General features: G+C 47.2%; 2 protein-coding genes across 5 annotated transcripts in view; one reads left to right on the top strand and one right to left on the bottom strand.

Annotated features, from left to right (window-relative positions):
* Nucleotides 1-12768, top strand: part of KCNIP2 (potassium voltage-gated channel interacting protein 2) — a 564205-nt gene extending 551437 nt beyond the window's left edge. For all 4 annotated transcript variants that reach the window (XM_077455685.1, XM_077455683.1, XM_077455682.1 and 1 more), the window contains 2 exons: nt 8-70; nt 3380-12768. In XM_077455685.1, the coding sequence (XP_077311811.1) occupies nt 8-70; nt 3380-3427 (111 nt within the window). In that variant the 3' untranslated portion in view covers nt 3428-12768. The remainder of the gene's footprint in view (nt 1-7; nt 71-3379) is intronic.
* A 25675-nt stretch (nt 12769-38443) lies between these two features.
* Nucleotides 38444-135054, bottom strand: OGA (O-GlcNAcase). The gene is given in 17 exon segments (XM_077455681.1): nt 38444-46066; nt 51269-51428; nt 59227-59419; nt 61143-61231; nt 62583-62687; nt 63430-63515; nt 73518-73692; nt 84797-85407; nt 89817-89975; nt 91447-91731; nt 95863-95961; nt 97070-97241; nt 99481-99611; nt 101071-101168; nt 113871-113922; nt 134645-134692; nt 134695-135054. Coding segments are annotated over 17 exon segments (2691 nt in total). The 5' UTR covers nt 134786-135054; the 3' UTR covers nt 38444-45929.
* Between the last annotated feature and the right edge of the window lie 9125 nt (nt 135055-144179).

Below are 144179 nucleotides of genomic sequence, written 5' to 3'. Positions count from 1 at the left end.
TCCTTAGAAAATGGATAAAAATAAGGATGGTGTAGTCACAATCGAAGAATTCATAGAATCATGTCAGAAGGTAATGTGGTGATTTATGGGCTCCATACTGGAACGATAATGATATTGTGCATGGTTACATTGAATCTGTGCCCCGCCCATACTCATCTTCTGTTTGCTCGCCCAACTGCTTTGTTTGGTCACTGAATGATAGAGATTCAACTTTTAAACAGTTGTCACCAGTCCCCATTGGAGGACTTCCCCTGATAATTCCTGTTTCAGTGGCAATCCTTAGATTTCCCATCACATTCTGTTTTGGGGGCAATGGTCACTAGGACTAAATAAATATATGGTCATATGGCGTTTGCTGACCCTTCTCTGCTAGAAGGCGCCAACACTATAGGGCGATCTTAATGCTGGAAGCAGTTCATGTGATCCCTGTGATTGACTGCAGAAATAGAAAGAGATAGCCCAACCACCGCACACCTCACCCGGTCCGAGTGGCTAGCAGGTAAAAGCAGCCTTCAGACCATGTCCCCAACATGTCTTGTCCCACCCTGGGACTTAATCATGGAGATCTCCATGGTTAAGCCCCAGGGTGGGGCTAAACATGTCGGAGATGTGGTGTGGATGAATCGAGCTGAGGCTGCTTTTACCTGCTAACCACTCGGGCTGGGTGAGGTGTGCGGCGGTTGGGCTATCTCCTCCCTTTTCTGCAGCGTACTTTGGGTCTGGACGAACCTCTCCTCAGTCTGCACCCATTATGGCCAATATGAGCAAAAATAGGTGGGGATGCGTCATTGGTTGCTAGGGCACTGGCAGATGCCAATGTCCTAGCAATCAATGATGCATCGCTGGTGCCAATCAACTGGATGCTGAGAGATTCTCCAGCAGAGAGTTGAGCTTAAACAAAGTTTTGTGGACAATGGTCACCAAGACTAAATAAATGTAATGTCATGGGGGGCTTGCTGACCCTTCTCTGCCAGCAGGAGCTGACCCTTTTGGGCGATCTTAATTCTGGAAGCAGGCTGGCAAACTCTTAATCGTGTGATTACTGTGATTGGCTGCAGAAATAGGAAGAGATAGCCCGACCGCCGCACACCTCACCTGAGTTTTTAGCAGGCAAAAGCAGCCTCAGCTGGATTCATTCAGACCATGCCCCCAACATGTGCCACCCCGCTCTGGGGGTTAATCATTGAGATCTCCATAAGCTCCATGATTAAGCCCTAGGGTGGGGCAAAACATGTTGGAGACGTGGTGTAGATGATTTGAGCTGAGGCTGCTTTTACCTGCTAACCATCTGGGCCGGGTGAGGTGTGCAGGGGTTGTGGCTATTTCTTCCCATTTCTGCAGCGTGCTTTGGGTCTGGATGGACCTTTCCTCAGCCTGCCTGCACCCTCACCAGTCAATGGCATCCAACTCATCAGACCTTGATAGCCTGAGTGGAGATCCTTAACCATTTATCATGGGTCACTCTAATTGGCTGTCTGGAGCCAGAAGATCCACACACAGTGATGGGAGCTGTTGGTGACAGCACAATCACAGTGCTGGTAGTGGGGAGCGAGCACATTCTCACTACACAACAGCAGCACCAACTGTATGCATAGGTATGGAGGCACTGTGGTAAAGCCCACCACTGTGCTGCATATATATGCATATGGCCAGCAGGAAGAGGTTAATATAGCTAAATTATGCCGATACAATGATGTTTATAACAAACATCCCACATAAATTCCATTTAACATGCTTAATAGGGTACCAATTAGGGATGGTGTACGAGTTCCAAGTGACACAGAGAGGCCTAACTAGATGGTCTGTTCGCCCCACTCTCCGAACCAAACCTTTGGTTGCTGGGAAAGCATTTAATCGGTGGTGGTAATATTACCACCACTAAATGTAAGGGTTTCATGTTCAGGACTCATTAGCTGCTAGAACGCTGGTGGCTGCAAGTATTTGCCAACAGAGAGTTGAGCTTAAACAAAAGGGCCAGCGATTCTAGCAGACATCATTGACCAAATATTGCTGGGTATGCATCATTCGTTGCTAGGGCACCAGCAGCTGCCAGTGTCCTAGCAACTAATGACACATCCCCGGCCCCAATTAACTGGCTGCTGGGAGGTTCCCCAGCTGAGTGCTGAAAGTAAACGCAGGGGCCAGGGATGCTAGCTGACATCATTGACCAAATATGGCTGGGGATCCCCATTGGTTGTTAGGGCACAAGCATCTGCCAGTTCCCTAGCAACCAATGACGAATCCCTGGCCCCAATCAAATGGCTGCTGGTAGATTCCCCGACTGAGAGCTGAACGTAAATACAGGGGCCAGGGGTGCTAGCTGACATCATTGAACAAATATGGCTGGAGATGCGGCATTGGTTGCTAGGGCAACAGCAGCTGCCAGTGTCCTAGTAACCAACGATGCATCCCTGGCCCCAATAAATCGGCTGGCTGCTGGGAGATTCCCCGGTGGAGGGCTGAGCATAAACAAAGAGGCCAGTGATGCTAGCTGACATCATTGCTCAAAAATGGCGGACATCATTGATCATTGGCTGCTAGGCGCCAGCAGCTGCCAGTGCCCCAGCAACCAATGATGCATCCCTGACCCCAATCAATTGCAGGCTGGGAGATTCCCTGGCTGAGAGCTGAATGTAAATACAAGGGCCAGGGATGCTAGCTGACATCATTGACTAAATATGTCTGGAGATGCTTAATTAGTTGCTAGGGCACCAGCAGCTGCCAGTGTCCTAGTAACCAAGGATGCATCTCTGATCCCAATCAACTGGCTGCTGGGGTTCCCCAGCAGAGGGCTGAGCGTAAACAAAGGTGCTAGGGATGCTAGCAGCCATCATTGACCAAATATGGCTGGGGGATGCGTCATTGGTTGCTAGGGCACCAGCAGGTGCCAGAGACCTAGTAACCAATGACCCCTGAGTGGGGCTCAATTGGTTGCATTGACTTCAAATTGGTTTGTGTTAACATTCACAACTTTATGTTAACTATATTGGTATGATGGGAAGGAATCTAATGCTGATTTCGAGCCAAGTCCTCTCATCCACCATCACAAATGGTCTTTTAGCTCAATGGTCACAAATTCTCCCAACACACTCCAAAATCTTGTAGGAAGCCTTCCCGGAAAAGTGGAGGCTGTTATAGCTGTAAATGATGGGTGGATGGGTCGGCAACTCCATGGTTTTGGAATGGAATGTCCAACAAGCTCTTATAGGTTTGATGGTCAGGTGTCCTCAAACTGTTGGTCATACGGTGTCTGCATACTTGTTTGATGCTAAAAGGTTAGTATAAGGTAGAGGTTAGAAGTCCCCCTTTTTTTAAATGTACAATAATTCTTTACATTTCTTGTTACATAATGTCAAATTGTATCCTTTTCTGACTACAGGATGAAAACATTATGAGATCCATGCAGCTCTTCGACAACGTCATTTAGCAAAAGCTGCGTCTGAACGGATTTCGGCATCACACTTACGAATAGACATTCTTCTGGCTGCACAATTACAGAATAGTTTGTCTGATGCAAACTAAAATGCAATTATAATCTCTGTACTATTTTACGGCTGTTGTAAACACCTAAAAAAAAAAAAAAAAAAAAAAAGGAAGAAAACAAACCAAACCCTACCATCGAAAAATCAAACCCTACCGTTGAAGATTCCAAAGCTCCAGTTTCCTGACGTTAGCCCACTGCCACCTAGTGGATCCGTCCAGAACACCGATTAGATTTGCCCTTGAAAAGAAAAGATGTTCTCATTCAAAATGATGGTGGTTCAGGGATATTTTTTATTTTATTTTTAATTTATTTTTTTAATATCATGGGAACCTTCTGAAAACCTTTTTACAGAGCGTGGTGAACTTTTTGTCCAGAACGGGGAAAACATGACGTAAAATCTTCCTTTCTTTGTGAAACATAAAAATGTTACTGCATCTGTAGCCACGCACCAATATTTATTAGGTTTATTAATTTATATGGAGCTTATAAATTCTGACGCACTTTACAGAGAATATTCACAGCAGTCCTTAGTGGGATATACTGTCTTATTTCCTTATTCCCATCAATATATACACTTTCTGTGGATTGGAATTCATTTAAAGGGCCTGTCCACCCCCAAAGTGATATCTTGATTAGGGATGGCATCTGATGGGTTGAAAATCTATCATAGATTTGCACTCCTGGCTGCTTTCTTATTATAAAACCCAAATAAAAATCCAGCAGGAAGACTCTCTTGTAATTGGTGTGGCATTGGGGCAGAGCTCAGGTGCAGGGGTTTCTCACAGGGGCGTAACTATAGGGGGTGCAGCAGTCGCGACCACAACCGGGCCCTGTGATGCAGGGGGCCCATGCAGCCCCCTCTACATATGGCCGGCAGCAGCATAGGCAGCTAGGGGTACCAGTGCACCATGCACACGGGTGGCTGGAGGTGGAGGGTGACTAGCAGAGCTCCATGCTCTACTAATCGCACTGGCTGCTCTTTAGTTGTGCATTCCCCGCATGACCTCGGCCGGCTCCTCAGAGTACCCCTCTCCTGCTCCATGCATTGCCGCTCAGTCCGATGTCTGTTTTCCCCAACCAGTGGTGGAACTACAGGGCTCACAAAGGTCATACCTGTGACCATGCCCTGGAGTTCCACCACCGGACTCGGAGGGAAGGGCCCTGGCTGGGGTTCAGGGGGGCCCTTCATGGTTTCTTGCATCGGGGCCCTGAAGGTTCTAGTTACGCCACTGGTTTCTGAGTAGGAGTCCCCAAGAGATATAAGGAACCACTGGATTATTTAGCCTTCCAGTATCCACATTAAACTCAATTATTACATTTGCTAGGGTGACCATTAAACTTACCCAGGTTAAAAAGTGTGCAATGTCAGAGAGTCCCCTAAGCAATGGTACTCAACTGTTGTCAGCCCATGGCCTCTACTTTCCCAGGTTTCCAGCAAGATGCAGGTCCCTTAAACTTCCACAGTGCTTCTTAGTGCCCCACAACCTCCCATAGTGTCCCACAGTACCCATAGGTCCCCTAAGAGCCCTCAACCTCCACAATGCCCCAAAACGTCCCATAGTGCCACTCGGCCTTCTACAGTGCCACTAAGCCTGCTACAGAGCCTCCAGTCCCCCACAGTGCCCCAAACCTCCAAGAGTGTTGAAAAGCATGCAAAGTTGTGGGGTATAATCTAAGCAATGGTTCTCAATCACTGTCTGTGCATGCCCCCCTCTCCCAGGCTTCCAGCAAGATGCAGGTCCCTTAAAACTTCCACAGTGCTTTCCATCTCCCATAGTGACTCCCAACCTCCAACTGTGCCCCCAGGCCGCCCTAAGAGCCCTCAACCTCCACAATGCCCCTAATCCTCCCACAGTGCCTCTCAGCCTCCCACAGTGCTCCCCAGTCCCCTCCAGAAACCACATCCCCTATAAGTTGGTGTCTCCAAGACCCTGCCTCTAAATATGTGTGTGGCCCCGATTTCCACAATTAGCTCCACATGTGCAGGAACTAACATAAGGTTCATTCTTTAATCCCTGGACATGGCCCAAGGACACAGCATGGACTGGACAGAGGACCAACATGCAATAAGGTTCAGGAAAACTCATGATTACGTCCCATGTAGACCCCACCTTTAAATATGCAGAAACTGCCCATCGCACCCACTTTATAGGTTAGTCCTGCCATGACCCTGCCTCTAAATAGGTGAGTGGCTATTATTCCCACAATGAATGCCTTTTTTTTAGTTCCTGCACACGTGTAGGAACTAAAATAAGGTTCCTTCTTTGATCCTGGGACATGGCCCAAGACACAGCATGGGCAGGGCAGAGGACCAAGGTGCAGAGATGTTCAGGAAAACCCATGGTTAAGTACCACTGAGATTCCAACTTTAAATATGTAAAAACTGCCAATCACACCCACTTTATAGGTTGGTCCCACCAAGACCCTGCCTCTAAATATGTGAGTGGCTATGATTGCCACAAATAATGCCTTGTTGAGTTACTGCACATGTGCAGGAAGTAAAATAAGGTTCATTCTTTATGGGTTGGTCCCACCAAGACACTGCCCCTAAATATGTAAGTGGCCCGATTCCCACAATGAATGCCTTTTTGAGTTACTGCACATGTGCAGGAACTAAAATAAGGTTAATTCTTTGAATCCAGGACATGGCCCAGGACACAGCATGGGCGGGACAGAGAACCAAGATGCAGGAAGGTTCAAGAAAACCCATGGTTACGTCCCACTTAGATCCCACCTTTAAATATGCAAAAACTGCCCATCACACCCACTTCATGAGTTGGTCCTGATTCCCACAATGAATGCCTTTTTGAGTTATGCGCACATGCAAGAACTAAGATAAGGTCCATTCTTTGATCCCGTGGCATGGCCCAGGACACAGCCTAGGCAGGACAGAAGACCAAGATGGAGAAATGTTCAGGAAAACCCATGGTTAAGTCCCACCAAGACTACACCTTTAAATGTGCAAAAACTGCCCATCACACCCACTTTATGGGTTGGTCCCACCATGACCCTGCCTCTAAATATGTGAGTGGCTATGATTCCCACAAGTAATGCCTTGTTGAGTTACTGCACATGTGCAGGAACTAAAATAAAAATGGTCATTCTTTGATCCCAGGACATGGCCCAAGACACAGCATGGGCAGGACAGAGAACCAAGATGCAGGAAGGTCCAGGAAAACCCATGGTTACGTCCCACCTAGACACCACCTAAGATCTCACCTTTAAATATGCAGAAACTGCCCATCACACCCACTTGATGGGTTGGTCCTGCCTCCAAATGTGTACATAGCCCTTGATTTCCACAATTAATGCCTTTCTGAGTTACGCACACAAGCAGGAACTAAGATAGGGTTCATTCTTTGATCCCGGGACATGGCCAAGGACACAGCATAGGCGGGACAGAGAACCAAGATGCAGGAAGGTTCAGGAAAACCCATGCATTGTGGCATATTGGTACAATGCACAAAATGTGAAAGAGCCCCGGATGTTGCTGGGCAGGATAGCAACAGGAAGCAGATGCTACCCTGTTTCCCCAAAAATAAGACCTAGCGTGATTGTCAGTGATGGCTGCAATATAAGCCCTACCCCCCAAATAAGCCCTAGTTAAATTCCTTGTAGGTCTTATTTTCAGGGTAGGGCTTATTTTTGGGGGAAACAGGGTAGGGTTTATTTGGGGGGTAGGACTTATATTGCAGCCATCACTGACAATCACGCTAGGTCATATTTTCGGGGAAACAGGCTAGTACAGCTTTCATATACTTGTGCTAGTTTATGTATAACTACATCTCATTATTTTAAAACAAATACTTATCTAAAGTTAATGATCTGAAGTCAAGCTATAATAGGACCCAAAAATTAGCCCTGTCCCCTGTCCCCCCCAAAGATGGAAATAATATCCCCCTAAATATATAAACCCAGCCAAGGCATGCTGGGAAATGTAATGAGTCCGCAGCCAGGGGAACTGCGCCCCCAGATGACACCGCCCCATTGTCCTTATTTGTAACTACAACAAGCCTGCGCTATAATACAACGCTTTAGAATTCCGGTTTTATTATACAGGTCACGTGACCAAAAAAAAAAAGTTATTTTAATCCCGAAACAATGTTTCTTATATCATTAGATTATTTTGTTGCTTATTTTAGAATGTAGGAATTGGCTAGAGACTCGCAAGGCGTTTGTAGATCTTTGTTGGATGTTAGATGATAGCATTCTAGGTACGAGCTATGAGGGACCATGTCCATAAACTGTATTTTTATATCCTTTCATGTATGCTAGGCTTAAAGAGAACCTGTCCCAAAACGGGCGTAGCAAGAAACAAAAATTCAATGACTTAAAAGGTATGTCCAACCCAAAATGTTTTTTTTTTTTTTTTTTTTTTTTAGTTTTGCTTATAGTTAGGAGGGGTTAAAACCCCTGTCAGGTTTAAACCGCTATCACCTCTCCCCTCCCACTTACTGTTCTGGTGACAATGGTTAAAGTATATGTATGTGTATAGGTACAACAACATATAAAAACCCTCCCCCCCCCCCTTTTATTTTTTAATAGGTGATCACATAACCTCTGTTCTCTGCTGCTTAAGGCGCTCAGAGAGCTGACCATGCTGTGCTCTGATGCCTAGTGTGGTCAGTTTTAAATAGGACAGCAGAGGGATTGGCGGGATCACCAGGGATTTCACACAAAGGGAGCAATACAGAGGGAACGGTAGGCTTTTTCATATGAGTACGTGGTACAGCAGCCACACATCAGGAATAAAAAAGTGTTGGGTTTACATATTAATATATCATCATTATTATTACTATATTATAATTATATAGGTTTAAAAAAAAAAAAGTCCATTGAGTTCCCAGAAAAGATACGAGTGAATTTGTATCATTATAATATTATTGCAAACGCCTAATTGTGACTGGTCCTCTTTAGTGAATACACCCCAAAAACGGGTTCCTCTATTTTTGAGTGGCGTGAAACGTGGATTCTGTAACAAGCTGGGTTTTTCAGCCAAGCTACTTGTATCAGCACTCCTTGAGTTCCCTATACATCCCTATGAAGAGTCCCTTTGGAAGGCAAATACGGCATCTCTGTGCCTTGCGCCCCCTAGTGAGAATTTATTTCGAAGCTCATCAAAGTTTCAAGTCAACAACCTAGAAATGAATAGGCAGATGAGGAGTTCTGACTTTTTTTTTTCTGATCAGCATACTCATGCTGGGTCGGTGCCTCAAAAAAAAAAAATTATTAAGTCAAAAAGGGCCAGCAAAGCAGCCAGGTAGCCAGCATTTTTCAGGAGGCCCTCATACTTCTCTTGCCGTGGGTTGACTTTAAGGCTGGTGACGACGACAGCTTTGCTGATCTACCATGATCCTGGAAGGGTTCGACTTCTAGCGTCTCAAACGCCGGCTCAAAATTATTCCTTCTGTTGTGGGGCAGTTGCTCTCTTTCACCCAATGATGAAATATCCCAGTGTGGTATGACTGATTTCCCGAGTTGTTTTCCCTCCGCAAGTTACCAAAAAACATAATTTTAGGAAAAATTTAGGGTTCGCACAGTTGTTGCAAATAATCCCAGTAATGTGTCTAAATAATGATTTCCTTTGATCGTCAGCTCCATCTAGTGGCATAATGTGGTATTTTCCTGAAATAGCGCGATCAGAGAAATACCACATGGTGGCCACTAGATGGAGCTGTTGATCATAGGAAATGACTTTGGCCCTTGTAATAGAATTCATGTGAGGGAAGATGTGGTCTAACGACCAATGGGACGCTACCTGCAATATTGTAATAGATACACCTATGGGATAAGCTGTCCGGTTGCTCTGGGCAAAGAAAATATTCCTTTTAGGAGATTCTTCTGATCTTATCCTTGGACACTTGGATTGTCACCAAGAGCATTAGGAGAATTTAACAATATTCTAAGCAGTTGGTCCGACCTTCAGGTGAGAGTCAGACATGTCCATTTTAGGTCATTACTCCCATTTAGCACAGTATAACCAAATAACTGAAATCAATACGTTAACATGTAATGAAATTAATCAATACATTTGAGTTTTTAGCTTTCAGTAAAATAACACTTCGGGTTTATTTATAAAATAAAGAAGAAAAAAAAAAAAGAATAGCTATTCACCCAGAAAAACCTCTGGTACCTTCATTCTGCAAGGTTGAATGTTATTCATTCTTGAAATATAGAATGGTTTGGGAAGTACTGCATTATGGCCACTAGATGGAGCAGAGGATCATACTTGTTTTCTAGGATCTTCATCTCCATCTAGTGGCCATAATGTGGCATTTTCACAATCCACTTCTTTTTTTTTTTTTTTTATGAATGAGTATAGGTATTAGGAAATAGAACATTAAATTTTGCTCCAATTGCACAAAACGAACGTACCAGAAGTTTTCGATGGACCAATAGCTATGCAAATTTTTTATAAATACAACCCTTGGTGAAGGTCTCTGTTGGGGCACTACCTTCTCCCTGGTGCAGACTTCTCAAAAGTGGACACTATGCTGCATTTTTATTTTTCATTAAAATGTTATAATAATGTGTTTGAGGACTATGTGGTCCAAATTCCGGGCTCGACTAGGTGATCCACCATACTTTTGGCTGGAACAAGGGGTGGGCAGAATGAGCGGCTGCGCAGGGCACAGTGTGCATTCCAACTACTATAAGGCTGACAGGAGTAGTGACAGCAGCATTACTACTTCTGTCAGCTCAGTGCTGGAAGCAGCAAGGAGAGAGCTGGGAGGAGGTGCGGGCTGTGTTTCTCGCCCCATCCTCCTCATAGGCTTGCACATAATGAAAGGGGGCGGGGGGGTAAAATTTGGTATCTTAGCCCTGGGCACTGGATGATCTTGTCCCAACGATGCTTTTGGCACCTCAGAGTTGTAGCCCTGCTTCTTTCTTAAGGCTACTTCAGCTCTTCCCCACTCTTGGGACCCAATCAGAAGCTGGTGGCTTCCACAGGTGACATCACCGAGGGTGAGAAACAGAGATGCAGTTCTGGGCAGAAAGATTGCACTGTACAGGGCAGCATCAAAGGGCCCGAACTTTACACCACAGTCACATAAGTAAAAGAGTAAGCTGGAAATAGCCATATTCAATTGGACTCGTTCCGTAATGCTGAAGATACTTCGTAGTTTCTCCAAGTAATTTCTTCAGTTCTAATAAGTTCACTATACCCCAGCATTTATATCCATACAGGTAGTACAGACACCCTAATTCAATCACCATGGAAGATGTCAAGGCAGATGTTGATTGTCCAAGAACAGGAGGCGAGGTGTGGAAGTTGTGTAACCACCCTCTTTTGGTTCCTTGGTGTCAGAAAGTGTACATAGGTGTTGGCCCTCAATTATATAGAATTGTTAAATTGCCTGGCAGAGATAATAAATGAGCATTATAAGTAGAAGACAGATGGGGGTCGAAGGCCTTCACCCTGTTCGGGGATATCAAACTGAAACAACCATCCCTGAGCAGGGGTGGGGACTCTCAGCTCCTTCCGCCTTCCAGAAAACTGGCTTGGATAAGATACAAAATGAACACCAATGATGGGATTATGTAACAAGAACATGGTGGTTCCACAACTTTCACACCTCCTTCCTGTTCTTGGTCAATCAATATCTACGCATTCCATGGTGACTGGTTTTTGGTGCTACCTGTGTGGATATAAATATTGGGGTAAGTTCCTGACATAGAAGAACATAATTGGAGATATGAAAATTGTGGAACCACCAAGTTATAGTTACATAATCTTATCCTTGGTGTCAGGAAGGCTTCACAGGTGCAAACTTCTACATTCCATGTGGCTAAATCACTTGGGTAGTGGAGATGTTAAAGCGCCATCATATGTGAAGGACAGATGGCATTGAAGGCTTCCACCCCTGTTCAGAGATGGTTGTTCTAAGTTGACATAGATGGCATCTTTTCATACATGGTTCTTGGGAACCAGCTTCCCTTTTTATTTCCCTAAAATGTGCACTTTACTGTCCTCAAAGAATGTTCCTTTTCTTTAAGGTGTAGAAAGGCCAAAGAGTCCTTCTTGTCACCAAGGATGGGAGTATGTAACTAGAACAGGGTGGTTCCACAACTTTCACACCTCCCATACTTTTATTGGGCAATCAATAGCTACACATTTCACGATGACCGGGTGTTGATGCTCCCTGTGTGGATATAAATATTGGGGTAAGTTCCTGATGCTCGGAATTGAAGAAAAACATAATGGAAGGGATGAAAGTTGTGGAACCACCAAGTTCTAGTTACATAATCTTATCCTTGGTGTCAGGCAGGCATGTACTGGCCATTGGGACAACCGGGAGTTTCCCGGTGGGCCGATGGCTCAGTGGGCCACTCTGATGTAAGGGGGCTGCTGATGGGACACTCTGATGTAAGGGGGCTGATGATGGGACACTCTGATGTAAGGGGGCTGATGATGGGACACTCTGATGTAAGGGGGCTGGTGATGGGACACTCTGATGTAAGGGGGCTGGTGATGGGACACTCTGATGTAAGGGGGCTGGTGATGGGACACTCTGATATAAGGGGTGCTGATGGGACACTCTGATGTAAGGGGGCTGGTGATGGGACACTCTGATATAAGGGGTGCTGATGGGACACTCTGATGTAAGGGGTGCTGATGGGACACTCTGATGTAAGGGGGCTGGTGATGGGACACTCTGATGTAAGGGGGCTGATGATGGGACACTCTGTTGTAAGGGGGTTCTGATGGGACACTCTGATGTAAGGGGTGCTGATGGGACACTCTGATGTAAGGGGGCTGGTGATGGGACACTCTGATGTAAGGGGGCTGCTGATGGGACACTCTGATGTAAGGGGGCTGCTGATGGGACACTCTGATGTAAGGGGTGCTGATGGGACACTCTGATGAAAGGGGTGCTGATGGGACACTCTGATGTAAGGGGTGCTGATGGGAAACTCTGATGTAAGGGGGCTGATGATGGGACACTCTGATGTAAGGGGGCTGATGATGGGACACTCTGATGTAAGGGGGCTGATGATGGGACACTCTGATGTAAGGGGGCTGATGATGGGACACTCTGATGTAAGGGGGCTGGTGATGGGACACTCTGATATAAGGGGTGCTGATAGGACACTCTGATGTAAGGGGTGCTGATGGGACACTCTGATGTAAGGGGGCTGGTGATGGGACACTCTGATGTAAGGGGGCTGATGATGGGACACTCTGTTGTAAGGGGGTTCTGATGGGACACTCTGATGTAAGGGGGCTGGTGATGGGACACTCTGATGTAAGGGGGCTGGTGATGGGACACTCTGATGTAAGGGGGCTGGTGATGGGACACTCTGATGTAAGGGGGCTGGTGATGGGACACTCTGATGTAAGGGGGCTGGTGATGGGACACTCTGATGTAAGGGGGCTGGTGATGGGACACTCTGATGTAAGGGGGCTGGTAATGGGACACTCTGATGTAAGGGGGCTGGTAATGGGACACTCTTATGTAAGGGGGCTGGTGATGGGACACTCTGATTTAAGGGGGTGCTGATGGGACACTCTGATGTAAGGGGGTGCTGATGGGACACTCTGATGTAAGGGGGTGCTGATGGGACACTCTGATGTAAGGGGGGTGCTGATGGGACACTCTGATGTAAGGGGTGCTGATGGGACACTCTGATGTAAGGGGGCTGGTGATGGGACACTCTGATGTAAGGGGGCTGGTGATGGGACACTCTGATGTAAGGGGGCTGGTGATGGGACACTCTGATGTAAGGGGGCTGATGATGGGACACTCTGATGTAAGGGGGCTGATGATGGGACACTCTGATGTAAGGGGGTGCTGATGGGACACTCAAAATGTACATGGGCCGGTCTGGATGAAGTCCAGGGCCAAATTTCTTTCCCAGTCCAGCCCTGGTGTCAGGAAAGCTTCATAAATGCAAATTCCTCCATTGTACGTGGCTAAATGTGGGAACTACCAAGCCGCTTGGGTAGAAGAGATGTTAAAGCTCCATCATATGTGGAGGACAGATGGCTTTGAATGCTTCCACCCCTGTTTGGAGATGGTTGTTGCACATTGACGTAAAGGGCCTCTTTCACACCACTTGGGAACCAGTTTCCATTTTTCGTCCAAATTGTGTACCTTAAAAAGAATGTCCCCTTTCCTTGAGTCCTTTCTGACACCAAGGATGGAATTATAGAACAGATATAGTGTCTTCAATCATTAGAACTGTAGAAGTGGTTTGAAGAAGCTACTAAACATCTTAAACCTTAGAGAACAAGTCCAGTTGAATGTGACCAACTACTACTAGCCATACCATGACCTGGATAAATGAGCAGTCCCATAAATATGTTCAGGACAGGTTCTCTTTGGCATAGTCCAAGAACAGAAAAGGCGACGTGAAAGCTGTGGTACCACCCTGTTCCAAGTACATAATTCTATCCATTGCGTTAGTATTGTCTGCACGCTTGTTAATCCTTCGACTTACGCGGTTGAAGGTGTGAACTGATGTTGGTGACATTATATATGGAGGACAGAGGGTGTCTTCCATTCCAGGGAATGCACTGTAGAGGTTTCATCGGAAATGTGACAACAACATCAATTACGATTGGTACAGAAATCCTATGCACAGTCATTTCTTTTTTTCTTTTTTTTTTTGCAAAGTGCAATAATCTTCTATGACGTAGAAATTGTAAGGGGTGCCCTATTCCATTGTTGTTTTTTATATCGGGTGGGTAAATAAAAAAAAATTAAAAAATAAAATTAGTAGCATGCTTTAGAAAATACAGAGATTATGTATGATTGCTTGAAACTCAGCCTGTGTATGTAAAAGCTGAGAAACGAAAAATACAGTTAGCAATATCCCAGCGCTGGAACTGAAAAGAATCCCTCCATTCTTCCAGCTGGCTTCCATGATGTTAACATTGGAATGCCTCCTTTTTTTCTTTTTTTTTTGGGGAATGTCAAAGATTTCCAGCATGACAGGTATGGACTGAAAGTTTCTATAACCTCATCTTTCTACATGACTCGGAGGAATGTTCTATGAAAACTTTCCTTGTGTTCCATGGACTGGATGCTTGTTTCATCTCGATTATGGAAGTTGAACCGCACTGACCTAAAAACATGCATGAGCTGTGTATAGAGACTCGCCCACTTATATATAAATGTGTCTGGTTTGTTAGCCTATAATAGCTGCTTTGCATTTCAGATATGTCTATTTTGTACAAAAACCAAGAATAAAAACCAAGATTGCTATGCAGAGGATCTGATTATTGTCATTATTATCGTCACCGATATCTTCTACTATGCTACAAGGAAACATATCATGGTCAGGGATGCCATAAGAAATCATCAGAGTTCTGCACAGTCTGCCTCACTCGTTCCCCCCACCCCCTTAGTGTCTCCCTATACACCCCCCCAGTCTGCGACCCCGGTACCCCAACATTCTGTACCCTCTGTATCCCCAAATACCCCAACCCTTGCATCACCTACTACCCCATATTTTGCACCCTCTTACACTTCACTCTGCATCCCTCATTACACTTCACTCTGCATCCCTCATTACACTTCACTCTGCATCCCCTGCATCCCTCATTACACTTCACTCTGCATCCCTCATTACACTTCACTCTGCATCCCCTGCATCCCTCATTACACTTCACTCTGCATCCCTCATTACACTTCACTCTGCATCCCTCATTACACTTCACTCTGCATCCCCTGCATCCCTCATTACACTTCACTCTGCATCCCTCATTACACTTCACTCTGCATCCCTCATTACACTTCACTCTGCATCCCCTGCATCCCTCATTATACTTCACTCTGCGTCTCCTGCATCCCTCATTACACTTCACTCTGCATCCCCTGCATCCCTCATTACACTTAACTCTGCATCCCTCATTACACTTCACTCTGCATCCCTCATTACACTTCACTCTGCATCCCTCATTACACTTCACTCTGCATCCCCTGCATCCCTCATTACACGTCACTCTGCATCCCTCATTACACTTCACTCTGCATCCCCTGCATCCCTCATTATACTTCACTCTGCGTCTCCTGCATCCCTCATTACACTTCACTCTGCATCCCTCATTACACTTCACTCTGCATCCCCTGCATCCCTCATTACACGTCACTCTGCATCCCTCATTACACTTCACTCTGCATCCCCTGCATCCCTCGTTACACTTCACTCTGCATCCCTCATTACGCTTCCCTCTGCATCCCTCATTACACTTCATTCTGCATCCCTCATTACACTTCACTCTGCATCCCCTGCATCCCTCATTACACTTCACTCTCCATCCCTCATTACACTTCACTCTGCATCCCCTGCATCCCTCATTACACTTCACTCTGCATCCCTCATTACACTTCACTCTGCATCCCTCATTACACTTCACTCTGCATCCCTCATTACACTTCACTCTGCATCCCTCATTACACTTCACTCTGCATCTCCTGCATCCCTCATTACACTTCACTCTGCGTCTCCTGCATCCCTCATTACACTTCACTCTGCATCCCTCATTACACTTCACTCTGCGTCTCCTGCATCCCTCATTACACTTCACTCTGCATCCCTCATTACACTTCACTCTGTGTCTCCTGCATCCCACATTACACTTCACTCTGCGTCTCCTGCATCCCACATTACACTTCACTCTGCATCCCCTGCATCCCTCATTACACTTCACTCTGCATCTCCTGCATCCCTCATTACACTTCACTCTGCGTCTCCTCCATCCCTCATTACACTTCACTCTGCGTCTCCTGCATCCCACATTACACTTCACTCTGCATCCCCTGCATCCCTCATTACACTTCACTCTGCATCTCCTGCATCCCTCATTACACTTCACTCTGCGTCTCCTGCATCCCACATTACACTTCACTCTGCATCCCCTGCATCCCTCATTACACTTCACTCTGCATCTCCTGCATCCCTCATGATCAGTGTTAATTTTGGCAGCAAATCTCAATATAGTTTTAGTCTTAGGACTAAAATGGCATTTTAGTTTTAGTCCCATTTTAGCCTTCTGCAATTGTTTTAGTATTAATCGTATTTAGTCGACTAAATCAGCAGGACATTTTTTTAAACTCGGGGCACACGGAGAACCGGGATCTCCGTGTGTAAACACACAGTTTCCGGTTCTCTGAGGGGAGAACAGGCAGATCGTGTGTTCATACAGATCGGGGTCACGCCGTGTCCTAGCAACACGGCACGGCCGTTCTGGGACGCCGTCCCATAACAAGTGCCGCCCCGCCTTCATTTGACAGTGGGCGGGCGTAAACCAGTTAAATCCCACCAAAAGAAAGCTCCATTTGTGTGGAAAAAAAAAAATGATAAAAATGTAATTTGGGTACAGTGTAGCAATTGTCATTCAAAGTGTGAAAGCGCCGAAGGCTGAAAATTGGTCTGGGCAGAAAGGGGGGGGGGGGGGGGGTTAAGTGCCCAGTAAGCAAGAGGTTAAAAAAAAATAAACAGTAACGTTAGCCCAATTTTTTTGTATAATGTGAAAGATGATGTCACGCCGCGAGAATCGTGATCTTTATTCTAAGCACAAAAAAAATGTGCGATTCTCATTTCATCCAAAATCGTGCAGCTCTACTATAAAAAAATATCCAGTAAAATATAAAAAGAAATCTAAAATTTTGACCAATATGTATTCTGCTACATGTTTTTGGTAAAAAAAAAAAAAATAAAAAATAATAATCCCCAATACGTGTATATTGATTGATTTGCGTGAAAGTTATCGGTCTACAAACTATGTATACTGGAACTGGAACTATTTATACTGGAATTTTTTTCATTTTCTTTATAGTAGTAATGGTGGCGATCAGCGACATATAATGGGACTGTGATAGTGCGGCTGACAATCTGACACTAATTAACTCTGGAGGCGGAGCTGAAGAACGGGGAGATGCCGATGTAAACACAGCATCTCCCCCGTTCTGCCTAGTGACAGGACACCGATCGTCTGCTCCCTGTCATCGGGAGCAGCGATCAGTATCTTGTCATTGCTAGCTAGCCCCTCCCCCACCACAGTTAGAATCACTCCGTAGGACACACTTAACCCCTCCCCCTAGTGGTTAACCCCTTTGCTGCCAGTGACATTTTCACAGTAATCAATGCAATTTTATAGCATTGATCGCCGTATTAATGCCAACGGTCCCAAAAATGTGTCAAAAGTGTCCGATGTGTCCGCCATAATGTCGCAGTCACTATAAAAATCGCTGATCGCCGCCGTTACTAGTAAAAAAAATAAAAATATTAATAAAAATACCATAAAACTATCTTGATGCTATAACTTTTGCACAAACCAATCAATAAACGCTTATTGCGATTTTTTTTTTTTACCAAAAATATATTGAAGAATACGTATCGGCCTAAACCGAGGCAAAAAAAATATTTTTTTATGTATTATTGGGGGATAATTGTTATAGCAAAAAATACTGTGTTTTTTTTTTCGAAATTGTCGCTCTATTTTTGTTTATAGTGCAAAAAAGAAAAACCGCAGAGGTGATCAAATACCACCAAAAGAAAGCTCTATTTGTGGGGGGGGGGGGAAAGGACGTCAATTTTGTTTGGGAGCCACAACCGCACGACCCACATCCAGGGCTGGTGCAAGGATTTTTGGCACCCTAGGCGAAATCTAAATTTTGCCACCCACCTCATTGGACCCACCACCTTTGCCCTACCCATGTGACAGGAGACAGCGCTAGAATTGGCTCTGCTCCAGTGCTGCAATGCGCCTCTAATTACACCACCGGTTGGACGGGGCAGCTGCCTGGGAGTTTTAGTTACATGCTGCAGCCTGCAGGCGTGGAGGGGGAATCAGCGGCCGGGCGCCCCTAGGCAGCAGTGCACCCTAGGCGGCTGCCTAGTTTGCCTAGTGGTAGCACCAGCCCTGCACACATCCTCTTCACAGAAAGCACACGGGCTGCCCGGTGTGTGGGCGGGGGAAAGAGAGGGCAGGTCCAGCCTCTGCCAGCCAGTGTAGGAGAGAGGGGCTGGGCGGGGCTGTGCTCTATAACCACAGACTGTCAGTGTCAGCCCTGACAAGAAGACATCGCTGGTTCACAGTGCTGGACTCGTCCAGCTCAAGAACTGCGTATGTGCGGCTCTGAGCTGATGATACAGCGGCCTTCGTACAGCATATCAGAGAGGCCCAGGGGGCAATTGCATCACAGCCCCCCCCCCCCCCCCCCAGCATGGTGGTGGGAGTGTCATTGTCTGGGGCTGCAGGAGTGTTGTTGGCACTGCCGGGGGGGGGCTACAGTTCACAGAGCATGACCCCCTCCCTTCAGAGACTGGGCTGCAGGGCAGTATTCCAACATGATAACGACCCCAAACACACCTCCAAGACCACCACTGCCTGGCTAAAGAAGGTGAGGGTAAGGCGCCTTTGACACTACCGTGACTTCAAAGTTGCCCGATTTTGCGGATGTGATTTTTGCCGTGATTTCAGGGAATGCCTGTGTGACCCTCATCAAAGTCGTACCAAAGTAGTGCAGGGAGTACTTTGAAGTCGTAACTAATATGAATGGTTGTCATTGGAGCGACTTGTCATGTGACTTTGCAGTCCCAAATTGTTGGACAAGTCATACAAATGTGAAAGGGGCCTAAAGGTGATGGACTGGCCAAGCAATGTCTCCAGACCTAAACCCTATTGATCATCTGTGGGGCATCCTCAAACGGAAGGTGGAGGAGCGCAAGGTCTCCAACATCCACCAGCTCTGTGATGTCATCATGGAGGAGGGGAAGAGGACTCCAGTGACAACCTGTGAAGTTCTGGTGACCTCCATGCCCAAGAGGGTGAAGGCAGTGCTGGAAAATAATGGCGACCACACAAAATTTGGGCCCAATTTGGACATTTTCACTTAGGGGGTGTACTCACTTTTGCTGCCAGCGGTTTAGACATTAATGGCTGTGTGTTGAGTTATTTTGAGGGGACGGCAAATTTACACTGTTATACAAGCTGTACACTCACTACTTTACATTGTAGACAAGTGTCATTTCTTCATCAAAAGATTTACAGAAATGTGAGAGGTGTACTTACTTATGTGAGATACTTTACACTATTTTTCCAAAAAGTATTGGGACACCTGCCTTTACACACACACGAACTTTAATGACATCCCAGTCTTGGTCCGTAGGGTTCAATATTGAGTTGGCTCCGCCCTTTGCAGCTATAACGGCTTCAACTCTTCTGGGAAGGCCATCCACAAGGTTTAGGAGATGTGTCTGTGGGAATGTTTGACCATTCTTCCAGAAGAGCATTTGTGAGGTCAGGCACTGATGTTGGATGAGAAGGCCTGGCTCTAAGACCCCTTTCACACCACACCGCCCATAGCGTGGGTGGTAAAACGCCGCTATTTTTTGTGGCGTTTTACCGCCGGATTTGCGGCCCATTTCGGCCGCTAGCGGGGAGCTTTTACCCCCCGCTAGCGGCCGAGAAAGGGTTAAAACCGCCGGCAATATGCCGCAACAGCGCAGTTTTGCCGGCGGTATTACAGCGCTGCCCCATTGATTTCAATGGGGAGCAGCAGTGGAGGAACAGTAAACACACCGCTCCTTCACCGCTCCAAAGAATCTGCTGGCAGGACTTTTCCCTGACGTCCTGCCAGTGCACTGCTGTAGTGTGAAAACCCTCAGGCTTTCACACTACACACAATGGTGCAGCTTTTTTAGGGCGGATTGCAGGCGCTATTTCTAACGCTATAGCGCCTGAAAAACGCCCTGGTGTGAAAGGGATCTAATTTATCCTAAGGGTGTTCTATCGGGTTGAGGTCAGGACTCTGTGCAGGCCAGTCAAGTTCCTCCACCCCAAACTCGCTCATCCTTGTCTTTATGGGCCTTGCCTGGTCACTGGTCCAAATCATTTGGTGGAGGGGAGATTATGGTGTGGGGGGGGAATTATGGTATGGGGGTTGTTTTTCAGGGATTGGTTTGGCCCCTTAGTTCCAGTGAAGGGAACTCTTAAGGCGTCAGCATACCAACACATTTTGAACAATTTCATGCTCCCAACTTTGTGGGAACAGTTTGGGGACGGCCCCTTCCTGTTTCAACATGGCTGCCCACCAATGCACAAAGCAAGGTCCATAAAGACCTGGAGGGGCGAGTTGCTTTTTTATTTTTTTGCATACTGTAACCAGAGTAATGCAATGTTACCATAGTAACACCATACTATGCTGAGGAGATGAGCAGGTTATTTATTTATTTTTGCATACTGTAAACAGAGTAATACCGTACTATACTCTGAGGAAATGATCAGGATTTGTTTTTCAATTTTACCTAATAAAAATTAGAAAATATCATGTCAAAAAACAAAATGTAATATTAAATCCTTATTTTAAAAATAATATTAAAAATGAATGATTTATAATAATTGTAGGGGGAAAAAAATACATAGTAATAACAATATTAAGAATAATAATAAAAAATAATTAAAAGTCAATTTATTTCATTATTTCTTTATTTTTTGTTTGCACACTGTGACCAGAGTAATACAGTGTTACCATAGTAACACCATACTACTCTGTGGAGGTGATCAGGATTTTTTTATTTTATTTTACCTAATAAAAACGAATAACCGTAACCAGAGTACAATACAGTGTTGCCATACTAACACCATAGCCCACACTACTCTGAGAAAGTGATCAGGATTTTTTTTTATATATAATTTTACCTAATAAAAATAACAAAATATAATGTAAAAATAATAACATTAAATGAATAATCCTTGTTTTAAAAAGATTAATAATATATTAATAACAGTATTAAGAATAATTAAAAAAAACTATTTTTAAAGTTTTTTATTTTTTTTCTCTTTTTATTTTTTATTTTTCATACTGTAACCAGAATAATACAATGTTACCATGGTAACACCATAGCCCACACTACTCTGAGAAGGTGATCAGGATTGTTTTATTTTTTTATAATTTTACCTAATAAAAATAACAAAATATAATCTAAAAAATAATAACATTAAATGAATAATCCTCATTTTAAAAAATAAGATTAATAATTAAATAATGATTTATAATAATAATTATAGGTGAAAAAATACATGTATTAAATAAACTCATCACCTGAAATGCTCCTTTTTTTAATAAATCCTGTCTGCTCCACCTTCCCATAACATTCCGCATTACTCTTCGCCCCTTCAGATGATTCTTGCTGTCCTCCCAGGTGGTTGTGAAATCTTCGCTTCCTTGCAAGCAGCCGGCGCCATCTTAGCTGCTGTCACCCGAGGCCGCCGTGTAGGTCACTTCCGCCCTTCCTTCCATTCTCTCGGCCGTTATCTCCCACATGCTCAGTTATGTTGCAGCCAAGCCTCGTTTTCACTCGAGATTGCTATAGCAACCGTCCCCTGCTTATCGAGGCACAGGCAAGTAGGCAAATATTTCAGCACTTGTTATCTGTGTAGGGCTTATTTTTATTTTTTGTAACCCTGTAAAATGCAATGGATTATATAATGCAGCTGATCTTCTTGCTCTGGGATGTTTTGTAATGTGCTGATGTCTCCACCCCCCCTCCCCCGTCTGTGACGTTGTCGGTCACGTGGGGTGTTTGAGGAGCTGAATGAGGCTGTAATGTGGTGAGATCTGTGATCAGTGCTGCACAGTGAAGAGGCACATTGATCAACGGCCTGACGCCACAAGGAGCCGTTAATGAAATCTGCGCATGCGGCAGTGACGTCATGGAAACCATCCTGACAGATGACGAGCGGACTGAGCGGCTCAGGATCGATCCATAAAGAGCAATGTGTACAGAGCTTATCAATGATTACATCCGGGGGAACTTATCAAGGGGGCTTTACAACCACTTCAAGTGTATTCATATTTACAATAATAATATCACCATTTCATATTCATTTAGAATACTAAAATAAATAAAAAAAAATTCAAAATATGAAAATATGAAAATTTTCATTAATATCATACTAATATAAAATGCAGGATTATCTATGAATGACAATAATGAATTTAAATACATAAAATAATATCTAATAATAAAACGAATTGATCAGATTGAAGCAGCTGCAAAGGAGACCAGTGATTGGCTGGAGGCTATGATGTCACAGTGCTGGTCACATGACCTGCAACTATAAATACCTGTGCAGAGAGAGACACGGTCAGTTGACAGTTGATCTTCACACAGAGAGTGTCTCTTGCAGAGCTCCTGAGCGATTGATTCGTATTTTGTCAAATTATCTCGTTATTGGATTTGAGTAATCTATTGATAGTAATTGGCATTTATTGTCAGTATTTAATTTTTTTTTTTTTAAATTTAAAAAAATGAGAAGCGAGATTCTCGCCGTGATCATTGTTCTGTTGCTCCCTTGGGGAGTACACAGAAATAACATCACACAATCCCCAGAGGTCCATGTGGATCAGGAAGATGGGATTGTAGAGACAATACAGCAGCAGCCCGCGAAGATTCCGATGATATATAGGATCTTATACCCATGGGCTGTACCCAGAGATGTCATCAGAGGTCCCCCAGAGACCCCTATAGAGGAGGGGGAGGAGAACATGGAGAGGACTGAGCAGCCAGTGGAGGAAACGGTGAAAAGCATTGATAATGAGCCTCTAGAATCCATCATCTGGATTTTATTGCTGACCCGCACTCCATTGTGGTTTAGCTTGACAGTCCTGACAAGTTTTGTGATTCTGAAGCACATCCTGCGCCAAGATAACCTGGCTAGAATATTGGGACACTATTTGAAGTTCCTGCAGCTGAATGAATTCATTTATCTACTGATCGATATATGGAACAGAAGGGGGCTGGCCTTTGAGTACCTAATCCTGCCCCTGGCTATGAATGCTGGTGAATGGTACCAATGGGTGGTCGCTGGGCTCTGGTCAGTCTGGTCCAAGGGGTGGGTGACCTTAGAGAACACAGTCCCACCCGTACTTATAAATATTGTTACTGAGCACCGGTTAGAATGTTTTTTGGGGTTTATCACCATGCTGGTGGTACTGCTCCTAATATATTTCAAGCATTTCTACCGTCTGTTCCCACCAACAAGTAGCAGTATCACCCCACCAAGTGACGTCTTTCTACCAACCACTGATGACACCATCCGACCACCATGTGAAAATCAGGATTACCTACGTGCCAAGCTACGCCGGAAAACGAAGAGACGCAGACAACGATTGGTAAGAAGGCGCAAAAAACGTATCTTCCTACGAAAGCGTGCCATCATCCCACTGCGGGATGACACCATTCCACCTAGTGATGTCATTCTACCTCCAAATGCTGTCATCATTCCACCAAGCACAAATGCAGAGAGTGCTATGGAGGGGACTGACTCTCACATTCCCAGAGTCGCACCTTCTAGGGTTAACATCTGGGTTCGCATACAGGAATCATGCCGGCCAGCGAAGAAGCACAGACTATCCAAAGTGTTTAGGGATAGAAACGCGTTTAAGGATTACCTACGTGCCCCGCTACGCCTGCAAATGAAGAGATGTAAACCACCAATGGTGGTCAGGCGCAAATATTTCTTTCCACGAAAGAGGAAGCACCGGCCAACCAAAGTGTCCAACGATGGCAACATAATCCCAACAAACAAGGACATCCTTCCAACAAGAGAAAATGCAGAGAGAACCATGAAGGAGATGGACGTTAATATTCCCAGAGTCGAACCTACCAGGAATACCACAAGGCCTTGGAGTAATGAGATCTTTCCAAGCAAATCCATGATCCCAGCAATGGGTTCCGGCCTTAGGCAACGGAAGAGTACATTTACTGTTCATCACAGCATCGCACGTCGTAGGAGAAATGTGAACAGGGCTATGGACAAGACTGACGTTCAAATTCCCAGCGTCACGCCTCCTAGGGATCATAGCAACATCATCCCACAGAATGGTGGTATCCGCTCATTACCGAGTTCACTTATGTCACCAGTGACTGATGACATCAATATGCTATTGGACTTCATTAGTCAACAAAGGACATCACTGGCTGTCGATGCCAGCGTCGAAACTCGTAGTGATGAAACCCGTCTTCACCTACGGGAATTATTCCAGCTAGTGAAGAATCGTAGGCCAACCAAGAAGCATGGCCAGGAGTCTTAAACCGGATCTTTACTTTGCATAGCGCTCCAGCGCTATGGTGTCCCAGAGCCACTGCCAGCTTTGGCCAGGTGGCCTCAAGGTACCAATCTCAGGCAGGGGTTGTGGGGGGGGGGGGGTTGTCACAGAAAAGGGTGGCGGGGGTTTGTCACAGAAAAGGGTGACGGGGGTTTAGACACAGTCAGGGGTGGTAGGGGGGTTAGATACAGGCAGGGGTGTCGGGGGGGTTAGACACATGCAGGGGTAGTAGGGGGTTAGGCACAGGCATTGGTGGTAATGGGGTTAGACACAGGCATTGGTGGTAATGGGGTTAGACAACACAGGCAGGTGGAGTTCATACATTTTGGCCAATATGCGATAGTGCGGCTGACAATCTGACACTAATTAACTCTGGAGGGTGAACTAACTGACAGTAATCTGTGATAATACTATACACTGTTACTGTACTAATGACACTGGCTGGGAAGGGTTTAACACCTAGGGTAGCCAAAGGGTTAAATGTGAGCCTAGCAATGTGTGCTGCTTTTTACCAATAAATCTCTCAATGAAACTGACAGATCCCCCCCTCTGTACAGGGCTCTGTAAGCTCTGTGATTGGACACAGCCGATCAGCAGGTCCCAGACATCAATCATTCGACAGGACTTATTGATAGGCCTGCTGTGTACAATCATAGCGGGGGGGGGGGGTCGCCCATGTGCAGTGCCCTAAACCCGGAAGTAGGCAGAGACATACCGGTAGGTCGCTTGCTCTACCCACTGTCATCATTTAAAAAGGCTCCGCCCACACAGCTGCATCATTTATTCTATGGATGAAAGAACTACAAGTCCCGTCTGCCATGGTTGCAGTCAGCTTGTAGTTCTCAATGAAGTGTGAGGGCGCTGGTGAGAGCTCCTGCTCTTCAGTTATTGTCTGCCCCTGGGGGGGGGGGGTGCGGGAGGTATGGGGGGGTAGAACTGTCACCCACCTCCTTGTGAGCGGCTGAGTTGGACTCCCAGAATCTCTGGACTTTGCTGAAGGTGCGGTAGGGGCAGTCGGAGAGGCTATTGAGGAAGGTGGCCCCGGATCTTTCTGTGACGGCCATTTCCTCCTCCAACCGCTTCTGTATGGACAGGAAACCCGCCTGCAGGTCATTACAGCGTCTACCGTCAGATCACTCTTCCCTGGAGAGCAGAAATATGAACATCAACCAATGACACAGGTGAGGGCACAGGTGTGGGTCGGCTGCACAGCGCTGGAGTTGTGGTATCACAACCCTGGAGAGGTTTTCATCAGATTGGAAGGACCCTTGAAGTCACTTGCCAACCACAATATATATCAAGTGACTTCAAGGGTCCTTCCAATACGCCGCACACTGCATCAAATTGGTCTGCATGGGTGTCGTCCCAGAAGGAAGCCTCTTCTAAAAATGATGCACAAGAAAGCCTGCAAACAGTTTGCTGAAGACAAGCAGACTAAGGACGTGGATTACTGGAACCATGTCCTGTGGTCTGATGAGACCAAGATAAACTTATTTGGTGTCAGATGGTGTCAAGTGTGTGTGGTGGCAACCAGGTGAGGAGTACAAGACAAGCTTGTCTTGTCTACAGTCAATCATGGTGGGGGAAGGGCTGGCAGACAGGCCTGGGAGGCAAGTCCAGTCAAGTGACCCTCTGAACCACCTCACCATCCATCGAGAGAGAGAGAGAGACCAGTTCACACAGCAGGCAGTGTGAATTGGTCTTTCTTTCTTACTCCCTCCATCTTTCGATCTCCCCATCCCTCTTTCTTTCTTTCTTTATTTCCCTCCCTCTTTCTCTCCATCCCTCTTTTTTTCCTTGCCTCTCTCCCCCTCCATCTTTCTTTCTCGTTCCTTCTCTCTCCCTTGGCATCATCTCTGATCTCTGTTGCCGCGTACACATGGTCGGACTTTGCAGAAGGAAGTCAATGTAGCTGCTTCCATCGGCGAGATTGACACCTTGCGAGCCCCGTCACCTGGTATGGGTTTTAATGGTAACCCCTACGCCGAAAAACAGCGTGGGGGCCACCCCAAAGTCCATACCAGACCCTTATCCGAGCACGCAGCCCGGTCAATCAGGAAAGGGCGTGGGGACGAGCGAGTGCCCCCCTCCCCCCCAAACCGTACCAGGCCGCATGCCCTCAACATGGGGGGGGGGGGGGTGCTTTGGGGATTTTTAGTCAAGCCTTCTTTCAAAGTCCGCCGGATAGTCCGATCATGTGTACGCGGCATATTGGTCACTAACTTACCCTGCTCAGCGGGGGCCGGGCCTTAGGCTGGATTCACACCAATGCAGTTTTAATGCTTTTTGCATTTTGCAGATTTGCACTACAGTCCATTTAACATGGTTTCCTATGGAACAAGTTCTGTAATGCAAAATGCAAAAAGCACTTAAACTACCATAGGTGTGAATCCAGCCTTAGAGAACAGAGGCCATATATGGGCAGCACAGAGGCTTAGTGGTTAGCCTTGCAGCACTGGGGTCATTGGTTCAAATCCTGACCAGGACGCTATCTGCATGGAGTTTGCATGTTCTCCCTGTGCTTGCGTGGGTTTCCTCCGGGGACTCCGGTTTCCTCCCACACTATAAGACATGCTACTTTTGCGTTGGTGGTGCAGTGGTGAGCATAGCTGCTTTCTACGCAGATGACCAGCCAACGCCATCTCCAAGATATCAGCCTATACAAATTAAGTGCTGAATATATATGAATAAAATTTAAACCAAAACTAATGAAGTGAATGTGTCGTATGTTTGTATGGATTTTATTAAACGTTTTTGAATAACAGATTTCTTGCAGGTGTGGATGTGATTGTTTTGTGTTCCCCTTTTCAGCCAGTAGGTGGAGCACTCAGGTCCTTTTCAAGTACATCTGCAGTGCACATCTGCCCCACCACTGTACCACCTAGCTCTTCTTTCCCACCATTGTAATCCCCTGCTCATCTGCCCCACCAATGTTTCCCCTTTCTCATCTACCCCACCAATGTTTCCCCTTTCTCATCTGCCCCACCCTGCACATCTGCTCAACCGCCGTACCCCCATACTCTTCTGTCTCACCACTGAACCATCTTCTCATCTGTCCTAACACCGAATCTGCTCTTCTGCCCCACCAATGTACCTCCGGCTCATCTGCCCCCCCTGCTTTTCTGGTAGTATGTACAGGAGAAGAGTGTGGAGGGTAAGACAGTGGGCAGTATATACAGGAGAAGCATGTGGAATGTATGAAAGTGGGCAGCATGTGCAGGAGAGGAGTGTGGAGGATATCACAGTGGGCAGTATGTACAGGAGAGGAGTGTGGAGGGTAAGACAGTGGGCAGTATGTACAGGAGAGGAGTGTGGAGGGTAAGACAGTGGGCAGTATGTACAGGAGAGGAGTGTGGAGGGTATGACAGTGGGCAGTATGTACAGGAGAGGAGTGTGGAGGGTAAGACAGTGGGTAGTATGTACAGGAGAGGAGTGTGGAGTGTAAGACAGTGGGCAGTATGTACAGGAGAGGAGTGTGGAGGGTAAGACAGTGGGCAGTATTGTACAGGAGAGGAGTGTATAACAGTGGGCAGTATGTACAGGAGAGGAGTGTGGAGGGTATGACAGTGAGCACTATGGAGAGTAGTGTGGAGGGTAAGACAGTGGGCAGTATGTACAGGAGAGGAGTGTGGAGGGTAAGACAGTGGGCAGTATGTACAGGAGAGGAGTGTGGAGGGTATGACAGTGGGCAGTATGTACAGGAGAGGAGTGTGGAGGGTAAGACAGTGGGTAGTATGTACAGGAGAGGAGTGTGGAGGGTAAGACAGTGGGCAGTATGTACAGGAGAGGAGTGTGGAGGGTAAGACAGTGGGCAGTATTGTACAGGAGAGGAGTGTATAACAGTGGGCAGTATGTACAGGAGAGGAGTGTGGAGGGTATGACAGTGAGCACTATGGAGAGTAGTGTGGAGGGTAAGACAGTGGGCAGTATGTACAGGGAGGAAGGTGACGTTGGACCAACCAATCGATAATGAAAATCGTTGACAACGATTTTCATCATCAATTAATTGTTGCAGCCCTAACACACACACACACACACACACAAGGTTTTAGGGTTCTGAGTAATTTTCTAGAAAAAAAAATGGGATTTCTAAAACAGCTAACCTGTAAAATCCTTTTCTTTGATGTACATCACACAGCGCCATAGTAATAACTATGTGGGTTATATCGGACCATCAGGTGCTGGACACTGGCACGCCCCTTAAGGCGTGAACTTCCCCCACATAACCCCTCCCATCACTGGGAGTCCTCAGTTTTGTAGCCAAGCAATCAAAGTGTATAAGAAGAAGAAGGGAGGGACCTCTGTGTCCCTTGATGTACATCAAAGAAAAGGATTTTACAGATAAGCCGTTTTAAAAATCCTATTTTCTTTTCTTACATCAGGGGACACAGCGCCATAGTAATAACTATGCGGGATGTCCCATAGCAATGGCAACTGAAGGGGGGAGACAGATTCAAGGAAACAGGAGGCCAGAGGACTCATACTGCAGCCAGCAGTATATGCTGTGCCCAAAGATAGTCTCCTCATGACCTTTAATATCAATTTGAAAAAAAAAAAAAAAAAAATCGGATAAACATCTGAACCAAAAGACCAATGTTGCGGTCTTACAGATCTGAGCCATAGAGGCCTGATGATGCACCACCCAAGAGGCACTACTCGCCCTGGATGAGTGTGCTCCTAACATGAGAAGGAAGAATCTTCTTGAAGCTGAAGCTTGATCAACCACCTGACAAATCTATTTGGAAAATAGTGGATCTTGACGCTGCGTGTCCATATCTTGGACCCTCTGGCAGTACAAACAAAACATATGTTTTGGGAACCTGAGCGGTTCGCAAAACGCAGGTTTTGAACAGGTCTGATCGCTCTTACTACTTTAAGAGACTGCAGTGCTTTCTCTTGCCCAGATTAAGGCTTCTGGGGAGAAAGAAGGAAGAATAATATCTTGGTTTAAATTAAAACCTGTTACCACTTTTGGTAAGAATTCAGGATGAGGACATCAAATCACCTTGTCCTTATACACGATAAAATATTGCTCTTACAAGACAGAGCCGTTAGTTCCAATACTCTTCTAGCAGAATAAATGGCAAGCAAAAAGATTATCTTTCTTGTCAAAGAACCAAGAGAATTTCTCGTAAGGTTCAAACGGCTGATTTAACAAAGCCGACAAGACTAATCTTAAATCCTAAGGATTTAGAGGTGCCTTGATAGGGGAAATAAACCGCGTTACCCCCTGAATAAGCTATGCACCAAGAGTGGGAAGCAAAAGGCATACTGACATACCTCCTTGGGTGCCAACCCCTGGAGCCATACCAAGAAACCTATGCCTTCCAGATTCTATAGTAAGTGATTCTGGAAGCCGGCTTCCTGGCATTAGTCAAAGTAGACACTACTGAAAGAGATCACCCACGCTTTTTTATAGAGTGGGATTCAACAGTCAAACCTGTTAAACTCCTTGTCCGTAAAGTAGGATGAAATACCAGACCTTGTGCAAGAAGGTCTGGCTATAATGGCAGAGTCCAAAGGACTTCAACTGCCCTCCTTATGATCTCGATAAATTCAGATCTTCTGGGACCCGCTGGGGCCACTAGAATCACCTCCTTCTGTTCCTGCTTAATCCTGTGGAGAAGGAGCGGAAGTAGCAGAGCCGGAGGAAATGCATAGATCAGCGAGAACTGATCCCCTGGGAAGACTAATGCGTCGGTTCCGCCTGTTAGCGGACCCCTTGTTTGACATAAAGTTGTTGACCTTACTAATGAATGTGGACGCGAATAGGTCCATGTCCAGAGTACCCAATCTGACATATTGCTAGGAAGATGGGGTGAAGAGATCATTCTCCTGGAAATAATTGTTGGCGTCTCAAGTAGTACGCCTGAAATATTAAAATTGCCGATAGGCAAGGAGTGTTGTGTTCTGCCAAAGGTAGAACATTATTCACCTTTTTTTAAAATGTATTTATTTATTTTTTGATGTAAGCCACCGCCGTTGCTCTTTTAGACTGAATCCTATCAGGACAGTCCTGTAATCTGACCGCCAAGATTCTATGGCCAGATGTACTGCCTGAAGCTTCCAACAAAGTTGATAGGCAAGGTCCTCTAACCTGGACCATCTCCCCTGGACAGAATCTTCTTCCAGGGCTGCTCCCCAGCCTAGAAGGCTGGCATCTGTTAACGCCTTGCAGGATAAAGATTTTCCCTCCTGCTGGACAACAACCACCAATTTAGGCTGTGACCAATGTCGGGAGCCAAGCATCCTCTTTATTCCAGACCAACAGGATGGTGTCTTGAAGCAGTCTTTGAATAAAACTGCACGTAAGGAACGGTCTTGAAGGAGGCCACCATTTCCCCTAAAAATCTCCTGCAGCCAAAATGAAGGCATTTTCCTTTCCTGGTAAGTTGAATTAGTCCTACAATGGAACCGATTCACGTCTGGGGTAAAAATACCTTCTTCTGTATGGTATCTATAACCAGCCCCCAAGTAACCCCCTTGATGGTTTTAAGGAGAATCTAACCTAGATTTCAGCTATCTACAGCTGAGATCAGACTCTGGCATTAGACCTGAGGCTGAATGATCTATTCAAAGTAGATCTTCTAATAGGCTAGGACCGCTATGCCTTGAGTATTTAACCTGGCTAAAGGAGGTGCCAGAATCTTTCAGAACACTCGTAGTGGCTGTGGCTAAGCCGAATGGCAGTGCCACAATTGATAAAAATAAATTTTATATTTCAAACCGCAGAGATTTTTGGTAAGCGGGAAACTTTGGCACATGGAGATATGCAACTCCCCTCCTTGCAAGATGGACACAGCCGATCAAATTACGAAAGGATCGGATGTTTAAGTGCCGATTCAGTTTTCCGAGATCTAGAGCGGGTCTTACCTCTCTGCTTGGCTCTGGGACCTTAAAAGATTTGAGCCAAAAACTCCTGTTCCACTAAGGGAATCTCTGATATCACCGACTGGGATAACAGCTGATCCAGAGAGAGACACTTCTCTTTTTTTTTTTTTTTTTTCTGGAACCTTAGGAGCATTCTTTGAGGAGACGGACACTCTTGCATAAGACTGCCGCATCAGCAACCCCAAGGACCCCACAGGCAGCACCCAAACCCTGGACCCTCGGATCGAAAGCCGACTGGGCCATCCGGGCTCTTGAAACTCTAGATGTAACCTAGAGAAAAAAATAAATAATTAAAAAAAAAAATTGCAGAAATCACTCTGCTCTTAACATTGTTCCTGCCAGACTTTGAGAATCGCAGGACCTTTCCCCTCACTCAAACAAGTGGGGGTGCTCCTTCATGAGAAGGCCTTAGCATTCTGCTTCATGGGCTTTCTGCCCCCAAGATCCTGGTGCTGCCCCTGGGAACTTTCTCCTGAACCTGACGATTGAGACCGTCGAGACTGCCTAAAGGCAGATACCCCAGGCATAGGAGAGGCTGCATGATTAAAGAACTGTTTGAGCCTCCTTTTACTGGTAAAGAGAGCTTTACCCCTTTTGGATGTACTTATGCACTCTAAATAGTTGTACCCCAGGAAGGGACACAGACGGGCTAAGGGTTTTCACCTGGTGCTTCAAGCTGACCAATATCTCAGCCACGGACCTCTGCAAAAATGCACTAGTCCAAGTATAAGCCATAGGGCTTAAATGATGGAGTCCTTCATAGCATCTGTGCATCAAATACACCAGCCCTTTGCTGGGCCTGCTGATCAGGCAGAACTTTCAGGTATCTCACACCTGTTCCTTAACCCCTTGGAGTCCACATTCCAATGCATTGGTGCGACTCAAAATGTGCTCCACCACAATAGTGGAGCAGACGTTAAAGAGGAAGTAAACCCTGATGGGTTTACTTCCTCTTTCATTCCCTGCAAAGGTAAAGCATAATGGACTACTGTGCATCGCATAGTAGTCCATTATGTGTCACTTACCTGACTCAGGAGCCAGCGAAGTCACCGCTGTCCCCTGTAGTCCAGCGCATCCATCTTCTCGGTGGGTCTCGCTGCTCCGCCGCTGTCATTCGGCGAAGCCGTGATGACGTTACTCCCGCGCATGCGCACGGGAGCCAACACTCGCAGCATATCACCGTTGACCGCGGCGTGCTTAGTGCGCCTGCGCTGCTGTCTACGGCGCATGCGCCGTAGACAGCGGTGCCTGTCTTTCAGCAAATATCTCCTAAACCGTGTAGGTTTAGGAGATATTTCTTGGCCTACAGGTAAGCCTTAATCTAGGCTTACCTGTAGGTCAAAGTTGGTTGTAAGGGTTTACAACCACTTTAAGGGTTAATGGACTGAGCTACTCCAATTGCAGCCAGAACTGCAAAAGACATCTCGTCTTTAAAAGGAAAGTCCAACCTTAACTTGCTGGATCCTTTAACATCAGTGCATTATCCACTGGACATGTGAGACTCTGCTCACTGGAGGTGATTGCGGCATTAATAGCTGGAACCCCCCCCCCCCCCATTTCTATCATAAAAATGTTCCCATTCAGAATACAAAGCTATATGCATTTTTAGTGCTTTTTCCATCTTGCAGATTTGCACTACAGAACTTGTTCAATAGGACACCATGTTAAACGAACCCTGTTAGAGGTAGATACCTCAAGAGCCTGTGGCAGGCAATAAAAGGGTTAAGTAAGGGAGTAGACTAACGCCTGACTTGTGCGGCTACTCCCTCCCTGTTAGGATCCTCTGAAGAGGAAAAATAAGCATCTTCCAATATTTGGGAAGATCTACCTGATCTCCAGCCTCCTGTACCTCAACAAAGGGGCCCAGAGGACTAGATGGGAATCTGCTATGTTTAGTCCTACTATGGAGAGGCATCATAGCAATAATCTTTTAAATGGTAGAAGAAAAACCTGTTTGTATGAAATACAGGGACAGAAGTGTTCTACCCTTGACGGCTTCATCTGACTGGCCGTATTTTTCTTTTTACCTCTCAGGGGAGGAAGACAGACATTCTTTTGGAAGGGTTTTTAGTTTGTTGCATATCATTAACCCCTTAGAGGGGTTCCTGGTATCTTTGTCACTCATAGCTTACAGTACAAAGCAGAGGCAGTACCAGCAAAAGAATGTTTCACTTGCTAGGCTATAGTACAGTACAATAACTGCTATTAATCCTAGCTATACAGTACAATGTTGTCAACAAAAGGGAGATGCCTGTGTCACCAAACCTGACCAGCAACCACTCTGCTCTGTCCCTCCACCAACTTTTCCTGTATAGCTTAAAATACTTCCTCCACGTGTGGCCGGCGTCTGATGCAGTTTACTTTAATGTCCGATGTGCCCGCCATAATGTCGCAGTCACGATAAAAAGAAAAAAAAGAAAAAGAAAAAAAAAAACCTTTTTGTAAACGCTATAACTTTTGCGAAAAACCTTATTGCGATTTTCTTTTTACCAAAAATATGTAGAATACGTATCGGCCTAAAGCGAGGAAAAAAAAATAATGTTTAGGTGGATATTTATTATAGCAAAATGTAAAAAATAATAAAAATAAATGCTTTTTTTTCAAAATGGTCACTTTTTTTGTTTATAGCGCAAAAATAAAAACCGCAGAGGTAATGAAATACCACCAAAAGAAAGCTCTATTTGTGTGTGTGTGTGTGTGGGGGGGGGGGTGACACCAATTTTGTTTGCGAGCCACGATGCACGACCGCGCAATTGTCAGTTTAAGCAACGCAGTGCCGAATCGCAAAAAGTGCTCTGACATGTGATCACAACAGAGCCGGTAATCGGCTATTTTTCCTCCTCGCGCTGACAGCACGAGGAGAAAAAAAAAAAAGCCGATCACCGGCGGCCGTGAGAGGGACTTCAGTCCCGATCACGGCCAGATCATCGGTGCCCACCTGCCCCCTGCCAGTGCCACCTAATTATAGGAAGCGTGCCACCCATCAGTGCCCATAGTACCACCCATCAGTGCCACCTATCAGTGCCCACAATCTGCCTCAAAAGTGCTGCACCTCATATGCCACATATCCGTGCCCATCAGTGTCATCTACCAGTGCCCAGTGCCACCTATCAGTGCCCATCAGTCCCATCTATCAGTGGTACCTATCAGTGCCCATCCATGCCACCCTTCCGTGCCCATCAATATCGCCTTATCTGTGCCTATCGGTGCCCACCAGTGCCGCCTCATCAGCGTATTTCAATGAAGGAGAACAATTACCTGTTTGCAAAATTTTATAACAAACTATTAAACATGATTTTTTATATTTTGCATCTTTTTTTTGTTTGTTTAACAAAAAATAAAACTCCCAGCTGTAATTAACTACCACCAAAAGAAAGCTCTATTTGTGGGAAAAAAATGATAAAAATTTAATTTGGGTACAGTGTAGCATGACCGCGCAATTGTCATTCAAAGTGCATCAGCACTGAAAGCTGAAAATTGGTCTGGGCAGGAGGGTGTTTAAGTGCCCAGTAAGCAAGTGGTTAAACTGACATGGTCTATAAACGGACTATTCTACTTCAGTAATAAGGTCAGAGGTCGCCTGAAGTCAGACGTTTACAGCCTTGTCAAATGCCTGACCTCACACAGGGGTAGATTTAGGACCCCTTTCACACGGGCACCTGCGTTTTGCTGATCCCCACTGAGCAGGCAGATGACAGGTCCGTCTTCACTTACTGAGCAGAGATGGACAGATTACCACTCTCCTCTATGGGAAGACTGGATGAAAACGGACCGCTTGTCTGTTTTCATCCAATCAGATCGACAGATGGAAAATAGGACCTCCATCGGTCTGGTTTTGGCGCTCCATAGAGGTGAATGGAGTGTCCGCTCAGGTCCGCAGGGGAGGGGGCAACACCCATCTCCATATTATTATTGACCATGGGTTTCAAATGGGAGGCCCATATAGGGGTGAAGGTGGGGTGTTCACAACCTTTTGGCCATATAGTGTAATTTTACATTTTTTTTCTTTAACTAGATGCTGCCCGCCGGCCGTCAAATGACGGCCAGGCGGCGCACCTATTGTGGCGGGAGGCCGTCATATGATGGCCTCCCATTTAAACAGGGAATGCGCGCGATCGGGCGCGCGCATCCCTGTTTCTTCGGTGGCGGCGTGTCACGGAGACACCGCTCGCCACCGAAGGGGGTGAACAGCCATTGGTTATGGCTGTTTACCACGTGATCGGCCGTGATGAAGTCACGGGCGATCACAGATGGTCACACCCCGGCTGTGCACGGCGCATGCGCGCGATCGCGCTGCGCGTGCACGTCGGTGGCGGCGTGTTCCCCGGGAACACTGCTCGTCACCGACGCTGGTAAACAGCCATTGGCCGGCTGTTTACCCACGTGATCGGCTGTGAAAGGATCACAGCCGATCACTAAAATGTAAACAAACCACGGTAACAAGATGTTGTTCTCCTCCTCACACGCCGATCGTGTGTGAGGAGAAGATTGCGGTAACATCTCGTTAACGCCTAGTGTACACCAATCACACTGATTGCACCCCCCCCCCCCCAATAAAGAGGACCTGTCACCACTCCTCATAGTACCTGTCAATCACAGTCCATCAGAGTATTTGAGTACCTGTCACAGTCCATCAGAGTACCCGAGTACCTTTCCCAGCCCATCTGAGTACCCGAGTACCTGTCACGGCACATCAGAGTACCCGAGTACCTGTCCCAGCCTATCAGAGTACCCGAGTACCTGTCACGGCCCATCAGAGTACCCGAGTACCTATCACGGCACATCAGGGTACCCGAGTACCTGTCACGGTCCATCAGGGTACCCGAGTACCTGTCACAGTCCATCAGAGTACCCGAGTACCTGTCACGGCACATCAGAGTACCCGAGTACCTGTCACGGCCCATCAGAGTACCCGAGTACCTATCACGGCACATCAGGGTACCCGAGTACCTGTCACGGCACATCAGGGTACCCGAGTACCTGTCACGGCACATCAGGGTACCCGAGTACCTGTCACGGCACATCAGGGTACCCGAGTACCTGTCACAGTCCATCAGGGTACCCAAGTACCTGTCACAGTCCATCAGGGTACCCGAGTACCTATCACAGTCCATCATGGTACCCAAGTATCTGTCACGGTTTAACAGTGTACCCGAGTACCTGTCACAGCCCATCAAAGTACCCGAGTACCTGTCACAGCCCATCAAAGTACCCGAGTAGCTGTCACAGCCCATCAAAGTACCCGAGTACCTGTCACAGCCCATCTGAGTACCCGAGTACCTGTCCCAGTACATCTGAGTACCCGAGTACCTGTCCCAGTCCATCTGAGTACCCGAGTACCTGTCACAGTTCATCTGAGTACCCGAGTACCTGTCACAGTTCATCCGAGTACCTGTCACTGCCCTTCAGAGTACCCAAATACCAGTCACCAAGCCATCAGAGTACCTGTCACCAGGCCATCAGAGTACCCGAGTACCTGTCACCAGGCCATCAGAGTACCCGAGTACCTGTCACCAGGCCATCAGAGTACCCGAGTACCTGTCACCAGACCATCAGAGTACCTGTCACCAGGCCATCAGAGTACCTGTCACCAGGCCATCAGAGTACCTATCTCCAGCCCATCAGAGTACCCCAGTACCTATTTGCAGCCCATGTCTCATAGAATATACGTTGGGATGTTTGCTTTCCAAAATGGGGTCATTTTGTGGGTAATTTCACTGTCCTGGTGGTCCAGGACCTTCAAAAGTGTGATATGTAGGAATGAAATGAGATGTGTCATTTATGCTCCTAGAACGCCTGAATGTACTACTTCAATGTTCGGCCTCTCTATGTGGCCAGGCTGTGTAAAAGTCCTACACATGTGGTATCGCCATACTCGGGAGGAGTAGCAGAATGTGTTTTTGGGGTGTAATTTGTTAGAAATATCTCATAAATTGACAATTTTGTGTAAAAAAAAATGCATTTACATTTTTTTCCACATATTCCAAAAACTTCTGGAAAAAAATTAACCATTCAAAAGACTCATTATGCCTCACAGATTATACGTTGGGGTGTTTGCTTTCCAAAATAGGGTAATTTTATGGGCAATTCCATTGTCCTGGTACTCCAGGGCCTTCAAAAGTGTAATAGGTGGTTGAGAAATGAGATGCGTAATTTTTGCTCGTAGAATGTCTGAAGGTACTACATCAATGTTGGGCCTCTGTATGTGGCCAGGCTGTGTAAAAGTCTCACACATGTGGTATCACCGTACTCGGGAAGAGTAGCAGAATGTATTTTGGGGTGTAATTTGTTGTATGCATATGCTGTGTGTGAGAAATAACCTGATAATATGACAATTTTGTAAAAAAATAAAATAAAAAAAAAGATCTTCATTTTGCAAAAAATTGTGGGAAAAAATTACAACTTAAAAAAACTCATCATGCTACTTACTTAATACCTTGGAATGTCTACTTTGTAAAAAGGGGTCATTTGGGGGGTATTTGTACTTTCCTGACTTGTTAGTGTCTCAAGAAAATGAGACTCACCTGATGTACTGAGGATTAGAAGTGATCAATTTTCAGCGATTGGCACCATAGTTTGTAGACTCTATAACTTTCACAAAGACCAAATAATATACACTAATGTGGGTTATTTTTACCAAAGATATGTAGCAGTATAAATTTTGGCCAAAATGTATGAAGAAAAATTACTAATTAGCAAAAATTTATGACAAAAACAAAGAAAAAGGCATTTTTTTCACAAAATTTACATTTTATTTTATTTATAGCACAAAAAATAAACTCACTAGTGATTAAATACCACTAAAAGAAAGCTCTATTTGTGTGGAAAAAAGGACGCACGTTTCATATGGGTACAGTGTTGGATGACTGAGTAATTGTCATTCAAACTGTGAGAGCGCTGAAAGCTGAAAATTGGTCTGGTCAGGAAGGGGGTGTAAGTGCACTGTATTGAGGTGGTTAAATAAAAGTAAAAATAAAAGTGCAAATAAACACAGACAAATGGCGATTTTTTACCACTTTTATTATAAAACAAAATCTTAACATTCTACAAAAGGTGTGCAATGTATATTCACATCAGAATTGTGTTGTATAGTGGAACCTGGCCATAGAGACAGGCAGGATAGTTACTGAGGACCGCAGTCTCTCCTCATTGGATTGGCTGCTCTGCTCTGCTGTGTTGCATTTAAAATTGAAAAAAAAAAAAAAAAAGCGATCGCTGAAACGGCTGGAGACGGATGAGATTGAAACTCTCACTCCAAATAAAAGCGCATTAGAATAAAGAGCTGCTTTGTTCTCAAGGAAAATTATTCGACTTTTTATAAAATAGAAAATAAAACATAAACTAACCCTTCAGCATGCCTAACTAAGGGGCTCGTGTCAAGCACAGCGTTATGGTGGCAAAAGTTGGGAGGAGATCTGGCCATGTGACCTGTCAAAGTCACATGCTTGCCTCTCCTCCAACCACGGCTCTTTCTCCTATATGGAGCAGAAAGAACTTTGTGGGCATTGCCAGCTACATACCATGTAAACCAAAAATTGCCAGCTACATACCATGGCCTGATTTTTCATGAATGGGATGGGGGTGTTGTGAACAACTAAGAGCAGATAGCGATATCTGATCTATGATGATTTTGTCATCAAAGCCTAAAACATTTTTGGGATGTCCCGGCTGGATTACCACCTAGGTGTGCCCACTACAAAAAGCACAATATCCCTGGGATGCCATTATGCTGACTGGCACCCCAACACACTGTAAACACACCAGCCCTTTAGCCCAGTGGTCTCCAAACTGTGGCCCATTGCTTGCCTTTATCCGGCCCCTGGGGTACTACATCATCTACCGATACCAACAATGGGGCATAATTCTCTACATTGGCACCAATAATGGGCCACTATTCCTCCCACTGATAACCGGGATGGGGCACAATTCATCCGAATGACACCGATAATGAGGCACAATTCTTTCCACTGACACCAAAGATCGGGCATTAAACCCCCCCCCCCCCCTAACGTTGGGACCTTTCCTACTCTCAACCACAGTCCGGCCCCCCTAAAGTCTGAAGGACCATAAACTGGCCCTTTGTTTTGAACGTTTGGAGACCCCCCCCCCCTCGCTTTAGCCCAAAGCAAAGGTGCAAATATTCTGCACATTGCTTTCCCAAGTGAAGGGCGGATACATTTTTTGTAGCCAATTAAGGTATCATTCAAAGTGAAAGAGTTACCTTAGCACAAGTCGCATGTTCATGTGAGTATAGGTATAAATGGGCCCATAGTGACTAGAATACTGCAATCACTGAGCAGCAAATGCTATCACCTGTGATGTATTTCAGTTATCTTGCAAACCTGGCCTGTTAGAGGGGTCCTGAGAACAGGAGTTGAGAACCACTGCTCTAACTTCTGTGCGTCAAACACAAGGCCCGAGGGCCAAATCCGGCCCTCCAGACCGTCTCATGTGGCCCTCGTACCTCTCCGGCAGCTGCAGCATTCCTCGTCTCCACCCCCACTTTGCCTCAGTAGTCGGCAGCAGAGAGGACAAAACTCCTTCAGCAGATCCAGAGAAGCTTGTCTCTTCCACCTCCCATCTTGGCAGCAAAGAGGAGGATAGAACTTCTCTGCCAGATTCCCCCCTCTCTCTCTATGTAGCTGCGGAGAGGCTCATCTCTGTCACACCCCTTCTCAGCAGAGGAGGACGACAGAACTCACCCTGCCAGATCCTGCCTCTCCATGTAGCTGCAGAGAGGCTCGTTTCTGCCACCTGACCATCTCAGCAGTTGGCAGCAAAGAGGACAGAGCTTCTCCACCAGATTCTGGGTCTCTCTCCATGCAGCTGTGTCTTTGCACACCCAGTCTCAGCAGTCAGCTGCAGAGAGGAGAACAGAACTCTTCTGCCAGATCCTATCTTTGCATGCAGCTGCAGAGAGGCTTGTCTCTTCAACCCTCCCATCTCAGCAGCTGGCAGCAAAGAGGATGACAGATCTCCTTTGCAGATCCTGTGTCTCTCTTTGCAGCCGCAGCACCCCCTGGTCTGAGCTTAAAGTAGACGCAGCTGACTGCAGCCCTCCTCCAGACCCTGCACTTCTTTCTACCGCTGCCTCCATCTGCTACTCAGCAGCAGCACATGGTAAGGGGGGGGGGGCACTGTGATGTGATGTAAGGAAGGGTTGGGGGGGGCTTTTGACTTCTGAAGGTGGGGGAGCTCAACATCTGATGTAATGGTGTAAGTGGGAGGGGTGCTCTGGACATCTAGTCTTACAGATACAACTGGCCCTTTGAGGACAATGAGGCCACCGATAAAAGAGGAGTTTGATATCCCTGCACTACTAACTGAACTCGAAAATGTGCCCAAAAAAAGCCAGGCAGAGGGCAAAGGATTAGTCACCAATATTGCTTGTGGTCTCCCTTCTGCTGATCTTTTATGGAATAAAGAACGGTAACTACAAAAGCGTGCATGCCATGTATGAACACCACCAGTCCATTCACAATTGCACCGTATAGGGAGAACAGGCCCTCGGTGAAGACCAAGCTTCAAAACAATCACCCAAAAATCAGGCCAGTTTCTACTGCAGGGGTAAAGCTTGGCCTCAGCCAATTCCCATGTCCCTATTGCTCCCCCTGGTGGTGGGTGGCCTCACTGACAAAGCTCAACTTTTGCAGGAAACCTGTATATTTAAGCTGCTTGCATCAACTGATCGTCTGGACACGCGGCTTTGATCGGTGATAAGCTCAGCTATGCATTTTTATATCCTATGCAGGATCCGAGTTGACCAGGTTGGTGATCAGTTTATATTAAATGCAAATCTTCTATATCGGGGTCTCAACTTTCTAAAACAAAAGAGCCAGTTTACCCATTGTCGGATTTTAGGGGGGGGGGGGGGGGGGCTGGAGTGGCAAGTGGGACTAAACAATGCCACATCAATAGTTTTAGTGGGCGGAATGGTGCCCCACCACCTGCGTTAGTTGAGGGAGGAATGGTGCCCCACCACCGGCGTCAGTTGAGGGAGGAATGGTACCTCAAGGGCTGGATATAGGCCTGCAAAGGCTCAAATCCGGCCCCTGGGCTGCAAATTGGCTACTACTGTTCTAGATCGTAAAATGAATGAAAGTAATAGAACATTTCAAAACAAGTGCTTAGAGATATCAACATTTTCCATAGACCCAAGGCCTACTGTACATGTTACTTATAGGCAAGTAGCCTCATATGTGATCTGCTTTACCTGCCAAATGATTTATAATCCCGTTTAGTCACTCTTATGATTTAAACACCTCTGCCACACTGCATAGCCAGCAGGGTGACTGCTACTGCAGCTTCCTGTGTCACCTACCTGGACGTTTGGGCTATTAAAGCAGATCTCCACCCTTCTCCCCTCAGCTGTGCAAATCGGGCATTTGTTAGTGTTTTTTTTTTTTTTACGTTTTTTTTTTTTTAATGAAAATTCTCTGGCCTGCCCCCACCCCATGCACATCCATTGCCTATGTGAATGTCAGGCACTTTGCCTGCTGTGCCTTCTGGGATATGTATGTCACATATCCCAGATGGCATAGTCCTTGATTGAAAGGTGATTGGGGGGGGGGGGGGCAGGGCCAGGCGGCGCATCTTCATGCAACCGCCGATTGAGCCCAGAAGAGCCGACAGCTTCCAGGCGACGTCACTGAAGATGGCAGCAGTGCGGGGACAGAAAAGAAGCGGCTCTCAGCAGGACAATGCTGAAACCACTGGCTGGGTGATTAACTTAATTGTGCATGACCCACAACTCGGATAACGAGGGGTTAAAAGAGGGGGGTGGATATCGGCCTAAATGAGCTGTTGTGCTGCTGGGATTTTCCCCCATTCACCCCTTTATACATTCCTTAGGAAATTAAAACCCAACCTGTGTGTTTAGACCCCTCCCTCTATTTTTTTTTTTTTTTTTTTAGCCCTTGATGCCCTCTGGGCTCAAAGGAAGTGGGTTGAGTCTGACCCCCTGAACAGATGACAGTCCAGGAAAAGGGGAGAGTATTGCAGCAAGAGCTACTCCTGCTGAGAACTATTTAACCCCAAGCTTGGGGATTAAAGTAGCACCGGGTTATTCTAAAAATATACTGGGAAGGAACTCTGTGCTTGAGATGGAAAAATTAAAAGAAGCCCGTCACCCTGCTGGAGAACAGGAAAGGGGGAATACTATAGGGCAGGAGTCCCCTCAACTCCCCCCCCCCCCCCCCCTCCGGCTGCGGACGGGTTCTGGTCTGTGGCCTACGTGGCGGGGGTTGGCAGCCGGCAGAGCCACCCTCCAACCAAAGGACACAAGTTCCCCTCCCTCTCTGTGGTCAGGAGGAACAAGAAGAGGAGGTAGGAGAGCCAGGTTGGGAACAGGATCTCCGCACACTGGGGAGATCCAAGCTGCAACCCCCATCCTTAGGTGGTCACAGGCCAAACCAACATACCCCTCCGAGGTGGCAAGCTGCACTCCGTGGAGGGGGTTGACTTCCACGTGGCTGGTCCCTGGTGCCAGGGAGGCTGGGGACCGCTGCTGCTATAGTGTGGCAAGCTGTACCCCCCAATACACAGACACACACATATTCTCCCCCCCCCCAAGGTGACAGGCCATCCGTGGAGGGGGTGACTTCTGCACAGCTGGCCGGTCCCTGGTGCCGGGCAGGCTGGGGATTGCTGGTATTGAGTGCAGCAAGCTACACCCCTAACACACAAACACCCCCCCCAAGGTGACAGGCCATCCGTGGCGGGGGTGACTTCTGCACAGCTGGTCCCTGGCAGGCTGGGGATTGCTGGTATAGAGTGCAGCAAGCTACACCCCTAATACACAAACACACCCCCTCAAGGCGATAGGCCATCCGTGGATGGGTTGACGTCTACGAGGCCAGTCCCTGAGGCCAGGGAGGTTGGGGGCCGCTACTAGAGAGTGTCACCTGGGTGACAGCTCTGAGTCTGCTGAAATCACATCCAAGATGGCGGCACCCAGAAGTAGTTTGAGGCCTTTTGAATGACTACAAGGAGGAGGCTTTTACAGGTATATAGCATGCATACATTTAATGCACATATAATCCTATGTGAAGATTTGTACTGAAATGGTCTAGTGACAAGGTCACCAAGTAAGAAAGTCATAGACTATATCATTTTCTCTCTTAAATTGAAACATGGTGGGGGTCGGGGATGCATGAAATAGCTGAACCGTTGTCACCAGGACACGTGATCTGCTGCAGCTTAGCTTGGCCCTCCACCTGGGCATTGCCGGGCTGTATAGCAGATACCCAGTCACGCGACCCAAGTCAAATCCCGGATGGGACACCTATCTGGCTTGCAGATTGTTTACATCTTTTACTGAGCTCACCCCGCTGTGCTATATAGATGCATCGAAGAAAACGTCACTTGTTTGGAAAACTACATTTGAAAGGAAAAAAAAAAAAAAAAAAAAAAAAAAAAACACACATGGGCAAAACCCTCCCCAAAATTCTCTATTCCTATGGGCTCCCTAATGTTGCCCCTCCATCTCCGAGCCTGAGTGTGGCTGTACAAAGTTTTCAGAACAAGACAAAAATGCTGATACAACGATCTAATAACAAAAAAAAATAAAAAAAATATACATTTAATACATTTGAATGAATACAGAGCTGCATTAGTTGGGGTTGCTTTAATCCCCCCCCCACCCCCGTCTCTACCACTATCCAACCACACTGTTCTGAAGTAGAATTGATGAGAGGTAAAAAAAAAGCGTTTTCAGCACCAGGCGCTTGCCCAAGGCCAGTGCCGTCACAACAAGTGCACAGGGAGGGGGGCGTGTCACAGCGGAGCGGGGAGTGTCACAGTGGAGGTAATGGAAGCAAATCTGCTCAGTCTGAGCTCCACAACAAATGAGTGAGCAAACATGGAGGGGGCGTGCCACATCAGAGTGTAGGGAAAGGGGGGGGGGGGGGGGAGTGTCACAGTACAGCGGGGGCAGAACTCATCTCGGTCTGAGCTCCGCAATAAATGTACGGTCAAACATGGAGGGGGCGTGCCACAATACAGCGGGGGCAGAACTCATTTCAGTCTGAGCTCCGCAATAAACGTGCAGTCAATAAACATGGAGTGGGCGTGTCACAGCAGAGCGGGGGCATCACAGTGGAGGTTATGGAAGCAAGTCCACTCAGTCTGAGCGCCACAATAAATGTGCGGTCAATAAACATGGAGTGGGCGTGTCACAGCAGAGCGGGGGCGTGTCACGGCACAGCGGCCAGAATTAACTCATCTCTGTCTGAGCTCCACAATAGGAGTGAGTGAATAAGTCATGCAGGAGGAGAAAAGTGTTGGCATCAATAGCAAAGCCCACAAATTGGGCTTCTGACAGGGGAGGAGCTGCTGAGCTGTAAAAAAAAAAAAAAAAAAAAAAAAAAAAATCAAAAATCAAAGAAGTTACTAGACAATCTTTCAACATTTTCACCTTCAGGTACCTCAATATGAATCTATGAGGCCACAAATGAACTTTTCATTGCTCATGAGATGACTTCTTTAAGGAAGTATAAATTCTGAAGACTGGGAAGTGCCTATAGGAAACTATGTATCTTTGCAAAACAGCTCCCCCTTGTGGTCTCTTCAGTAAACACACGTTTTATTTATTTTTTCCTTTTTTTTTATCAAAAGTGGAATTTCCCTTAAAGTACCAATAAAGCTTATGGGGCAACATCAAAAAAAAATGCATAAACCTCATATGAAATGCACCGAGGGCAGTGTTAATAACTATACCACAATGAGACGTGTAAAACGGAACAGGAAAAGGCAGGTTTAAAGCACTTTTTTTACCTTATAGTTTCAACCGTTAATTTTTAAAATGAAGCATGCTTAATCAAAGCTTGCAAAAAGTAACCTGAACATAATATACAAGAACAAAAAAAAAAAAATAAAAAAAAAAAAATAAAAAAAAAAGGAACAATGGTAAACAGTCTGTACATAGATTATCCTACAAATACATTTACAGAATCATTACTTTGCTGCTTTTTTAGAATCCCTCCATTCTATGCAACCCTTCAATCCGCCTTGAGATGTGCTACATCGTCCATCGTCCCTGGGGGGAGGGGAATTGGGGTTCCCTCTTTGGGGGAAAAAAAAAACCAAAACAGATCATGGCGCCTTTGTGCACAAGATGACGCATGTTTTAGGAGCTCTTTAAATTGAAACAATTATTAAATGAGACGTTTGTCAAATACGCAATCCGTAACGCAGAATAAGAAAACCCAATGCAGATCCTTCAATAATGACACCCAGGAGCACAGAACTCCCCCCCCCCCCCCCCCCCCATGCAAAGGAACAAACAGCATCATGGAGAAGACTTTAGACAGTTTAAAAACATTTTTTTTTTCCTTTTTCTTCGTATTAAAGATTTGAGTCACCGTGTTGTAGTTATGCATAGGAGTTGTTCAAAGATCCGGCAGAGCAAAACCTGGAATCTTCCATGTTTGAAGAAATCTGAGAACAAATCCGGACAAGTTTTTAAATTTTATTTTTGCAGGAAAACACATTTAAAGACTTCTTCCGAGAATAATAATATCTTTAGGAAATCCTTCCATTTTGGCAATTTCAAAGCAGCCGAGCTTGCTGTAAAAATCCAGGATTCTTTTGTCGTCTGGTCTGACTTCACAAAAAGCACCGCGTGATCCTGAGACCGGAGGAGGGTAAAAAACAAAAAAAAAAAAAAACGCATTAGGCACAGGTACATTTTTTTTTTTTCACATTTGACTGCCTGGAAATTGCTACAGTGATTATGATTAAGTGCATTCCTGCGTGAAATGCGTCAATGTTATTGCCTACTCATTGATCTGTGCTTGTCTGTACACTTTGATTTTAAATAAAGCTTTTTGGACCTGCGGTCATCTCTCTACCGTGTCAGATTGTTATGGTGGTGGTATAAGAGCAGGGAGACCTGGGAGAACAAAATGTATGATTTGGGGTGCATTAAGGCGGGCGATGACACCCGTACGGCGTGCAGGTTTCCTTTGCTATTGGGCCTGTATCCATCCCAGGCGGTGAGATGGCAGCCTATAAAAGGTGCATGCAGATTCAACTGCTGCACGAACACAGCCGAACGCCAAAACCTGACATGTGGGCAGGAGCGGCTACATGGGTCCGAACACACACACACACACACACACACACACACACACACACACACACACACACACACACAACGACTGACATGCGGGAAGGAGAGGGTCCCAACACACACAACGACTGACATGCGGGAAGGAGAGGGTCCGAACACACACAACGACTGACATGCGGGAAGGAGAGGGTCCCAACACACACACACACACACACAACGACTGACATGCGGGAAGGAGAGGGTCCGAACACAAACAACGACTGACATGCGGGAAGGAGAGGGTCCGAACACACACAACGACTGACATGCGGGAAGGAGAGGGTCCGAACACACACAACGACTGACATGCGGGAAGGAGAGGGTCCGAACACACACAACGACTGACATGCGGGAAGGAGAGGGTCCGAACACACACACACACACAACGACTGACATGCAGGAAGGAGAGGGTCCGAACACCCACAACGACTGACATGTGGGAAGGAGAGGGTCCAAACACACACACACAACGACTCACATGCGGGAAGGAGAGGGTCCAAACACACACACACACACACACAACGACTCACATGCAGGAAGGAGAGGGTCCAAACACACACATCGACTGACATGCGGGAAGGAGAGGGTCCGAACACACACATCGACTGACATGCGGGAAGGAGAGGGTCCGAACATACACAACGACTGACATGTGGAAAGGAGAGGGTCCGAACACACACAACGACTGACATGCAGGAAGGAGAGGGTCCGAACACACACAACGACTGACATGCAGGAAGGAGAGGGTCCGAACACACACAACGACTGACGTGCAGGAAGGAGAGGGTCCGAACACACACAACGACTGACGTGCAGGAAGGAGAGGGTCCGAACACACACAACGACTGACATGTGGGAAGGAGAGGGTCCAAACACACACACAACGACTCACATGCGGGAAGGAGAGGGTCCAAACACACACACACACACACACACACACACCACGACTCACATGCAGGAAGGAGAGGGTCCAAACACACACATCGACTGACATGCGGGAAGGAGAGGGTCCGAACACACACATCGACTGACATGCGGGAAGGAGAGGGTCTGAACACACACATCGACTGACATGCGGGAAGGAGAGGGTCCGAACATACACAACGACTGACATGTGGAAAGGAGAGGGTCCGAACACACACAACGACTGACATGCAGGAAGGAGAGGGTCCGAACACACACAACGACTGACGTGCAGGAAGGAGAGGGTCCGAACACACACAACGACTGACGTGCAGGAAGGAGAGGGTCCGAACACACACAACGACTGACGTGCAGGAAGGAGAGGGTCCGAACACACACAACGACTGACGTGCAGGAAGGAGAGGGTCCGAACACACACAACGACTGACGTGCAGGAAGGAGAGGGTCCGAACACACACAACGACTGACGTGCAGGAAGGAGAGGGTCCGAACACACACAACGACTGACGTGCAGGAAGGAGAGGGTCCGAACACACACAACGACTGACGTGCAGGAAGGAGAGGGTCCGAACACACACAACGACTGACGTGCAGGAAGGAGAGGGTCCGAACACACACAACGACTGACGTGCAGGAAGGAGAGGGTCCAAACATACAACGACTGACATGCAAGAAAGAGGGTCCGAACACACAAGCCATCTGACATGCAGGAAGGAGAGGGTCCGAACACCCACAACGACTGACATGTGGGAAGGAGAGGGTCCAAACACACACACAACGACTCACATGCGGGAAGGAGAGGGTCCAAACACACACACACACACACACAACGACTCACATGCAGGAAGGAGAGGGTCCAAACACACACATCGACTGACATGCGGGAAGGAGAGGGTCCGAACACACACATCGACTGACATGCGGGAAGGAGAGGGTCCGAACATACACAACGACTGACATGTGGAAAGGAGAGGGTCCGAACACACACAACGACTGACATGCAGGAAGGAGAGGGTCCGAACACACACAACGACTGACATGCAGGAAGGAGAGGGTCCGAACACACACAACGACTGACGTGCAGGAAGGAGAGGGTCCGAACACACACAACGACTGACGTGCAGGAAGGAGAGGGTCCGAACACACACAACGACTGACATGTGGGAAGGAGAGGGTCCAAACACACACACAACGACTCACATGCGGGAAGGAGAGGGTCCAAACACACACACACACACACACACACACCACGACTCACATGCAGGAAGGAGAGGGTCCAAACACACACATCGACTGACATGCGGGAAGGAGAGGGTCCGAACACACACATCGACTGACATGCGGGAAGGAGAGGGTCTGAACACACACATCGACTGACATGCGGGAAGGAGAGGGTCCGAACATACACAACGACTGACATGTGGAAAGGAGAGGGTCCGAACACACACAACGACTGACATGCAGGAAGGAGAGGGTCCGAACACACACAACGACTGACGTGCAGGAAGGAGAGGGTCCGAACACACACAACGACTGACGTGCAGGAAGGAGAGGGTCCGAACACACACAACGACTGACGTGCAGGAAGGAGAGGGTCCGAACACACACAACGACTGACGTGCAGGAAGGAGAGGGTCCGAACACACACAACGACTGACGTGCAGGAAGGAGAGGGTCCGAACACACACAACGACTGACGTGCAGGAAGGAGAGGGTCCGAACACACACAACGACTGACGTGCAGGAAGGAGAGGGTCCGAACACACACAACGACTGACGTGCAGGAAGGAGAGGGTCCGAACACACACAACGACTGACATGCAGGAAGGAGAGGGTCCAAACATACAACGACTGACATGCAAGAAAGAGGGTCCGAACACACAAGCCATCTGACATGCAGGAAGGAGGGAGTCCGAACACACACCGTCTGAAACGCAGGCAGGAGCAGGTGCATGGGTCCGAAACTCAGATGGTGCGTGTTCAGACCCATGCAACCGCATGTCAACATTTTGGCTGTGTCCATGCAGCTGCTGCATCCACCTCTATAGGCTGCCCGCACTCCTAAAATGTCCAAACAAGGAATCCGATTATTTGGTGCTCTGGTTCCAGGTGTCCTCCAAGCAGTTAATACAGAAAGCAAACACAATATGAAGAGCCAGCAACTCAAACATACGTGTTCAAGTCTTTACTTGCTACATAGCTGTGACAATGAAAAGCCATTGTCATTTAAAAAAATAAATAAAATCATGTTATACTTACCTCCTCTGTGCAGTTTGTTTTGCACAGAGCAGCCTGGATCCTCCTCTTCTCGGTTTCCTCTTTGTTGCTCCCAGCCCCTTCCTCTTTTGAGTGCCCCTCATCCAGCAGCTTGCTACAGGGGGCACCCAAGCTGAGTCAGAGCTCTATGTATCCATTCAGACATGGAGCCCCGACCCGGCCCCCCCCTTCTCCCCTGACTGGCTGACTGACATATGCGGGAGCCAATTGTGCCGATGCTCTGTCTCAGCCAATCAGGAGAAGTGTACTGGATGGCTGAGGAGATCGTGTGTGGACATCGCTGGAGAGAGGAGGAACTCTGGTAAGTAATAAGGGGGGGCTGCTACACACAGATTTTTTATTTCAATGCATAGAATGCATTGAGATAAAAAAAACCTTCTGCCTTTACAACTCCTTTACCACTAGCCGACCACGCTATAGCAAAATGGCGGCTACAGCGCAGTCGACTCTGGGAGGGCGTCAAAGCATCAACGCTCTACTGTGATCGCACATGGCGCGCTCCGATTGCTGTGTCCTTCAGCGTAAACGGCCAATCACAGTGGCACTTCACCAAGTGATCTGCTGTGCTCAATCACAGCTGATAACGATGTAAACACACTTTCCAGTTCACAGGCATTCCTCTCCTCAACTGTCACAGTGCGAGGAGAGTGCCGGTAAACCGGCTAGTGTAAAAGGGGACATCCACACTGATAATCAGCCCTCATCAGAGCAGCCTCATTAAAGAAGAAAAATTTCCTGTTTGCAAAATTTTAGAACAGCCTAACAAAAAAAGTTTGTTTTATTTGGAAAATGTTTGGTCTTATTTGTTTAGCAAAAAAATGACCACCAAATGAAAGCTCCACACCAAATGTGTGAAAAAAAAATGCCAAGTTTCATATGGGTACAGCCCTTGGGGCTTTCACACTGGAGTCTGAGGAGCAGTTCTTTTAGGGCGCTTCGCAGGCACTATTTTAAGACCCCTTTCACACCGAGGGAGTTAAAAATACTGCCTGCAATCCACCCTCAAATAGCTGCTCCATTATCTGCAGTGTGAAAGTCAGAGGGCGGGCGGTTTTAACCCTTTCCCCGCCGCTAGTGGGGGTTAAAAGCACTCCGCTAGTGGGGGTTAAAAGCACTCCGCTAGCGGCTGAAACGTGCCGCAAATCCGGCGGTCAAATACCCCTAAAAATAGCAGCGTTTTACCGCCGATGCTATGGGCGGCTCTGTGTGAAAGGGCTCTTAGTGCCTACAAAGTGCCCCAGTGTGAAAGGGGTCTAACAGAGCTCCCTCTCCTGATCAAATCTGCTTTTCCCATTTGGATCCAAATTCCCCCAACACACTTTTTGTAAAACCGGGAAGTTACTGGGCAGGGCTGACAGCACCGCTTGGGATTTTAGTGCAGCAAAAACAAGCAGTGTAAAGAAACAGAAAAAAAAAAAACTATCTGGGGTTTAAAAAAAAAAAAAAAATCAAAAAAAAAAAAAAAATCAAAAAAAAAAAAAAATCAAAAAAAAAAAAAAATCTGCTGTCTGGACTTACCATTGGCTTTCAGAGAAGACAGGAGGCACCCCATCATCCCTTTGGCTACGCTGGGATCCGTCACCTTCTTGTGAATGTCCACTTTTATTAATGAGGGAAAGTTAGCGAGGAATGTGTCCGGTAAGATATCCTGCTCTTCATGAAAACTTAGCATGATTTTCTACACAAATAAATCACAAATCAAAATCAGAACTAGAAGATACAAATACAATATAACAACCAGATAAGTATTTGTAAACAATACTTAAACCAAAAAAAAACCCCACAAAAAAGCAAAAAATAGGAAATAAATGGAAATATTGGCTGGACTGACCATCAAAACATGGGATCAGACCGGACACGGAATCAGGGCGTCCCAAGGACTAAGAAAACTAGAGGGTCCCCAGAAATAAGAAATTTTGTACTCACCGTAAAATCCTTTTCTCTGAAGTTCATTGACGGACAAAAGCACCTTTAACCCTTTCCCGCCGAGCGTACGCAGATCTGCGTACTCGGCTTCCGGGGGGTATACAGGGATGATGCCCGCACCTGCAGGCATCATCCCGGTACCGTTTTGTTCAGCGGGCGATTGGCTATCCAGGCATAACAACCGATGCGGCTAAAAGCCGCTCGGCTGTTATGCCGGAGGAGCGGGAGGGGACGTCCCCCCCCTCCCGCCGCCTCCCGCCGCTGTTACCGGTGCTCCCGCTCGATCGGGAGCACCGATTCCTGCTGAGATGCCTCCGGCTGCTGGGGAGGAACTGGAACAAAGCCGTAATCGGCTTCGTTCCAGTCTCCTCATAGTAAACACGGAAGCGACGTCATGACGTCAACTTCCTGTTTAATCGGCTGCCAATGGCGCCGGTTTAAAAAAAATATCCGGTATTCAGAATCGCAGTTTTCGGCGATCTGAATACACTGAAGTGTAAAGGAGGGGTGGGAGGTCTTTTAGACCCCCGATCCCTCCATAAAGAGTACCTGTCACCGCCTATTACTGTCACAAGGGATGTTTACATTCCTTGTGAAAGCAATAAAAGTGATCAAATTTTTTTTTATTATTTTAAACAATTTAGTCATTTTAAAATAAATAAAATAATAAAAAAAAAAAATTTAAGCGCCCGCCGTTCCCGCGAGCTCGCAAAGCAAAGAAAACGCATACTGAAGTCGCGCCCGCGTATGTAAACGGTGTTCAAATCACACATGTGAGGTATCGCCGCGATCGTCAGAGCGAGAGCAATAATTCTAGCACTAGACCTCCTCTAACGCTAACCTAGTAACCGTAAAAAATGTTTAAAGCGTCGCCTATTGAGATTTTTAGGTACCGTACTTTGTCGTCAATCCACAAGTGCGTGCAATTATAAAGTGTGACATGTTTGGTATCTATTTACTCGGCGTAACATTATCTTTCACATTATGCAAAAAAAAAAAAAAAGGGATCATTTTATTGTTTTTTTTTTTCTAAATTCATGAAAGTGTCCCTTTTCCCAAAAAGTTGCATTTAAAACACCGCTGCGCAAATACCGTGTGACATAAAATATTGCAACAATCGCCGTTTTATTCTCTAGAGTCTCTGTTAAAAAAATATATATAATGTTTGGGGGTTCCAAGTAATTTTCTAGTAGAAAATATGGATTTTAACTTGTAAACACCAAATTCCAAAAATAGGCTTAGTCATGAAAGGGTTAATCTTGACCTTAGGGTTATATCGCCACCTTCAGGAGAGGACTAGGCAGAATATGTAAGAAACAGCAAAACAACTGCACAGTACCGCCCAGGGGAGGTCCTACTGGCTATAATCCCCTCACTCTACTTCCAGCAGCTCTGTTCGTCAAAAAGCAGTACAAACATAAATAGGAGGGGAGGGTGCTGTGTCCGTCAATGAATTTCAGAGAAAAGGATTTTACAGCAAGTACAAAAATCCTATTTTCTCTTTCATTCATTGACGGACACAGCACCTTTAATCTTGACCTTAGGGACGTCCCCAAGCAGTGTCAAAAAACAAGGGGTGGGAACAGCAAGAAAATAAACTCCACCCATAACAACCAGAACTCCTCAACAGAGGAGTTGCAACCTTAAACAGCCACCTGCAAAACCTTGAGGCCGAAGCATGCATTTGAAGATGCGCTCACATTAACCTTGTAAAATTTACTGAAATTGAACAGACCAGGTAACAGACGCTTGATGTTAGAAAGCCCAGGAGGCACCAATTGCCCTGGTAGAATGTGCCGTGACAGGAAAGGGGGCCCCCTTATGACATAAGCCTGAATCACGATCTATCTTATCCACCGAGAAATGGTGACCGACGAGACCACCAGGCCCTTCTTCCGACCAGCCGCCAATACAAACAGCGAGTCCGACCTCAGGAAAGGAGCCGTAGCAGATAGATACACCCACAGAGCCCGGACCACGTCCAAAGAATGCAAGACAACCTCTTTTGGATGTGACAGCTGAGGACATAAGGACAGAAGCACAATGTCCTCATTTAGATGAAAGGCCAAAACAACCGCTGGAAGAAACAAAGGTTGCGGACACAGCCCCGCCTTATCTTTGAGGAGGATCAAATGGGGAGACTTGCAAGACAAGGCTGCCGAGAAACACGCTGCTCTGCCCACTGCAGGATGTGAGCGACCGCCAGTGCTGCAGCCAAGCTCCCTGTCTCTCGATCGACATACTGGCGTTGTCTGACTAGATCCTGACCAGACGCCCCTGCAGCCTGTGTGACCATGTGGAGAGGCACGGCCTGATCGCCCGAAGCTCCAGCACATTGATCGGCAGGCGGGATTCTTCATGCATCCAGCAACCCTGGGCTGACAATACACCCCAAACCCCCCCCCCAGCCGGTCAGGCTGGCATCCGTTGTGATCACCGTCCAATGAAGAGGAAAGAGCGACTTCCGGGGCCGAAGGGCCGGAGACCTCAGCCACCAGAGAAGAGACTCCCTGACTAGCTGGCTCACTCGAAATTGGACAATCCGGAAATGTCGGAGATTTTTCACATTTAGACAAGATCTCTTTCTGCAAGACTCAAGTGTGGAATTGAGCATACGGTACAGCCTCGAAAGTGGCTACCATGAGACCCAGGACTCGCATGCAAAAAAAATGCAGCGACAACCACCTGCGGGACACCAAAAAGTTAATTGCAGCTTGAAGAGTCTGCGGCTTGTCTGAAGGGAGAAAGACTATCGCCTCTGAGGAGTCCAGAATCAAGCCTAGGTACTCCAGGCGTTGTCGGCACCAACAACGACTTCTGGAGGTTCAGTACCCAACTCCCGAAGAGTCTGTATGGTGATCACCACATCCTCCCTTAATTCTGAGGCGGCAGCTGCTCTCAGAAGGAGGTTGTCCAGGTAACCCACGATTGCGATCCCTTGTTACCTTAGCAATGACAGAATTTGGGCGAGCACCTTGGTGAAGGCTATTGGTGCTGACGCTAGGCCAAAAGGGAGAGCTACAAATTGGTAGTGCTCGTCCCCGACCGCAAATCGTAGAAACCTCTGATGCATATGGGGACATGCAAGTATGCGTCCTTGATGTCCAGGGACGCCAAGAAATCCCCCCCGATGGAGTGCAGCTACCACAGAGGGAACCGATTCCATCCTGAACCTTGGTACTTTCACAAAGCCATTGAGGGCCTTGAGTTCCAGGACCGGACAGACCCCTTCCTTCTTTGGGACTACAAACAGATTGGAGAATCCCTGAAACCTTTCTGGCATTGAAACAGGTACTATCACTCCATGCAGCAGCAGGTCCTGTACTGCCCGGAACAGGGCTACCCGACGAGCCGGAAAAAGATGAAGGCTAGAGGGCAAAAAATCTGTTTGGTGGACAAGAAAGAATTCATCTTGTATCCTAATGAAACCAGTTCACAGACCCACTGGTAGGAAAGGAGGGAGGTCCACCGGGCTGCAAACTCCCGAAGGCCACCTCCCACCCGAGAGTCGGGTGGGGGCAAACCTTCATGCAGCAACAGATTTGCTCGCAGGTTTGTTTGGCTTGCAAAACCAGGCACACTTCTGAAAAGGAGGGCCCCTGCGTACGACATGGCTCCTTACCCTTCCTGGACTGTGGGAGCAAAGTACTCTTTCCCACAGTAACATTCTTAATAATGTCATCCAGCGAGGTACCAAATAGCCTCTCCCCCTGGAAGGGCAAATCCGCCAGTGCTTTCTTAGAAGCCTGGTCCGCAGACCAGCATTTTAGCCAAATCAGTTGACATAGCACCACAACTGATACTGAGGCTCTAGAAAGCAAGGGGGCCGTATCTAAGGCCGCATCACAGACATACTTCAGGACTTGCACCAACTGGTCTGCCAGTTCCACGCAGACACTGGGAAACCTGTCGCTTCTCCAACTCACGGTGCAACAATTTAGCCAGGGGGGTCAACGACCGGAGGAGATGTCCATTTTTTTCCAGGAAACTCAAAGTGGTAAAGCACCACCATCCGTCTCGGGACTGAAAAGGCCCGCTGCGGGCTTCCCCACTCCTTGTAAAACAAACTTATCAAAATAAGTTAGTTAGGGAAACACAGTGCGGGCCGGCTTGTGGGACCCAAAAAGGGACAGACACCTCTAAAGAAGCCCACGCCATATCCTCCATCTTTAGGGTATCCCGCACCGCTGTAATGAGTGCTCCTACTAGTGCTTTTTCCTGCGCTGACCCAGACATGGAGTCATCCTCACTGTCCGAATGGTCCTGGTCCACATCCTCAAACGACAGCACAGGGGCCGCCTGCCACAGCGGGACCCGAGTCTGAATCAGAGCTTTCCCCAGAAGACGGTGGGGTGATGGGGCGTTTTTACCCCCCCCTTGTGCCCGCACGCCACCCCCAACCTAGCAACAAAGGACTCCAGGACCGCCGACAGAGCGTCCATAGGCACCGCAGGTGCAGGGGAACCAGTTGCGATAACAGTTGTCTGGGGGAGGAAGAGCCAGCTTCTGATGCCATGCTGACCCACTCTCACCTGTCACTACTAGGGACCTAAGGCAAGCCACACAAAATGCCCACCCTCCAAGCTGCCACAGACTGAGGGGCCCCCCGCAGGACTCACCACCCTGACCCAGGTACTGCGCTGACGCCACCCACTCTCCCCTGTGCCAGCCACGAGGTGTTCTGTGCGAGTTTTGCGCTGTTCCAGAATGAACCAGCTTCCCAGCGCCAAGGTAAAAAAACTGAGGCTACTAAAAAATGGCTGCCGGCCGCCAAGAAAATGGCAGCCGGACTTCCAGAAAATGGGCGATTAATAAAACTGGCCACGGCCACCCCATATGTCATACACACAGATACCCAAACCAAAACCAGTGAAAAAGACACGCGTACCAACCACCGCAGCCCCGTGCCAGGACCCATAGCCCCCCCCCAGAGGACCCCTAGCCAGGTACGTGCACCGCACCCCCCTATGCCCAGTCACGCAGCAGCCCATAACATGGGGAGGAGGGAGAGGAGAAAGGGAGAGGGAGAGAAGAAAGGGAGAGGGAGAGAAGAAAGGGAGAGGGAGAGAAGAAAGGGAGAGGGAGAGAAGAAAGGGAGAGGGAGAGAAGAAAGGGAGAGGGAGAGAAGAAAGGGAGAGGGAGAGGGAGAGAAGAAAGGGAGAGGGAGAGGAGAAAGGGAGAGGGAGAGGGAGAGAAGAAAGGGAGAGTGAGAGACCTCCTAGTCGACCTCCCATGGAATGCCCAGCTGCTCCATCCTGCCAAGACAGGTGGAACCATATTTACCCCTCCAGCAGGGACTGCTGGACGCATTCCACGGACAGACCCATCACCCGAGCAGTACGGGGAGGCTGGCGGCCACGGCACACTGCGACACGGACATAAGTAGCCCGATCATGTGTGGCCCAGAGCATATAGCTCACTGGCCGCCCCTGGATCAGACGGGCATGTTGTGGCCTACCCAGCATGTAGCTAAGGTCTGCTCACGCTCAATGGCCAGGCTGGGGAGACTACCAGGATCTATATTATCCAGCCTGTCACCCAACCTGGCTGTTGATTGCAGATCACAGTAATCAAAAAGCAGAAAAGAAAAAATTCCCAGGGCAAATGGTCCCCACCGGGAGCCAGATCCTTCTACAAGAGGCAGAAAAAAAATGAGCTGCTGGAAGCAGAGTGAGGGGTTATAACCACTAGGATCGCCCCTTGGGTGGTACTGTGCAGTTTTGCTGTTTTTACATGTTCTGCTTAGTCCTCTCCTGAAGGTGGCGATATAATCCTAAGGTCAAGATTAAAGGTCCTGTGTCCGTCGATGAACGAAAGAGAAAACTAGAGGTTCTCAGGACAAAGGGAAAGCAGGGGGTCATGGGGAAAAAAAAAAAAAAAAAGCAGATAGACGTTTCTAATCCTTCCCCACCCTACCAAAATTGCTTCTGCTGTTCTCAGTTTCCCAACTAGAGAGAACAAAAAAGCCTGCCAAGTGCTGCTGTAATGTGGCATAAGAGAGTCCTCCTGACCGATCTTGGACCCAGTGCTTGCTATTTACAGGTTCCCACCAGTATGGGAAGCATCCCCAAGGAGGACACAGGCATTAAAATAAGTCTAAAGTTTCTAACTCATGCCCACTTTAATCTAAAACAATCATTTGCTGCTGGCTACAAACATTCCCCTTTCCTGCTTATATATCAGCCCAACAAAGCTCCAACATACTAACTCCACTCCAAACAAGATCATTTGCTGTGAAGTTGGCAATTAAATTGATGCCACTTAACCAAGTCAGATACTTCCAAGCCTGTGCGTGACCCCCAAATAGTGCCCTGCTGTATTGAGCAGCGTCTTCCGTGGTCTAAAGCTCAATACACACGCTCCGAACACGTTGTGCCACTGGAAAACCAGATTTCGATCAGTGCTTGCAGCCAATGTCTGAGCGCTGATCTGTGTATTCTTTGGGGTGGGGAAGAGTCCCACCTTGTCAGAATGCCATAGAAGAGCGGGAGAGATCCCTGCATCAGCAATGCTTGTGTTAAAGCGGTAGTAAACCCGCACATTTTTTTTTTTTTTTTTTAAACCTGCAAAGCAAAAGGCATAATGAGCTAGTATGCACCGCATACTAGCTCATTATGAAATACTTACCTTAGAACGAGGCCCCGACATCTGGCCCGATCCACGCTGAGGGAGCTGACATGCTCCCTCTGCGTTTCTTCCGGGTATCGCGGCTCCGGCGCTGTGAGTGGCCGGAGCCGCGATATCGTCACTCCCGCGCATGCGTGCGGGAGATTTCATTCCGGCCGCCGGCCACTGCCGGATTTTCAGGCCGAGAATCCCCTTGTGCGCATGCGCCGCTGCAGTCAGCAGGGCGCATACCGAGGGGGATATCTCCTAGACCGTACAGGTTTAGGAGATATTTTTTTTACCTACAGGTAAGCCTTATTATAGGCTTTCCTGTAGGTAAAAGTTTAAAAATCGAGTATACAACCACTTTAAGGCAGGGATTGGTTACTTTTTGTTCAATCTGTTGATTGAATGAAAAAACAAAACAAAAACACTACAAGTATACCCTACTTAAAGTGGTTCTAAAAAGGAGGAAGGCTTTTTACCTTAATCCATTCTATGCATGAAGGTAAAAAACCTAGGTCAGTGGCAGGTATCCTCGGCCCTCCAGGGGCCGCGCTCAGTGTGTGAATGAAAGCAGGAGCGTGGCTCAGGAGCAAGCTTGCTCAAGTGCCGCCATAGCAAGAGGGGGGGGCGACGACAGTCAAAAGGAGATTGAAAACCCCCCCTACAAGCTTTAACCAGACACTAATAGAAGTCTTAAGACTGCTATAAACTGCTGATGAGAAAAGGTATTTAGCGGTTTATATTTACTAAAAATAATTGCATTTCCATGTTCTGTGTACTGTGGGAGACCAGATATAGCGACTCAAGGCTCCTGGGTTTAGTAACACTTTGGGTCTGAAGTGCAGTCAGCAGTCTTAACGCCATGGCAAAACAATAAAACCAAGTAAACAAACTGGGGGGGAGGGGTAAGGGGGACACAAACAATATCATTCTGGTACCTCTGCTGCTGACAACTCTTTATCCGCCTTGGGTTTGCTGTATTTTTCCTGCATGAAGGGGATCCAGGAATGTTTGCACTTGTTGAGATATGGAGTGACATCCACAGTTCCCACCGCATAGCCACAGATACCATCCTCATCCTCCAGCACAAAGCAATAGTCCAGGCTGTGAGACAGAAGCCCACCGACGAGCCTACATGAGAAAAAAAAAAAAAAGAAGAACATTTTAGCTGCCAATGCATTTCTTCAGAAGTTAGAACGCTATTGATTTATCGCCTGTTTAAAGCCCCAGCTATGGGCTGCAGGAAGAATCACCCTTTTAGTGATGTCTCCCTGCACTGCAAGGGTTAAATGCTTGGTAAGTCTAGGGGTGGAGGAATAAGCTGTAATATTTACCTTGGTCCTCATTCTGGCAGGCTTCCACAGTGCTGTGCGACCTGACCCCCCCCCCCCCGTCACTCTGCCAACATCACGTACACAAGGATGGCGAGGGCTTGCCCACAACCCACAGGGGCAGCAAAGAGGGTCCCAGGGACATATCCATCAGGTACATTGTTCACTTTGATGGGCTCTACTAATCCACAAGGGGTCCACTCAGATGTATAGGGGGGCACCCCCAACTGGGGCCCAGCCCCCACGTATAGGGGGGCACCCCCAACTGGGGCCCAGCCCCCACGTATAGGGGGGCACCCCCAACTGGGGCCCAGCCCCCACGTATAGGGGGGCACCCCCAACTGGGGCCCAGCCCCCACGTATAGGGGGGCACCCCCAACTGGGGCCCAGCCCCCACGTATAGGGGGGCACCCCCAACTGGGGCCCAGCCCCCACGTATAGGGGGGCACCCCCAACTGGGGCCCAGCCCCCACGTATAGGGGGGGCACCCCCAACTGGGGCCCAGCCCCCACGTATAGGGGGGCAACCCCAACTGGGGCCCAGCCCCCACGTATAGGGGGGCAACCCCAACTGGGGCCCAGCCCCCACGTATAGGGGGGCAACCCCAACTGGGGCCCAGCCCCCACGTATAGGGGGGCAACCCCAACTGGGGCCCAGCCCCCACGTATAGGGGGGCACTCTGATGAGAGAACCTGATATATTTTGAATAGACATAAAACTACAATCTAAGGGCCCTTTCACACTACCACGACTTCAAAGTTTGTGCGATTTTGCTGCAACTTGGCTGCAATTTTAAGGAATACCTGTGTAAACTTGGTCTATGGACCACAACTCGCATCAAAGTCAGACCAAAGAAGTACAGGGACTACTATGAAATCTGTATGATTTGAAGTCGCACAGATATGAATGGTAATCATGGGGTACGACTTGTCAATGCGGCTTTGCAGTCCTAAGTCGCAGGACAAGTCGCACAAGCGTGAAAGGGACCTAAGCCATAGCACAAAATTGAGGTTTGGACCTAGTCTGGAAGAAAATTTTTAGCGACTGGACCTCCTTGACTAATACAGGCCATACACGGTCGAATTTCGAACGAATTTTCTTTTCAAAATCAGAAAATTCGTTTTTTTTTGTGATCCGATGACGCCACCATTGATTTTCGAAATTCGGCCGACCTAGCCTTCAATTTCACCTCATGTTGCTACAGAAAAGAATTTTCTTGGCTGGGAATCTTCTTTTCTCTCTGTAAATTTTCTTTCATCTCCGTACATTTTCTTTTCTTATTATGTTTCTCGCACGATTCTCCCATCATTGATTAGAAAATCGTTCGTTTTTCTAAAAATTTCCAACATGTCCGATTCCTCAAATTTTATTTCTGAACGAAAATCGGCTGTTGCTGCAGCCCACTAATGGTGCGAAATTCATACGAAAATTCTTACATACGATTTTCGAAAGAAAATTCTTTCGAAATTCGAACCGTGTTTGGCCGGCATAAGTCATCACCCCTGCTTTAGATAGATACTTACTTATCTCCAATCAGGTCAGGCTGACTTTCGAACGGTAAGTCATCCATGGCATCATCATACATTTCTCTGCAGATCTTGTACACCGAGGCCTATAAAAACAGCAAACGTTTATCTTTGACCAACATCATTGTTCACAATCGCTGCTCATCATCCTGATACTTCGCCTGGTGCTCATTAGTAAAGGATTTCAAAAGTGAACTACATCAGAGGAAAAGCTTGTGGTGTGTCCCTGTATTTCCATCCCCTACTATTCAGAACTGCGGCTCTATTAGAAATTCTAATGCTACAGATATTCTTAACTTTAGGCCTCATTCACACAGCCACAGAGGGTTGTGCATACTTCTGCTCCTTGGAGTCACAGGTGTGGGTGTGTGTGTGTGTACAGCAGAGTCCAGCAGCCTGTAACCACTTGCCAACCGCAATACGGATATACACGTTGCAGTTTGCGTTTGCTATGGATTAAGGGTGAAGCCATCAGCCATAACCCTGATCTATGTATTTTTTTTCCTTCAGCCAGTTTTCTCATAAAAGCAGTCAGAACGGCTCATTAGCCACTGGATGGCTTTCCCCATTCCCCCTGTGCCGCTCGCCAGCGTTTTTCAGGCTTACTGTTTATGCAGGCGCACTAGGCTGGCCTGCCACAGAGGCAATAGACTACTAGATCGTCTTATCGCCTCTATGGGGCTTGGAGGACTGGAGTGACGTCATGTCAACCTGGCCACCCTCCAGTGCCATAGGTGTCAAACTGGGAGCCCTCCAGCTGTAAAACGACAAGTCCCATGATGCATTGCAAGGCTGACAGTTTCAAGCATGACTCCCTCAGGCAGAGGCATGATGGGACTTGTAGTTCCACAACACCTGGAGTTTGACACCCCTGATCTAGGTGGAGCAGAGAGACCGTTTACTTTTTAAAGCAAAAGATCAAAAATCTTTTTTTTTTTCTATCTTTTTTTTTTTCTATCTTTTTTTTTTTTTTTTTAAAGCAAAAGGTACAGGAGATATGGGGGGGGGGGGGTTCTGACCCCATCATCCTTATTTCTAGTACAAGGGATGTTGCGAGGACCCCGTCATGCTTATTTCTAGTACAAGGGATGTTGCGAGGACCCCGTCATGCTTATTTCTAGTACAAGGGATGTTGCGAGGACCCCGTCATCCTTATTTCTAGTACAAGGGATGTTGCGAGGACCCCGTCATGCTTATTTCTAGTACAAGGGATGTTGCGAGGACCCCGTCATGCTTATTTCTAGTACAAGGGATGTTGCGAGGACCCCGTCATCCTTATTTCTAGTACAAGGGATGTTGCGAGGACCCCGTCATGCTTATTTCTAGTACAAGGGATGTTTGCAAAACCATAATTTAAAAAAATTAAATAAAAATCTAACATTTACAATTACTTTAAATGAATAGGCCCCACTAGGTCAGCTGTTTATTTCTACTCACCTCATCTTTTGGGTAATACGGTCGTATCGTGTACATCTTAGAGGTGGGTGTCAGGGGAGGAGGCTGAAAAAAGAGGTCATTTGCTGCCTCAATTGGAAGCAAACGCTGTGAAAAATAAGAAGGAAATAAATCAGATAAAGAAAGCAAAACTTACGAAAAACAAAAAATACCACTGCAGGTGGTTCTCAGCAAAAGGTGGTACATCGAGGGTGTTCTGGGCAGCAGCTACGCACCACTTTGCACAAGATAAGCCCAGACTGCCGGGTAGCAGAGAGGATTGGTCTGAAGAGGGTTAACTGTGACAAAGAGGAGGTGTGTCGCCTTACCTCGCAGCATTACCGCAACATGCAGCGCGCAACGGCACCTGTGAGAGGGGGAAAAAAAATGCTAGCGCGTGAAATTCCATGAACAAATTATTAGTGGTCACCCCAAAATCACCGCTACGGATTAATTTTTACAAATAGGAATTTGTCACTTTTATTTTTGGTCTTCAGCACTTCTTTGGTCATGGAATTTCGGCGGTTAGCCAAGCATGCGCACACGCGCGCTCGCAGGCGCAAAAAGGACAGGCGCTGCGCGACCTGCAAAGGAACAATGTGAAATGCAACTACTCGCAGCGCAACCCCTGGCACTTTTGGAAACACAACATCTCCTCCACCTGAAAAAACAGGATGGTTAAGTAAACGAGGAAAAAAATATATATATATATGAATTCTTAAAGAAATTAGATTGTTACAGTCAAAGCCTTCAGCAGACCAAGCCTTTCACTTCCTCAGATGCACAGAAATATTGGTTTGAACATAAAGTGTGAAAATAAAGTTATTGAGTTTTGAATTCATGTTGATACCTGGAACTCTCCAGCTAGACCTCCTCTAAAGGCCCAGGGCTCTTGGTCTCCACTTAAGAACTGTGCTGAAGATTGACTACGACACCCTGTTGAAATCAGATCCAAGCGGAGAACGTTACATGAAGGGGGTTTGAGAGTCTACGTGTCCAGCAATATATTTAAGACGTGGAGAGGGCTCTCTAACTTCTGACAAGTCTTTTTTGCGCATTCCAGGCTGTAATAATCCTGTGCATTGTCAAAATTCAAGAGTACCCCCTTGGAAAGGCTTACAGAGGTCTTCCAGTTACATGCTGATGAGGTACGAAAAGACTGCACATAAATGTTTATCTAGCCCCCAAGAGAATGGTGTCCTGTGCTTTGCTAGCAGGGTTTGGGCAATGGCAATGCATTCTTTTGATGCTGAAATGGACATGCAAGGCCAAGTTGCTTTAAAACTTAAGTTATCATATTAAACCTCAACCAAAATAAGCCTGAATTTGAGTGCAGAGCCAGTAAATGGCCTTTGGCATGGCTTCATACGGCTCAAACGCATCTTTGGAGGCTTCCATATTCCAGAGTGCCAACTGGTATCCAACACCTTCAATGTCATTGGGAAAGAAAGAAATGGGGTGGGCTTAAGTCAGTGAGGTCTTCAACCGTTCCAACAGGTCGCCAGAGCTCCAACTGGTCTTTAACACCTTCAAGTTAGTGGGGTCTCCAGAGCTCCCAAAGGGTCTCCATCTCTTTTCTTTCCCAATGACATTGAATTGGGAGAGTAAGCTCAAGTTAGTGGGGTCTTCAACTGTTCCAACTGGTCTCCAGAGCTCAAACTGTTCTTTAAACACATTCAATATCATTGGGGAAGAAGACAGACGGGTTTGGCTCAAGCTAGTGGGGTCTTACACCATTCCAACGGGTCTCCAGAACTCCCAACGGGTCTTTAATACCTTCAATGTCATTATTAAACTAAAGAGGTGGGGTGGGCTCAGTTAGTGGGCTCTTCAACCACGGTCCTAACTTAAAGTGGTTGTAAACCCTTACAAACCACTTTGACCTACAGGTAAGCCTAGATTAAGGCTTACCTGTAGGTCCAAGAAATATCTCCTAAACCTATATGGTTTAGGAGATATTTGCCCGAAAACAGGCACCGCTGTCTACGGCGCATGCGCGGTAGACAGCGGCGCGCAGGCGCACTGAGCGCGGCATTCTCAACGATGGAGCTGCCGCGCGTGTCGGCTCCCGTGCGTGGGAGTGACGTCATCGCGGCTTCGCCGAATGACAGCGGCGGAACTGCGAGACCCCACCAAGAAGATGGATGCGGCGGACTACAGGGTACAGCGGCGACTTCGCTGGCTCCTGTGTCAGGTAAGTGACACATAATGGACTACTATGCGATGCATAGTAGTCCATTATGCTTTGCCTTTGCAGGGAATGAAAGAGGAAGTAAACTCATCAGGGTTTACTTCCTCTTTAACACTGGCGTCACTGACCAACAGAGGAACTTCACAACTAAAGTAGGTTTTAGTCTCTTAGGAGCCAGACCAACATTTATGTACAGACACTCCTTGCCTCAGTAAACAAAAACGACTGGATAACCCTTTCAAAAATGATAAAACCAAGCGCATGGGATGAGACTAACATTATTATAAATGGCCTGGCACGCTAATGGCTACAGCAGTTTAAAGAGTCAGCATTATTACAGCCCTAAGAATTAGGAATCTGAAGTCACATTCATCAATACTGTAGGCATGTAGCAAATCGCTACAGAAAAGGCATAGTGTGCAAAAAAAATAAAAAAATACTGTGCTGATTGCACAGTTTAGCTCAAGAACAAAAAAAATTAAAAATAAAAGTACTCAAGTTAATTGAACAAAGTACAGTACTTAAAAAAATAAATACTGCAGCTGCTTACTTTTAAAATAAGGACACTTGCCTATCCAGGGTGCCCGCGATGTCCTCCTCCAAAGCCGACCCATCCCTCGGCTCCTGGTGGGGGCGCCGGCATCTTCAGTAAGGGAATCAGAAGTGAAGCCTTGTGGCTTCACAGCCCGGTTCCCTACGGTGCAGGTGCGAGTTGCGCTGCGCGTTCTGAGTGGTTCCTGCTGTCTTCTGGGATCTGTCTCTCTCCCAGAAGACAGCGGGACTGGGGCAGGTATCTGCTCCCCCCTGAAAGGTGCCAAAATGTGACACCGGGGGAATCCGGAAAGCGGAAGTTCCATGTCTTGGTGGAACTCTGCTTTAAAGTAGAATTCCAGGCCAAACCCAACTCTTAAAAATCCTCCCTCCTCCTAACACCTATGCTGACTAACCTGTGTGAAAAAGATGTAACCAATGTATATACTTACCTATTTTCAGCCCCCTCCTGTTCAGTCAGCAGCGGCTGCAGGGGAGAAGAGGCAGCGCCAACAACGGACGGGTCATAAGATCCTATGGGTGACGTGACAGTCACCAAGCTCTCTGCTCAGGGAGCTCTGAGAACCGAGTGTTCGACTGTGTTTGACCGCTCGGTTCTCAGTGTTGGAGCCATCTGGTGACAGATGAAGAATCCAGCTAGGCAAGTATGATTGGGGGAAAAAAAATAAAAATAAATCCCACACTTCTCTTTTTAAGGCCTCGTTCACATGGCATACTACAGTGTACACCCATGCTTACCTGCACAGGTGTTCTGTGCATCCCCGTTATGTCAATTTGGACGCAGTGCCTGCACAGACACAGCAGCTGTGCCCAATCTGATATCCATGTGGGTGCAATGCCCTGGACACACACTGTCTGGATAGCTTTAGTACGTCCAATGGGAATGAGGCCTTCAATAGGATTAATGAGCAGAGAAAATACTGGAATTATGGCTTGTAGCTTAGTGGCTTTTTAAAATGGGGACAATGATGTTGACCTGTAAGCGCACAAATCACACCTTGGATGGAGTAAATGGATTGGCTGGATGTTTGGCACCTGTATCTATATGACCACACAAAGCTAAGCACCCAACATCTATGCACCTAACCCACCCCCTCACCCCACAGCACATCCAATCCTAATGCTGATGAGACAAATCAATGCCGTATTGGAGTGATCTCCATACTACAGCCCTTTGTTTGCCTTGATCCAGCCCTTGGGATCAAGGCAAGCCACCGATGGGGTACGACCCCTGCCACCAACACCAACGATGGGGCACGACCCCTGCCACCGACACCAATGATAGGGCATGCTTACCAACACCAGGACATTTTCTACTCCCACTGGCCAGAGTGTGGCCCCGCTATGAAGGGTAATAAACTGGCCCTTTGTTTAGAAAGTTTGGAGACCCCTGCTGCATTGGATCGACTAAGGTTTTAGTACTGAAATACACGGCGAAGAAAAAAAAACACGCACCCATATATGAGCAGATCCAGCGACTGCTGTGAAAAAAAAAGTGGGAAATGGCGTCCGTCACAGAGAACACTGTCATCACTTCATTGGGTGACAACGGCATAACAAAGATGGTGCACGAGCGGACATAAAATAATTTTAATGCACCTGACAGGCTACCAAAGAAAAGAATGCGTTTTTTTGCCGCGGGTCCCAGCCAAGCTTGCACCCGTGACGTGCGCAAAAGACTGAACGAATGTGACTTCAGATGTCTTCATACAGCACAGAACAGACCACACTGCCTATCTAAAGAAGATAGTATATAAAATCGCTGCAGAGCGCAGTATGCATCTTGCTTTCTCCATCCAATAGTAGAAGACACTTGTGCTCAGGTCTCTCCCATCTGTGCACAATGAGGAAGACACAATAGAATCATTAGTAAGCAGGAAAAAAAAATAAAAAAAATAAGACACACTTCCTGTCACAAGGACCGAGATCAACCAGGGATTTTTTTTTGGGATTTCTTACTGTACAGAACTAGTTCATGTCAAACTAAATCCTAAAAAGCTTTAAAGGGCGACTCCAGGCAAGGAATCAATCAGGGAGCTGCAAATTCTATCGTTTAGTCTGAAAGCCCACTTTGATTTCATGCTCATGGAATGTATTCAGTCAAATCTAATCTTTAAAAAAAATAAATAAATAAATAAAAAAAATCGATAAAAAGGGAATTGACAAATATTCCCATGATCCCTTGCAGCCAGGGCTCAGAACATCAATTTTAAATCGCTTAAAAAATAAAATAAAAAATAAAATAAAAGGCTACAAATTCCACCCCATAGCGCCTTATGAAGACTTCAGCCAAACACCCAATATTATGACAGAAGTTTAACTAATGTGTGATTAACCGCTCCCCGCCCGCCATGACGTCCTTAACTTTGAGCGGTGATATCTGAATGATGGGTGCAGTAAGGCTACTTTCAGACTTGGGCGGGCAACGGCGCTATTTTTAGCCCCTGCTAGCGGGCGAAAAATAATTAAACCCTCCCACAAAGCGCCGTTTTCCCTGCGGTTTGGCACTGCTCCCCTATTGTTTTCAATGGGCAGGGGCGGTTTAGGAGCGATGTGTATACCGCTGCAAACATGCGGCTTGCAGGACTTTTTTTACCGTCCTGCAAGCGCACCACTCCAGTGTGAAAGAAATCAGGCTTTCACACTGGAGAGGCTTTTGTTAGAGCTGTAGCGCCTGTAAAGCGCCTCAGTGTGAAAGTAGCCTTACAGACATCATTCACATATCTTGTTCAGCTAGCGATTCCCCCACACCACAACAACAATCATAGCGGCTCAGCTGCTTAATCGTTCTTATGGGCGGAGAGAGGGGACTCCCCCATCCCCCCTGCTTTTCCAGCTCGTTGCTGCCATCGGTGAACCAGAGAAGGGATCCGCCAGCCCCGGATGCTGACCATAGAGATTTCTGGCACACCCCGGAGTCTCTATGATCGTTCGGAGGTCGGGTGCCAAGTTATGACTTCACGTCTGGCCTCGGCTGGGAAGCTGAGATTGTTTTTTTTTATTTTTTTTATTTTATTTCAGGCTTCCCAGCCTAGAGGTGAGATCTGAGGTCTTATTGACCCCCATATCTCACTGTAAAGAGGACCTGTTATGCTTATTTATTCCTATTACAAGGGATGTTTACATTCCTTTTAATAGGAATATTATTAAAAAAAAAAAAAAAAAAAAAAACACATATATACATTATATATATATATATATATATATATATATATATATATATATATATATATATATATATATATATATATATATATATATATACACACACACATATATATGCAAAAGTAGAAGAGTTAAAATTCTGCTCATTATTGGGACCCGCTGTGTAGAATCACAGCAAGAGCGAGCAATCACGCCCGATACCTGGAAGTGAAGGGGAAATTTTTATTTTATATATATATATATATATATATATATATATATATATATATATATATATATATATATATATATATATATATATATATATACACATATACATATACACACACACACACACACACACACACACACACACACACACACACACACACACATCTCTCTCTCTCTCTCTACACACTCTATATCTGCACTTCCAGGTATCGGGTGGCTCGCTCTTGCCGAGATTCTACACAGCGGGTCCCAATAATAAGGAGCAGAATTTTAACTCTTCTACTTTTGCACATTGCAAGTATTTTAAACCACTTCCCACCTATAGGACATCGTAACATGAAGTGGTGATATCTGGGATGATGGGTGCAGAGATTTCCCTCATCAGCTGCTTGATTGCTTTTACAGGCAGCGGGAGGAGGGGTGCGTCTCTCCCGTGCGATCAGGGAGTCAGAGATTCCGATCCAGTGGCGGCGGGTTACCATAGAGCTGGCTGGGGACCGGATGAGCTCTGATCCTGAGAAGCAGGGAGCGACGTCATGTCACTTCCAGCTCTGGCAGATGTAAACGCTGCCTTTTTTTTTTTTTGTTTTTTTTTACCCCTGGAAAGTTGAGAGCAATGTTTTTTTTTTTATTTAATCTCATGCTTTCCAGGGTAGGGGAGATATCTGGGGTATTATAGACTGCAGACGTCTCCATAAAAAGGACCATAAAGAAGACATGTCATGACGTATTCCTACTATGAGGGATGTTTACATTTCTTGTAAAAGCAATAAAACTGATAATAAAAAAATAAAAATAAAAGGGGCAGTGCAAAAAATAAAAAAAGGTATATTTTTAACTGCCCCCCATCTCCCCATGCTCATGTGTCGCCTATGGAGATTTCTAAGTACCATCATTTGGTGTCATTTGCGTGTGCAAATTTTAAAGCGTGACATGTCAGGAATGACAAAAATGGAGAGCAATTGAGCGTGTATTATTGAATTTTATACCGTATAGTCCAGTGATGGTGAACCTTGGCAACCCAGATGTTTTGAAACTACATTTCCCATGATGCTCAACTACACTGCAGAGGACATGAGCATCATGGGAAATGTAGTTCCAAAACCCCAGGGGTGCCAAGGTTCGCCATCACTGGTATAGCCTATTTTTTTTAATGTTTTCCAAAGCTATCCCTGCAAAGGAGCCAGCATGAAGTCATCTAGCAGGACTTATTTTTCTGACCAACGTTCCTCTTAAAAAAAAAAAAAAAAAAATTGTATGTATGACTGGAGCGTCCCTTTAAAGCTCAAAACTCTTCAATTATATTTTAAATTTGGAGCCCTTTAGGCAAACTTCAAACTCACTACAGAGTGAGCGACGGCCTTGAAAGGCCGAGCGTTGAGTTGGGTGGACGAGTCGACTTTACAGAAAGCCCAGCATCGCCGCCTGCTGTGTTCTCTACAAGCAAGTTTCCACACTGCTCCTTTAAACGACTTTGAAACCTGAAAACGAAAAAAATAACGAGGCTACGCAAGTAACCCAGGCCATGCTGGTGCACAGGATGAAAGTCCCAATCGTTGTCCTGGGTGATCGTCTCTACCTGCAAACACAAGCTGGTGCAACTACTTTGCGTAGAAGCGCATACTGCGTTTGTGCCGGCAAATTTGTGCTGCAGCTTAGGTGCCCAACCCCCAACCCCCCCCCCCCCCCCCCCACCCAGCCCCGCAAATTTGATGGCCTTTTTCGCACCAGAATAGCCTTGCGCAAAGCTCGCGTGCGCAGGGTGGTGGGGAGCCACCCGTCAATTCTTTTCCTGGGATGTCAATTGGAGGTCTCGGGAATGTTCTGTTAAAATAGCAATGATGTTATTGCCACACAGCAAGCGGCAGGCAACTGGGTTCGTGTATGAAGTCAATGCCATTGGCTGGAAAACTCCCATAGAAGAGAGGCCGGTTGATTTCAGTCCTGTTCACAGCGACACAACAACAACATTTAAAAAAAAAAAATATATACAAAATACTGAAATCATGACAGTATAAAGCCCATAGGGGGAGGGGGAAAAAAACAAACAAACACTCAAATATATGACCCTTTCGTGACCAGAGGTCAATGATGCTTAGGCCAAATTTAACGGCATCAGCTAAACTTGCAATAACTCTGACCCTACTGTATGTACGTATTTAATGTTTATTTGCTATAGTATTTTAATAAAAAAAAATCCTGCCACATAAGTAACTGTTTTTAATTTATGTACATATTTCAGGTTTTTTTGGTTAGTATTTTAAAGCGGAAAGTACAGGGAAAGCTCATTTGACTGTACTTCCTCCCTATGGATCAGAGGAGTGCAGTTCATTTTACACTTCTGTGACCAGTTTTTAGTAGACATGTGCAATTTGTTTAGTTTTGACAAAATTAGTTCATTCCGAAATTTCCAAAAATTCAAACTTTCATAAATTTAAAAAAAAAAAAAAAAAAAAAAAAGTGAAAATCCAAGAAGACTGAATCTGAAAATTCGAAAATCTGAGATTATAGGTATTGGAATTTCCTTTCAAATTTGGCTGTTAGTGAAAGTAATGAATACGAATTTATCCGAAGTTACGAATTATTTGAAATCACAAATTCCTTATCTAAAACAAATGGAACGCAACGATCTAATAATAATAATAATAATAATAATAATAATGACCTTTTTATTTTTATTTAAGTCATTAATTTGTTCCATTCCATTTATTTAGTGACATGCGTTATTTTGGATAATTTGTAACTTCAGATAAATTTGTATTCGTTGCGTTGACTAAACGGCCAAATGTGAAAGGAAATTCCAATACCTATAATTTAAGTTATTTCAAATTTTACTGATTCTTTTTCTTCAGATTTTTGAATTTCTGGAAAAATAAATAAATAAATAAAAACACAATTTATTTTTCCAAAGCCCGCTGTCTGGCGCCACAGAGTCTGTCCAGACTCTGGGCAAGATCGCGACAATGGAGTCGGGATCCACCCACATGCCTGGACCATCACCCGGTTCCAATGTTTGGCAGCAAATTTCGATTTCGTTTTAGTCCCATTTTAGTCTTCTGCAATTGTTTTTAGTTTTAGTGGTATTTAGTCGACTAAATCTCCAGGACATTATAGTCGACTAAAACAGTGGTCATCAACCCTATCCTCAGGGACCACTAACAGGCCAGGTTTGCAAGATAACTGAAATACATCACAGATGATATCATTTGCTGCTCAGTGATTGCAGTATTCTAGTCTGCATCTCCCCAAGGTAATACGTAAAACCTGGCCTGTTAGTGGGCCCAGAGGACAGGGTTGATGACCACTGGACTAAAAGGTCCTGCGTTTTAGCCTACTAAAATCTCTGGTAAATTTTAGTCGACTAAAACTAATCTTAGTCGTCCAAAACCTAACGGGTGTAATTACATTATAATGCATTAGTGAACATTTCACTACAATTTCCAAACTCATTATATACTGCTGGAGCGAAAACTCTCACATGTTATTTATGGTAGTGAGGTATGAACATACAGACCAGTGTTCATTTCTAGACAGAGCAGATATCCGGTGACTGATAATCAGCAGCTCTCTGCTCAGGAAAAAACTTTTTTTTTTTTTTTGTTTGTTGGTTTGCAGCTGCAGCCACCGGGATAGTGTGTGACAGACTCCTGTCCAAGTCAAGTGAAAGCATTTGGGTGGCTAACTGCCACCTGATTGCTTCCACACACTCCAGTTACGGTACTGGCGCTTTCTGGGCTCCATTTGCCCATCTGTAGGCCTGGGACCGACATGGCGGGGCGTCTGTGGGGGATTTAAGTAGTATGCTGCTTCACTTAAAAATGACGACACAGCCACAGTAATCACAGAAAATAAATTGGGTACTGAAGTTTGCCGCCATTTCACGAGCGTACACAAAATTTAAGGTTAGACTATCTATTTACCTAGTCGTTCATATTTTATTTGTGCAATTTATTGCATTTGTGTGCCCTAAAATTCACTTAATGCGCTTTTTTTTACCTTTGCGGTAATATTGCGTGGCGTTAAAAATTTGAACTATCGCTATATTTTATTCTCTAGGGCAGTGGTGGCAAACCTTGGCACCCCAGATGTTTTGGAACTACATTTCCCATGATGCTCATGCACTCATCGGTGTAGTGGAGAATCATGGGAAATGTAGTTCCAAAACATTTGGGGTGCCAAGGTTCCCCACCACTGCTCTAGGGTGTCTGCTTTCAGAAAATTAAATAGAAATAGCTCTGACTGCAAATAAGGTTAAAATATACATCTGACAAAAAGAAAAAAAAAAAAAAGAAAAAAATAGTTGCAAAATTGCAACTGCCACCCTTTTATTCTACAGGTTTCTCTGCTTTCAGATCTAGAACCTTTTGTGGTTTTTAAGTGCATATGTTTGTTTAAAAAAATAAAAATAAAAAAAAATGCATTTTAGATTGAGTGCATCATGAAAAAAATAAAAGTAAAAAAAAATGAAAAGCCTCTGGCAGCGAAAGGGTTGGAGAGGACCTCTATGTACAAAGCCGCAGTTCTACAAAGTGGAACTTCTAATGCAAAAGACTAGGCTATGGGTCATGATGTGGATGGGATGGCAGAGAGAGAGAAGCCTGTACCACTTGAGCAAAATGCCAAAATGACCAATGGATGGATAAGACTCTCTTAGTTCCTAAATTTGAGAAACTGCCCCCCCCCCTCCCCACACCTTCCCCAAGGTCCACCCTCCAGCACTTATTTGAGTGAAGTCGTTTTGTTCCCCCCTCCCCCTTACAGAGCTAGAGACGGAGGTAAAAGAATGACGGAATGGCTGCAGGATTCCACAGAGTACGTACCTAGCCACTGCACAAATGACTTCACCATAGAAATGATGCTCTTGATGTCCCAGACGTAGGGGTAAAGGTCATACAGGATGGTCCGGTTGGGGCAGTTCGAGAGCCGAGTGAACATGGTCATCACCACTCTGCACATCTCCTCAAATTTTGTCGCCCGTCTACGCCACTCGCACACCTACGACACAAAGTTATACATCAATGTTTATTATTGGTGGGATCTGTGATAAAATAACCTGAATGTATTAAAACCACTTCAATACCGGGCACTTTCACCCCGTACCTGCCCAGGACAATTTTTGGCTTTCAGCGCTGTGAATGACAATTGCGTGGTCATGCTACACTGTACCCAAATATATATATATATATATATATATATATATATATATATATATATATATATATATATATATATATATATATATATATATATATATATATATATATCTATATATCTATATATCTATATATATCTATATATATATATATCTATATATATTTTTTTTTTTTTTTTAAATACACAAATGGAGCTTTTTGGTGGTATTTAATCACAACTGGGGGTTCTGTTTTATGCTAAAGTAAAAAAAAAAAAAAAAAAAAAAAGAAGTACTTTTATTACAGCTTACCTGTAAAATCTTTTTCTTGGAGTACATCATGGGACACAAAGCCTTAATTACTTAATGGGTTATATAGGCCACCTTCAGGTGATGGACACTGGTATACCCAATCCAGGAAGTTCACTCCTCTATACAACACCTCCTCCTTCCAGGAGCACATCAGTTTTTGTAGCAAAGCAATATACTTAATCCCAAAAGAGGGGAGGGACCTCCAAGTATATTGCTTTGCTACAAAAACTGATGTGCTCCTGGAAGGAGGAGGTGTTGTATAGAGGAGTGAACTTCCTGGATTGGGTATACCAGTGTCCATCACCTGAAGGTGGCCTATATAACCCATTAAGTAATTAAGGCTGTGTGTCCCATGATGTACTCCAAGAAAAGGATTTTACAGGTAGGTAAGCTGTAATAAAATTCCTATTTTCTTTATCGTACATCATAGGACGCAGAGCCTCAAGTAATTACTTAATGGCCGCAAGTAATTAATGGGACGTCCCATAGCAATGCTACTTGAGGGGAGGGAGAGACAACCCGCAGGGTAGCCCCAGACTTGAGGACTGCAGCACACTTCGCCGAAGGCGATATCCTCATACCTCCTTACATCTATCTTGTGAATGTATGCACCGAAGATCAAGTTGCGGCCTTGCAGATGTGAGCCATGGAGGCCTGGTGACGCACTGTCTAAGAAGCACTAAACGATCTGGTAGAGTGCACCTTAAAGTGGTTGTAAACCCTTTACAACCACTTTCACCTACAGGTAAGCCTAGATTAAGACTTACCTGTAGGTGCTGGTAATATCTCCTAAACCTACACGGTTTAGGAGATATTTTCAATTCCCCGTACGATGAGTTGTTCTGCACATGCGTCAATGTATTCGGTGCATGCGCACTTTACTAAGGGCAGGCTGTGCCGTTTCTAGGTGGGGTCATGCCGTGACTGGTGGCTCCTGCGCGTGGGAGTGACGTTGCGCTACTCCAGCCAGTCACAGAGCCATAGCTCGCAGCCCCCCGGAAGGAAGAGGGGCGAAGATGGACGCTTCTAGCCAGCGGGGACATCGCAGGCTTCTGTATCAGGCAAGTGACATATAGCGGGCTAGTGCATACTAGCCCATTATGCTTTACCTTTGCAGGGAAACAGAGAAAGTAAAACCCATCAGGGTTTAGTTCCTCTTTAAAGTGAAATGGGGGGGAAGCTTACCCCTTAAATCATAAGTTTTAATTATCACTTGCCGAATCTACTTAGCGACAGTGGATTTCGACACTGCCTGTCTTTTCTTAGGACCCTCTGGCTGAATAAATAAGACATCAGTCTTACGAATCTGAGCAGTTGCCTTAAAATAGATTTTCACTGTTCTCACCACATTAAGACAATGTAGTGACTCTTCTTCCCTGGAACATGGTTTTGGGTAAAAACGATGGCAGTACAATATCTTGGTTCAGGTGAAACCAGAAACCACTTTTGATAAAGAGTCTGGAAGAGGGCGTAACACCACTCTGTCCTCATGACAAATCAAATATGGCTCTTTACAAGAAAGAACAGTTAATTCCGAAAACCCTCCATGCTGAGTATATAGCAACCAAAAATACCAACTTCCTTGTCGGAAGGACTAGGGGAATATGTTGTATTGGTTCAAATAACTTTTTTTTGTAACACAGACAAAACTAAGTTCAAGTCCCAAGGGTTCAAGGGAGGTTTGACGGGCGGGATAAGCCACAGACTAAAGAATGAGTAGCAAGTGGTCTTTTGAAATTAGATCGATAAAGCTGAGACTTGGCCTTTAATAGTCCTCAAGGCCAATTTAATTTCTACCCCTAATTGTAGAAGGCAAGAATTCTGCCTATGATACATCTCCAAGGGTGCCAACCCCTTGGATTCACACCAGGAAACAAGTGCTCCAGACTTTATAATATATAGTTCTGGAAGCTGGCTTCCTTGCATTAATCAGGGTAGAGATAACTGACCCAGAGAGCCCATGTTTATTCAGGATGTGGGTTTCAATAGCCAAGCCCCTAAATTTAGAGACCGTAAGAGTCCATTCACACAGGGGCAACTCCTGATCCGACTTCAGGTCGCCCCTAGTCGCCTCAGGTCGGACAACATTTAAAAAGCAATGTAAGTGAATGAGAGCCGTCTTAATGCACACTACTGAAGTCGCTCCGACTTCAGAAAAGGTTCCTGTACTACTTCTATCCGACTTGTAGGCGACCGGTACCCATTGATTTCAATGGAGATCGCCTCCAAGTCGGATCTCCGTCTATACGGAGGCGACTCTGACAGAATTATCAGCTCTCAAGAGGGAACTCCACGCCAAATTTCTGAAAAAAATTTGGCGTGGGTTCCCCCTCCGAGAGCATACCAGGCCCGCAGGTCTGGTATGGATTCCAAGGGGAACCCCCTACGCCGAAAAAACGGCGTGGGGGTCCCCCCCAGATCCACACCAGACCCTTATCCGAGCACGCTACCCGGCCGGCCAGGAAAGGGTACGGCCCCCTCCTGAGCCGTACCAGGCCACGTGCCCTCAACATGGGGGGGTGCCTTGGGGGAGGGGGGGCGTGCGCCCCCCCACCCCAAAGCACCTTGTCCCCATGTTGATGAGGACAAGGGCCTCTTCCCGACAACCCTGGCCGTTGGTTGTCGGGGTCTGCGGGCGGGGGGCTTATCGGAATCCGCGAGCCCCCTTTAATAAGGGGGACCCCGGATCCCGGCCCAACACCCTATGTGAATGAGTATGAGGTACAATGTACCCCTACCCATTCACCTGTGAAATAAAGTACAAAAAAAAACACAACACAGGGTTAAAATATTTTATTGCACAGCTCCGGGGGTCTTCCGTCTTCGGGGGTCTGCTCGCCGGACTCCGCTATCTTCTTGTAGCTCTTTTGCTAGCGGAGGAGTCCGGCTTTCTTCCTCGCCACCGGCCTCTTCTTCCGACTTCGGGGGTCTTGTCCCCCTCTTCGGTTCTTCTGCCGGGCCACCACGCCTTCTTATAGCTCTTTTAGAGGCGGTGGACCGGTCTTCTGTCGCCGCCGCCGCCGCCTACCATTCTTCTTCTTCTTCTCCAGGAGATGTTGACATGACGCTCTCTACAGGCCACAATGTCAGGGACGCGCTCCGCTGCCACTTATATAGGGACAATGGGGCGGTGTCACATGGGTTGATGTCACATGGGTTGATGTCACACGGTGACCCCGCCCCCTTACCATGTGACATCAACCCATGTGACCAACCCATGTGACACCGCCCCATTGTCCCTATATAAGTGGCAGCGCAGCGCGTCCCTGGCATTGCGGCCGGAGAGCTCGTCGAGTCAACATCTCCAGGAGAAGAAGGAGAAGAACGGAAGGCGGCGGCGACAGAAGACCGGGCCACCGCCTCTAAAAGAGCTATAAGAAGGCGCGGTGGCCCGGCAGAAGAACCGAAGAGGGGGACAAGACCCCCGAAGTCGGGAGAAGAGGCCGGCGGCGAGGAAGAAAGCCGGACTCCTCCGCTAGCAAAAGAGCTACAAGAAGATAGCGGAGGAGTCCGGCGAGAAGACCCCCGAAGACGGAAGACCCCCGGAGCTGTGCAATAAAATATTTTTTCCCTGTGTTGTGTTTTTTTTTGTACTTTTTTTCACAGGTGAATGGGTAGGGGTACATTGTACCCCATACTCATTCACATAGGGTGGGGGGCCGGTATCCGGGGGCCCCCTTATTAAAGGGGGCTCCCGGATTCCGATAAGCCCCCCGCCCGCAGACCCCGACAACCAACGGCCAGGGTTGTCGGGAAGAGGCCCTTGTCCTCATCGACATGGGGACAAGGTGCTTTGGGGTGGGGGGGGCCGCACGCCCCCCCTCCCCCAAGGCACCCCCCCATGTTGAGGGCACGCGGCCTGGTACGGCTCAGGAGGGGGGGGCGCCCGCTCGTCCCCACCCCCTTTCCTGGCCGGCCGGGTAGCGTGCTCGGATAAGGGTCTGGTGTGGATCTGGGGGGGACCCCCACGCCGTTTTTTCGGCGTAGGGGGTTCCCGTTGGAATCCATACCAGACCGGCGGGCCTGGTATGCTCTCGGAGGGGGAACCCACGCCAAATTTTTTTCAGAAATTTGGCGTGGAGTTCCCCCTTGAGCTCATTCTCTGCTTGGCCACGGCAAAAGTCGCCTGGCCTGGGGCGACTTGTAAGTCGTCCCAAGTCAGGTTGAAGTCATCACAAGTCGTGTTGAAGTCGTCCCAAGTCGCGCTGTGATCTTAACTCAAGTCATGTACAAGTTGCCTCACTCAAGTCGCCTACAAGTCGTGTTGCCCCTGTGTGAACGGACCCAAAGGAAGGATGGAATATCGGTCCCTGTGAGAGCAGATCTGGCCATAGTGGGAAGGACCATGGGCCCTCCACTGCCATCTTTACGATTTCTGCATACCATGACCTTCTGGGCTACCAGAATTATCTGCTTTCTTTCCAGCTTGATCCTGCAAAGAAGTTGTAGAGGCAGCAACTGAATAGGGGGGGGATGCATAGATCAGTGAGAACTGATCCCATGGGGTCACCGACACATCTGCTCTGCATGCGAGTGGATGCCTTGTTCTGGCCACAAAGTTGAATAACTTCATGTTGAACCTGGATGCTAGAAGATCTATGTCCGGTGTCCCCATCTTTGGCAAACAGCCCGAAATATGTCAGGATGAAGAGACCATTCCCCTGGGAATAACTGCTGGTGACTCAAGTAGTCCGCCTGCCAATTCTCTACTCCCGGAATGAAGACTGCCGATAGGCACGGAACATTCCTTTCTGCCCAATTAGAACATGGTTCACCTCTCTCTGCACTGAGACACTCTTGGTGCAGTCTTGGTGATTGATATAACCCACAGCTGTGGCATTGTCGGATTGGATCCTGACAGGAGAATCCTGTAACCTGAAAGTCCAGGTCTTTAGATCAAGACGCACTGCCCGAATCTCTAGGATATTGATGGGCAAGGTTCTTTCCCTTCTTGACCCCTGTCCTTGGACAGTTGTCTTTTCTAGTACTGCTCCCCAGCCTGAAAGGCTGGCATCCATCGTTACCACTTTCCAGATGACTGGTCTGAAGTATTTTCCTTTCAGAAGATTCTGGGTTAGTAACCATCAAGTGAGGCTTTGGCACACTCTTGTGGACAGCCACATTGGCAAGTCTAAAGCTTGAATTGTTTTATTCCAAGTAGACAGGAAACTGTTTTGCAACAGTCTTGAATGGAACTAGGCATAGGGAACTGCTTTGAACGAAGCCCCCATGGTTCCTAGCAACTTCAAGCAGAGGCGAATGGAGGGATCACCGTATGACCTGACCATCTGCACCAGATCTCTTATGGAGTTGATTTTTGCCTGAGGCAAGAACAGCTTTTCCTGGGCTGTGTCTCTGATCAGACCCAAGTACTCCAGCCTTTCTAGCGGTATTAAGGAAGATTTCTCTAGGTTGAGAATCCAACCCAACCTTTTCAGATAGTTGGTTGTAGTGCGTACGCTTTGCTCCAAACGAGCCGCCGACTGATTAGTAATAGATCGTCTAGGTACGCTACGACTGTTAAGCCCTGTGCCCTTAACCTTGCTAGAGGTGAGGCCAGCACTTTGGTGAACACCCAGATGCTGTGGCTAGCCCGAAGGGCAGGGCTACAAACTGGAAATGCTGCTGTTCTAACACGAACCACAGAAACTTTTGGTGAGCAGGAACTATAGGTACATGCAGATATGAATCCTTGATGTCGACTGAGGTCAGAAGTTCTCCTCATAGAAGGATAGAAACGACTGACCTGATCGTCTCCATGCGAAAGGAGCAGGTCTTCAGGAACCAATTTAGATTTCTCAGATCTAGAATGGGTCTGACATCTCCATTTGGTTTTGGTACCATAAAAAGGTTTGAATAAAACCCCAGACCTTGCTCTCTTGTGGGGATCTGTATGATCACCTCTTGAGATATTAATCAGTCTAGTGCCTGAAACAGAAACAGTCTTTTCTCCAGATATTTGGGAACGCTTGACCTCAGGAAGCGAGACGGTGGAAAGTCCCAAAATTGCAGCTTGTACCCCAGCGTTACCGTGGAGATGACCCATCTGTCCTGAATTTCTTCTTTCCAGACGTCTGAAATTTGCATAAGTCTTCCCCCCACCTTGGTGAGGGAGGTTGCCTCTTCATTATTAGGCTTTAGGATTTGAACCCAGGACTTCTTTTGAGCCTGGGTCTGACTCAAAGATTTTCCTCTAGAGTCTGACTGGGGAGGCCATCACCACTGTATAGAGGCGGAAGCCCCTGGCATAGGGGAAAGAGCCCGTTTAAATGAAGGGCGTTTATACTTTCTTTTGATTGGCAAAAAGAGTACTTTTCCCACTAGAAATTGTTTGGATATATTTGTCCAAATCTTCTCCAAATAGTCGCTCCCCACGAAACGGGAGCCCAGTTAGGAGGTCTTTACATGGTGCTTCAACTGACCAAATTTTTTAACCACAGGATTCTACACATATGCACAAGAATAAGCGCAAGGTGGGACGCCTGGTGAATAGAATCTTTAATGGCATCTATGGCAAAGCATAATGCTTTTGGTAGTTCAGCCAAATCCTGAGCTTGTTGTGCAGGAAGCTCTCTAAGGGCCTGTTTAAATTGGTCCTTTTGGGATTGACAGACGCTTATTGCAGCGACTGCAGACTGAGTAATGGCACCTGCCATGGAAAAAGCAGATCTCAACAGGGATTCCAACTCCTCATCTGTTGAATCCTTAAGCATCTGTGCATCGTCTACTGGACAAGTTACGCCTTTATTCACATTGGAAATCGCAGCGTCAACTGCTGGTATTTTCTATCTTTTGGAGAATTTCTCCCCCAGCGGATAGAGAATTGAAAATCTCTTCTTAGGAGGGAGAAAATGCTTATCCGGGTGATCCCAGTCAACAAAAATAAGCTGTTCTAGTAATGCATGTGTAGGAAATGCATGCAAAGGTTGAGAGGTTTTTAAGGAACCCAAGGAAGAAACCAAACTTTCAGGAGACTCCTTTAGGGGTAGCATGAAAGGAGAATGAACAATCTCCGTAAGAAATTGTATCAGCGATTTCTCAGAGTGAGAGGCTGAAAAAGGCTCATCTACCATGGTTTCCTCCACAGAGGAATCATCATCGTTTTTTTCCTCCTGATCGACTGAGGGCAACACCTCATCCTGCGCCCACTGTTCCCCATGCAAAGGTTCTGAAGTGGGGGAAGGAGATCTAGCACGCTTCCTATCCATTTGAATGGAGGACTGCGATTAAAGCCGCTAATCGTTTGTCCAGACCCTGCAGGGAGGAGGAAAAGACATCTTCAGTCACGTATACAGGGGCTGAGGTATGACAAGCAATTGCACCATCAATTTGTTCCAGTGGCTCACCCTGGCATGCCATAACTGGCAATTCAGGCAAGGATAACAGCATGGAAATGTGACTGGGGATCCTAGCGCCTGCGGGTCGAAACCTTTACGTTTTTGGATTTTGTGGTGTCTTTTTTGGTAGGCATAGTCCCAAGTACAAAAACAGAGGCACTATACAAAATTGCACTCAATCGCTGAAAATAGTCATGACATTTAAAGCCGCTATGAAATTCAGCCTAGTGCTGGGAAGTGTTTAGTTCCTGTATCAGGAATGCCAGTTTGCAACCCTCACATGTCCCACAGCTCTTGGGTCCTTGTGGTGCAAGCTGCTTGTTTTCTCCTCGTCAGCCGAAGAGAGACTGTCACAGCTGTGTTGCATTTGTTTTTAGCGTGCCATGTGTCCTTGTGGACTTTCACGGTATCTGGCTTAGGCCCCGCCCGCTCCGAGAAAAAAAATTCTGCCCTTTTTTACTTTTAAAACCGTTAAAACAATTAGCGATACCTCCGGGGGTGTAATTTAAGGAGGGTACAGCGCTGCTGTCCCCCTAACCCTCTGGTCCCATTGGGGGAGAAAGACATTTTTGCAGATTTCTTTTACCTTGAAAGTCTCCCTCCACACGCTGCTGCAACCAGACATGGACTGAGCTTTACAGTGAAGACAACAGAGTAAGGCATGTGCATAGAATTCCTCTAGTGGAGAAGGCATGGCAAAAATTTTTCCCCTAATGGAAGAAATACATAGGTGCTTTTAATACCCAAGTTTCTTCCCTTACCATATCCCCGCTACAGGATTTGCTGAATCAACAGACAATCTAGCCTTCACCCATCACGGCGGACTGCGTTTAGCAAACCTTCAAAGCACCGGATATCTAAAATGGGGTTCCCACTCTCTTGGACCTGTAAACCACCCCATCAGGAAGCTTTAGGTAATGTAGCAAGACCTAACCCCTGGCTTCCTGGGCTCCAGTCCTCCAAAGAAAGCAAAACCTCAAGCTTCGGATACGAGGCCCCAGGTACTATCCTTTTAGGCCTTAGCAGCACTTTGGATGTATCTGGTCTTCATTGAGGCTATTTAAATCCAGCATGGATCCCTCCAGTGGAGCTCCTCAGAGCACATCTTCACTCGTGTCCAAGACCTTAGACACTGGCGAAAAAACTGATGTGCTCCTGGAAGGAGGAGGGGTTATATAGGGAGTGAACTTCCTTGATTGGGTATAACCAGTGTCCATCACCTGAAGGTGCCCTAGAACCAATTAAGGCTCTGTGTCCCATGATGTACGATAAAGAAATGGTTTTTGCAAACAAGTCATTTTTCTTCAATAACGTGCACTGATGAGGCTGCACCGAGAGAGGGCACTAATGGGCAATGGGGAGGAGGCACTAATTATCAGTGTAGATATCCCCTTTCCCACTAGCTGGTTACCGGCTCTCTACTCTCCTCAGGATGTGATAGTTGTGAGGAAAGGAATGCCGATACTGACAAGTGTGTTCACATCCCGATCAGCTGTGACTGGAAACAGCTGATCACGTGGTAAAGAGTCTCTGTGATTGGGGCTTTACCCCGATCTTTGAGCAGCTGTGTCCGAAGTATCAGCTAATCCCCCACTCAGTAGTATCCCCCAGCTCTGCTGATCCTCCTCTCTCTAGTCCCCACTCAACTGCTCCCATGCTGTGCAACATCTGATCGTTTCTTCTGCTCTAGTCCCCCATCTCTGCTGAGCCTCTGCCACTCAGTCCTCTCTCTTTGGTCCCCGATCACCTTCCGCTATAGCGTTCCCATGTTGCACACCACAACTGCCGTCTGCTAGTTGCTTCAGTCCTTACCCCCCCACTCACCTTCCTGCTGCTCCACGCTGCACACCAGATGTGACATCTGCACCAGACACTCCCAGAATATATACCAGAGATATGCAATTAGCGGACCTCCAGCTGTTGCAAAACTACAAGTCCCATGAGGTATAGCAAGACTGACAGACAAGCATTACACCCAGAGGCAGAGGCATGATGGGACTTGTAGTTTTGCAACAGCTGGAGGTCCGCTAATTGCATATCCCTGATATATACACATGAACCGAAAGTGACTGCTGATGATGTTATTTACGGTTTGCTTGTCTGTTCCCAGTGCATCCTGTGAGATCTCATATCTCCAAAACAAAGCAACGCCATCTCTGAATAAAAGCCTCTTAAAAGCTCCAGTTGCTGTAAGCGAGCTTGCTTTGGATATGCTTTGAAGCACCAAGAACGCGACATGGGGTATTCATTTTTGAAGGAAAGCAAAGTACTACGTGCGACCAGGACTGTAAGGTGACCATTTTATTTAGGGACAGGGGCTTTGATTGGCATTCAGAATAAAAAATAAAAAAAATAAAAAAAAAAGCGTTTCTCTGGCAGATTAGGACTGGCAAGATGGCGGCCATATCTGCAGTCAGTGTCTGCCTAATAGACTGCTACACGGGCGGCACAGTGGTGTAGTAGGTAGCACTCTCGCCAAGCAGTAAAAAGGGTCACTGGTTGAAATTCCAACCACTACCCTACCTGCCTGGAGTTTGCATGTTCTCCCTGTGCCTGCATGGGTTTCCTCCCACACTCCAAAGACATGCTGGGAGGTTTATTGGCTTCTGTCTAAATTGGCCCTATTATATGAATGTGAGTTAGGGACCTTAGATTGTAAGCTCCTCGAGGATAGGGACCAATCTGAATGTACATTTAAAGCGCTGCGTAAATTGACGGCGCTATACAAGTACCTTAAATAATAATAATAAACCACAGCAGGAAGGCACGGAAGTGAGGGGAATAGATGGACTGGCAGTCCCCTGTTCCCGGGCTCAGGATGGAGGAGGATCAGCACGCACTGGCGAGACGAAGGCCCAGAAGATGGCGAGTGCGTTTGTTCCGTGGCGGCCTGGATATCACCGCCAGTGGACAGTAACCCCTCTCAATATCCGGCCCAGGGCAAGGCAGGGGGTGTGGGGGAACGGTCTGGGTCTTTTTCTGGGATCACCAGACCAGGAGATGCACAGATGGTGGAGGATTGCAATCAGCTCCTCTCCAACACGTCCGCTGCTGCTCACATTAGGACACGCGTCCCCCCCCCCGTCCCCCCCCCAAAAAAAAAAAAAAAAAAAAGCGTTTCTAATGCATTATGAAGTGAAAACAAGCCCTAATTTCTACTAGACTCCAATGGCCGTGGGAAAGGTAAAGTGTCTAAAGCAATAAGCTTCAAAGTGCCCATCACTCTAGTTCAAGTAATAAAATAAAATGAAAACTTCCTACGTTTGTAACAGAAGACCGAAAAAACTAAAACAAACAAAAAAAACCCCCAGACACTTACTTTATCTGCATCGTTGTCGTCAGAGTTAACGCTCACCACGCTGCTGTTCGCTCGCAGCCACTGAAATTCCTTCAACATCTGAGCACCTTTTGGTCCATGTTCATAAGGCAAGAAGAACAAATCGGCCAGCAATTGTAAATCGTCCAGGGTGACGGCTTCGGCGGCATACAAAGGCTTCTCATTAGGCCCAGGGATAAAAGGCTCCTTACTGATCTGTTCGTCGGTCTGCATGGGAGCGATGTCGCCGCACACATCATCCTGCATACACGATTCCAAGGACTTGGCTTCCCCTACGCTTTCTTTGTCTGTGTCCATTGGCTTCAACTCTTCTGACATTTTTGCCTCAGTAATGTCCGTCAAGATTTGGTTCACATTCTTGTTGACGTCCTCGACTTTCTCCTCCACCATTTCCATAGGCTCTTCCTCCAGCTGTTTCTTCTCCTCCTCTTTGGCCAGCATGGGTGGCTCGGCGCTCAGCGCTGTTCCCTGGCTCATTATGGGCTGTTGGTAAACGGAAGTAACGATGGTTGAAGCATTTAGAGACGGAGAGGATATTAATGGCGCCATTCCGACGACGCCAGTCTTGGCCCCGCTGTGAGCGACTTGCCTGCCTGAAAAATGGTAAGGTACAGTTAATAAATAATAATAAGACGCTCTCTTTTTTTTTACTTTAGTCACATTTTCATTAAGGCCCCTTTCACACTGGGGCAGGAGGTACGTCGGCGGTAAATCGCCGCTATTTTTAGCAGTGCTTTACTGTCGAATTTCCGGCATTATTCGGCCGAGATAGGGTTAAAAACCACCACAAAGCGCCTCTGCAGAGATGCTTTGCCAGCGGTATAGCCACGGTGCCCCATTGATTTCAATGGGCAGGAGCGGTTTATACACTGCTCCAAAGATGCTGCTAGCAGGACTTTTTTTTACCACCAGGGTGAAAGCCCTTGGCCGTTTCAGAGCGCTATTTTTAAATGCTGTATTGCCTGCAAATGGCGCGTGAAAGGGGTCTAAAAAACAGCTACAATAACCTCTTACATTAAAAGTTTTTCATTTTATTTTTTATTTTTTTTAAGATTTATACTTACCTAGGTGGATGTAGCATAGGTCCGCCAATGCTGCATCTGTCCCCTGGCACCTCCAACACTGAGAACCGAGCAAACACCACCGATCGCGTGGTTCTCAAAGCTTTGTGGGTAGAGAGCTTCTGACTATCAGTCAGCAGCTCTCTGCTCTGCCCCTCCCGTGCTCACTGCAGTGCTGGGCTGTGGAGGGGGGTGGGAGTGATCGGCTCAGCTTCTCAGCACCTCCCAGGCATGTGTGCAGGATCCGACTCCATTGTCGCGATCCTGCCCAAGCCAGGACCGGCTTTGACACCAGCCGACAGCAGACTTTAGTCCACTGTCTGCAAAAAATGGGTCACAGGATTGCAGAATAAACTGATTTTGATAGGTGCCCGTTGCGACCACCGGGGGTGTCAAACCGGTGGCCTTCCAGCTGCTGCGGAACTACAAGTACCATCATGCCTCTGGCTGTGGGAGTCATGCTTGCAACTGTCAGCCTTACAATGCTTCAGGCTGGGTTCAGGCTATTGTGAATTGGATGCGGGTTTCTCCACATTCAATTTGCATGTCAGGAGATAAGGATCGGCTCTCTATAGAGCCGATTCACATATCTCCGGAGCGGCTCTGGTGTGAATTGGTGTGAATTGCACAGGAGTCCTGTGCATCTATTGGTCATTTTCAGGTCCGAATTCAGCCGAAAATTCGGACTGAAATCGGACCTGAAACTGAATGGAGACACACCAGACCCCTGTTGTGAGCTGCACCGTGCTGCGATGTGAACCCAACCTCACGGGATTTTTAGTTCTGCAACAGCTGGAGGATCTGCGACTTCTGTGGCTAGGTGATTGGAGCGAAAGTTCTCCTCCCTTGCCCCTGCAGCAGTCTCCTTGGACACAACAGGTCCCAGAAGACTGCATTCACTATGGGCAGCGCTGCTTGCGCATGCGCAGTGGGAAATTGGCTGTGAAGTCACAAAAGCAGGATGTCCATGGTGAAGATGCTGGCGCTGAAGAAAGAAGACAGTGAGTGAAACCTACTAGGGTGAGCACACCACTGGATCGTGCGACAGGTGGGTGTTAAGTGTTTGTAGCTCCCGACTTTTTTTTCCCCACAGGAGACTGGAAATCCTCTTTAGGCTGGGTTCACACTGCTGCGGGGGGAGATCCGGATGTGATTCGCACCGCAAATCACATCCGATCTCCGTAGCGCTGCGAGTTCAGCCATACAGATAGTATGGCTGAACTCGCAGCGGTCCCGCAGCAAACTCGCACGGGACCCTTTTTTGGGTCCGCAACGGAATCGGATCGCATGGGGGTTCACACCATGCGATCCGATTCCTGTGCGAGTCGGCAGATCGCACTGCGATATGCCGACGGATCTGGGGGTGTCATTAACATAACATTGACACCCCCAGCCGTCCGCATAGGGCAGTGTGAACTGCCGGCGGGAGGTGTGCGATGCGGGAAAACGCCGCGGATTCGCGGCGTTCCCGCATCGCAGCAATGTGAACCTAGCCTTAAAGTGGTTGTAAAAAGGCAGCAGTCCCCTTCAGCCCCAAGCTGCTTGCTGTGGGGGCACTAGACAGGAGGGAGGGGCAAAGAGCGCCAAAGAGGGACCCAAGAAGAGGAGGATCGGGGCTGCTCTGTGCAAAACCATTACAGAGCAGGCAAGTATGACTTTTTTTTGGTATAAAAACAAAAAACACATGCGCCTTTAGCATCACTTTACGTCGGGTTCACACCTATGCGAATTAGATGCGGGTTTCTCCGCATCCAATTCGCATAGCAGGAGAATGTGACTGGCTCCCCATGGAGCCGATTCACACATCTCCGTTGCAGCTGCGGAGCGCACTGCAGAAACACTGAGTCTTTGGCTCCGTTTCAGGCCCGAATTCAGGCATAGAATCGGCCCTAAAATTAGGAAAAAGGGATGCACAGCGCTCCTGTGCAATCCACAGCGGGTTGCCATGTGAACCTGGCCTAAAAAGGTAAAAAAAAAAAAAAAAACATGCAGAACACCCCCCGCCCCCCTCCAGACCCCCTTATACTTACCTGAGCTAGACCTCAATCTTCCAGCGATGTGCATAAGAGCCGCCCTCATGAAGCTTACAATCTAAGGTCCTTAACCACTTGCCGACCAGCGCACGACGATGTACGTCGACAGAATGGCACGGGCAGGCAAATGGGCGTACATGTACGTCCCTTTAAATTTGCCGCCCTGCCATCGGGAGCGCGCCGACGGCGGCGCGCTCCCGCTCTGGTCGGGACCCCCGTGAGTCCGCGATCGTCTCACGGAGCGGCCAAGTGAAGAAATGCCGTTGTAAACAGCATTTCTTCATTCTGCCTAGCAACTAGTGACACTGATCTCTGCTCCATGTTAATGGAGCAGAGATCAGTGTCACTAAATGAAAGCCCAACCCCCCCACAGTTAGTAACACACCACTACACTGCCACCCACTGGTTAACCCCTTCACTGCCAGTGTCATTTACACAGGAATCACTGCATTTGTATAGCAGTGATTACTGTATAAATGACAATGGTCCCAAAAATGTCCGATGGGTCTCCCACAATGTCGCAGTCACAATATAAAAAAAAAAAAAAAAAAAAAAAAAAAAAAAAAAAAAAAATCGCTGATCGCCGCCATTACTAGTAAAAAATAAAAATAAAAAATTATTAATAAAAATGCTATAAAACTATCCCTATTTTGTAAACGCTATAACTTTTGCGCAAACCAATCAATAATCGCTTATTGCGATTTTTTTTACTAAAAATATGTAGAAGAATACGTATCGGCCTAAACTAAGGGGAAAAAAATGTTTTTTTATATATTTTTGGGGGATATTTATTATAACAAAAAGTAAAAAATAATGCGTTTTTTTCAAAATTGTCGCTCTATTTTTGTTTATAGCGCAAAAAATAAAAACCGCAGGGGTGATCAAATACCACCAAAAGAAAGCTCTATTTGTGGGAAAAAAAAGGATGTCAATTTTGTTTGGGAGCCACGTCGCACGACCACGCAATTGTCAGTTAAAGCGACGCAGTGCCGAATCGCAAAAAGTGGTCTGGTCTTTGACCAGCAAATTGGTCCGGTCTGAAAGTGGTTAAACTCACATTTCTACACACACACACATAGTAGTGACAATTTAGACAATTACCCTACCAGCATGTCTTTGGAGTTTGGGAGGAAACCCACGCAGCAACAGGGAGAACATACAGGCGCCAGGCAGGGAGAGCCCTGGCTGGGAACCGAAACTGAAGACCCCAGTGCTGCCCGTCGGAAGTTTTAACCGCTTAGCCACTGTACACTGTTCTTTTCTCCAGGAAAGATATTTGAGTTTCATTGCTCATTAATTGTCCTTGCAAGCAAGAATATTAACATCGCTTTAAGGTCTAGGTTCACCTTTACGAACATGTTACACCCATATTGAGGACAGGTGAACTCATCCATTAAAGTGGTTGTAAACCTTACAAACCACTTTGACCTACAGGTAAGCCTAGATTAAGGCTTACCTGTAGGTCCAAGCAATATCTCCTAAACCTATATGGTTTAGGAGATATTTGCCCGAAAACGGGCACCGCTGTCTACGGCGCATGCGCCGTAGACAGCGGCGCGCAGGCGCACTGAGCGCGGCATTTCCAAGAATGGAGCTGCCGCGCGTGTCGACTCCCGTGCGCATGCGCGGGAGTGACGTCATCACGACTTCGCCGAATGACAGCGGCGGAGCTGCGAGACGCCACCAGCAAGATGGATGCGGCGGACTACAGGGGACAGCGGCGACTTCGCTGGCTCCTGTGTCAGGTAAGTGACACATAATGGGCTACTATGCGATGCATAGTAGTCCATTATGCTTTGCCTTTGCAGGGAATGAAAGAGGAAGTAAACCCATCAGGGTTTACTTCCTCTTTAAGTGCTTATTTTACCCTCCTAATATGTGATGATCGGTATGGAATGTGTAACGTACTGCTGTACTGAAGAGGCACTCCGAACTCCTGCAGCCAGTCTGTCAGAGCCAATTTCAGAGCCATCTGAGGACTGTACAGCACGTCCGTCTCCAAGTCTTCATCGCTGCCTTCATTTTCTAGTTTAATCTGTATGGACACTGTGCTGTCTTCACTATCCGCTGCAAAAAGAAGAAAAATGAATAAGTCAGTACCAAAACGCTGGAGGGGGTGACAATTCCTATATTTTTGAATGGCCGCTGCACCTTTTCCAAATATAAGACCTACACACAACTTACAGACCTCAGATACAGGAAGATCTCACTGCCTTGGCCCCCCACAATGCTGAACACCAATGATTCCAGTATTTATCCTCTGACCTGTCCTGGATGCCGCAGCCATAGAGTAAAGCTAACCAAACATGGCCGCCCAGTCTCGTACTTTATCGGTTTTCAAGTGGCTGTAATGGGACGATATGCAGCTGCAGTTGACACCCATGTACCTTTTTTATTTTTTTATATTGAGCCGGCAGTCTCTCTTTTAAAAGCAATTCTAGCAGCTAACTAGCCGCTGAATTGCTTTTACAAGCAGCAGGAGTGTGTGTGTGTGTGTGTGTGTGTGTGTGTGTGTGTGTGTTGGGGGGGGGGGGGGGGGGGGGGATTTCCTCCCCCCCCCACCCCTTCAGCAACTTGCTCGGGCTCTCCCATCGCACTGGGAGACCTGAACTACCATTGGACACATCCGCCGGCTGGTCAAACACCCAAAGAAAGCTAGGATTGGCTCTCAGCTATGGTGAAGCAATGACATGACATCACTTCCGTTTTACCCAGATGTTAACTGCCCCATATATATATTAAAAAAATAAAAAAGGCATTTGAAAACATAGATCTTTGAGTTTTTAATGCTTTTAAGGGCCGAGGAGGAATTTGGGGTATTCTAGACCCCAGATTTCTCCATAAAGAGTACCTGTCACATGAAAGTTTACATTTTCTTGTGACAGCAATAAAAGAGAGAGAGATAGATTATATATATCTCTAATAAAAACATTTATGTTACTCAAAACTTTATTAAACGGTCTCTAACTTTTTTTGAACAACTTTATTGCTTTCACAAGGGTTGAACATGGCTTGTGAAAGTATGGGCCAAGACAGGTCCTCTTTAGACCCCAGATTTCTCCTCTGGATTCCAAATGCAACCAATCGCACACAGATCAGCTTGATTCCCTGCCGTTTCTAGGGTCCCAAAGATGGAGGAATGACGTCAGTTCCTCTCTGTGTAGTGCCGCCGTTGGGTCACATCGTTCCTGGGCTCTGCAATCACATGGCAGACCCTGGAAAATGCGGCGGCGGCATAATGACTGTTGGTAAAAAAGGGAATTACCTGCTGAAAATATGCATACCGGGATGGTGCAGCTGCAGGCATCATCTCTGTATGACTAATTCAATCCAAGGACGTCATATGGCTTCATATGGGTGGGAAGTGGTTAATACCGGCTGCTTGGCCCTGAATGGTCAAAAGGTTGGTGTAATAGCTCTTGCCATGTCACCATAGTAAATACACTACAATCTAATTGTCAATCATGCTGTAGTGTGTACAGTACATTGATTTTTTTCCCCTAACCACATTTAAAATATTTTACTGTTGCACACTTACCCATTACGACATCCTTCCTCACGCCATTCATGTTGGATTTATACCACGTAGCAAGTGTGTGAATGGCCACATAATTTGACTCGAATTCGCAGTTTGGATTGGTCAGCACTCCCCGGAGTCTAGGAATGAGCTCGGTGGATCGTCCCTTGTAAGGGCCAAGGAACAGCCTCTTCTGATCGTAGTCATTGGCATGTATGTTGTCCCAAATCAGCGGTGACCTCTTGATGATTTTGGAAACCTCTTCAATGGATTCCACAGAAATGTCTTTGGAAACCACTTTCGGGCCTGAAGGAAAAATGGTCACATTTGAGTTAAAAAGTTCCAAATGTTATTTTCCGCCATGTCTCTTGGGGCTCGTTTATACTCGTTTCAAAACGTGCCATTGGACATACTTTTTAAAAGCGCTCTGGATGCCAATCAAAGCCTCTGTCACTAAATAAAATTGTAACATTACAGTTCAGGAAATACGTTACATTTACTTCAAAAATAATCCCCCCCCCATGCTGCTTTCTTGGTGCCATCAGGTGACTGTTAACACTGTATTGCTTTGGTCACAGTGTGTAAAAAGGAAAGCTAACACTGTACTGCACTGGTGATCATAAATAGAAAAAAATAGGATTTTTAAAACAGCTTACCTGTAAAATCCTTTTCTTGGAGTACATTATAGGACACAGAGCAGAGCCTCAAGTATTTACTTAGTGGGTTATAGCTACCTTCAGGTGTTGACACTGGCACACCTAATACAGGAAGTTGACTCCCCTATATAACCCCTCCTACTCCCAAGAGTACCTCAGTTTTTGTAGCCAAGCAATATACTTGCACCCCATAAAACAGAGGGATGGGAGCTCTGTGTCCTATGATGTACGCCAAGAAAAAGGATTTTACAGGTAAGCCGTTTAAAAAAAAAAAATCCTATTTTCTTTATCGTACATCATAGGACACAGGGCCTCAAGTATTTACTTAGTGGGACGTCCCATAGCAATGCTACTTGAGGGGAGGGAAACACAACCCGTAGGGCACCCGCAGAACTTGAGGACTTATACTCCTGCCTGCAGCACACTGTGCCCGAAGGCGATAGCAAAATTGTGAATGTATGGACCGAAGACCAAGTTGTGGCCTTGCAGATCTGGTTGGAATTCCAACTTTTTATCTGTTGGATCCTTTAGCATTTGTGTATTGTCCACTGGACAAGTCAAACTTTTATTCACACTGGAAATGGCAGCATCTACTGTTGGAACTTTCCATTTTTTTGGTGAATTTTTCCTCCATAGGATAGAGAACTGAGAATCTCTTTGGAGGGAGAAAATGCTTATCCGGATGATTCCATTCGGCATAAATAAGCTTCTCTAGTAATATGTGGATTGGAAAAGACATGTCCATGTCTTTAAAGCGGAGGTCCACCCTAAAATGGACCTTCCGCTCATCGGATTCCTCCCCCCCCTCCGGCGCCACAATTGGCACCTTTCAGGGGGGAGGGGGGTGCAGTTACCTGGATAATCCAGGTAACTGCACCCACTTCCGGGCTAGCTCTCTGCGTAAAGGGGCGTACGTTACGCCCCTTTCCGCAAGCGCCCGCCCCCTTCAGCAAGTGCCCCGCTGCCTGCTGGGAAACACACAGCTCCCAGAGGCAGCGGGGACCGTCCGCATTGCGCAGCGCGGCTCGCGCATGCGCAGTAGGGAACCGGGAAATGAAGCCGAAAGGCTCCATTTCCTGATTCCCATACCCAAGATGGCGGCGGCAGGACCCGACAGACGACTTAGCGATCGGCTTCGGGTGCCGACACCGCGGGCGCGCTGGACAGGTAAGTGTCACTATTTTAAAAGCCAGCAGCTGCAGTATTTGTAGCTGCTGGCTTTTAAAAAAAAAAAAAAATTAAAAAAAAAAAAAACGCGGAGTCCCGGTGGACTCCCGCTTTAACATATATCCCTGCCCTTTCCCCCATTTAGGGGAAGAAGAGACCCCCCCCCCCAGCTGCTGAGACACACACTGTTTCAAGCAGTTTTAAACAGGGTATTACATTTTCTTCCTCTCTCTAGAGGAGTACTTAAGCCTTAAGGCATTACAATATAGTTTAAAGAAAAGTCATAGGTGGACTTTGCAGTTCCTATGCTTGTCTCTTACCTTTTCCTAGCTGCAGGAAACTGCTGTAAACAGACAGATCCAAACTTCACCCATCACGGCGGGCAGTGTGGTTAAACCTTCAAAGGCTGTGGCCCTATTAATAGGGGTTCCACTCCTTTGGACCATGTATAGCACCCCTCAGGACATCTTTAGGTAACGTAGCAAGACCACAAAAAGAGTCCTGGTTCCCTTTTGCCCTCAAAGAGAAGCATTACAGGCAAAACCTCATTCTATGCGGGGGCCGGGTACCATACTGGAGCCACAGTGGCGGGATGGATCCGGTTGTTGGAGGCCTTTTAAATGCAGCATGGATCCCTCCTGGATCTCCGCAGAGCACATCTTCACTCGTGCCAACACCTTTAGACACTGGCAAAAAAAACTAAACGTAGGTACTCCTGGAAGGAGGGGTTATATAGGGGAGTCAACTTCCTGTATTGGGTGTGTCAGTGTCAACAACTGAAGGTAGCTATAACCCACTAAGTAAACACTTGAGGCTCTGTGTCCTATGATGTATGATAAAGAAATATAGGTTTTAATTTTCCAAAATATTGCGACCAAAAAAAAAAAAAAAAAACGACAACTTAATTTTTGAAGTCGACATGCCTCTTACCAAATACCTTGGACGGTCTTATTTTCCCAAAAAGGGGCATTTTTGGAAAATAAACATTTGGGGGGTATTTGTACTTTCCTGGTGTTTTCAGGCCTCAAGAAATTAGTCAGCCATCAGTACATCACGATTTATCGATTTTTCAGATATACATCCCATAGTTTCCTACAGACTAAATAATATACACTGATTTGGGTTATTTTCACCAAAGAAATTTAGCAGAATAGATTTTGACCTAAATTTATGAATAAAAATTGGCCTCCGTAGTACCTGCTATTTTTGTTATTGGTGAATTTTTTCAGTAAAATCCTTGAAATATAAAAATTGTTTGCAAAATTTTATAACAAAAAAAATAAACAACACACCCCATTTGTTTATGCCCAAAAACTGGAAGTGACATCAAAAGTGGGTCCGGTCCTACAAAGGCATAAATCAGGGTGGGGGCCATCTTGGTCTCACTTGACTTTGTGCCCAGAAAACGGGCAATCGGATCGCTTCCGGGTTTACAGACGGCTCTCGTAAGCTTGGAAATGTCCAGGAAGCGCCTATAAAAGTGATCCCACGATAAATCCGCCAGCAGTGGGCAGTTGGCAAAAGTTCATTATGGTTTATTTTTCCCCCAAATAAATCTGACATTTGGCAGGTGGAGCCTTTGGCCCCTTTTTCAGGCGCTCACTTTGCAGTATTCAGAAGACACTAGGGGTGCACCGAATGGGTTTTTTGGTGCCGAAAACCAAAAAACAGTTAAAAAAAAAAAAAAAAAAAAAATATTAGGAGTAAAATTATATATATATATATATATATATATATATATATATATATATATATATATATATATATATATATATATATATACATATACATACACATATATATACACACATATATACATACACACACACACACATTATATATATATATACACATATACACACACACAGATAGATAGATAGATCTATCTCACATACATAGACACACACACACACACACACACACGTATTATATTATATTTGACTTTTTAATATCAATTTAAATATGAATTTATTGTTAGCCATTGGCACCTTTGGTGCAAGAAAATTCAGTCCGCAGTCTCCAACCATCTCTTGTATCATGTCCCAAGTCTCTAACCATCTGATTATACAGGAGATGATGGTCAGAGACTGCAGATATAATACAAGAGATCAATGCAGCCTCACCTGCTCCCCCCAGATGCAGCCTCACCTGTGCCCGGATCAGAGCGGCAATCTCCGTGTGTCCTGGAGCTGTGAATTGAATTGCCCGGGCGGCTGCAGTAACAATGTCCCATCTCCTGTAATTACATCACGCTGATTAAATTTCCCGCCATTGGATCAGTGTGCCGTCTGTCACAGAACGCGGAACATTGTTACTGCAGCCGTCCGGGCAATTTAGCTCCGTGACACGTGGAGATCGACGCTCTGTGGGGAGGGGAGGAGAGGAGGGGGGGAGGACTGGGGCGAGCCAGGAATACGCCCCCACAATGGGTGGCACCAGGGGGCCCACCCAGGCCCCGCCCCCATTATGGGAAAGATTTTTCTTTCGGCAATGGGTCGAAGACACAATTTTCGGCCAATATGTTTCGGCGGCCGAAATTTTGGTGCATCCCTAGAAGACACTAACTCTCGATGACATTTACCTACAAAAAGGTATAGAAGAGCGACCATCTCACCTGTCCAGAGGACATCGATCCGGGGAAGCAACCTCTCACCGACTGTGCGCAGGTAAGGGGACTGAGAAACATTTGGGAAGCAGAAGGTGCCGCAATATTCTATAACAGAAAGCAGAGAACAGGACACGTGACTGCCGACTCAATACAATACGAGGAGTTCAGCTTCATTCACACTTACACTCCTGCAGGTAAAATGGACATTGTGTTCACACAACCCTCACTACCATTTGGTTATAAATGTGATCGTACTAGATACCATGCATCATGTCTTTGGGTTTCCTATGCCATCTACTCTTGCCTGGATTCCATCTGTGTGTCTCAATTTCGGCCATTGGATTGTACTAGAGCCTCCATTCAGTTCCATCTCATAGCGGTTTTACTGCTACAGGGCGGAATCTGTGTGCCGGATTACATTATAAACACGTGTGTGTGTGTGTGTGTAAGAGATTATATCTATATCTATATCTATATTATATATATATATATATATATATATATATATATCTATATCTATATATATATATATATCTATAGATATATATATCTATAGATATGTAGATATATAGATATATAGATATATAGAGAGAGAGAGAGATATTATGTATATCTCTATCTATCATGTGATCCGGCTCTTCGGGGTAGGGCACATGCATGCGCACCTCCTGCAATACCGCTGACTGTCTGCCAACACACGAAAAATGTTGAGCACACAGGCAGACCTCCGTTCTGTTAGTAGGGGATGCATGGATCCTGTTTCTTCCACTAGTAAAAGCACCTCCCCCCTACCATACACAAAAGCACTGGTTTGATCACCCCTGATGTTAACCCCTTCCAAGCCAGTGTCATTACTACAGTGACAGTGCATCAAATACCAACAAAAGAAAGCCCTTGGGGTACAGCATCACATGGCCGCACAATTGTCAATAGTATGTGTATATTTTTATATATATATATATATATATATATATATTTTTTTTTTTTTTTTTTTTTTTTTTTTTTTATTGCTTGATTGAAATGTGACAAGTTTGGCACAACCATTAGATGGCCACATCTGTAGTAGATTAAGCTAACACCACCAAAAACTAAAATAAAAAGGCCAAAACTCCCCTGACCAGAAAGCATTAGTAAAAGCCACAAGATAAAAAAAACACAGCAGATTAGAGGAAATGCTGATATTCTACAATGCAGACCTCCAGTATATAGTTACCTGTAGGACAAAATAAAAAGGTCTCTGGTTCACCCAAATACTGATAAATTTCATTCGTTATTGACACTTGTGCGTGAGCGAATGAGCTGAACACCTCCTTGTCCGCCGGGCACATGTTGTGATCGATGTCATCAAACAGAAGAGCGAACGACTTGCACCCAAACTGAGTGACCTAAAAAAAAAAAGAAAAAAAAAAAAAGAAAAAAACGCACGTTTTAATTTCTTCATGGTAAATATCAATTCTGATGGTTTTTCCCATTACTAGAGTTGAATTTGACACTTTCCGTAATTATGCCCTAGCTACAATACTACACTTATCCACTGGGTCTTTTTTGTTTACATGTTTAAATCAGTATTTTTTTTGCTAGAAAATGAATTTGAACACCCAAACATTATCTATATATAGTGGTCACATGATCACAAATCCTTCCCACCCTCCTGGATGTTAAAACGGAACTTCAGTAATTGTTTCATCTATTAAATCTTCTGCCCTTGTTGTTTTAAACTTTGGATAGTAAAAAAAAATTTCTGCCAGTAAATCCCTTATACAGCCCACTTCCTGTTTGTCTGGTCATTAGCCTAGACATCATGCACAGCTCGCTCTTTCACTCCTGAGAGTTTGCCAGGAAGGTGGGGGGGGGGGGGGGGGGGGGAGTCATAAGAGGGCCAATGAGAGCTGGAGGTGTGTATGTAAAACCAGGAAGTGAACAGGCAGCAGCTTCAGCTGCCCACATTTAAGATGGCTGCAGCCAGACTCAGTGGAGAGAGATTTCTGCAGCATATTTGGCAAGTACAGAATTAAATTATATATAAAATATGCAAAGTGGTTGGAGGGAAGCTTCAGAATGGCAAAGATGCTTTCATTACAAATTATGTGAGCAGACCGTAGTTCCTCTAAGAAATTTTAGGCTGCATTCACACTACAGTGTTTTAAATCACGGGCAGATTTGCTGCATATCTGCCAGCGATTTGAATGACAAAATACGGGACTCGCATTTGAGATGCCATTCATTTGAATGGCACCTCAAAAACGTACTGCAATTGCATGTCTCCCCAAAGTAGCTCAGGGCTCGACAAACCCCGGGCGCCTGGTCGCATTTGCGCCTAGAATTTGTGTCCTGGCGACTAGGGCAACGCTGCTGGGGTATCCCGTCTCCATTTGGACCCCGAACTCCGCCGCGCAATTGCATCGGGCTGCGCCGGCCAGTGATTGAGGCCGCGGCTTTGCGGCCTTCTAAAATCTTTCGGTAGTCTGGCGCCATCTTGTGGTGGATGTAGAAATTACACCCTATTCCAATAATGCTAATTCCTAATGGAGTGAAGCTCCCCTGCCTGTTTTTCACTGCCCGCCCATTTCCTTCCCAAAGTGAAGAGGAGAAGTTAGTGATTGCGGGCGTCATCTGGCGCCTTTTGCCCAACGGTGAGTGTGGTGGCTGGTAAATGGCTTCTCATTTTATATATATATATATATATATATATATATATATATATATATATATATATATATATATATATATATATATATATATATATATATATATATATATATATATATAATTTTTTTTGTAAAAAGTAAAATAAAAAATTTATTTTAATTAAGGAAAAAAAAAAAAGGGGGGGGGGGGGCTGCGGCGCTATCTTCCCCTCACTCGTCTCCATGTCAGGCCAGGGACAGGTCCGGATCGCCGTTACCGACCTGGCTCCTAACTTTTTAAGCTGGCTCCTAGATTCCAAGCAAATTTGTCAAGCCCTGAAGTAGCTTCTGAACAATTTTTGGGCAACATGTGTGGTCCCGCGATGCGGGGTGCCGTGACTGGAGTGAATTTTATCCAATGAATAAGGCATCTCAAATGCCTTCATATCTCAGCCAGATTTAAAACGCTGTAGCTTGAGTGCAGCCTTAGGAAGTTTTTCCTCCTGGCAACAGCGTATTTGCAAAAAAATCCCAATGCGTGTAAAAGTGTCCACCACTTTTACAAGCATTTAGGCGGGTTTACAGGTGCCAAGCGCTTGGGCATTAATTTCATTGGCCAGAATAAGTTATTATTTTGCCCAAAGAAATTAATTAATGCTTAAAGCGCTAAACGTGATTCGCTAAAATCTAGCTTTTTTTTTTCTCTCTTCCAAAACGCTGCTTCTCCTGGACTGGCAGTGGGTTTTTTTCTTGCCTCTAGAAGCTGCTGCCACTAAACCTGGCTAAAAGTCTGTGTGTGCGCACGGACACACACCAGGCTAACACAGAGGGGCCCAATTATAAGCAGGAAAAAAAAAAAGTCAAACGCCTCTAAAAGCAGCAGTAAAAATGTCCTGTGTGCATGAGGCATTATTAAAAAGGGGACACTAGGGTGGGCAGGAAGGGGTTAAAATATCAGGCAAAAAAAAAAAAATTAAAAATCGGTACAAATATTTACCTGATCTAATTTGCGTTTTAGCGTGGCCAACTCCTTCTGATTGGAAAAGGTTATATCAAGCCCCGGAGAAATGGCATAAATAAACTCGATCCCAAATTCCTGAGCAGCAGAGATCAAAGTCATCAACTGATCTATAGAATACAAAAAAAAAGAAGACTTGTTTATAAATACAACCTGTAAATATATAATAATTGTATTTGATATTTGTAGACAGATGCTTCATTGGATGGATTCTTCTTACTTTCTGTGCCAGTGACCACACAGCAAATGGGGACAAATCTGCTCAAAAGGGGTCACCAGTTGAATTATAAAACAATAAAAATAAAAGAAAGAAAAATTTGGCTGGAATCAGGCCTAAATTTAAAGCGGCATTAAACCTGAAAGAAAACAGTGGCGGTCAGGGCAGGCAGCAGACAGAGTAATCCAGGGACCAGGGGAGGTGGTCAGGGCAGACAGGAGAGTAATGCAGGGACAAGAGGAGGAGGTGGTCAGGGCAGGCAGTACACAGGAGAGTAATCCAGGTACCAAAAGGAGGTGGTCTGGACAGACAGGAGGGTAATCCTAAAGATAAGAGGAGGTGGTCAGAGCAGGCAGAAGACAGGAGAGTAATCAAGGGACAAGCTGGTTAAGGTTGAAAATGAGGGTCACCGTGCAGAGCCAGATTGGTTAGAATATTCACAAGTCCAGAGTCCTTGGCTCTGCCAATGCAATGCCAAGCTGCCACTAATAAAGCGAACAGAATATTGGCATTAAAAAGGGAGGGGGGGGGGATCAACTCCAGAGATAAAGCGATAATTCTACCGCTCTACAAGACTCTGGTCTGGCCGCACCTGGAGTATACTGTCCAGTTCTGGGCACCAGTCCTCAGGAAGGATGTACTGGAAATGGAGCGACTACAAAGAAGGGCAACAAAGCTAATAAAGGGTCTGGAGGATCTTAGTTATGAGGAAAGGTTGTGAGCTCTGAACTTATTCTCTCTGGAGAGACGCTTGAGAGGGGATACGATTTCAATTTATAAATAACGGACTGGTGACCCCACAATGGGGAGAAAACTTTTTTTTGCGGAAGGGAGTTTAAGACCCATGGACACTCATTAAAATTAGAAGAAAAGGGGTTTAACCTTAAGCTACATAGAGGGTCCTTTACTGTAAGGGTGGCAAGGATGTGGAATTCCCTTCCACAGGCGGTGGTCTCAGCGAGGGGCATCTATAGTTTAAAGAAACCATTAGCCAAGAACCTGAATGACCGCAACATACAGGGATATACAATGTAATACTGACATATAATCACACACACGGGTTGGACTTGTTGGACTTGTGTCTTTTTTTTCAACCTGACCTACTATGTAACTAGGCTTGTGATGTTAAACTTAAGAGCCAAAGGCTGCTGCAGCCAATCAAAGCAGGGAGGGCAAGGCAGGCAAAGCAGCAGGAACACAGCCTGAGAGAAGTGCCGCCACCAGAGGGGAGAGAAGGTGCCGCTCCCAGACTGGGGGGTGGTAGAGACTGGTGTCGGTGGAGCGTCCCTCAAGCTCCTGACACAAACAAGTAATTTCTGTACATTCTCTGTGTGATGAAAGGTGACACTTACCAGCTTCCTCCACAGAGTACATCTCCCTCCAGAACATTCTGTGCTTATAGTCATCTTTAGGGGCATACAGGTAGGTGTTCAGTCCCCACTTCTGAAGCCTATATAAATAAAAAAAAAAAAAAAAAAAAAACAGACATTATAAACTGAACAAATCATGTGCTTGTAAAATACTGAATGTTATCTGACAAACATCGCTGATTACAATGGACCTTTCACATGGGCAAATTTTGCCCTGAGAGTCAGGGGGTCTCCAAACTACGGCCCTCCAGTTGTTCAGGAACTACAATTCCCATCATGCCTAGTCATGTCGGAATGTCAGAGTCTTACAATGCCTCATGGGATGCGTCATTCCGCAACAGCTGGAGGGCCGTAGTTTGAAGATCTCTGGATTAAAATGATCAGATAAACATCAGCTAGCTGCAATCTTCGCTATTTTAAGGCACATAAAACACAACCGTCAGATGCAACACGCAAATATGGCTCCCGTCACACACATCCAATTACAAAAAAAAAAAAAAAAAGAAGACAAGATTTCTAACCACCTGCTCACCACTGACCATAAATATACCGCGAGCAGTTGGCAGGTACAGGCACAGTCACCCACATGATCGGGCCTCATCCGGGTTTGGGGATCTCAGACGCAGTCCCTCGACAAGCTTGACTACCCTGCACAGAGTCCTGACCTCAACCCCCCATAGAAGACCTTTGGGATAAATTAGAGAGCAGACTTCAAGCCAGGCCTTCTCGTCCAACATCAGAGCCTGACCTCACAAATGCACTTCTAGAAGAATGGTCAAACATTCCCATAGACACACTCCTAAACCTTGTGGAAGGCCTTCCCAGAAGAGTTGAAGCGGTTATAGCTACAAAGGGCGGGCCAACTCAATATTGAACCCTACGGACTGGGATGACATTAAAGTTCATGTTCAAATTATATTATAATAAAATATATATATACTTTTGACACTATAGTTGCTGGCTCATGAGCCTCTGGAATGCTTTCAGAAGCGGTGGGAGGGGATATTACCGCGAACCGAGGAATGATGTTTACCGGCACTTCCTGGTTCACGCAATGATCAGCTGTGATTGGTCACAGCTGATCATGTGGTAAGAAGCCTCTAACAGAGGCTCCTTACCACGATCGGAGATGCAGAGTGTCAGAATGAATTGAATTTATTCTTCTCCTCAGTCTTTACAAGGTAATCGGGAGGGGCTTCAGTAACCAAAACTGCAGTGTTTGTCCTCATGACACATCACAGGAAGCATCATGGTTAACAGAGGACAGAATTACAAATAGACTTGAAAAACTTAAGATTAACCACCTTCAGACCGGACCATTTTGCTGGTAAATGACCAGAGGTCTTTTTACAATTTGGCACTGCGCTGCTTTAACTGGTAATTGCGCGGTCATGCAATGTTGTACCCAAACAAAATTTGCGTCCTTTTCTTCCCACAAATGGAGCTTTCTTTTAAAAAAGGTATTTGACTGACTCTGCGATTTTTATTTTTTGCGATATAAACGTAAAAAGACCGCAAATTTTGAAAAAAAAAAAATTATATTTTCTACTTTTTGTTATTAGAAAAATCCAATAAACTCAATTTTAGTCATACATTTAGGCCAAAATGTATTCAGCCACATGTCTTTGGTTAAAAAAAAAGTAAATAATTGTATATTTATTGGTTTGCGCAAAAGTTGTCACATCTACAAACTAAGGTACGTTTTCTGGAATTTACGCAGCTTTTAGTTTATGACTGCCTATCTCATTTCTTGAGGTGCTAAAATGGCAGGGCAGTACAAACCCCCCCCCCCAAATGACCCCATTTTGGAAAGTAGACACCCTAAGGAAATTGATAAGAGGCATGTTGAGCCCATCGAATATTTTATTTTTTTGCCTCAAGCGATTGAATAATAAAAAAATAAAAAAAAAATAAAAATTTTGTCTTTTTTTACACAAAGTTGTCACTAAATGATATATTGCTCGCACATGCCATGGTTATATGTGGAATTGTAACCCAAAATACATTCTGCTGCTTCTCCTGAGTACGGGGATACCACATGTGGTCGACTTTTTGGAAGCCTAGCCGCGTACGGGGCCCCGAAAGCCAAGCACCGCCTTCAGGATTTCTAAGGGCATACATTTGTAATTTCACTCCTCACTACCTATCACAGTTTTGAAGGCCATAAAATGCCAAGATGGCACAAAACCCCCACAAATGACCCCATTTTAGAAAGTAGACACCCCAAGCTATTTGCTAAGAGGCATGTTGAGTCCATGGAATATTTTATATTTTGCCACAAGTTGCGGGAAAATTACAAACTTTTATTTATTTTATTTATTTTTTTGCACCAAGTTGTCACTAAATGATATATTGCTCACACATGCTATGGGCATATGTGAAATGACACCCCAAAATAAATTCTGCTGCTTCTCCTGAGTACGGGGTTACCACATGTGTGGGATTTTTTGGGAGCCTAGCCGCGTACGGGGCCACGAAAACCAAGCACTGCCTTCAGGATTTCTAAGGGTGTAAATTTTTGATTTCACTCCTCACTACCTATCGCAGTTTTGAAGGCCATAAAATGCCAAGATGGCACAAACCCCCCCCCCCCCCCCAATGACCCCATTTTGGAAAGTAGACACCCCTAAATTTAGGGGTACACTAGTAAGACTCACAGGTAAAAAAGCACCTAGGCTGTCAGCGACTGTATCAAAACGCTACAAAAAAAACGATCGCAGGGATCAGGCCTGACTCTGCGAACGCTGCAGTTATGGGTGTTGTGTTTTCGATCGATACTGCACTTGGGTGGGCTGGGCTTGGCGGAGGGGCTAAACGCAGGTGCTAGCAGGTATCTGGGCTGATCCCGCTAACAATGCGTTTTGGGAAACCTAAACTGCTGGCGACGCTAATATAGATCTGATCAGATACTATATTACTAAGGGAGGTGTATGCTTTGTGCGTGGGTGTTAGCGGTACTGGCACTAACCTGACGCTGCCTGGGGCGACGCAGACCTTATCTGACCCTCAAACTTATATCACCTGCCGGGTGATCAGGGGGTTAAACCTTTATTGGGTAATAAATGGCGGGTGCCCTGAAACTATAAGAAAAAAACTAACCAACCAGCATCACCTGTAACAGTTATATGGTGAGCACTGGTGAAAGGGTTAACTAGGGGGCAATCAGGGGGCTTTATGCGGTAGTATATGGGGGTCCCTGGCGCTATAAAAAGCTGTGGCGAACCTAAATACCTACCTGCTTAACTAGCGTCACCTGTGACACTAATACAGCGATCAGAAAAACGATCGCTTATTAGGCTGGGTTCACACTGGAGCGATGCGGGAACGCCACGAATCCGCGGCGGGTTCCCGCATCGCATGCCTCCCGGCGGCAGTTCACACTGCCCTATGCGAACTGCTGGGAGTGTCAGTGAAATGTTAATGACACCCCCAGATCAGTTCGCATATCGCAGTGCGATCTGCAAACTCGGACAGGAATCGGATCGCATGGTGTGAACACCCATGCGATCCGATTCTGCTGCGGACCAAAGAAAGGGTCCCGTGCGAGTTTGCGGCGGGTGCGATGCGAATTCAGCCATACTATCTGTATGGCTGAACTCGCATCGCACAGAGATCGGATGTGATTTGCACTGCAGTGCGGTGTGAATCACATCCGTTCTCATAAACCGCTGCAATGTGAACCCAGCCTTAGTGACACTGGCGACGGGGGGTGATCACAGGGTTAAACCTTTATTGGGGGGGGTTAGGGGGGTACCCTAGAGCTAAAGGGGGCTAACCCTAACTGCCCTAACAGTTATTGCAGTCACAAATGACACCAATGCAATAATAAAAATAATAAAAAAAAAAAAAATGCAATTGGTGTCACTGTGACTGGGGGTGCAGGGGTGATCGGGGGGTGAAAGTGTGCCTGGCGTGTTCTACTGTTAGTGTAGTGTTAGGTGCAACTCACCGATCCTCTCTCCTCGGTGCCGGAACGAAAAAGACCGACACGGAGGAGAGATTACATCACTTCCTCTGCCTGTGTTTACATTACAGGAGAGGAAGTGATGTAGAGGAGGGATTTCATTAGTCAGGAGCGATCGCGAGGGGGTGGCCATGAATGAATGGCCGCCCCCTCATCCCGGATCGCTCCTGCACGGAATCCGACCGCCGCTGGCACCAGGGGGGGGGCACGATCGGGCCCCCCACCCACAGGAAGGCAGGGACGTACATGTACGCCCATATGCCTGCCCGTGCCATTCTGTCGACGTACATCGTCGTGCGGCGGTCGGCAAGTGGTTAATAAGACAGCAGGACCAGATGGCTTGCACCCAAGGGACCTTAGGAAACTCAGTCAAATAATTGCCAAACCATTGTTCCCAATTTTTACTGACAGTGTACTGACTGGAATGGTACCAGCTGATTGGAGAAAAGCCAATGTAGCATCAATATTTAAAAAAGGGCCCAAAATACATCCCTGGAAATTACAGAGCAGTTAGCCTAACATCAATAGTATGTAAACTCTTGGAGGGGCTGATAAGGGACTACATACAAGATTTTGGTAATAACGGTATCATTAGCAGTAATCAGAATGGATTCGTTCTTGCCAAAAAAAATCTATTAACCTTTTATGAGGGGGTGAGTTGCCATCTAGATAAAGGAAGGCCTGTAGACGAGGTGTATCTGGATTTTGCAAAAGCATTTGACACAGTTCCCATAAACGTTTACTGTATAAAATAAGGTCCGTTGGCATGGACCATAGGGTGAGTACATGGATTGAGAACTGGCTACAAGGGCGAGTTCAGAGGGTGGTGATAAATGGGGAATACTGGGAATGATCAGGGGTGGGTAGTGGGGTCCCCCAGGGTTCTGCGCTGGGACCAATCCTATTTAATTTATTCATAAACAACCTGGAGGATGGGGTAAACAGTTCAATCTATTTGCGGATGATACCAAGCTAAGCAGGGCAATAACTTGCAAAAAGATCTGAACAAATGAATGGGGTGGGCAACTACATGACAAATGAGGTTTAAATGTGGAAAATGTAAAATAATGCATTTGGGTGGCAAAAATATGAATGCAATCTATAGACTGATACATAAATCACGTGCTGCGCTATCCCCTTAATGATCTGATGAAGTAATTACTGTATGGGTTATATGGCACAGGTGATGGACACTGTTATACCCTAGATAGGAAGTTCAGCTCCACATATAAACCCTCCCCTTACCGGGAGTACTTCAGTTTTGTAGCAACGCAATACACGTGTAACCAGAAAGAGGGGCGGGACTTCTGCGTCCCGTGATATACTCCCAGAAAAGGATTTGACAGGTAAGCTGTTATAAAAATCCTATTTTATCGTACATCATGGGACACAGAGCCACAATAATTACTGTATGGGATGTCCCAGAACAATGCTATCTGAGGGGAGGGAGACACAAACAAAAGTAGGGTGCAATCAGATCTGAGGACCTATACTGTTGCCTGCAGCACACTCAGCCCAAAAGGCAATATCCTCATGCCTTCTTATATCCACCTGATAGAATCTGGTGACTGTATGGACTGAAGACCAAGTTGCGGCCTTGCAAATTTGAGCCATGGAGGCTCGGTGATGCACTGCCCACGAAGCACTAACAGCCCTGGTGGAGTGCGCTCAGATTTGAAAAGTTGGAACTTTGCTCTTCAAACCAGAAAGCTTGAATTACTTGTCGAATCCATTTAGCAATGGTAGATTTTGACACTGCCTGTCCTTTTCTAGGACCTTCAGACAACACAAACAAAACATCTGTTTTCTGAATCTGAGCAGTCGCCTTCAAATAGATTTTGACTGCTCTCCCTACATCCAGAGGATGTAGTGACTTTTCTTCCGTAGAACAGGGTTCTGGAAAAAATGAAGGTAGAACAATATCCTGGTTTAGATGAAAACATGAAACCACCTTTAGCAGAAAGCTAGGATGACAACGCAATACTACTCTATCCTTGTGAATGATTAAATATGGCTTTTTACAAGAAAGAGCATGCAATTCTGATACACTTCTTGCAAAAGATATGGCTACCAGAAAAACTAGCTTCCTTGTCAAGTCCCAAGGGTTCAGGGGTGCTCTAACTGGTGGATTAAGCTGCGTTACCCCCTGTATAAAGCTTCAGACCAAAGAAAGCTAAAGCAAGTGGCCGTTGAAACAAATTACGATAAGGCCCGAGACCTGGCCTTTGATGGTACTCAAGGCCAGCTTCATCTCTAAGCCCATTTTCAGAAAGGCAAGGATTCTACCTATAAACATACTTTCTAGGATGTCAACGCCTGGATTCACACCAGGAAACATATGCCTTCCAGACTAACAAATGACTCTGGAAGCTGGCTTTCTTGCATTAATCAAAGTAGAAATCACTGAGCCTGAAAGCCCATGATTCTTCACAATTTGGGTTTCAATAGGCAAACTGTTAAATTTAGCATTTGTAAGGTAGGATGGAATACTGGTCCCTGCGATAGCAGGTCTGGATGTGGTGGTAGGGTCCATGGGGCCCCTACGGCCATCTTTACTATTTCTGCATACCAACATCTTCTGGGCCACAAGAACTACCGACTTCCTTTCCTGCTCGATCCTGCGAAGAAGTCGAGGTAACAGCAGAATAGGAGGGAATACATAAATCAGTGAGAACTGATCCCATGGGGTCCCCAACGCATCTGTTCCGCATGTGAGTGGATCCCTTGTTCTTGACACAAAGTTGTCGACTTCGTTGTTGAACCTGGAGGCAAACAGATCTACGTCCAGGATCCCCCAACTTTGGCATATAGCCAAGAAGATGTCGTTGTGAAAGGACCATTCCCCAGGGAACAACTGCTGGCGACTCACGTAGTCTGCCTGCCAGTTCTCTACACCTGGAATGAAGATTGCACAGCACATGCTTTTCTTCCCAGGTTAGGATATGGTTTACCTCTCCCTGGGCTGCATGACTTCTGGTGCCCAACTTGAATGTCCAGGCCTTTAGGGCTAGGTGCGCTGCCCGAATCTCTAAAATGTTAATGGGCAAGGTCCTTTCGGTTCGGGACCATTTGCCTTGGACAGACGCTTCTTTCAGGACTGCTCCCTAACCCAAAAGGATGGCATCTGTTACCACCTTCCAGGTAACTGCTAAGAAGGATTTCCCCTTCTGCAGATTCTCGGATATCCTCCACCAACTGAGGCTCCGATGCACTTTCGGCGACAAACGCATCGGAAAATCTAGTGCTTGGACCTTCTTGTTCCAGGCACACAGGATACGGTTTTGCAGCAGTCTGCAGAATGAAACTGAGCATAGGGAAACGCTTCGAAAGAAGCCACCATCTTTCCCAACAACCTCGTACAAAGGCGAATAGAAGGACCCTTCTTCGCCCTGACCACCTGAACCAGCTCCTGATCTTTGCCTGGGGTAAAAACACCCTCTTCTGAGCTGTATCTCTAACCAGACCCAAGTATTCCAGTCTTCTTACTGGCTTTAAAGAAGATTTCTCTAGGTTGAGGACCCAACCTAGGTATTCCAGGTAGTTGACTGTGGTGACCATACTTTGGTCTAAGCGGGCTCCGACCGGTCTATCAAGAGCAGGTCGTCTAGGTATGCTATAATGGTTATACCTTGAGACCTTAATCTGGCCAGAGGAAGGGTCAGAAGTTTTGTAAACACCTGAGGTGCAATAGCTAGCCCCGCCCAAGGCTACAAAACTGAAAATGACGTTTTTCTACTTCAAAAAACGCAGATATATTTGATGAGCGGGGAAAATAGGCACATTCAGGTATGCAAGCTTGATGTGGATTGACACCAGAAGCACTCCTACTTGTATGATGGAGACTACTGATCGGATTCCATGCGAAAAGAGCAGATCTTCAGGAACTGGTTTAGATCTTTGAAATCTAGAATGGGTCTGACCTCTCCATTTGGTTTGGAGTGAAAAGGTTTGAATAAAACCCCAACCGCTGCTCTTCTATGGGGATCACCATGATCACTTTTTGCGACAAAAGTCAATCTAATGCTTGAAAGACTTTTTTCTCTGGATCTTTGGGAACATTTGACCTGAGGAAATGAGAAGGGAATTGTCCGAACTCTAGCTTGCAACCTAGAGCTACTGTGGAGACCCAATAGGGAATTCCTCCTGCCAGACCCTTGAGAACTACAGCAGTCTTCCCCCCACTTGAACGAACGGGGGCGCCCCTTCATAAATAGGATTTAGCATTCTGTCTTGTAGGTTTTCCTCCCCCAGTGCTCCTGGCACTGGAGAAAGCCTGTTTAAATGAAGTACGTTTACTCCTTTTCTTAACTGACAAAAGGGTACTTTTCGCACTTGATATCTTTTGGATATATTTATCCAAATCATCCCCAAACAGCTTTTCACCACGAAAAGCAAAACCAGCCAGGAGCTTTTTTGCATGGCGCTTTGGCTGACCAACTTTTCAACCATAAGATTCTACACATATGCACAAACCCAAGTGTAAGGCGAGAGGTTTGAAGAATAGAATCTCATTCCGTGAATTGCAAAACACCAAGCCGCTGGCAGCTCTGCTAAATCCTGGGCCTGCAGTTCAGGGAAAACCTTGAGCACCTGTTTCAAATGGTCTCTGAAGGATTGACATACCCCAATTGCGGCCACTGCAGGTTGAGCCACAGAACTTGCCAAGGAGAAAGTGTTTAACATGAATTCCAGTTGGATCCCTAAGCATTTGTGCATTGTCAACAGGACAAGCCAAGCTTTTATTCACAGAGGATATAGCCGCGTCAATTGCTGGTATACTCCACATCTTAGTACATTTTTCCTCCATAGGATAAAGTGTTGAAAACTTTAAGGGGGGGAAAAAAAAATAAAAAAATGCTCATCCGGGTGATCCCACTGGGAATACATAAGCTTTTCCAGCAACGAATGGACAGGAAAGGCACGCAAAGCCTAAGGAGGTTTTAGTGAACCCAAACAAGAAGTGGGCTTTTCAACTGTGTAGCTTAAATATGGAGCAGACCATTTCAGTAAGAGAAAGCACCAGCAAGTCCTTCCCCACTTGATCCCTTGGAAAAGGAGTTATCAGTCTCTTCACAGGCCCCTGAGGGGGGATTCATCTTCCCTCTCCCTCTGTTCCTCTGTTTGAGGATCCTGGGTGGTAGAAGGGGACCTAATGCGTTTTCTACCACTATGTGAAGATGGGATTAAAGTTACTAACCTTTCCTCCAATCATGGCTGAGGAAAAAAAACCTCAGTAATATAGACAGGGGCTGAACTGTTGGAAGCAATTGCAACCCCTGGCGACCCTGATGGCTCACTTTGACAAGCCTCCCTAGGCCTTTTGGGGGGGATGGTGTTGCAGAGGGAGAATCCTTAGAGCCTGAGGGCATCCCCTTTGTACCTTTTTTTTTTTTTATTTTAGGTATTTGTGCCTCTGGTCATCGTGCCGAGAACAAATGCAGAGGTACTACCAAAATGCACCCGCTGCAAGTCAACGCCGTGCTAAGCCCCGTCCATTTCCCCTACTTCCCACCCACACCCCACTCTTCCCAAAAAAATTTTAAAAAAAAATTATTTTGCCACGTGAGCAGGCCTCTGATCCGACCGGATCGTCATGTGGTGGGGTGGGGGGAAGGGGCGCTGGGGTGGAGGAGAGCTGATGGACAGGGAACCGCCATTATGGCGGCGGAGTGGCACAGCATACCGCTGACATGCTCCTTCTGCCTCCTGGAAAGAAGAAAAAAAAACACCACTTTCCACATCTTACCTGGGGCTTGGGCTGGAGGAAGTGCGTAGCTTGCATTGACACAGAGCGAGACCGACATGCATGAAACAGGTACATGCTCTTGACAGCCCCCGGTGGTGACAGTAAAAAACTGTTAAACACAAATATGTGATAATCTAAAAAAGCAATATGGGGAAGCAGAATGTGCTGTCCAATGCGTTTCAACTACTAAGTCTTCAACTGGGGCAGTTGAAGACTTAGTAGTCGAAGCGCGTCGGACCAGCACATTCTGCTTATCGTATTGCTTTTTTAGATTTTTACGTGATTTTTGTGTTTAACAGTTTTTACCGTATTGTATTTTTATACTTTTTCAATAAACCTTCATTGGTTGATCTACGCCATGTGGAGCGTTTCCATATATTTTTTTTCTCCTTTATGTTTGAACATTGACGAATATCCCGGGACCATCTTTTTGGGGATTGGTTTGGCTGCTTATCCATCTCGGCGCCATTGTCTTGGAACCGTCGATTCTGAACCACCATCCATGGGTATGCAGATTGGAGCTTCAGCCTGCGTGACACCATCCAGTCGGGCACCTTCCATCATTGGTATCCAGCATTGCAAGCCTATATGATGCATTTGCCATCTGGTTTAAGTGTCCATCTGATTAGCATTGATTGCGGTTTAATTATTTTTAACATAAAGCAATATATGATTCATTGCAATCACATTTACTTTGAGGTTTTTTAGCGCTACACTGTTTATGTATACTACTCTTTGGACTTTGAGTGTTAGCAGCTTTTTTTCATTTTGTGTTATTTCACATTTCTGTCAATTACACTTTGGGTTTAGCGCAGTATTTTCCCCACCTGCACATCACCTGAAGGTGCCATATAAACCATAAATAACTGTGGCGCTGTGTCCCGTGATATACAATAAAGAAATATATAAAATATAAATATAAGCAACTGTCTTCCTACAGCTTACATCATATAGCATTACTATACATAAAATATAAATATTGATACAAAAGTGATCCATAAAGTGCTCAGGTGCATACGTGTCCGTGATACTCAGACCATCCAGGGTCAGTTTTCAGCATCCTTAACCGCTTCGCGCCCGCCCTATAGCCGAAAGATGGCTACAGAGCGGACACTAACTGCCGGGAGGCCGTCCCTGGACGGCCTCCTGTTTACTTCCACAATGCACGCTCCCGCGAGTGCGCATCGGGAAGTTCTGTGCTGGCCGTGTCCCTCGGACACAGCCAGCCAGTCACAGATCGCTGTAAACGGCCAATCACAGCGGCCATTTACAGCGCGATCGGCGTGTCCAATGAGAGATGATCTCATATGTAAACATATGAGATCATCTCTCATCGCCGCTCTCCCTCCTCACACAGACAGCATTTGAGAAGGGAGAGATCAACGGCTGCAGTGGCCGTAAGGAAAAAAAAAAAAAGTGCCATCCTCCCCCCCCAGTGCCATCTGTTCCCAGCGCCATCTGTCGTCAGTGCCACGCGCCATCTGTCGTCAGTGCCACCAATGCCACTTATCGGTGCCATCTGTCATCAGTGTGATGCGTCATCGGTGCCACGTATTAGTGTAATCTGTCATCAGTGCCACGTATTAGTGCCATCAGTGCCACGTATAAGTGCCATCTGTCATCAGTGCCATGTGTCATTGTCCTGGTGCTCCAGGGCCTTCAAAAGTGTAATAAATAGTCAACAAGTTAGATGTGTAATTTATGCTCCTAGAACACGTGATGGCGCTCCCTGCATGTTGGGCCTCTCTATGTGGCCAGGCTGTGAAAAAGTCCCACACATGTGGTATTGTAATACTCAGGAGGAGTAGCAGAATTTTTTTAGGGGTGTCATTTGTGGTATACACATGCCACGTGAGAGAAATAACCTATTACAATGACAATTTTGTGGAAAAAAAATAAAAAAATCTTAATTTTGCAAAGAATTGTGGGAAAAAAAATGACAACATCAAAAAGCTCACCATGTCTCTTACTAAATACCTTGGAATGTCTACTTTTCAAAAAGGGGTCATTTGGGGGGTATTTGTACTTTCCCGACTTTTTCGGGTCACAAGAAGCGAGATAGTCCACCAGTACATCAGATGTGATCAATTTTGTGCGATTTGCACCACAGCTTGTAGACTCTCCAACTTTCACAAAGACCAAATAATATCCACTAATTTGGGTTATTTTTACCAAAGATATGTAGCAGTATAAATTGTGGGCAAAATTTACGATTTACGAAAATGTATTTATCTACGATGGAAAAGGACCTGGGGGTCCTAGTAGATGATCGGCTCAGTAATGGCATGCAGTGCCAAGCAGCTGCAAGAAAACAGAATATTGGCATTAAAAAGGGGATTAACTCCAGAGATAAAACGATAATTCTCCCGCTCTACAAGACTCTGGTCCGGCCGCACCTGGAATATGCGGTCCAGTTCTGGGCCACCAGTCCTCAGGAAGGATGTACTGGAAATGGAGCGACTACAAAGAAGATAATAAAAGGGTCTGGAGGATATTAGTTATGAGGAAAGGTTGTGAGCTCTGAACTTATTCTCTCTGGAGAAGAGACGCTTGAGAGGGGATGTGATTTCAATATATAAATACCATACTGGTGACCCCACAATAGGGATAACATTTTTCGGTGAAAAGAAATTTAATAAGGCACACAGTCATTCACTAAAATTTAGAGGAAAAAGAGTTTTAACCATAAAACTATGTAGGAGGGTTCTTTACTGTAAGAGCGGCAAGGATGCACAGGCGGTGGTCTCAGCGGGGGGCATCAATAGTTTCAAGAAACTATTAGATAACTACCTGAACGACCGCAACATACAGGGATATACAATGTAATACTGACATATAATCACACACATAGGTTGGACTTGTGTCTTTTTTTCAACCTCACCTACCATGTAACGGGAGGTTTAAGGTCACTTATAAGCTCTCGATACACAATGCATTGAACAGATCCCATTCATGGTCTATATATTATCTTATCTATTGCTAGCTCTGTATGCAGACTGGCTGCAGCCCAGCAATTTCCAGATCACAAGTGGCAAAAATCATCAAGTGGTTGTCACCTCAAGCTCCACCTACCTTCTGAAAAGTTCTTTCCTTTGTTCCATAGTCCATGGCCGTCCATAGAAGCCTGCAAAGAGAAACAAGACATTTCAATCCAAATCACATTTTGGAGGGCTGACACACTGGGTTTTGGGTACACACAGTATCTCACAAGTGTGAGTACACCCCTCACATTTACGTAAATATTTTATTAAAATGTTTTCATGTGACAACACTGAAGAAATGACACTTGTCTACAATGTAAAGTAGTGAGTGTACAGCTTGTATAACAGTGTCAATTTGCCGTCCCCTCAAAATAACTCAACACACAGCCATTAATGTCTAAACCGCTGGCAACAAAAGTGAGTACACCCCTAAGTGAAAATGTCCAAATTGGGCCCAAAGTGTCAATATTTTGTGTGGCCACCATTATTTTCCAGCACTGCCTTAACCCTCTTGGGCATGGAGGTCACCAGAGCTTCACAGTTCACCACTGGAGTCCTCTTCCCCCTCCTCATGATGACATCACAGAGCTGGTGGATGTTGGAGACCTTGCGCTCCTCCACCTTCCGTTTGAGGATGTCCCACAGATGCTCAATAGGGTTTAGATCTGGAGACATGCTTGGCCAGTCCATCACCTTTACCCTCAGCTTCTTTAGCAAGGCAGTGGTCGTCTTGGAGGTGTGTTTGGGGTGGTTATGTTGGAATACTGCCCTGCAGCCCAGTCCCCAGGGAGGGGACCATGCTCTGCTTCAGTATGTCACAGTACATGTTGGCATTCATGGTTCCCTCAATGATCTGTAGCCCCCCAGTGCCGGCAGCACTCATGCAGCCCCAGACCATGACACTCCCACCACCATGCTTGACTGTAGACAAGACACACTTGTCTTTGTCCTCCTCACCTGGTTGCCCCCACACACGCTTCTCACCATCTGACACCAAATACTTTATCTTGGTCTCATCAGACCACAGCACATGATAGTTCCAGTAATCCATGTCCTTAGTCTGCTTGTGCCCAGAAAATGCAGGCTCTCTTGTGCATCATCTTTAGAAGAGGCTTTCTTCTGGGATGACAGCCATGCAGACCAATTTGATACATTGTGCGGCGTATGGTCTAAGCACTGACACGCTGACCGCCCCACCCCTAAAACCCTCTGCAGCAATGCTGGCAGCACTCATACGTCTATTTCCCAAAGACAACCTCTGGATATGACGCTGAGCACGTACACTGAACTTCTTGGGTCGACCATGGCGAGGCCTGTTCTGAGTGGGAACTGTCCTGTTAAACCGCTGTATGGTCTTGGCCACCATGCTGAAGCTCAATTTCAGGGTCTTGGCAATCTTCTTCATAGCACAAGTCATCTTTATGTAGAGCAACAATTTTATTTATTTATTTTTTTAAGATCCTGAGTTTTGCCATGAGGCGCCATGTTGAACTTCCAGTGATCAGCATCAATTGAAATCACTTGGCAACGATTACTGCATTTGTTCTTGATAATAACTGCACCGCCTTCTCCAGAGGTGGTCAACTTTCATGAACCAGCGGGCTTTAATTGTGGCCCAACATCCCCAAAGTGCCGCACATAAAATGTAATGAATATTCAGTGTCAGACAACAGACGGTCAGAGACGACAGACGTGGTCAGGATTAGGGACATATTGCAGAAGGTAGACGCTGTGCACATGCTATAGGAGTTGTTTGGAGACGGAGGCTATGCTTCAGGAGACAGTTTAAGACTAGAGACATATTACATGAGCCGCTAGAGATCATTGCTATAACAGGGCAATAAACAGATTAGTGTCTGCAGGGGCACCAAGGGCCACAACCAAAGTGAAACATTTGGCCTCTGGGCCCCAACCAATGGGCACCAGGTGCACAGGGGGCTACGCCGAAGAATACAAAAACTCCCAGAGCAATATGGAACATCTAAAGAGACAGCACGACAGACAGTTCCAGCTTTGAGGCTGTGAGACACTTCCGGCTGAACTGTCCAATCAGGAATGAGTCACTGTTCGGGCTCACATCACCTATGTAAAATTTCTGCTTGAACTATTGGGTTCTGTAAGCAATAGGCTTTACAAACAGTGGAAAGGCCAGAAAACATGAAAAGCTCCTGAAACTGGTTCTAAAAAGGCAGAAGTTTTTTTTGTTACTGTAAAGCATTAGGATAAAAAATAAATTAAAAAACCTTCTGCATGCAGCGCCCCCCACCCCCCTTGTAAACCCCCCCTAAATACATACAAATTAAATCTTGATCCAGAAATGTGCAAAAGAGCAGGGATGAGCCCCACTCTGTGTGCCTTATGGACACTCAGGAGCGAGCATGTAAAGCGTGCCCCCCACAGGAAGCTGCTTGTTATGGGGGAACTTGGCAGGAGGGAGGGGCCTAGAGTGTCGGCAAGAGACCAAAGAAGAAAATCGGGGCTGCTTTGTGCAAATCCACTGCACAGAACAGGAAAAGGGCCGCAGTTTGGATATCCCTGCTCTAGAGGAACACTGACAGTATAGAAACTGTGTGTGTCGTTCCAGTGGAGCGTCCTGCAGACAAAGTCTCCCGGTGTCCCTGACCCACAGGCAGTACCCACTGGTGACCGGTCCTTTCTCCTCTGCCTGTCCATTAGAGCTCCCACAGTTCAGGTCAGCTTTAACATGCAATAATTTCAGAGCGATTACACACAGATCTGCACAATATTGTGGAGTAAAGATCAGCCATCGATCTCCTCCCGCTCTGACCTCCTCTGATAAGGGTCTATACATCTAGCTGTGCAGAGCGGAGGACCCACAGTGGACAGACAGAAAATATGAACAACTCCTTAAGTTCCACCCACTGCCTCAATATAATGTATATTAGGAGTAGTCTGTAAAATGCCATTTAGCTGAAGAAAAAACAAAAATCATAATAAAAAAATTATTAAAAATTGTATTGACCATAATAAAGTAATACGTTATATACGTAAATCACTAAAAAGTAGGGATGCAGCGAAATTTCGGCCGCCAAAACATTTGGGCTGAAGACAAGCTTTTTGGCAATTTGCCCAAAAAAAAAAAAAAATAACTAAAAAGTCTGAAATTGGGGCCCAAAAATGGAACAGGGCTCCGCCTCCCACCACTGGTGTCGCCTATCAGGGGGGCTTCCTATATCTTACAAGAGAGGAGAGCCGCCGCCTGTTTGACTACAGCGTCGGCAACATCACAGCTTTCATTTCAATAGCTGTGTGTTGCCCGCTGCGTGCCGTCGCATACAGCCCCCCCCCCCGCCCTTGTCTGGGGAACTTTGATAGATCACCGTCCCAGGACTGGACAGATGATCTGTTTCTCAAAGTGCCCGGACAAGCGGGAGGGGCTGTATGTGATGGTGTGCAGCGGGGAACACACAGCTATTGAAATGAAAGCTGTGATGTTCATGGCGCTGTAATCAAACAGGCGGCGGCCTTCACAGGCTACAATGGGGACACTGGCGAGGCTGCATTGATTTCCTGTACCGTGTCCCCCAGTCTCTGACCATCCCCTGTACCGTGTCCCCAGTCTCTGACCATCCCCTGTACCGTGTCCCCAGTCTCTGACCATCCCCTGTACCGTGTCCCCAGTCTCTGACCATCCCCTGTACCGTGTCCCCAGTCTCTGACCATCTCCTGTACCGTGTCCCCAGTCTCTGACCATCCCCTGTACCGTGTCCCCAGTCTCTGACCATCTCCTGTACCGTGTCCCCCAGTCTCTGACCATCCCCTGTACCGTGTCCCCAGTCTCTGACCATCCCCTGTACCGTGTCCCCAGTCTCTGACCATCCCCTGTACCGTGTCCCCAGTCTCTGACCATCTCCTGTACCGTGTCCCCAGTCTCTGACTATCTCCTGTATAAAAAAAAAAAAAAAAAATAAGTTTCGTTATCGGTTTTCGTCCTAGTGTATTTTTCATTATCGTTTTCGGCAACAAAAAACCCATTTGGTGCACCCCTACTAAAAAGGAATAACATAATAAAGCAATAAGCTATGTACAGAAATCACACCCCTAAAATTACCCATTTTAGAATTCATTAACACCAATTAGTGTGCCCTTCCCTGTACATTATCCAGAAGACAACATTCCTAACATACTACCGGTAAGTACTGGATTTCCGTTCTAACCTGGGAAACTCCTTTCTTGAACATGACAATGAGGTCTTTGTACTCCAATGGCCTCCACACTCACCACATCTCATCCAATAGAACATCTTTGAGATGTGGTGGAACGGGAGATTGGGCATCATGGATGTGCAGCAACTGCGTGATGCCATCATGTCACTATGGAGTAAGATCTCTGAGGAAAGTTTGTTGTATCTATGCCACCAAGAATGAAGGCAAAAGGGGGTGCAACCCACTAAAAGTGGCCGGGGGTGTTTATACCAGAGTCCATGCATAGCACAAATCATTTTAAGTATTACTTTGTTTCCGTCATAGCGACCTTTGATTTATTATTATCACTCGAGGAAAAGCGCTAAATCAGCAACCAGGGAACCATAAACCCCAGCAGCGGTGATCGGCGCCTCGTGGGGCAATAAACCTCGGCAGGTACCGACACAGAAAATAATCCATCGACCACCAGAGCCACATCTGAATCAGTGAACACACTGCCTCGGCAAATTAGAAATACTACCCGATGTGCTGGAAGGAGCGACATAAAAGATGACTGACAGCTTCACTGAGAAGAAGGCGAAAAAAAAAAAACTAACAAGAAAGGCAGCGAAAGAAGAAGAAATTCTGTAAATTCCAACAACTAGAAGAGCAAAAAAACAACAACCTACGCAATGCAACAAAATCATTCCGAACACTGAAAAAGGACTTTTAAATGACATGTTCCTGAAGGTGAACTTATCCTTTAATCCTTTCACAGTCCGAGCAGTTTTTGTTTTTTTGTTTTTTGATCTGAGTAATTTTAGGCCTGAAGATTACACAAAACCCCCAAATATTAGCGGTGCACCGAAATTTCAGCTGCTGAAAATTATTGGCCAAAAACAGCGTTTTTTTTCTTCTTCCGGCCAAAAAAATAAATAAATAACACAGCAGATACCGAAATGGGGCGTGGTCCGCCCCGGGTGCCACCCATTGCGGGAGTGTCATCCTGGCAGTGATCTCCGTGTGTCGCATAGCTGAATTGCCCGGCCGTAGTAACAATGTCCCGTCTCCTGTGATAGACGGCACACTAATCCAATGGTGGGACATTGAATCAGCGTGACGCGATTACAACAGACCGGACATTGTTACTGTGGCCCGGGCAATTCACATCAAGCTCTGTGACACACAGAGATCGCCACTGATGTGGGCACAGGCAGGCTGCATATGAAGAGCACTGGTGGGGCTACTGGGCACTGACAAGCTGCATATGACGGGCACTGGTGGGGCTGCTGGGCACTGGCATTCTGCATGTGACGGGCACTTGCGAGGCAGCATTGATCTCCTGTATCATGTCTGCTAGAGGTGCACCGACTGGAAATTTTGCTAATACTATTAGCAGTGTGTTTAAGAGACTGACGACACGATACAAGACATGGTTAGAGACTGCAGACTGCATTTTTCTTAACCTTCCCTTGCACTAAAGGTGCCAATAATGGCCAACAATAAATTCATATTAATTTAATCTGATATTAAAAAGTTGAATACAATTATATATAAAAATATAAATATTTTTTAAAAACTGTAATTTTCGGTATCTCTGTTTTCGGCCTAGTGCATCCTTCATTTTCGGCACCAAAATTTCCATTCGGTGCACCCTTAGGGCCGGTTCACACTGCAGGCGAGGCGAGGCGACTCCGACTTGCCTCGCCGCGACCTGCCGCGACCTCAGCGGCAACTTGCAGATGACTTCTGTATAGAAGTCAATGCAAGTCGCCCCGAGGTCGCCCAAAAGTAGTACAGGAACTTTTTTTCTGAGTCGGAGCGACTCGAGTCGCTCCTCTCAGAACGGTTCCATTGTACAGAACGGGGGCGACTTGCAAGAGCGAGGCGAGGCAAGTCGTGTCGCCTCGCATCGCCCGCTGTGTGAACCGGCTCTTACCAAATAGGATATATTTTCTGAAAGCAGACACCCTAGAGAATATAATGGTTCCAATGTCACCCCTAGAGAATATAACAGCGGTAGTTCCAATGTCACACGGTATTACAGCAAAGGGAATCACAAAACATCAGAAAAAAAAAAAAAAAACACACAAACAAAAACATACACGCAAACAAAACATACACGCAAACAAAACATACACGCAAACAAAACATACACGCAAACAAAACATACACGCAAACAAAACAATCACACAGACAAAACAATCACGCAAACAAAACAATCACGCAAACAAAACAATCACGCAAACAAAAAGGTCAATTTTAGGGGGGGAACAAAAATCGCAACTGCCCAATTTTGTGAGGTTGCACCAAGTAAATAGATACCCAACATGTCAGACCTTAAAGTGCAAGTTCACCTTTACAGAAAAATCTGTAAGGTGAACTTACACAGGACCCCCTCCTCACCCCCCACCCCACACCCCCGTCCCGCTGACATGTAGCGCAGCGATCTCTCGGTCTGAGCCCCAGTATAGCCGTATCAGGGGTCCGGGGCTTAGCAAACCCCTCGGCATTCACTCCTCCTGAGAGGACCTCCCGATGGGGTATGATTAGGAGGAGATTAAGTTCCGGGGGGTTTCCAAAGCGTGGGGGGGGGGGGACTGTGTATAGAGGGACTGTAATCCCCCTATTAGATCAGTCCCTCTATATTAGCACTCCCCAACCCCATTAGAACAGAGTCCCTTTATATTAGCACCCTCCTTTGAGACCCCCCACCATTAGATAAGAGTCCCTTTAGGTTAGCACCCACTTAGAAATCCCCCCATTAGATCACAGTCCTTTCAAATTAGACCCCCCCCCCTTATATCAGAGTTCCATTAGGTTAGCACCCCCCCTTAGATCAGAGTCCCTACATATTAGAACCCCCTTTAGATAACCCCCCCATTGTATCAGTGTTCTCTTTGATCAATGACCCCCTTTAGAGATGAACAGTTGGCCATCTCTGTTGCTGAAAACAAAGCCCTAATGGTCAAAAAATTAAATAAATGGCTTCTAACTTTTTTAGCTGGTTCCTAAATTCAAAGTAAAATTTGCCAAGCCGTGGCTTTTTTCATATCAGGTGTTCACAACTAAGGCAAGGGGAGTCATGGTTGGAGTCTTTGGTACAGTTCAGCTCCATGCACCCTCCGAAACGACTTTCCACATGAAATGTTTCCATGACAGAGTACAATGATCGTAGAGGACAGGAAATGTCGGCTCTTTGTGGTAAACTGCTGCCGAGGTCCCATCAAGAAACACCACGTGACGTGACTTGTACCTTCAACTCTACCGCCAGGGATGGAGAACAAAGAACACCATTCAAGGAAAAGGTGAAAGGGAACATTCACCTCAAATAATTATTTTGGTTACTGGTGAACGCGGATAAGCCAAGGCGCCCCTCGGGTAATCTTTAGGCTGCAGTCACACCTGAACATTTTCAGCTCATAAAATGCTCGTAAAACGCCCAACATGCAAAATCCCATTCATTTCAATGGCACCTGTTCACATCTGGGCGTTTTGTCACCTGAAGCAAAAAAACGCCTGAAAAACACCCTAAGCTCAAAAAAGAACACAAGCCTCTCTGGGGCAAATTACAGGCATTTTTCTGCCTTTTACATTGGTGACCTGAACAAAAATTGTAACCGACTATACAAGCCCCATCGTTCCTTACAACGGAAATAAACTCCACTAAAGAAAAATAAAAAATGAAAGTCCCTTCATCACTCGAATGGCTAGGCCATGGGGACGTCACTCCCGCCCAATGGGAGTCCCTTCATCACTCCAATGGCCAGGCTACAGTGACTTCACTCCTACCTATGAGAGTCCTTTCATCACTCTAATGGCCGGGCCACGGTGACTTCACTCCCGTCCAATGGGTGTCCCTTCATTGCGCCAATGGCCAGGCCACGGTGACTCCTCTCCCACCCAATGGGTGTCCCTTCATTGCTCCAATGGCCGGGCCACGGTAACTCCACTCACGCCCAATGGGAGTCCCTTCATCACTCCAATGGCCGGCCATGGTGACTCCACTCCTGCCTATGAGAGTCCTTTCATCACTCCAATGGCCGGGCCATGGTGACTCCACTCCCGCCCAATGGGAGTCCCTTCATCACTCCAATGGCCGGGCCATGGTGACTACACTCCCGCCCAATAGGAGTCCCTTCATCACTCCAATAACTGGGCCATGGTGACTTCACTCCCCCCTTAAGAGTCACCATCACGGCACAGATAGGATTCCAGAAACGTACCTGAGCTGTGTATGTGCAGCTAAGTGTACATTACTGCTGGTAGGTGAGGGAAGCATTTGTGACAAGAGACCATCAGGGTTGGTGATTAAAACCCGGCCCGTCAGCGGCATTCCAAAATATGATGTGAATACCACATTAAAGAGAATGTCAAAGCAATAAAGACATTTAGTATAGCTCTGTAATACATGCACATTTCCCTGCGTTTATTCCCTTAGACCAGGCTTTCTCAACCTTTTAACCCTAGAGGAACCCCAGAAATAATTGTCAGGTCTCGAGAAACCCTTACTTAAATCAATTCATCAGGGGTCAATAGGAACAAGGTAGGGACCGATGTGAGTGTGCAATGTACAGGGGCAATTGTAGACACTCAATCAGGTTGAACTGGATAGACTGGTGTCTTTATTCAACCTTACTAACTATGAAATTATGAAACAATGCTCCTTACACTGGTGGTCCATAGGAAGAATGTTCCCCTTAAAGTGGTGATCAGAATGCATCCCTTAAAAGACAGCTAAAAATATATTTTATGTCACGCTGCTGGCTTTGCGAAGTGATGTTGAACCTTGAACTCTGTAGTCACCATTAAAAAGATGGTTCATCAGTCACAGCTCAAGGAACCCCTAGAAATCTCTGAAGGAACCCTGGTTGAGAATGTCTGCCCTACACACACCGCAAATACCAAATAAAATGCTAACGTGGCAATCATATGGCGTTCTACCTTCCCCTTCATCTTGACAACGCAGGTTATTTAGAATGTCTAGCATGTGGTGTCAGCCCTGCCTACTTCACTTGTGATGGATTACAAAGGTCACAGACCTCTACTTCTTATCTCCTCCTCAACTTCATAAAACCTCCACAACCCCATCCACACCTCCATAAGTCCATAGCCCCCCTCTGTACTCCCTCCACACATCCATAGCCCTCTCCATAACTCTATATCTCTCCCCCCCCCCCCCCCCCCCAACACATCCATAGCCCACCTCCATAACCCCCATAGCCCACCTCCGTTCTCCCTCCACACCTTTCACAATTCGATAGCCCCCTCTGCACTCCCTCAACACCCCGATAGCCTTCCCATGCCACCAAAAGCCCCCTCCACACCTCGATAGCCCCCCTATACCACCATAAGCCCCCTCACAACCGTCTCTGTACTCCAGAACCCCCTCCGTACTCCCTTCAGAACCTCATTGCCCCTGCCCAATCCTATAACCGGCTCCACACCTCCATAGCCCCCCTCGAACCAAAAAGACAAAAAATAGGGGGGAGGTCGATTGTTATCCATTCTGGAGGGGATTAAATACGTTTACCTTCTTTGCCCATTAGAAGCGTCAGTGGGACGCATTCCCCTCGCAGGTCAGAAAGACTCGTCCTTCTCTACCAGCCCATTGAGAACATCTGTGCCCAAATCTCACACATTATTGTACAAGATCTTAGACACATTTTTATAATTGTTTCCCCGAGATCTCACAAGATTCCCAAAAATCTCACAAAATTTACAAAATCACGACCTTCCTGAAAGGACATGTGTGAGACCCTTCCTACGTCTCACCAGTGCCCCCAAGAAACCAGGGTGGTCTACACTGGAGTAGAATGACTATGGAGAATTGGCAAGAGATCGGAAGGGCCCAACTTTCTCCTTAAAGTGGGGTACCCCCCCCCCAAAAAATAAATAATATTTAGAAAGCCAGCAGCTACAAATACTACAGCTGCTGACTTTTAATAATCGTACACTTACCTGTCCCAGGGTCCAGCGATGCGGGGGAACGAAGCCCCCCCTCGTTCCCCACGCCGCCATGCTTACTGTGGGCACCCGGCTGTGGCTTCATAGCCGGGCACTAACCGCGCATGCGCGAGCTGCGCAGGGGCACCGTGGTACGCCGTACAGTCACCTGGGACACGTGACAGGTCCCAGGTGACTGTGCGGTGCGAGGAGTGAGAAGTGATGTCACCAGCCCGGGCAAGGAATAGGGCAGACTACGAGGGATCCCCTAGCAACAGGTATTTAGAGGTGAGTACATTTTTATTTTTTAAAGAATTTTAACCACTTGCCGCCCGCCCTATAGCAAATAGACGGTGGCAAAGTGGTTGCATAATCCTGACCGGACGTCATATGACGTGATCAGGATTATGAGCCGCTGCGCGCCCCCGGGGGCGCGCATCGCGGCGATCGTTGTTGCAGGGTGTCAGTCTGACACCCGGCAACTACAATCTTGGTAAAGAGTCTCCGACGGAGACTCTTTACCACGTGATCAGCCGTGTCCAATCACGGCTGATCACAGTGTAAATAGGAAGAGCCGGTGATCGGCTTTCCCTCACTCGCGTCTGTTAGAAGCGAGTAGAGGAGAGCCGATCGGCTGCTCCTCTGACAGGGGGGGGGTCTGTGCTGATCGATTAACAGCACAGCCCCCCCGAGGATGCCCACACTGGACCACCAGGGACGCCACGGACAAGGTATGCCACCCTAGACCACCAGGGATTCCAGTCAGTGCCACAATGGATGCCAATCAGTGCCCATAATGGATGCCAATCAGTGCCCACAATGGGCATCACTGATTGGCATGCATTATTGATTGGCACTGATTGGCATCCATTAGTACAATATATTATAATACAATGCCGCCTATCAGTTCCCATCTGTGCCACCTATCAGTGCCTACCCATGCCCACCTGTGCCGCCTACCCATGCCAATCCGTGCCAATTTGTGCCACCCATCAGTGCCCATCCGTGTCGCCCATCAGTGCCACATATCGGTGTCCATCAATGCCACCTCATCGGTGCCCATCAGTGCCGCCTTATCATTGCCCATCAGTGAAGGAGAAAACTTACTTATTTGCAAAGTTTTGAAACTGAAACAAAAAAAACACTTTTTTTTTTTCAAAATTTTCGGTATTTTTTTTATTTGTTTAGCAAAAAATAAAAACCGCAGAGGTGATCAAATACCACCAAAAGAAAGCTCTATTTGTGGGGAAAAAAATGATAAAAATTTCATTTGGGTACAGTGTAGCATGACCGCGCAATTGTCATTCAAAGTGCGACAGCGCTGAAAGCTCAAAATTGGTCTGGGCAGGAAGGTGTTTAAGTGCCCCCTGGTATTGAAGTGGTTAAACAACTTTTTATTTTTTGGTGGCAACACCACTTTAACCATGTTAAAACATATCTCATTTTATTTATATCTTTTTTTTTTTTTGTTTGTTTATTTTTTTTATTACTACCACATCAGTGTAAACATGAGAGCGAACAAAGCAAACCATAGAAGAGGTTATTTAAGTTCACTACAACATCTGCAACCGACTCAGGCAGAATGAGGAGGAGCGACAGCCGAACACAGATCACCCCGAGAAATCGGGTTTACATTCTATAAACAATCACTCCTGTACGAAACATACAAATCCATTCACAATTTGCCTCGCAAAAGGAGAAAAAAAAAAAACCTTCAGCCCGAACATCAGCTTTATGAGACAATCAAGAAAAAAAATAAAAATTGAACATAATCTATGCTCCCTGCAAACGTGAATCAATATTAGATCAATCCTTAACCCCTTCAATACCGGGAACTTTCACCCCCTTCCTGCCCAGGACAATTTTCAGCTTTCAGCGCTCTCTCACACTTTGAATGACAATTACTCAGTCATGTAACATTGTACCCTAATATGACATTTTTTATCATTTTGTTCACACAAATAGAGCTTTCTTTTGGTGGTATTTAATCACCTCTGGGCTTTTTCTTTTTTGCTAAATATTTTGAAAAAAAAAAAAAAAAAGTTTGTTATAAAATTTTGCAAATAAAAAAATAGGCCAAAATGTACTCTGCTCCATTCCCTTGATGAAAATATCCCAAATCAGTGAAAATGATTTAGGTCTGTAGGAAAGTTATATAGAGTCTACAAACTATGGGATATACACGATATTACCAAAAATATTGGGACACCCGCATTTACATGAACTTTAATGACATCCCAGTCTTAGCCCGTAGGGTTCAATATTGAGTTGGCTCCGCCTTTTGCAGCTATAACAGCTTCAACTCTTCTGGGAAGGCCGTCCACAAGGTTTAGGAGATGTGTCTGTGGGAATGTTTGACCATTCTTCCAGAAGAGCATTTGTGAGGTCAGACACTGATGTTGGATGAGAAGGCCTGGCTCCCAGTGTCGACTCTAATTCATCCCAAAGATGTTCTATCGAGTTGAAGTCAGGACTCTGTGTAGGCCAGTCAAGTTCCTCCACCCCAAACTCACTCATACATGTCTTTATGGACGTTGCTTTGTGCACTGGTGCTCAGTCATGTTGGAACAGGAAGGGGCCGTCCCCAAACTTTGAGAGCATGAAATCGTCTAAAATATCTTGGTATGTTGATGCCTTAAGTGTTCCCTTCACTGAAATTAAGGGGCCAAGTCCAGCCCCTTAAAAGCAACCCCACACCATAATCCCCCCTCCACCAAATGATTTGGACCAGTGCACAAAGCAAGGTCCATAAAGACAGGGATTAGCGAGTTTGGGGTGGAGGAACTTAACTGGCCTGCACAGAGTCCTGACCTCAACCCAAATGAATTAGAGGGGAGACTATGAGCCAGGCCTTTATCATCCAACATCAGTGCCTGACCTCACCAATGCACTTCTGGAGCCTGCACTCACTATATCTGGTCTCCCACAGTACACGGAAATGCAATTATTTGAGTAAATTTAAACTGCTAAAGACCTTTTCTCATCAGTTTATAGCAGTCTTGTGATCATCAGTGTCTGGTTAAAACTTGTAGGATGCATTTTCATACTCTTCTGACTGTCCTCGGAGGCTCTGCATGACTCCTGACTTTGTATGGACAGTGCAGATGGGCCCTGCGCTGATCACATGCACCCTCCTCCCCTCTCACTCCTGATTGGCTGAGACACAGCAGCGGCGCCATTGGCCGTCAATCAAACCCAGCCAATCAGAAGGGAGAGTCCCGGGATGACTGAGGCATTCGTGGACATGGCTGAGCTCAGGTAAGTATTGGGGGGGGCGCACAGAAGGTTATTTTTATTTTTTTTCATCTTAAAGCAGAGTTCCACCCAAAAATGGAACTTCCGCTTTAAGGTGAGGCTACCCTGACATGCCCCATTTTGTCATTTTCTTGGGGGGGGGGGGGGGGGGCAGTACCTCCTTTTTGGGTTCCAGCTCCCACTTCCTCCCAGCGCATTGTGGCACTGGAAGGGAGATCACCTCTCCCACCTCCCTCTCGGCAATTATCTGGGACACGTCACAGATCCCAGACGATTGCCGGGCCAGTGGCTGCGTGGCGCGGCTCACGCATGCGAAGCGGGCGCCCAGCTGTGAAGCCACAGCCGGGCGCCCACAGTTACAACGCCGGCGCCGCAGAGAGGAGGGGGAGATGAGCGGGGCTTCGTTCCCCCGAGACAAGAAATACTTCCTGTAACTAAATGGTATTTATTTGCCTGGTATAAATAAAGCTTTGTTTACCAAACAAATGAAAACAACACTGGACTGAGCAAACCCCCGCAGGTCCTGGAGGTTGGCCTGTCAATCATCGCTGTACACGTCGGCTCTTTGTTCCTCTTCCCTGAGAGGCCGTGTCCTTTATAAAAAAGGACCCATACCCACAGGGCATTTGTCGTTCAGATGGTTTCTCCCCCCCCCCCCTTTTACCTTTTCTCTAAACATGCTTAAAGTGGGTCAAGCTCAGGTCGAATGTACCCCGTCCATGACTTCTGGAGGCGATCCTAAAACTGATGACATCACCGACAAAAAAGTCGATTAACACCAGCCCTAAAGGATGACTTCAACTTCTGGAAACATGTCACATCCATTTGATACTAGAAAAAAAAAAAAAAAAAAAAAAAAAAGGGCCATGTTTGTTGTAGGGGATGCCCAAAACCGGACTTGTATCTTAGTGTGGACTTCTGGGAAAATCAGTGAGCCAATCACAGAAGCAGGAAATTACATTTACGGGGGTATTCTGTATACCATCTGTGTACAGAGCACCTCCAGGTGGCCATATTGGATTTTACAGAAAAAAAAAAACCCAGCGCCTGCAGATTGAAAAATGAATTTCTAAGAACATTCAATTATAATATGACTTGTGTCATTAATAAATGACGTGGCCCTGTGGGCGGAGCCCTGCAGTTTTCAGATTGTGACAGCGGGTCTGGGGAGAAAATCCCCCTCTTACATAAAGGGAGGGGACAAGTCCTCTGGACAAAGAGCACAGAGCCATGGGAGGGGCCCAGCAGGCTCCACCCACTACAGAAATATACAGGGAGGGGGAAGAAGACCAGTCATCCTTGCACAAGGAGAGAGCAAGAGCTGTGGGAGGGGCCCCAACAACTCCACCTACTATAGAAAACTACAGGAGGGGGGCGGAGACATGAGCAATCACACAGCACAAGGAGAGAGCACATAGCTGTGGGAAGGGCCCAGCCGGCTCCACCCACTACAGAAAACTACAGGAGGGGGGTGGAGGCAAGACCAATCACTGTTACATAGGCAGAAAGAGCAGAGCTGTGGGGAGGGGCGCAGCAAGCTCCACCCACAACAAATACAGGAGGGGCGGAGACCAGACACCCTGCAAGAGGAGAGAGAGCAGAGCCGTGGGAGAGGCCCAGCAGGCTCCACCCACTAGAGAAAACTACAGGCGGGGGCGAAGACAAGGTCAGCCACCCTGCACAAGGAGAGGGAGCAGTGCTGTAAGAGGGACCCAGCAGGCTCCACCCACTAGAGAAAACTAAAGGAGGGGGCGGAGACAAGGCCAGTCACCCTGCACAAGGAGAGGGAGCAGAGCCGTGAGAGGGACCCAGCAGGCTACACCCACAACAGAAGGGGCAGGGACATCTCCAGTCACTCTGCACAAGGATGGAAAGCAGAGCTGTGGGAGGGGCCAAGCAGGCCCCCCCCCCCCACTACAGAAGGGGGCAGGGACACCTCATGCGATACTCTCAGCAGGTCCTCAGAAATGTCTTAGAAGCCCAATGGTAGATCGGCAGCTGACAGCCACATGGAGGCCTCTGGGCCCCGGGGACACAAGGCTAGGCAAGGATGAACCGGGAGAGCATTTATAGGGTATGGTGGGGGGAATTATGTGAGGCTCCCATACACAGATATACAGCAATGCAATCCATTGGGTGTATACCATCACACCGCACACATCATAATCATTGTACACATCCCCCCCCCCCCCACCCATACACAGGAAGACAGACCAGCAGGAGGACCTACACCTGGAAGGAAGGGCTGTATGCAGATTACAAATATAATACACACTAATAAAATATATACACACACACACACACACACACACACACACACACTAAAAATGGGAGACCCATAATGATAATGGAGGGGGAGGGGGTCCTCTTTCAGGGGATATTATATAATAATGGGAGGTAAGTGGTAATAGGGGGCTGACAATGACCCTCCACCACCCCACATAGGAAGCACCATGGCCAGGAGGAGAGGGGTTCTTTCTGCTTTAGTGGGGGTATCTATAATATTTGGGTGGGGGGGGGGCCTGTGCAGGTGGTATAGGGGAGGGTATAGGGAGTCCAGCATAATGGGGGGGTATCATCTCAGAGGGGGTCACTTCTAAGGGGGTATTGGTGGTCTCTTCTGTGAGGGAGGTATGGGGCAGGAGATCCTCCCTGAGAGGGGTATTGGGGAGGGGGATACTCTGAAGGTGGTATGGTGGTCTCTTATGTGATGGGGGAGGGGTTCCTTCTGAGGGTGGTATGGGGTCTCCTCTGTAAGGGAGGGATGGGGCAGAAGATCTGCCCTAAGGGGGATACTCTGAAGGTGGTATGGGGTCTCTTCTGGGATGGGTGTATAGGGGAGGGGATCCCTTCTGGAGGGGGGTATGGGGTCTCCTCTCTGAGGAAGGTATGGGGGAGAGGATCCTCTCTTGGGGGGTATTGGGACTCCTCTGTGAAGATGATATCGGTAAGGGGACTGACCCTATAAAAGAAGGGGTCCTCTGTGAGGGTGGTATAGGGGAAGGGATACTCTGAGGAGGGTATGAGGGAGGTGAGGGTGGGGATCCCATCTGAGAGGGTATGGGGGGGGGGGGGCTGCTCTGCGAGGGTGGTATAGGGGAGAGGTAATTCTCTGAGGGGGTCCCTTGTGAGGCGGGTAAATGGGAGGGGATACTCTGAGGGGGGTATAGGGGTGGAGATCCCTTCTGAGGGGAGTAGGGCACCTCTATGAGGGTGGTATAGAGAAGACCCTCGGGGGGTCCCATCTAAGAGGGTGATTGGGGGGCTACTCTGACGGTGGTATAGGGGAGAGGTACCTCTCTGAGGAGGGTATGGGGGGTTCCATGGGAGGGGGTGGTACAGGGGAGGGGAATACTCTTAGGGGGGCTCCTCTGAGGGTGGTATAGGGGTGAGGATCCCCTCAGAGGGTGGTATAGGGGAAGAAGATCCTCTCAGAGGGGTATGGGGGGGGCCTCTGAAAATTGTACAGGGGAGGAGGATACACTGATAGGGGGTACAGGGGGCGGAGTTTTCTTCTGAGGGGGGTATGGGGGCAAGGTTTCCTTCTGAGGGGGTATGGGAGCACCTTTGAGGGTATTATATAGAAGAGGGTATGGGGGCAAGGTTTCCTTCTGAGGGGGGTATGGGAGCACCTTTGAGGGTATTATAGGGAAGAGGGCTCTCTAAAAGGGGGTCTAGGGGAGGGGGATATAGGGTCTCCTCTGTGAGGGGGGTATGGGGATCCTTTGAGGGTAATATAGGGTCTCCTCTGAGGAGGGGGGTATAGGGGAGGGGATATAGAGGAGGGTGTAGGGGGTTTTCTGTGAGAGGCATGGGGGAGGGGGCTCCTCTCTGGGAGATATACAATAATAATGGGGGGGGGGATATATACACACTCACTCCCCCACCACTTGGCAGAGGAAGCGCCCGGGAGGGGGTCCTCTCCGAGTATGGGGCAATGGGGAAGGGGCACCTCTATGCAAGGTTTTTTTGGGGGGGGGGGGGGGTGTTCCTCTCTGGGTGGGGATTGGCATGGTGGGAGGAGGGGGGTTCCTCTATGGGTGGGTGTTGGCATCGGTGGGGGAGGGGGGTTCCTCTCTAGGTGGGGGTTGGCATGGTGGGGGTGGGTTTCCTCTCTGGGTGGGGTTAGCATGGTGGGAGGGGGGTTGCTCTCTGGGGTGGGGGGGGGGGGTTTCCTCTCTATATGGGGATTTGACATGGTGGGGGGGGGGGTTCCTCTCTGGGTGGGGGTTGGCATGGTGGGAGGAGGTTCCCTCTCTGGGTGGGGGTTGGCATGGTGGGAGGAGGGGGGTTTTCCTCTCTGGGTGGGGGGGGTTGGCATGGTGGGGGGAGGGTTCCTCTCTGGGTGGGGGTTGGCATGGTGGGAGGAGGAGGGGTTTCCTCTCTGGGTGGGGGTTGGCATGGTGGGAGGGGGGTTGGTATTGTGGGGAGGTGTTCCTCTCTGGGTGCGGGTTGGCATGGTGGGAGAGGGGCTTCCTCTCTATATGGGGGTTTGACATGGTGGGAGGGTGTAGTATGGTGGGAGGGGGGTTTGACATGGTGGGAGGAGGGGTTTCCTCTGCCTGGGCGGGGGTTGGCATGGTGGGAGGCGGAGGGGTTTCCTCTCTGGGCGGGGGTTGGCATGGTGGGAGGAGGAGGGGTTTCCTCTCTGGGCGGGGGTTGGCATGGGGGAGGGGGGGTTCCTCTCTGGGTGCGGGTTGGCATGGTGGGAGGGGGGGTTCCTCTCTGGGTGCGGGTTGGCATGGTGGGAGGGAGGCTTCCTCTCTCTACGGGGGTTTGACATGGTGGGAGGGGGTTCCTTTCTGGGTGGGGGTGGCGGTGGGAGGGGGGGGGGGTTCCTCTCTATATGGGGGTTTGACATGGTGGGAGGAGGGGTTTCCTCTCTATATGGGGGTTTGACATGGTGGGGAGGAGGGGTTTCCTCTCTGGGCGGGGGTTGGCATGGTGGGAGGCGGAGGGGGTTTCCTCTCTGGGCGGGGGTGGGCATGGTGGGGAGGAGGAGGGGTTTCCTCTCTGGGCGGGGGTTGGCAATGGTGGGAGGAGGAGGGGTTTCCTCTCTGGGCGGGGGTTGGCATGGTGGGAGGAGGAGGGGTTTCCTCTCTGGGCGGGGGTTGGCATGGTGGGAGGAGGAGGGGTTTCCTCTCTGGGTGGGGGTTGGCATGGTGGGAGGAGGTGGGGTTTCCTCTCTGGGCGGGGGTTGGCATGGTGGGAGGAGGAGGGGTTTCCTCTCTGGGCGGGGGTTGGCATGGTGGGAGGAGGAGGGGTTTCCTCTCTGGGTGGGGGTTGGCATGGTGGGAGGAGGCGTTTCCTGTTTGGGTGGGGGTTGGCGTGGGGGAGGGGGTTCCTCTCTGGGTGGGGTTGGCATGGTGGGAGGGAGGGGTTTCCTCTCTGGGGGGGGGTTGGCATGGTGGGAGGGGGGGGGGTTTCCTCTTTGGGTGGGGGTTGGCATGGTGGGAGGGGGGTTCCTCTCTGGGTGCAGGGTGGCATGGTGGGAGGGGGGGGCTTCCCTCTCTATATGGGGGTTTGACATGGTGGGAGGGGTTCCTCTCTGGGTGGGGTTGGCATGGTGGGAGGAGGGGGTTTCCTCTCTGGGTCGGGGTTGGCAGGTGGGAGGAGGGGGGTTTCCTCCTCTGGGTCGGGGTTGGCATGGGGGGAGGAGGGGGGTTCCTCTCTGGGTGGGGGGTTGGCATGGTGGGAGGGGGGGTTTCCTCTCTGGGTGGGGGTTGGCATGGTGGGAGGGGGGTTCCTCTCTGGGTGCGGGTTGGCATGGTGGGAGAGGGGCTTCCTCTCTATATGGGGGTTTGACATAGTGGGAGGGGGTTCCTTTCTGGGTGGGGTGGCACGGTGGGATGGGGGTTCCTCTCTATATGGGGGTTTGACATGGTGGGAGGAGGGGTTTCCTCTGCCTGGGCGGGGGTTGGCATGGTGGGAGGCAGAGGGGTTTCCTCTCTGGGCGGGGTTGGCTTGGTGGGAGGAGGGGGGGTTCCATTCTGGGTGGGGGTTGCATGGTGTGGGGGGGGGGGGTTGGCATGGTGAGAGAGGGGTGGTTCCTCTCTGGGTGGGGGTTGGCATGGTGGGGGGGTTCCTCTCTGGGTGGGGGTTGGCATGGTGGGAGGAGAGGGGTTCCTCTCTGGGTGGGGGTTGCATGGAGGAGGAGAGGGGTTCCTCTCTGGGTGGGGGGTTGGCATGGTAGGAGGAGAGGGGTTCCTCTCTGGGTGGGGGTTGGCATGGTGGGAGGAGAGGGGTTCCTCTCTGGGTGGGGGTTGGCATGGTGGGAGGAGGAGGGGTTCCTCTCTGGGCGGGGGTTGGCATGGTGGGAGGAGGAGGGGTTTCCTCTCTGGGCGGGGGTTGGCATGGTGGGAGGAGGAGGGGTTTCCTCTCTGGGCGGGGGTTGGCATGGTGGGAGGGGGGGGTTGGTATTGTGGGGGGGGTTCCTCTCTGGGTGCGGGTTGGCATGGTGGGAGAGAGGCTTCCTCTCTATATGGGGTTTGACATGGTGGGAGGGGGTTCCTTTCTGGGTGGGGGTGGCATGGTGGGAGGGGGGGGGGTTCCTCTCTATATGGGGGTTTGACCATGGTGGGAGGAGGGGTTTCCTCTCTGGGTGGGGGTTTGACATGGTGGGAGGAGGGGTTCCTCTCTGGGTGGGGGTTGGCATGGTGGGAGGCGGAGGGGGTTTCCTCTCTGGGCGGGGGTTGGCATGGTGGGAGGAGGAGGGGTTTCCTCTCTGGGCGGGGGTTGGCATGGCGGGAGGAGGAGGGGTTTCCTCTCTGGGCGGGGGTTGGCATGGTGGGAGGAGGAGGGGTTTCCTCTCTGGGCGGGGGTTGGCATGGTGGGAGGGGGGGTTGGTATTGTGGGGGGGTTACTCTCTGGGGTGCGGGTTGGCATGGTGGGAGAGAGGCTTCCTCTCTATATGGGGTTTGACATGGTGGGAGGGGGTTCCTTTCTGGGTGGGGGTGGCATGAGGGGTTTCCTCTCTGGGTGGGGGTTTGACATGGTGGGAGGAGGGGTTTCCTCTCTGGGTGGGGGTTGGCATGGTGGGAGGCGGAGGGGGTTTCCTCTCTGGGGGGGGTTGGCATGGTGGGAGGAGGAGGGGTTTCCTCTCTGGGCGGGGGTTGGCATGGTGGGAGGAGGAGGGGTTTCCTCTCTAGGCGGGGGTTGGCATGGTGGGAGGAGGGGGGTGCCATTCTGGGTGGGGGTTTGCATGGTGTGGGGGGGTTGGCATGGTGGGAGGAGGAGGGGTTTCCGCTCTGGGCGGGGGTTGGCATGGTGTGGGGGGGGGGGGGGGTTGGCATGGGAGAGGAGAGGGGTTCCTCTCTGGGTGGGGGTTGGCATGGTGGGAGGGTCTCCTTTCTGAGGTGATATTAATAATGGGGGGGGTAATATACTGAACCTCCCCCACCCCGCAGAGTAGGTGCCTGGCCCTGGGGGAGGGGTGTCTCCTCTGTGAGGTGATATATAGTGGGGGGCAATTATAATATCGGGGGGGGGCAATTATAATGATGGGGGGTAATATACTGACCCTCCACCACCCCGCAGAGTAGGCGCCTGGCCCGGGGCGGGGTGTCGTCTCCTCCGGTCCGGGGGGGGCGCTGTGCTCTCCGGTGAGGGGTGTCGGGGTCTCCGGCTCGGTGGCTGCGCTCTGTCCATCCTTCTGCACCATGGTGGAGCGCAGTGCGCAGGCGCGGGACGGATCCGGCTGGAACCGGTATATCTCTCTTCTGTCTCCCTTCTCCCCTCCCTCAGCGCTCCGCTCTCCTCCTCCCCCCTCTATAGCGGCGGGCGGTGTTCGGCAGACTCCCGGCGGCGCTCCGCTCTGCTCCTCCTCTCCCGGTCCTCCTCCCCCTCCTCGGTGTCGGTCTCGTACGGCGGAAGCTCTCCCCTCACCCAGCCGTCTCCGCTCTCTGTTTACTCCGCAATGCGCCTGCGCGGGGGGCGGACCGCGCTGTACGCCTCTGACAGGCGGTGCGTCGTGGCGGCGGAGGGCGGAGCCTGATTAACGCTTCCGCCTGACTGCTGGAGCTCTGGGTGGGCGGAGATACGGGCGGGAGGAGGGAGGGGTCGGCCAGCCAGCCAACCAGCCAGGACAGGTTTATAGGAGGGGCGGGGTTGTTCGGGGCGTGGTTTTCTCGTTCAAATCTGACACATGGGTGCAGGGGGCGGGAGTTATAGTAATAGGGTTAGGGTACAGTATAGGAGTAATAGCAATAGGATATTGTAGTGGTAGTGGTAGTGGTAGGGTATTTTAGTAACAGTATTAGTAGGGTATAGTAGGAGTAATACTAGTGGAGTATTGCAACACTTGTGATAGTAGTAGGGTGTTGTTGTTGTAGTAATAATAATAGTACTCCAGTAATTGTAAGGAATTGTAACAATAGTAGTATTGTAGTAGCTGTAGTTGGGTATTTTATAAGTAATATTCGTATTGTAGTAATAATAGGGTATTGTAGTAGTATTTTTAGGGTATTGTGGTAATAGTAGGGTATTGTATTAGGATATTGTAGTAGTAGGGTATTGTAGTAATTGTAGGATATTGTAGTAGTGATATTGGGGGGATTGGGTTCATTATAACTATCTAGCAGATTGGGGTTCCTCGGCTAGGGCTCCATGCAATGTCAGGATTCCTCCAGAGGTTGCTCAGAGTTCCTCCAGATATTGCTCGGGGTTCCATGGAGCCCTAGGGTTCCTCCAGATGTTGTTTGGGGTTCTATGGAGCCCTAGGGTTCCTCCAGATGTTGCTTGGGGTTCCATGGAGCCCTAGGGTTCCTCCAGATGTTGTTTGGGGTTCTATGGAGCCCTAGGGTTCCTCCAGATGTTGCTTGGGGTTCCATGGAGCCCTAGGGTTCCTCCAGATGTTGCTTGGGGTTCCATGGAGTCCTAGGTTTCCTCCAGATGTTGCTCGGGGTTCCATGAACCCTAGGGTTTCTCCAGATGCTGGTTGGGGTGCCATGGAAACCCTAGGGTTCCTCCAGGTGTTGCTTGGGGTTCCATGGAGCCCTAGGGTTCCTCCAGATGTTGCTGGGGGTTCCATGAAGCCCTAGGGTTCCTCCAGATGTTGCTTGGGGTTCCATGGAGCCCTAGGGGTCCTCCAGATGTTGCTGGGGGTTTCATGGAGCCCTAGGGTTCCTCCAGATGTTGCTTGGGGTGCCATGGAGCCCTAGGGTTCCTCTAGATGTTGCTCGGGTTTCCGTGGAGTCCTAGGATTCCTCCAGATGTTGCTCGGGGTTCCATGAACGCTAGGGTTCCTCCAGATGTTGCTCAGAGTTATATGGAGCCCTAGGGTTCCTCCAGATGTTGCTCAGGGTTCTATTGAGCCCTAGGGTTCCTCCAGATGTTGCTTGGGGTGCCATGGAGCCCTAGGGTTCCTCCAGATGTTGCTTGGGGTTCCATGGAGCCCTAGGGTTCCTCCAGATGTTGCACAGGGTTCCATGGAGCCCTAGGGTTCCTCCAGATATTGCTCGGGGTTCCATGGAGTCCTAGAGTTCCTTCAGCTGTTGCTTGGGGTTCCATGGAGCCCCAGAGTTCTTCCAGATGTTGCTCAGGGGTTCCAGGGAGCCCTAGGGTTCCTCCAGATTTTGCTCAGGGTTCCATGGAGTCTTAAAGTTCCTCCAGATTTTTCTCTGGGTTTCTTGAGCAATGTACAATTTCTGCCTCTCAGATAAGTCCACAGTGACACCATTGATTGATCCCTTTAGCTATCTGTAAGGAGGGGGGGGGGGGGTCTTCCAAATGACCATCACACTAATGAGTTGTAGATAAAGTCATTTTTAGCAGAGAGTCCCCCCTCTGTGGACAGTTATGTGAAGGGTTCCTCCGTGTTGGAATGGTTGGGAAAGGTGTAAGACCTTCAGTGTCGTATGGAGGAAAGTGTCGGGGGTCTGCATTTCTTCAAAGGTATTTAACCCTTAGGAAGCATCTGTCCAAAACTGAAATTCCTCTTGAAGGAGATTCCTAAAATCTGACTTGCATCATAGCGCAGGCTTCTGGGGAAATCAGTGAGCCAATCACACGAGCAGGAAACGAGTAGAATAGAACTCTATGAGAAGTCACTAGAAGTGTGGAGGAAAGATCTGTACAGTGGGGCTGTCATGTTCCCAGAAGCCGCAGCTGGCTTCCAAATCCAAGATGGCGGCACCGGGGACCCGCAGCGGTGGGTAAAAACCGGCTGCGTAAAGACAGCACTGGACCCCAGGCAATGCTTGACTTTTTTTAAGGCCGGATTCAGAGGTGCGTCTAAACCCACCACTCCTCTAAAGAGCGATCCACATTTGTATGGCTTTTCAGATGTCATTGCGGAGAGGAGAGGAGCCGATGCGATGCCGCCTCACTCGAAGCTCCAATACGCTGGAGGAGAGAAATCCAATACATCGCTACGAAGATGGTTCAAATCTGCCCTCCAAAGTCGCCTGAAGCTCAAAAAAAAAGAAAAGAAAAGAAAACGTTGCTACATTTCGCTACAAAACATTTTGAAACATTTTGCTATAAAATGCATTGAAACGTGCAATTCTCCCATTTATGAACCTTGTTTCCGCACGTTTTGTTGTGTGCTTAGGCAATGCAATAAATAAAAATAACTAATGATACTAAATAAATAATAATATACAGTACGGGGGGAAAAAAAAGTATTTGCTCCCCTGCTGATTTTGTACGTTTGCCCACTGACAAAGTAATGATCGGGCTATAATTCTATTGGTCGGTTTATTATAACAATGAGAGACAAAATAACAAAAAAATATCCAGAAAAACGCAAAAAAAGCTATAAACTGATTTTGGATTTTTAATGAGTGAAATACAGTTGTGCTCATAAGTTTACATACCCCGGCAGAATTTTGGATTTCTTGGCCATTTTTCAGAGAATATGAATGATAACTCAAAATCTTTTCTTCCACTCATGGTTTGTGTTTGGCTGAAGCCATTTATTATCAATCAACTGTGTTTACTCTTTTCACATCATGACAACAGAAACTACCCAAATGACCCTGATCAAAAGTTTACATACCCCGGTTCTTAATACCATGTATTGCCCCCTTTAACATCAATGACAGCTTGAAGACTTTTGTGGTATTTGTGGATGAGGCTCTTTATCTTCTCAGATGGTAAAGCTTCCCATTCCTCTAGGCAAAAAGCCTCCAGTTCCTGTAAATTCTTGGGCTGTCTTGCATGAACGGCATGTTTGAGATCTCCCCAGAGCGGCTCAATGATATTGGAGGTCAGGAGACTGAGATGGCCACTCCGGAACCTTCACTTTATTCTGCTGTAGCCAATGACGGGTCGACTTGGCTTTGTGTTTTGGATGATTGTCATGTTGGAATGTCTAAGTACGTCCCATACGCAGCTTCCCAGCTGATGAATGCAAATGTTCCTCCAGTATTTTTTTCATAACATACTGCATTCATCTTGCCATCGATTTCCTGTGCCTTTGTAGCTCACACATCCCCAAAACATCAATGACCCACCGCCGTGTTTCACAGTAGGGATGGTGGACCTTTCATCATAGGCCTTGCTGACTCCTCTCCAAATGAAGCGTTTATGGTTGTGGCCAAAAAGCTCAATGTTGGTCTCATCACTCCACTTGTAAAGGCTACTTTCACACTGAAAGTAGCCTTTACAACTCCTTTAATAATATATAAATAAACACCTGGAAGAAGCAGATGAAAAAGCTGAAAAACATTGCAACAAATTATGAAATAGATCATTTGCAGGTTTTTTTTTTCTGCCCCGGAGTGGGGCTTTAAACATTTATATATCATCAATATGTGCTTATAAAGTAGCTGGCGCATCCCTCGGTATGGGGGGGGGGGGATGTTATGTAACAATGACCGTGTAGATTCCCGCAGAACGCTGATAAGTATCGCCGGGTTGTGGCAGTTAAGGACAATTCAGCAACATTCTAACTCTAACCCCCGCCTCTGATCTGGCACAGATTGTAGACTTTCCTTGTCCTGGAGGATTTCCTGGATCTGAGGTGGGTGTGGACGTCTCCTTTAACCATTTCAATACCAGGCACTGTTACCCCCCCCCACTCCCTCCCTGATACAGAAACCTGCCCCAACCCATAGTATCCTGAACCCCTCTACAGAACCCTGCCCCAAGCCCATAGTACCCTACACCACTCTACAGAACCCTGCCCCCAACCCATAGTACCCTGCACCCCTCTACAGAACCATGCACCCAACCCATAGTACCCTACAACACGCTACAGAACCCTGCCCCAACCCATAGTACCCTGCACCCCTCCACAGAACCCTGCCACAACCCATAGTACCCTGCACCCCTCTACAGAACCCTACCCCTAACCCATAGTACCCTGCACCCCTCTACAGAAACCTGCGCCAACCCATAATACCCTGCACCCCTCTACAGAACCCGGCACCCAACCCATAGTACCCTGCACCCCTCTACAGAACCCTGCACCCAACCCATAGTACGCTGCACCCTTCTACAGAACCCTGTCCCCAACTCATAGTACCCTACACCCCTCCACAGAACCCTGCACCCAATCTATAGTCCACAGAACCCTGCCCCCAACCCATAGTACCCTGCACCCCTCTACTCTACAGAACCCTGACCCAACCCATAGTAGAGGATGCATTAAGGTGAAAAAAACAGGAGGGTTTACAACCCCTTTAATTCTGCCCGCTCTGCCTTGAAATGTCCCTCTCCCGCTCTGCTATGACACGCCCCCGCTCTGCTGTGACATGCCCCCACCATGTTTATTGACAGCATGTTTATTGTGAAGCTCAGACCGGGAAGACCGCTCTGCTGTGACACGCCCCCTCCGTGTGCACTTGTTGTGACAGCACTGGCCTTGGGCAAGCGCCTGGTGCAGAAAACGCTCTCAATCACCTCTCATCAAATCTACTTCAGAACAGCGTGGTCGGATAGTGGTAGAAATGGGGGGAAGGGGCGTGTGGTCCCCCACGTTAGCCCTAATCCGCAAACATAAAAACATATATATAAATGTAGCGGCCATAACCCATTGCAGGGCAGCCTTGACTTAATGGGCTTACCAGTTACCTTCTCGTGGCCTGCTCTTCCATGTCTAGGGGTTCCCAGGGTTGATACCCAACGACTTGAACACTGACACAGATGAAGTCCTCTTTAAAAGGTTTTATTTTGCATCAAGAACCTTCAAATAACACAGTCTCTTAGGGAACAGAGGGCACGGGGTGAAGAACTCAGGCACCTTAAACTGCAGGTCTAGCAAAGTCTCTATTTCCACCCAGAGAGTAGCCACTCGCAGCTGGGCACTTCAAGGCTGAACAGATCTCTAGCCAGAGATCATGGCAGTCAGCACGTTGACTCAAACTTGATCAATCAACTAGGGGTGAACAGGAACCTTTTTCCGCCGTACCTGGAACGTTTCCCGTCTCCTCAATGGTACTGGAAAAGTGTGAATTCACCAATGTCCTTCCCAACTCAGTAACCAGGCACTTCTCAGGATGTCACTTGCCGGCCCTCCTCCGAAGAGTCCTCCCCCAGTCACTTCCACAAGCTGTGGTGTCCCTCCAAGCCGAGAGCACACCCGGACACCTTGAATCCTCCCTCAGTTATTGCGCCTCGGACCAGCCGGGTCCGAGACTCGGGAACAGATGGATCCCTACCCCAGACCTGGCAGGTCTATCAGGGGCCACTGACAGGAACATGTTGCAGGATGTCGAACACCTCATGACCGGGACCCCTCACGGGGCTAGCCCGGTCCTGGAACCAGAACAGACCACAAGGGTCTCACGAACACCTCTCCACAAACCACGTGACTCACACCACTTAAGTACCCCTTCCCAGACTCCTCAGCGGGCCCCGGAACTCCCAATGATTGGCTCCGAGAAGGCCGATACCCAAACATCCAACCAGACCTGGTTCTGGCCTGTCATGTGCACCTCACCATTCACATGACCAGGCAGAACTTCTAAACACAGCCTGGCCAGACTGGTGTTAAAGCCTACCTACAATAATAAACCCTCAGAACCTTTATTGTTCTGAGGCAAAAACTACATTTACATGCGTATGACATTTTGTCCTTCTTCTTTAAATCTTAACTCGAGGAGCAGATATTAAAGCAACCCCAACTAATGCAGCTCTGTATTCATTACATTAAATTTATTTTTTATTTTTAAATTAAATCAGTGTAAGTATCGGAATTTGTCTTGTCCTGAAAACTTTGTACAGCCAAACTCAGGCTGGGAGATGGAGGGGGGGGGGGGACATTAGTGAGCCCATAGGAATAGAGAGAATTTGGGGTGGGTTTTGCCCATGTGTTTTATTTTTTTTATTTTTACTTTTTTTTTTCCATTTTTTTTTTCCACATGTAGTTTTCCAAACAGCGGGTGTTGACGTTTTCTTCGATGCATCTATATAGCACAGCGGGGTGAGCTCAGTAGTAGATGGAAATAATCTGCAAGCCAGATAGGTGTCCCATCCGGGATTAGAGATACTGGGGTCACGTGACTGGGTATCTTTTATACAGCCCGGCAATGTCCAGGTGGAGGGCTGAGCTAAGCTGCAGCAGGTCACATGTCCTGGTGACAACGGTTCAGCTATTTCATGCATCCCGACCCTCACCCCCACTTGTATCATCTATGGCTTTCCTACTTGTTGACCTTATCAGAACAAATCTTCCCATAGGATTACATGTGCATTAAATGTATGTATGCTATATAACTGTAAAAGCCTCCTTCGTGTAGTTATCCAAAAGTGCCGCCATCTTGGATGTGATTTCAGCAAACTCAGAGCTGTCACACAGGTGACACTCTAGCAGCGGTCCCCAACCTCCCTGGCACCAGGGACAGGCCACATGGAAGTCAACCCATCCACGGACAGCCTGTTGCCATGGGGTGGATTGTGTGTTGGGGTGCAGCTTGCCACCTGGGAGGGGTATGTAGGGGATGCAGATTGTGACCACATAGGGATGGGGGTTACAGCTTGGATCTCCCCAGTACTCTATGACAGGGGGTCTCCAAACTATGGCCCTCCAGTTGTTCAGGAATTACAATTCCCATTGTGCCTAGTTGTGTCTGTAAATGTCAGAGTTTCACAATTCCTTATGGGACGTGTATTCTGCAACAGCTGGAGGGCCGTAGTTTGGAGATCCCTGCTCTATGAGATCCTGATCCCAACCCAGCTCTCCTACCTCCCCTTCTTGATCCTCCTGACCACAGAGAGGGAGGGGAGCTTGTGTCCTCTGGTGGTTGGAGGGTGGCAGTGTAGGTTTGGCTGGCTCGCTCTGCCTGCTGCCAACCCCTGCCACGCAGCCCAGCACCCAGCAGGCCACAGACCAGCACCAGTCCACAGCTGCGGGGGGGGGGGATTTACGGACTCCTGCTCTATAGTGTTCCCCCTTCCCTGTTCTCCAGCAGCTACACAAAAGTTTGTCTAGGGAGGTGGTGGGCTGTTGGACACCCCCCCCCCCACATAAGGAGAGGGCTATTTTGAAGTAGGTGACAGGCTCTCTTTAATTTTGCCATCTCAAGCACAGAGTTCCTTCCCAGTATATTTTTAGAATAATCTGGTGCTACTTTAATCCCCAAACTTGGGGTTAAATAGTTCTCAGCAGGAGTAGCTCTTGCTGCAATGCTCCCCTCTTTTCCTGGACTGTCATCTGTTCAGGGGGTCAGTACTCTTATCCCAGCATCACTCAGCCCACTTCCTTTGAGCCCAGAGGGCATCAAGGGCTAAAAAAAAAAGTGGGAGGGGTCTAAACCCAAAGGTTGGTCTTTAATTTTCTAAGGAATGTATGGAATGGAGGGGTGAATGGGGGAAAATCCCAGCAGCACAACAGCTCATTTAAGTCGATATCCACCCCACCCCCCTTTTTTAACCCCTCATTACCTGGTTGTGGGTCATGCACATTTAAGTTAATCACCCAGCCAGTGGTTTCAGCATTGTCCTGCTGAGAGCTGCTTCTTTTCTGCCCCCCGCACTGCTGCCATCTTCAGTGACGTCATTGGGAAGCTGCCCTCGTCGGATTGTGTCCTCCAACTGTACTGCGCTTGTGCAGTATGGAGGACAAGGAGACGCCAAAGGTCTCCGAAGATGAACGGCGCCTGCGCACTGAGTCCAGGTTCAAGCCCCACCACCCAAGTGGACATAGAGTTAGGATAAAAAATAGTCGCTGGGCTCAATAGGCCCTGCCCCCCCCCCCCCATCACCCTTCAATCAAGGACTATGCCATCTGGGATATGCGACATACATATCCCAGAAGGCACAGCAGGCAAAGTGCATGACATTCACATAGGCGATGGACATGCACGGTGATGGGGTGGGGGCTGTCAGGGAATTCTCATTAAAAAAAAATTCCCGATTTGGAGGGGAGAAGGGTGGACATCTGCTTTAATAGCCCAAACGTCCAGGTAGGTGACATAGGAAGCTGCAGTAGCAGTCACCCTGCTGGCTATGCAGTGTGGCAGAAGTGTTTAAATCATAAGAGTGACTAGAAATCATTTGGCAGGTGAAGCAGATCACATATGAGACTACTTGCCTGAAGTTCTATAAGTAACAAGTACAGTAGGCCTTGGGTCTATGGAAGATGTTGATATATCTAAGCACTTGTTTTGCATCGATCTTACAATGTTCTATTACTTTCAATTTTACGATCTAGAAGAGTAGTAAACAAATTGCGGGCCAGGGGCCGGATTTGAGCCTTTGCTTGCCTATATCCAACCCTTGAGGCACCATTCCATCCTCAACTGACGCCGGTGGTGGGGCACTATTCCATCCTCAACTGCCACCGGTGGTGGAGCACCATTCCTCCCTCAACTGACGCCGGTGGTGGGGTACCATTCCTCCCTCAACTGCCACCGGTGGTGGAGCACCATTCCTCCCTCAACTGACGCCGGTGGTGCGGCACTATTCCTCCCTCAACTGCCACCGATGGCGGGGCACTATTCCTCCCTTAACTGACGCCGGTGGTGGGGCACCATTCCTCCCTCAACTGACGCCAATGGTGGGGCACTATTCCTCCCTCAACTGCCACCGGTGGTGGGGCACCATTCCTCCCTCCACTGCCACTGGTGGTGGGGCACTATTCCTCCCTCAACTGCCGCCTGGGTGGGGCACCA

The sequence above is a fragment of the Lithobates pipiens genome, unplaced genomic scaffold, assembly GCF_037356315.1.
Source record: "Lithobates pipiens isolate NorthernLeopardFrog02 unplaced genomic scaffold, aLitPip1_a1.2 Scaffold_25, whole genome shotgun sequence".
NCBI classification, from domain to species: domain Eukaryota; kingdom Metazoa; phylum Chordata; class Amphibia; order Anura; family Ranidae; genus Lithobates; species Lithobates pipiens.
This window is presented reverse-complemented; position numbering and strand designations above follow the sequence as displayed.